Source organism: Schistocerca gregaria, chromosome 4 (assembly GCF_023897955.1).
Source record: "Schistocerca gregaria isolate iqSchGreg1 chromosome 4, iqSchGreg1.2, whole genome shotgun sequence".
Classification (NCBI taxonomy): domain Eukaryota; kingdom Metazoa; phylum Arthropoda; class Insecta; order Orthoptera; family Acrididae; genus Schistocerca; species Schistocerca gregaria.
Window position 1 is genome coordinate 82896906 of NC_064923.1, and position 144179 is coordinate 83041084.

Sequence of the window (144179 nt, forward strand, 5' to 3'; positions counted from 1 at the left end):
GCAGAAGAGCTTCTGTAAAGTTGGGACTGTAGGAGACGAGGTACCAGCAGAACTGAATCTGTGAGGGTGGGTTGTGAGTCGTCCTTAGGTAGCTCAGTCGGTAGAGCACATGCCCGCCAAAGGCAATGGTGCCGAATTTGAGTCTCGGTCGGGCACACAGTTTTAATCTGCCAGGAAGTTTCAGGTAACGAGTCTGTTTGTCAAAAAATCGTGGAGAAATTACCACTCGTCCCAGCCAGACATCCGAGAGTTCTTCAGATTAAATACTCACGTATTTACAATCATAGCTGTGCTGAATAAAGCTAAAGGAGCGGTTGAGATAGGGGAATGCAGAGTGATTGCAAGTAGACTATCGGAAATGTATCTATGAAATTAATTCAACGAATTTGTGGAAAAGATATAAATGTAGAACTCAATAGAAATACATAATGTTTTCTGTAAAACACGTCTGTAAGTACTTTTACTGACTGGTCCAAAGAAATTTAGGTCCTTTTGTACGTGGCTACTTGCATACTTCTGCCAAAACAGTACCTCAGTCGGGTTAAGGAAGAAACTACAGAACAAGTTTCTCAACTCGATAGCATCGTTTGTATGTCTGCCGGTTTCCATGGTATTAATGTGAGAACTCAGTAGGGTGGTTTTGATCATTATGGAAACGTGGTAGTGCCTACACTAGGGCGACGAGACGTCCCGTATTTTGCGGGATCGTCCCTTGTGTAGATATAGTGTCCCGTTGTCCCGACAAAATACACGCGAGGCATGTATTTTCCCGTTTTACATTCACCGTCTCAAATATTTTGAAATAGCGTATTTCTAAACAGCTTGTAGCATACTGAAATGGGGAATAAATGTAGTCATACGCAAAAAATAAACAAAATACACACTTTGATTAAACGAAACTGAATGTGGCACGATTTTTCAAGTCCTTTAGGTTGGTCCTATGTAATGATTTCACATGGCGAGCAGTTTTTCACTTCCGCTTTCTTTGTGCATTGCCTACTGCTTCAGGTCGCTGCGTTTAGAAGTGTGGTTTTAGACCGTTGGAACCACAGATTACGTTACTTGACCTCATGTACTGCGAACTTTTCACAGAAATGCTAAAAGAAAGTGTGTATTTGCTGACTAAAATAGATGTGAGTTTCTGTTTCTGAAATTACAACAGCAAAACGAGAAACTATTTTCCACTGATGTAAACGTACTTTTTCAATCGACCATGGCGGTCGATCTGACGTGCATCACATGAATGTGAACATGGAGGTATATAAACTATATACACTCATGGAAATTGAAATAAGAACACCGTGAATTCATTGTCCCAGGAAGGGGAAACTTTATTGACACATTCCTGGGGTCAGATACATCACATGATCACACTGACAGAACCACAGGCACATAGACACGGGCAACAGAGCATGCACAATGTCGGCACTAGTACACTGTATATCCACATTTCGCAGCAATGCAGGGTGCTATTCTCCCATGGAGACGATCGTAGAGATGCTGGATGTAGTCCTGTGGAACGGCTTGCCATGCCATTTCCACCTGGCGCCTCAGTTGGACCAGCGTTCGTGCTGGACGTGCAGACCGCGTGAGACGACGCTTCATCCAGTCCCAAACATGCTCAATGGGGGACAGATCCGGAGATCTTGCTGGCCAGGGTAGTTGACTTACACCTTCTAGAGCACTTTGGGTGGCACGGGATACATGCGGACGTGCATTGTCCTGTTGGAACAGCAAGTTCCCTTGCCGGTCTAGGAATGGTAGAACGATGGATTCGATGACCGTTTGGATGTACCGTGCACTATTCAGTGTCCCCTCGACGATCACCAGAGGTGTACGGCCAGTGTAGGATATCGCTCCCCACACCATGATGCCGGGTGTTGGCCCTGTGTGCCTCGGTCGTATGCGGTCCTGATTGTGGCGCTCACCTGCACGGCGCCAAACACTCATACAACCATCATTGGCACCAAGGCAGAAGCGACTCTCATCGCTGAAGACGACACGTCTCCATTCGTCCCTACATTCACGCCTGTCGCGACACCACTGGAGGCGGGCTGCACGATGTTGGGGCGTGAGCGGAAGACGGCCTAACGGTGTGCGTGCGGAACCGTAGCCCAGCTTCATGGAGACGGTTGCGAATGGTCCTCGCCGATACCCCAGGAGCAACAGTGTCCCTAATTTGCTGGGAAGTGGCGGTGCGGTCCCCTACGGCACTGCGTAGGATCCTACGGTCTTGGCGTGCGTCCGTGCGTCGCTGCGGTCCGGTCCCAGGTCGACGGGCACGTGCACCTTCCGCCGACCACTGGCGACAACATCGATGTACTGTGGAGACCTCACGCCCCACGTGTTGAGCAATTCGGCAGTACGTCCACCCGGCCTCCCGCATGCCCACTATACGTCCTTGCTCAAAGTCCGTCAACTGCACATACGGTTCACGTCCACGCTGTCGCGGCATGCTACCAGTGTTAAAGACTGCGATGGAGCTCCGTATGCCACGGCAAACTGGCTGACACTGACGGCGGCGGTGCACAAATGCTGCGCAGCTAGCGCCATTCGACGGCCAACACCGCGGTTCCTGGTGTGTCCGCTGTGCCGTGCGTGTGATCATTGCTTGTACAGCCCTCTCGCAGTGTCCGGAGCAAGTATGGTGGGTCTGACACACCGGTGTCAATGTGTTCTTTTTTCCATTTCCAGGAGTGTAGGTCGTTGAATGTGAAGAAACACGATGTAGCTATTTCAAACAAACCTTTGTCGCATATTATGATGAGAATAGTGCCATTATAAATCATGTAGAAAAAAGTCTTACTAATGAGAAAGGTCAGCTAGCTTTCCATGAATTAGACATAATAATTCCTTGAGATGGGTGGACTGCGCTATTGTGGTCAACAGGAATGCGTTTGAGACGAAATTTACCTGTTCCAGAACAAAGTCTATATTCATATGAATTGCTTGAAATTTATGAGAAGCTGAAAAACGTGAAGTACATTTCAGTTATGTTGTTGTAGAGAAGTGCTTTTTACCAGAAATATAGAGTGGAGTGAAGAAATAAATAGGTTTAATGTGGAAACAACTAAGGAAATAATTATAACTAAGATTCTTTTTCAGGATACTTCACATGTTGATTCTTGTGAAATTCTGTTCGAAAATATCAGACTCCGAAATGATAAACATTCTTCTGCAAAATCTAACAAAAAAAGATTTTTTTTTTTCGGAACCTACCCACAGCGAAACTTCCAGCCTCGTCATGTGTGAGAAGTACGAAATCTATGTAAGTAGTAGTCATCATCTATGCTTCTTAAAGACCTTGTTATATTAAAGTGATATACTGTGTTTGCATTGACATCAATAAAACAATAAAATATTTACTCAGTTAGTAATGCAAGAAATTCTGAAGTTTTTTAGTACGATTTTCAATAATGATCTATGTAGTTGTAGCACAAACCCAGTATTTTAACACAAAGCAAGCATGTAGATCGGCTATCGCCCATCCCTGTTTTAGCCAAGACAGCTGTTGGCCTTGCTTGAGCTCAGTTGTTGTTTTGTTAATCAGTTCAGTTCTTAGTTGCATTTCAATTTAAACCAAGTGCTACCATTTAATGTTTTTGTGAAGTGCTGTTGTGGCAATTTCCAATTACAGATAACTTTGTAACAATAAAGAAGAGAAAAACTGATTTTGTTTCACCCTGCTAGCGTTATGGTAAGTTAAAAATATGTGCACAGTATTTCAAAAGCTTTATTATCTATATATTCTATCTGTCTCCTTACAGAAGAGCTGGAGTCGTTATTTGGCACTGTAAGACATCTGGGGCAGCAATATTTCGGTATATCATTACAAGTGCCATTAAATTAAAATCAGGGTATAAAAATACATTTGGATTTGTCTGTGTGGCCTACAAATCACGCTAATCAATAAAAATGTCGCCCAAATAGCGATGGTTGCATTTCTTTAAAACATTAGCAGCGCTAATGACAAAATATTGCCCAATCTGATCATCATCCAGGCGGTACTCAATTATGAAAACCATTTCCGACACGGAAAATGTGAACAGGCTTCTGTGCATGGGTATGATATGCATGTACATAGCTGATAATGTATTTTCTGCAGCAAATAAATAGCTGAATAAGTGTTCAAGAGGTAGATTTAAATGATTTTTAATTGATTGGCAACGTTACACATTTCCAGTAAACCGGAATGCAAACAGTTGCTAAAATTTGGCGAGATTCCTTTTTTTTTCTCCATGGGAATTTTTACGCTCAATTTTGTACCCCAATGATACATCATGTTAATTACTTATATATTAGTTGCATCTGGAACAACTTAATCCAGAATAATACATTGCTTTACTGTCAAAGATGAAAAGACAAAATTAGTCTGTTCAGTACATAATTAAATGAATATGTATTGTCGTTAGTTTAACTTTGGCGTACTCCCTGACATGTCTTCACATACTACCAGGGGGGGCGGGGGGGGGGGGGGAGAGCGCTCTTTCCTGTAGTGTGTATACCCTGGCTCAATACATCTGCCTTAATTCAACTCTTAAAAGTACACATTAAAGACACGAAATTTGTATACGAGCCCGCGATCGTGGTGGACACTTTATTTATAAATTTCCGTCTGGCTCATATATGTCATCAAACTCTCGTTACTGGTTTTGGCTTACTGCCGTCATCGGATTTTTAAACCAGACACAAATATCATCTTGGAATATTCTGCCTTCATCTCTAATGGCGGTAGTGAAGACTGGTTTCACTCACTCAAAAGAATAAATGCTCAGTAAAATAAAACAGTTTCAGCTGAAAGCAGGAAAACGTGTTCCAGACGAGAAAAAGGTTTCACTTGAAGAAGGAATGAATAATTCAGTCAATATGCAAAACTGCAACGGGCTATGTCGATGGTTTCATTGAGTTGCTGTGACAGACTAGTTTCAGTCGAAAGAATAAATGATTGATTCAACCTATGTGTAAAACTACAACCCAATGAGTCCATTGGGTTCTAACAACCGACTGAATTGATTTTTGTTCGGTTATTGCAGGCCCACGGATCGTACGGGCCAAGCGCCAAAACGGGCTGGGCGGGTTTAAACCAGCATCGGGCGTGACTCTAACCTACACACATTGCCTTTTGGTGAAAAAAAAAAATACGAGCTTACCGAATATCGGACCAGATTTGCTACTGTACTCAAGACGCTTTGCAGACAGAGTGCACATGTCGCTCTTAACGGAACAAAATGAACAGCTCTAAGGCTGTTCTCAGATGATACGGTTGTTTATTACAAAGTAGCAATGCCAGAGGTTAGTAACGACTTGCAGAATGACCTCCAGAGAATTGATGAATGTTGCAGGCTCTGGCAGTTGCCCCTGTAATTAAATCTAACATATTGCGCACACGGGAGAAAAGAGATCCACTACTGAACAACTTGTAATGGTACTTGAATTACGTAAGCATTATGGCCCCTCAACTCAACCTCTCGATACCAGCAATATTCTACTATGCTTCTGTAAAGTAGTTGACATATTTCTGAGACAACATTCAGATTTGATTTCATTAATGTAGAGGTATTTTGATACGTCGATATGTTTATATTGCAATGATATTATTCTTATGTGTATTCTTTCTTTTGTGACTATGATCTTTGATGTACTTGTAACTCTGATTTTTGGGCGCATAAACGATTATTAGTAGTTAGAGAGACGGACCTTGAAAAAAGTCGTCTTGGACGTCATGTTGGAAAGATGCATAACGTAGTCAGCTTATAAAATGGGAGCTTTAACAGTGAGGAAGATGTTTTCAAATATGTTTTGTATTGTGAAGTGATGTGTTGTGTGTTACACGATAGTGCAACAAAAGCAATAAAAAGGAAGTGTAACTTAAATTTGGAGTGCTGATTATTTCTTTACATCACCATTGTCCTGCAAAAGTGTAATCTTCAAGAATGGTTTGTGAAACACATCTCTAAAACTTTTGAATATAGCAGAATAAAACCTAGGTCTCTTTGCATCCGAGCTTGGAATCATCACCACCTAGATTTTCGACGATTGAGCCATGATTTTACTACGAGACCAGCATGGGAAACACGAAAAGATGAGTGCCTAGTTTATGCATTATTACATGAAATGACTTTATTAACTGTGCTCTAATGACACCTGTCACATAATCACTTTGTTGTTACCGAAAATGCAGTATTTAACAGCGTGAGCAACACCACAACCATTATTAAATTTTGACTTTTGTTGTGGTACGGTTGTTAGAAACTACACTACTGATGACAAATTGCTGTGAATGGTATCTACTGTAAACTATCTAAGAGTAACTATCCCACAAGATCTTAAGTGGAATGACCACATAAAACAAATATGCTGTTCTAAGATTCATAGAAAGAATCTTAAAAAAATGTAGCTCATCTGAGAAGTAACTGGCTTACGAGGCGCTTGTAAATCCGATTCTTGACTATTGTTCATCAGTCTGGGAGGACTGATAGAAGAGATAGAGAAGATCCAACGAAGAGCTGCTCGTTTTGTCACTGGCTCGTTTAGTCAGCGCGAGAGGGTTACAGAGATACGTCTAAAAACTCCAGTGGCAGACGATGCTAGACTGGAAATGTGCATCACAGAGAGGCTTACTACTGAAATTTCGAGAGAGCATTTTCCGGGAAGTGACGGACAACATGTTACTTCCTCCCACCTACATCTCGCGAAAAGACCACGACGAGAAAACCAGAGAGTTTAGAGCTAATACAGAGGCTTACTGACGAGCACTCTTCCCACACGCCATTAGCGAGCGGAACAGGGGGGGGGGGGGGGGGAGGGAGGAATCAGTGGTGTTGTGTTGGAAATACCCTTTGCACACACTGTTAGATGGCTTGCACTGCATGAAGTAGATGTAGATAAATGCTGTTTATCAGTATCTCAGTTGCTTGCAACTGACATGATAAATGACCTGCCATGGTATCAATTGTGATGTCAGAGCTGATGCCATAAATGAGAGAATGTATACAGGGTGAAGAAAAAAAGGCTGTACTTGGCGGTCGACATGCGATTCCTCACCCAAAAATCAAGACAAAAGAGTATCTAACAAAAACTAGTCCCACCAATGGGTGTAATAGAAATTCAATAAAAAAAGAACAAGGCTCTGGCAATGCTGTAACCAGTTGCAACATGGCTAAAACCAGTAGCATGCTCTGCATTCTGTTAAAACTGTCCCATTAACTCAGTGAAACAAGGCAGTGGTGGTGGTGGTGGTGAGGGTTGGGGGGAGGCGAGGGAGGGGGGGGGCGGAATTGCATATGCAGCCTTGCTGATGTTGTTCAAGTCGCGTTCGTACCAAATTTTTTTTCAGTTAATGCATCAAATTTACACCACGACAATCCAGTGTCTTGTGTATTTCTTTCTGTTGCTGTAACTTTCATTTAAATGTTAAGATATAACATGAAATTCTTACTAACATAAACGACCACTTTGTTTCGTCCAAGTCTCAAATAAAGCCAATAGAAAGTAATATTGGTTACAGTAACATCGTCTGTATCCAGTATGTTTAACGTCCAGGGTTATTTTCACAGAGGAAATACCTTCATACACAAACAACATTCACTTTAGAGAAGATGTTCAAAGCGATCACCTTGCAATTGGAAACACTTCGCCACTCGATGGATCGTACTTTGCTGGACGCTACACAACACGCCTGCACCCACCATCGCTGAAGCAGCATGCACGCAAGCTGTTAGAACGTGTACATCCATGGGTAGAGTACTACGAAATTCTTGTTCCTTTAAGTGTAATCACAAATAAAAATCTAGTGGATTAAGGACCAGAGAACAATGGACCTCCATGACCAATCCATTTCCCTGGGAACGGTTTAATTAAATAGCTATGGACATTCTTTTCAAAGCATGGTGTTGCACGACCTTGCTGAAACCATAGCTGTCGCCGAAAACCAAGTGGAACGTCTTTTGACGCGTCAGGCAAAGTACTGCAAAGGAAGAGGGCACACGCAGCTTGTCTGGCAATAGGAAAGGGCCCAACAGCACTCCTCCCACGATCCCAGATCACAGGTTCATGCCCAAGTATGCCTGAAAGCCACACTCACAGCTGACATGTGGGTTGTGTTCCTACCAAAAACGCCTGTTGCGGAGGCTGAAAATACCTTCACGAGTGAAACTGGATTCATCGGTCGGTATCACGTTATTTATGGAATGTGTGTTTTGTTCCACTTGGCGCAAAAGCCATTCACAAAACTGTACTCATTGAATGCGGTATTCTCGCCTCTGGTGTTGAGTTAACATTTAATGATATGGATTTAGTTCTTCATCATGCATCACTTCAATAACGAGTCCTTGAGAGATCAGGGACTGCCTTGGAATACCACCGGTACGTCACTAAATGGATTGGTGAACGGTTTCAAGAATCGCGTCCTCTGTTTGTTGAGTACCTCCTGGCGTTGGACGACCTCTGTCCATTACGTGTGGACGAAGATTATCGGTTTCCCGGAGGCGTGGCTCTAGGCGAGAAAATATTGTTATCGAGTATATATAGTCTATTCGGAAGCTGCCCTACGTAAACTTGACAGGACCAGTTATATTTGTGTGGTTATTAGAAACACGGATGCAGTTTTATGGACGCGTTACCACATGAAAAAATTATGTCCTTCTTATAAGCGACGAGAACAAGTGAATGAATTTGTAAAAAATTAAAAAAGGACCCTCCCGAGGATTTGAACTATAGGTCCACGGTGGATGTTGGTTTGACGTCCGAGCAGTCTATTCAGTGAGCTGCGACGGCTGGTGGTGGAGTGCAGGGTGATGCATGTTCCTCTGTACATTCTGATGCACTGCGTAACGTGGCCGTGTTGCCAGCTTCTAGCATTCACACAATTCTTTTCAATATGCACCCTATCTGATTTTGCTAGATAAACTTTTGTCTTGACTCTGGATGAGGAATCAGATGCTGACCTCTAACTGTGGAATTTTTTCTTCACCTTGTACAAGCCTCGTGAAGGATGCAAAACAATGGCTGATAATTAAAATAAGCTGAATGTAGTGGAATGAAGAGGAAGCAGGAGGCTAATCATTCCTATGAAATACGTGTACTACACTTCAACAAGTTCGTGTCAAGTTATCATTCACAGGTAAATTACGATGGCAGTCGAAGAGCCTTTAAAGAGAGAGACTACAGTGTTGCAGAAGGATGCCTAAGATGTGTTTATGCAAGCAATGAAAATTTGGTGATGGATCCCCCTCCATCGCCTTCAGAGGCTAATAAATCTGTCCACGTATACAATCAGAATTGCTACAGCCTCAGTTTTCGGAATGATGTCAGTTGAAATAAATTATATTGGTATAAATGTAGCTGTGCAGTTTGGCTCAACAGCTTAAGGAAATGTAACTGATAAGAAAATATTCCCATCAATATAAAGTAATAAGACAATTATTCATATAAATTATTTGGCAGCATCAGATTATTGGCAGGGACAAAGTGTCGATCGAAAATCATTTTCGAGTGAGTGGAACACTCAGTGAAATACTTTTGAACTATATTTCTCCCTTTCATACGCAGTATAAATAATGTAAATGCAGGTGTTATGTAATTCCTTGAGATGAGCTAGCTTTAACAATTGCAGATTTATACAGACTTCTCGAAATGGAAACTCTTACAACTGGATACCAAACTAATGTCTTTCACTCATAACCGTTCTTTTAATCAAGAACAATATTATCAGGCTTATTTTCATATAGAGGAAAGGTGACTGATGATTTCCATAATAATTAATAGCATTGAAAAAGTTTTAATTAAAATTATCGATATATATAATCTCTCATCAGAATAACGCCTACACCAAAGTAGCGCCTCAGGGAAATCAAAGAGGGTTTACTGCAGCTACTTTTGTTTCTAAATTATACTATACAAATCATGCACAGGTATTGTTAGTTCTCTTTTTTGTTTTCTGTGCTCAGAATAAGTCTACTTAACAGCAGCGGGCGATAAAGTGGGCATTTACTTGTGGTATGCTACAGAAGAGATAAGGGCATTTTTTGTTAAATCCAGAAATACGCAATCGATCTGAAATCACTTGTCAATAGCATTCAACACTTCATGCGAATAAAGTGCAAATTGTGTTTCACAGGTACGATGTTTTCTAAACCCATGTTGAATGTGTGTCCATAGACCGTTTTCTTCGAGGTAATTCATTATGTTCCAAAACCCTGCTGCATATCGACGTTAACGATATTGGCCTGTAATTTAGTGGATTATTCCTGCTACCTTTTTTGAATATTGGTGTGACCGGTGCAACTTTCCAGTTTTTGGGCACGGATCTTTATTCGAGCGAATGGTTACATATGATTGTTAAGTATCGAGCTAATACATCATCATACCCCGAAAGGAACCTAATTGGTATATAGTCTGGACCAGAAGACTTGCTTTTATTAAGTGATTTAAATTGCTTCACTACTCCAAGGATAGTTACTTCTACGTTACTCATGGTGGCAGCTGTTCTTGATTAGAATTCTGGAATATTTACTTCGTCTTCTTTTGTGAAGGCATTTCGGAAGGCTGTGTTTAGTAGCTCAGCTTTGGAAACACTATCTTCGATAATATCTCCATTGCTATCGCGCAGAGAAGGCTTTGACTTTTTTTGCCGATAACATACTTCACATACGATCAGAATCTCTTTTGATTTTCTGCCAGGTTTCGAGATTAAGTTTAATATGCAGAAACTGTTACAAGCATCTCGCATTGAACTCTGCTCTAAATTTCGACCTTCTGTAAAAGATCGCCAATCTTGGGGATTTTGCGTCTGTTTAAATTTGGCCTGCTTGTTTCATTGTTTCTGCAGCAGTCTTCTAGCCTGGTTTGTGTACCAAGGAGGATCAGCTCTGTTGATTTATTTGGTATAAATCCCTCTATTGCTGCCAATACTACTTCTTTGAATTTAAGCCACATCTGGTCAACACTTATATTACTAATTTGGAATGAGTGGAGATTGTCTCTCAGGAAGGCGTCGAGTGAATTTTTATCTGCTTTTTTGAATAGGTATATTTTTCACTTATTTTTCGAGGATTTGGAGATTATAATAGTCAATCTCACTATGACAACCCTGTGTTCACTAATCCCTGAATCGGTTTCTATGCTACTTATTAATTCAGGATTATTTGTTGCTACGAGATCAAGTGTGTTTTCACAACCGTTTACTATTTGCGTGGGCTCATGAACTAACTGCTCGAAATAATTTTCAGAGAAAGCGTTTAGCACAATTTCGGATGATATTTTATGCGTACCTCCAAAATTAAACATGTATTTCGCCAATATATCGAGGGTAAATTAAAATCACCACCAACTATTATCATATGACTTGGGTACATGTTTGAAATCAAACTCAAGTTTTCTTTGAACCTTTCAGCAACTGTATCATCTGAATTGGGAGGTCGGTAAAAGGATCCAATTATTATTTTATTCCAGTCGCGAACAATGACCTCTGCCCATACTAACTCACAGGAAGTCAATTTCGCGACAAGTTAAACTACTTGTAACAGCAACAAACATGCCACCGCCAACTGTGTTCACCCTATCCTTTCGGACAATATGAGGTTCTTCGCAAAAATTTGGGCTGAGCTTATATCCGAATTTAGCCAGCTTTCAGTGCCTATAATGATTTGAGCATCAGTGCTTTCTATTAGCACTTGGAACTCTGGTACTTTCCCAACACAGCTACGACAATTTACAATGTTATACCAATGGTTCATGTATCTACGTTCTTTCTGTGTTCAGCCAGCACCCTTTGTGACTGAAGCCCTTCTTGTGTTTTCCTGAGGCCCACTAACGTAAAAAACCACCCAGTCCACGCCACACAGCCCCTGCTACGCGCGTAGGCGCCTCCTGCGTTTAGTGGACACCTGACCTATTCAGTGGAACCCAAAACCCAGCCACCCTTTGGTGCAAGTCGAGGAATCTGCAGCCTACACGGTCGCAGAACCGCCTGAGCCTCTGATTCAAACCCTTCACTCGGCTCTATACCAGAGGTCCGCAATCGGCCCTGTTGACTATGCTGCAAATGGTCATCTTTGCTTTCATCTTGCAGGCAAGACTGGCAGCCTTTACCATTTCTGTTAGCCTCTCGAAACCAGAGAGAATCTCTTCTGATCCAAGGTGACACACATCATTAGTACCGACGTGAGCAACCACCTGCAGTTGGCTGTTCCCCGTGCTCTTCATGGCATCCCGGGAGGACCCTTTCCACATCTGGAATGACTCTACCCAGTATGCACACGGAGTGCACATTGGTTTTCTTACCCTTCTTGTCAGCTAAGTCCCTAAGGGCCTCATACCGCATCTGACGTTAGAGCTCCCAACTACCAATGATCCCACCCTCTGTGATGGCCCAGATCTTGCACGCTGAGTGGTTTCCTCTGAAGCACGACAGGCGACAGCATCTGGCTCAGCGACAGTGTCAGCCACAGACAGCACCTGGAACCTATTTGTCAGACAAACCATTGAAACCTTATGTGCAGCCACCTGGGAAGCCTTTCGCGGCCTGCTTCGCCCTGGGGCGACCTCAGACTCGGCCACAGGTGAGGAGTCAGCATCAGTGCAAGCAGTAACTGGGCTGGCCACCAGTGAGGACCGATCGGAGGACTCTGACGTGCTGGACGTCCATAGGATCCCCACGGCCGGCACACAACAGTGGTGCTGATCCACTGCAGCCTCAAGCTGTGTAACTGAAGCCATCACAGCCTGAAGATGAGAGCGAAGTGTCACCAACTCGGCTCGCATGCGCATTCAACAGTCGCAGTCCCTGTCCATACTTTAGATCATGGAAAACTAAACTATGCAGATAAACGGACTATCAACTCGCGCTGCAGAAATCTACTGTAGACTTTGACGAAAACGCACGAACTGTGTCTAGTAACATGCAAATATTCAAAAACCTAACTACCGAAACCCTCAGATGAAACTACATAATTCGCCCCTGATTAGGGACTTGTAATATGTCACAAAGTGGGTTTGCTTTCCAACGCAAACGAAAATGCGAGAACAGTGGCTATTAAATATTAATTTTACACGCAGGAGCTCAAGAAACTAAACTATTAAAGCATACAGATGATAGAATAAAATTCGCTCCTTGTTAGGAACTCGTAAATGTCAGAAAAGCGGTTACTTCCCTATTGCTGCTTCTGTCTCGGTCGGCTACTACTGCCTGAATAGTTATTTCTATGACATTTTAGCTAGTTGAGAAAGCTAAACGAGGCTGCAAAACCGTTCTCCTAGTGTGGATTAAGGCTCATCCAGGCTTAGCCTGTGCTATAACGAAATTGTAGAACTTTAAAATGGCAGTGCATTGAGAATGGGTATCCTCTCATACAGCTGTGTTACACAGACTTTGTCCACAGTAAGAACAGTTGTTTCTATCAAGAATTTCTTTATCACTGACTCCTGTCATAAATAGATAATGGTACACATTCAGACCAACAAATAACTAGTTCGTGTTCAAGGATCGGAATATCCATAGAGTGAGCATAGCCTAATGCACACGTTCTCCACATATAACCAGCCAAGTGACGTGATTTTGTGATGACACTGCTTGTCTACAATTTGCGCTTTTAGCAAAACTTGGATATTACATGTATTAGCCACGTTTTATATACATTTCGCATGTTTGAGTTTTAGTAACAGCTATGGTGCAGTACTGTTGTTGCTATGGATGTGGGGAAGAAGGGCCAGTTAGTTTTCATGGGTATGTACAAGAAATGTATAATTGTAAATGTCATATTTATAAGAGGCGCTTTATGTGTTGGAAAACATCAAGACATGGTATTATAAATCTTGTACTGTAGAGATAGTTTCTGCAATTTTATGGCTATGTGCTTACGAGACAAGTGCTGGATAAATTTACAAGTGTGTTTGAGTAAACTGCCAGTCAGTGCACACATATTGGTGCTATGTTCATACACCAATAAAATTGATATATGATAGTCTGCGTAATTTCCTCCCCAGGGAACACCACCTTAACGTAGCACTGTCCATGCGGGCGAGAGGGTTGCGCGCTCTGGATCCAGAGGGCTACGCCAGCGGTAGCGTAGCAACCAGCAGTGCCACCTACGCTGGACAGGCCAATGGGAAGGAGCCAGACGAAGTGTGTCCCACAACGACCTATCTCCTGTCTCCTGTCCGATCCTGCCCTAAGCCTATCCCTCTCCCTTATCATTCTTAACATCCTACACCATAGGGCAGGGAGGGCTCTAGAGGTGTGGTGAAGCCAGTTTCCCTAAGGAAGTAAACCCAATATAAATCACCTGCTGCCTTGCAGTTGGTAGAGGGATCTACAAAGGCTAATGATGCTCCCTTGAACATGGAGCCAGCTACCCTGCGAACTGTAAGGGGCAACACCCCCCCCCCCCAAATGGTTGGGCGGAAGATTAACAATCTCCCCCTGTAAAACATCAATTGTTGAGGAATATGCCAGACAGATATTTCGATGACGACCACAGCAAGCAAAAAAAGGATAAGAGATACATACATGGGAACATGGAATGTGCAAAGCCTATACCAAGCTGGAGCCCTACGTCAGCTGCTAACACAAGTAAACAACGACAGTATAAAAATATTGGCTCTCCAAAAAATTAGGTGGACAGGGAGTGACTTAATGGATGCAGGAAATTTCACTATCTTCTATAGTAGTGGGAGGATGAATACTTTTGGAATAGGTTTTGTGGTCGCTAAAGAACTAAAACATGCGGTGATGTATTTACAACCAATCAATGAACAGATGCCCATATTAAGATTAAGGGGGAAAGTTTTCAACATTACAATCATAAATGTACATGCACCCACAGAGGAGGCAGATGAACAACAAAAGGACGAGTTTTACAGCAAGGTAGAACAACTGTATGATCAGGCTCCCAAACATGATGTCAAGATATTAATAGGAGAACTGAATTCAAAAATAGGAAAAGAAAAGGCCTTTCAGCCAACCATAGGAAGACATAGCCTCCATGAAATATCAAACGACAATGGACATAGGGCTGTAGTTTTGCTATAAGCAAAAACATGACTGTTGGCAGTACATGTTCCCCACATAGAAAATACACAAAGAAACATGGATTTCACCAGATGGACAAACCAGAAATCAGATAGACCATACATTGATCATCAGAGGCACGGATCAGACATAATGGATGTTAGGAGCCAACGTGGAGCTGACTGCAATTCAGACCACCATCTAGTGAGAATTAAATATAGACAGAGGATCTCACTATTGAGTAAACAAAAAGGCCACAAACAAACGAAGTTTGACATTAAGAAACTGAAGTTGGAAGAAATATGGAGAGCATATCAAATGAAAATAGAAGAGAGGATTAAGAATGAGACCGGCAATCAAATGAACTTATAGAAGTAATGTGGAAACGATGTAAGACTGCAATACTCAAGGCAGCTGGAGAGGTTTTAGGACATGAATGGGCTCAAACAAAGGAAGATTGCTTAGACAAAGAATGTATGAGAAGAATTGAGGAACGTAATATAGCACAAATGAAATTATTGTAGAGAACAACTCGAGCAAATCAGAATGAATATAATGAAAAGCGCTGTATAGCAAAGAGGGTCTGCAGTCAGAAGAAAAGAGCACTAGAAAAGAAAAAAACTGGAAGAAATTGAGCAGTTAGGAGAAGAGAAGCATAGTTGTGGAATGTACCAAAAGATTAAAGAAGGGAAGACCGAGTTCCAAGCCAGAACAAATATGTGTAGGAACAAAGAAGAGGATTTGATAGGGGAGAGTAATTAAATACTTGGCAGGTGGGCAGAATACTTCCAAGAGTTACTGAACCCAGAAGTAGAATGGTTAGAACAAGAGGAGCAGGTGGAACTAACTTACTATGGACCAGAAGTTTTAACACCAAAACCTGCACTGGGGGAAGTGATGCAAGCCATTAAGACCTTAAAAAACAATAAGGAACCTGGAGAAGATCAGATCTAGGCTGAACTTCTCAAGTATGGTGGGGAAACGCTGTGAAAAATAATTCATAAAATAATACTGAATATCTGGCAAGAGGAGAGCATGCCAAAGAAGTGGAAAACAGCTATAATGTGCCCCATACATAAAAAATAAATTAAATTGCCAGAACTATCGAGGAATCTCCCTACTAAGTACTACACATAGTTTTCTCCAAGATTCTAACCAGCGGGCTTACTTCATATGTGGAAGACAGAGTTGGAGACTATCAGAGTGGCTTTAGAAGAAATAGGCCAACAACTGACTAGATATTCACATTGTACATACTACTTGAAAAATGTTACGAACGTCAAATTAACATACACCAGCTCTATATTGACTTTAAACTAGCCTATGATAGCATCTCAAGAGTGGCATTGAAGAATGTAATGGAAGAGACTGGAATACCTAAGAAGCTCATTAAACTTTCTATGATGACCCTCAGCGAAACCAACTGTAGGGTAAAAATACAGGGTGAAATCTCCAGAGAAGTGAAAATGAAGAAGGGACTTAGACAGGGTGACAATATCTCCTCTTTGCTATTCAACCTTTGCCTAGAAAAAGTCATAAGTCAGATAGAATTAAATATCAGGGGAACCTTCTTAAATCGTTCACTGCAGTATCTATGCTGATGATGTGGCATTACTCGCACGATACACTGCTGTGCTAGGCGAAGCCTATCAACACCTGGAGAAAGGTGCAAGGGAACTTGGCCTGACAGTCAACATCGAAAAGACCAAGTATATGACAATGACCAACCAACAAAACCTAGCAAATCTCTGGATAGCCGACAGGGAGTTTGAAAGGGTGAGAGACTTCAAGTACCTTGGGTCGACTATCACTGAGACAAGTGACATTGGCAGTGAGGTGAAAGCCAGAATAGTAGCAGGTAACACATGCTACTTTGCCACATTACCCACGCTTAGGAGTTCGCTTCTATCATGTAATTCCAAAATCCTCATTTAAAAAACAGTTATAAGACCAGTTGTTATGTATGGTACCAAAACGTAGACCATGATTGCAAATGAGGAAAGGATCCTTAGCAAACGTGAAGAAAGGTGCTACACAAAATATATGGCCTAGTATATGAGCAAGAATGTTGGCACATTTGTACGAATGCAGAACTACTACACCTATTTGAAGAACCTGACATTGTTACTACCATTAAAATAAGAAGACAGGGCTCGGGCAGGGCACATGGTCAGAATAGAAGAAACAGAGCATGTAAGAGGATTTTTGATGGCAAGGCTGGAGGCAGACGGAGGAGGGGACGCCCCAGAAAGAGATGTGTAGATGGAGCTGAAGAAGACATGAAAAAGCTGGGTGTCAGAGGATGGAGACAGAACGCCATGGGTCGGATAGAATGGCAGGATATTGTGATGCAGGCCAAGGCCCTCCAAGGGCTGTAGAGCCGAGTGGTAGTAGTAGTAGTCTGCGTAATTTCCTCCAATTTATGCAGGTTCTCAAACCGTTGTTTGCATCTAAGTATTTATGCATAAGAGAGTTTCCTATACAGTGTCATTGTAACGTAATTAATTAAAACAGATTCGACTATATGACTCAGTGCAATAGACAACTTTTAAAAACTGTTTGTGTCACTTCTTCTATTACCCCAAAACTCGGCCACTGAGCCTGTATTTTTAACTTGTTTGTTTCTTTTCTGATGTAACGGCGAAAAAACTGAAAATAATAATGGACATGCTGGTGGTACAAATCACTTGCCTTATTTATTGTAAAAATTTCACATTGTCATACGCGTTGTTTCATCATGACACCTCACCGCCCTCTACAGTGTCACTGTGGCATTATTAATTAGAAGAGAGATTCAATAATGAGGGAAATAGGAAACGTAAAAAATATTGTTGGCTGTCACTTCTTATCAAGTTACGGAAAAGACGTCAGCAAAGTGGAGTCTGAGCTGTAGTACTTTGGCAAAAAAGTACAATACCGCACAGCTTTGAGCCAACTTCAGTTCCTTACATGAAATTAGATGTCGGTAAAACCCGTATACAAAGTTTCACGGTACTTCTGAAGGCGATCTATTTGTAGCAGCGGAGTAAAGACACTCGAAATACGCTAAGCACTATACGGGCTAAAATGCGCTGTCTCAAAATCACGTGACCTGAGATGCAGAAGATGTTACGGTCAGAATCCCGTTTCCGCTCATTCGAATGCTCACTGCATAGAAATTTATACTCTATGGTGCGGCATGTGAAATCAAAATCTAGTATCGCAGTTCCAACGATAGTCGAACATCCTTGTCGATTCTGTCCTCAGTGCGTGCTATGCTGCTATCGAAGATGGGGAGGAGGTATTCAAACAAATGCGTATTCGTGATACTGTTGATGGACGGAAATAAATAGTGACAGTGTGAAATACAACAATATTTTGCTGTTTTGAGATTATTTGATTTTTAAATGCTTTGATCTGAACACCGAAGATGATTTATTTAAGTTGTATTGGCAGGAGTTTAATAACAAGTTCCAGCATAACTCGACATAGTATTCGTAGGTACGATTAATTAATGTAGTAAGCATGATCAACTAATGATACTGCGTAGATAAACGAGAGAAAATATCACATAGCATTGTGTCAGATGTAGGTGAGCATGTGTCACATATTAACTTCTAACAATCAATGTTTTCGCAGATGCAGTCAGAAAACTACGACGTCACAGAAAGAAATTAATAAAATACGACGATATGCACTTTCGCGCTACATGCAATTTGTTCAAGGCTATGAGACGCTTTTGGAGAAGAAGTTCCCCGCGGCTCTACGTACGTACAGGATATTTACTGCCGGAATTAAGGATTTCTACAGAGACTTGAAGTCATTCTTTCAGATCTCAATGCAGATACATACCGCTCTGAGAGATCGCGCACTTTTAAGTCGAGGTGAACTTGAGTTGTATCACAAGATGAAGAAAGACATAGTGAAAGTTGCTCCAATGCTCTTTCTATCCGTTTTGCCCTTTACAAATTATATAGTTTTGCCAATGGTGTAAGTATATCCTGTCTCTTGCACTTAGTTATCTGTCAGCATATTTTGTGTGAAGTCTAACTCTGAACGGACGTCCACATTAATTACTAGCTCTGAGTTGTAATCAAGACTTTTGGACTAATAATTTGGCTACAAATGAAATTTGAAGCCGCCATATGAATCAATCATGTGTGAAATTTTGATGGTGGACGTGTGAATGTGGGTACTGTAGTTTGTGTAACTGCTTGTTTCCATTAGTATAGGCCTAATATGTCACATTTAGATACTTCCCTATGCACTTGATAGGTATATTGTACACGCACAATCTGCAAATCACTGTAGAGTTTTTGACAGGACGTTTTCAAAGCTTACCTTGCCGGAAGTGTATTTATGTTTCACACATATATCAGAATCATCCAATACATGAAGAAGATAAGGGAATGAAGTGTTCAGCTGGGTGGTAGTGCCATCTGGCTCAATATTTTAATACCAACATACCTTGCAATCCTTCTAAGCTGCTTCTGATGCTTTTAGCTGTTCGTCCTTTTATATCTTCCCTCTACTCCATTCCTTGAAATAACATAGTAAGTTAACAGATTGTAGATATTTTTAATGGTATTTATAGTTTGGACATTTCTGCATTCTTTGCAAACTGGATTTCTGTGAATTGCTTTCCAGTCCAGAAAGAATTGAGAGATCTGCTGCAGGAGATTAAAATTAATGATGAATATTTTTCATTAATCAAAGCCACTTACCGCCATCATTTCATCTTTCACTTCAGACGTGGTTACATAAGTACCTTCATGTTCATTTGTAACATCATTGCGGCCACCGTTTATCGGGTCACTGTGGCGGGCTTTAATTGGAGCCTATGATAGTTCCAGAAAATGTGCCCCCCCTCCCCAAAAAAGGGGGGGGGGCATGAATGAGATGGTGAGTGTTACCACTGGACCAGAAGCCATAAATTAGAAAAGGCGACTGATGTTCCACTAATGCTGTCAGATGAATATGAAGAGAAGTTACCTGCAGAAGCGTTAAGACTTTGAAATCTTTCAGGAGGAACCAAATGGTGTCTCCCCAAAGTTTGTTGGTTGGTTGATGTGGGAGAGGGGACCAAACAGCGAGGTAATTGGTCCCATCAGATTAGGGAAGGAGATTGGCCGCGTCCTTTCAGGCATTTGCCTGAAGCAATTTATGGAAATCACCGGAAAACCTCCCCTTTAAGTCCTCAAGTATTTCACACTTATATAATGTTGACAGCAAGTTAAGGTGACAAGTCGAAAAAACTTACTGCTAGATGATTTTCATATTCCAGCAGAACGTAATTTTGTTCAGGATTCATTTGGAGGGCATAGGTGAGGCCAGTGTGTTGGCATCCAGCAGAGTTTAGATCAGAGATGATTATTTTCATGGTGTCAGCACTTCTCAAAGCGTAACAGAAAAGCAAGGGGGGAGGAGGGGCGCCAACAGCTGGTTGTAAATATACAATGAGAATGCAGCAGACAGACAGTATTTTTTGTGGCAGTAAGTTGTTTCAGTTGTGCCAGATATTGACTCGAACATGGAATGTGCAACATATTTGGAAAAGCAGCAGTCATAAGCCTAAAATTAATTGGAATGTTCTCCACAACTGTAAAAAATATTTTATGTTGTGATATACAGCTGCAATAAGTACTTTTTGAAGTATTCAGTAACTCTTATTTGTTTTTCCTCATATGACAACACATGTTGATTTTGTCAGCTCACACACAGTCTGTCACCCACCCAACCTAACATAAACATTGAGTTGGACAGTTGATGTGTTAGTCCCAAAGCCTTCATTCCAAAAAGGCAGAGAAAATACCAAAGACATAGTGATCTCAATTTTAAGTCCACCCATTAAGAATATCAAGTAGTTCCATTTTTGGTGCTCAAAATATGTTCCCCTTTTCTTATTGGTTATTTTAATCTATGTGAAAAGAATGCATTATTGATGTATATATCTTATTGGAGGTGGAGTGCCTTGGCTTGCATTGGCCCTGTAGCCATTAATATCTAAAGATACTGGAGTTCTTATACTCACTTCTAAGCACATTTAAAATTGCTCTTCAATACTTATTGTCAGTAATAAAACTAAGCTTCAGCTGAAATTTGATTTGTACTTTCACAGTACAAGACACTGATGATTTTTTCATATTGACTTTTTTTCCCCAAAAAAAGTTTAGAGTTGAATCATGCACTCTGGACCTTCTACCTTATGTAAAACAATAAATTGGGAATTATTAAAAGGAAATTAAATGCATGTCCCATTATGTAGCCTACTCCTCCTACAAATTGTATGAATATCTAGATTCAAGAATTGAAAACTCATGATATCTACAAGGCAATGAACTGTAAAGCTGCATGACAAGTGTTAGTCTCAGGTGGAGACAAAAGGCCTCTGCTGTCAGAAATGTGGTAGCTATTTCCTCTGAATAATACTAGTAGTCAAGTAAACTTTTAAAAACAATAAGGGAAATTCTGGAAAAATGTAAAAATTTACGCCAAATAGCCGAATTGCTAAGTTGCAACAGGCTCACAAAGAATAATGAAGACTTCACTAGCTTTTGGAGGATTATTTTTTCTCCCTGTGAAACTTCATGTGTTGAGATGGTATTTGATATTATTTCAGTGGTTACAAAACTCAGTCAGATTTACAAAGAACTTGAGCCCACTTATCAATGTGATGTTGCAACCCCTCTGGCCTGAATGCGTGCACCAGTTTGGTTGGCAAAGCTGTCGTAAAGCCATTGTATCCTGTCTTAAGATAAGCTGCTCTAACTGGTCCTTGGTAATCTGGATACTGACACTGGGATCAAGTTGACATCCATGCTGGTCACACACGTTGTCAGGGATGGATCTGGGTATTTTACAGGCCATGGTACTACCTTAGTATTGTGCAGACATCTCATAGACACATTTGCTATGTGTGGATGAGAATTGTCGCGTCATGTTGAAAACGATACTGTTGCACGAGAAGTAACTCATGAGGATTTAGTATCTGATGGTGATTTCGATTCCCTGTCTAGCCTTAGTATTCACAGGGAAAACATACACTATGTTTTGCTTATGCAGAATAGGATAGAAAAGACGATGCAGGATGTCTTTTATGTACCATGTGCTGTCAGAGTTCCCTCAGCCGTTACCAGCCATGATCTGAAGTAATACCCAATGGCTCCCCATATCAATGCCAGAGTATCACCGCTGTGTCTCTCCAGTACACTGGAAGAGTAGAACATCTCCCAAGGCCATTGCCATACTCGTTGAGAATGGTCATCAGGGGTAGTGCAGAACCACGATTCATCACTGAACAGAACGTGATGCCACTCATCACCAGTACCACTCCTAACAGCCATTTGTGTTGTGGTGTTAATGGCAGCCTCCACATGGGAACATAATTTACTAGTCCTGCTGCTGCTAGTGTCTGAGCAACGGTGCAGGGTAACACCTAGTGTTGTAGGAATCTATTACTTTTTCTCAGTTGACAGGAGCAGGTGTGAAGGGATTACAATGTGCTTGGTGTACAATATTGTGTGCCTCCCTTGTGATAGTCAGACAAGGTTGACCAGAACCGTGACAATGAGTATGCCTGCCCATATGTTCCCATCTGGTCAAACATCGGGCCAATGATCCAAATGCCCCATAAATCAGGATATTGTACGATTCAACCAGCTGGCCAAGTAGAGATCCACAGTGGGGTCCCTTCCAAACTTCATCAGGTGCTGATAACATGCACAAGCATGCAGCGTCTCCGTGTTCTTCAGAGTGATCACTCAACATATGACCCTGTTCATGCACCTTATATACTGTACTGGGCCTGGTAACAATACTAATGCACTGTGGTGGCCATTCTACCTGTTAGAGAATTGCAACTCTCATTTTCGTATCCACCAGTGATGGGTACATGTACAAAGTTATATTGCCATCTGACCATGTCTTGTGGGTGCTTCACTTTTTATGTCAAGCATTTCATATCAAAACAAAAATTCACATGAGAAAACTGTAAAATTATGAGAGACAGAATGACTGGATAAACCAGAGGATTTGATGTCCCCTATTGGCTTTGACTGGTTATGTCATATTATGCCCTTAGCTGCTACACAAACAGTTCCGTATGTCGAGCAATAACATAGCATGTAGCCATGGCATGAAGATATAAACATGAAATAAAAATTGTACAAATTCATAAAATAAATATTGAAGATAAGGGAGAAACGCAGGAAATTGGGAGTTGGAGGGGGGTGGGGGAGACTGCAATCAAATATTAGCCGCAAAATTGATAATACACAGAACAAAGCAATCGCACACTAGTTTTGAAATGCGCGCGCGTACACACACACACACACACACACACACACACACACACACACACACACACAACTTACCAGTTGGCTTGCAGCCCATTGTCAATAACCTAATGTCGGAATCTGTTGTGGTTGTTATTATTATTGTTATTGTTATTATGTGTGATATAAGGATTCAAGCATCCTTCATTTTCCTGTGACAAATGTACATTTTTCCTTCACTTGGTCCAAGTTTTGGTGTGCCACTTTCACCCAGTGAAGAATCTCCTTCAAAGTTCTGAAAGTCGTAAGTTCTTTCTTTCTTTTCTGTTAATCTCCTGTAGTTGTGCTCATCAACAGTTGGCAAACACATGCCCTCCTATCCTACTGCTTAAAATTTATGAGTTTGATATGTGCTTTTTTAGTGTAAGTCATGTAATCTCAGATGTTTAGATATCTAAGTGAAATATAAATTATTTCTGTCCATATAATATCCGTTTCACACTTGGATGTTGGTAACTAGTGATATAAAATTCATTGAGCATTTTGATGACATTGTTGTCAGCATTGTACATCCTGGGCTTTACATGCACTTTATTTCCAGTGTTAAAATGTTTACTGAATGTCTAGATACCTGTTCCCTCGACAACTGCTGTGCTCTCATTTCTGGACCATTCAGCAGCGCGTGGAATTTGATGTTCATAATCTTCGGTCACGTTTATACCACTGTCGACCAGTGTTCAGAGCTTTGCAGGCACAGTTGGACAATATAGAAGATGAATCCTTACACAAACCATGGGCAAGGATTTTAAGTTTAATAGGAAGCGGTGTGCATCCAAAAACCGAGGATATTGTGAAGTGCATTGACTTATTTAAAGGACACCCATACCACATCCTGTATCTCTATACTGGTCATGTTGTAAGTATGACAGTTCATAGATTGTATCCTTATGTGGAATTAGGATAAGTTATGAAAGAAGTTGGTTAGAATTAGTAACAGAACTACTGTTGGTATTGTTATTTGAGTTTATGAATTACACAATTTTACATTTAATATAAACTGATAGATAAAAAGTCTACTCACTACGCGGCACACACCCACACAAAAGGATTTAGCTATTACAACCTTTCGGAGCCAGTGGTTCATTCTTCTGGCAGAAGAGTTGGCGGTCAATGAAGAGGGGTGAAGGAAAAGGACTGGAGGGCTGTAGGAGAAAGGGGACAGTTCAGAAATGTCACACAGAACCCTAGGTCAGGGGAGACTTACCAGATGGGGTGAAAAGGAAAGACCGATTGTTGGAGACTGCACAGGATGAGGTTTGAAATCTGAGAGCTTAAAGGTGTAAGACAGTGTAATATGCAAGACAGAGATTACTTCTAAAACATTGTGCAGGAGTTGATAAGACTGAAAAGCTAAGTGGGTTGTATATAACAGAGGTGGAAAGGGGGGACGGCAAAAAATAGACGAGTCAGAAAATGGAAGATGTAGGAAACTAAAATGGAGTGAAGAAAGGAATAGCTACTGTGAATAAATGCTGAGATGGAAGGAATTAACATAAATTAAGGCCAGGTGGGTGGCAAGAACCAAGGACATGTGCTAGTTCCCACATGTGGAGTTCTGAGAAACCGATGTCTGGGGGAGAATCCAGATGGTGTGTGCGGTGAGATAGGTACCAATGTCATGGCTGTCATGTACAGCATGCTCTGCAACATGATATTGTGTGTTGCCTTTATATACCCCTGCCTATGTCCATTCATCCTGACTGATAACTGCGTGGTAGTCCTGCCAATGTAGATGTCCAAACAGTGTTTACTTAACAGCTGGTATGTAACATGTCATTTCAAAGGTGGCTGTATGGGAGGTAACATGTTGATTTCACCCTCACCGTAGCCAGCTACACACTTTCGTCCACATCAAACCTACCAACAAACAACAGTACTTACATTTTGACAGTTGCCATCCTTTCCATGTCAAACATTCCCCCCCATACAGCCTTGGCATTCAAGATGGCATTGTTTGGATGCAGACTTTTTACAGGAATACACCACCACTCTCAATTCAGCCTTCACTGGACATAATTATCCCAGCAGCCTAGTTCAAAAGCAGATTTCCCAGGCCGTCACATCCAATCGTGGTATTGCTGATCCCTTCAAAAAACAACTTCGGAGCACACCACTTGTCACCCGGTATTATTCTGGTTTTTAATGTATCAATTAGCAACTTTGACAAGGCCATGACTTCCTAAAATTGTGCTCTGAAGTGAGATGCATTCTGTCTAAGATTTTGCCCACCACAACTGGAATAGCTTTTCGTCGCTCTCCCAATCTCTGCAACATCCTTGTCAGGCTCTTATGTTTCTTCTGCACCCATCTCCCTACCCTATGACTACCACCCAGTTGTCAGTCAGAATGAATGGGCATAGGCAGAAGGGGTATACAGGCAGCACACAATATCTTGTTGCAGAGCATGCTGTTCAAAACAGCCATGACCACAGTGCTTGTTTCACCACACGCGCCATCTGGGTTCTTCTCCCAGACACCAGTTTCTCAGAACTCTGCAAGTGGGAACTAGCACTACATTTCCTTGGTTCTCACCACCTACCTGGCCTTAATTTACGTTAATTCCTTCCGTCTCAGCACTTATTTACAGTAACTACTCATTTCTCCACTTCATTTTAGTTTCCTACATCTTTCATTTGCTGACTCGTCTATTTTTGTCGTCGCCCCCTCTCACCTCTGTTACATACAATGCACTTAGCTTTCCACTCTTATTAACTCATGCACGGAGTTTTAGTAGTAATCTCTGTTTGGTGTATTACCCTGTCTTTCACCTTTAAGCTCTCAGGTTTCAAATCTCGTTTGGTGTAGTCTCATCCCATCCGGTAAGTCTTCCCTGGTCCAAAGTTCAGACTCTTTTTTGAACTGTACCTCTGTCCATACAGCTCTCCAGTCCTCTTCCTTCCCCTTTGACTCTTCTGCCAGGAGGAGGAGCCCCTTTCTCTGAAAGCTTGTAATAGTTAAATCCTGGTGTGTGTGTGTGTGTGTGTGTGTTCCCCTAACGCCTCTTGGTAAGTAGATTTTTTATCTATCTGTTTAAATTATACTATCAACAATTTTACATTTGTAAGATTAATTATGTTAAAGGTCATGTTTGTGAGTACAGGTTAAAGATGCACTAGTAAAGCTTAAATGCCAGAAATTTTATGAGGGCGTTTTTTTTCCCCTTTTTTTCCAAACCTCCGATAGGCTATGAATAAGACAAGTTAATAGAAAACAATTGTTTTTTACCGACAGTTTTTGTACACTTATTGTTACTTTTCAGCATAATCACCGAAAAAAATGAGACATTTATCGAACCTGTGGACAAGCTTTGCAATACCCTCTTCAAAAAATGTTGCTGCCAATGATGGCAAATGAGTGTTGACGTTGTTTTGAAGATCTTCATTGCTTTGAAAGTGCTGCCCTCCCAGCCATATCATTAGTTCAGGGAAAAGGTGAATGTCGCTGGGTGCCAGGTCAGGACTGTACGGCGAATGATCGAAAATGTCCCATTGAAATTGTTCAAGGAGCCATTGGGTTGTGCTAGCAGTGTGTGGATGAGCATTGTCATGGATCAACACATTTCCTGAAGTCAGCATTCCTCTTTGTTTGTTTTGAATGGCTCTCCACAAACATCGTAAAGTTTAACAATAAGCAGCTGCATTGATAGTGGTTCCGGGCTGCATAAACTCTACAAGCAACACATCTTTTTGCTCCCGAAACATATTAGCCACAACCTTTATTGTTGAATGCTTGTTTGAATTTTTTTGGTTTGTTTGGTGAATTTGGATGCATCCATTGTTGTGATTGTTGTTGTGTTTCTGGTGTGTCATATTGGATTCAATTTTTGTCTGCAGTAACAGTTGATTTCAAAAAGTTCTCTCCTTCATCATGATAACAGTCAAGGAAATTTAAAGCTCACACCATTCAGTGACTTTTGTGGGCATCAGTCAACATTTCTGGAACCGAATGAGCACAAAGTTTTTTGTACACTAAACGTTCAGTAACGATAGTGTGTACAACAGGTCTTGAAACTTCCGGATTCCCATAGACAAAGCAGTTATGGTGAACATACGATTTTCTCTAACCATTCTGTCAACTCATTCAACAAGGTCAGCTGAAACGACAGACTTGCATCCTTGGCCCCCCTTCATCATGCACATCATTTCGGCCATCTTTAAACTTTCGGCACCATTCACGCACACAACCGTCAGTCATGACGTTATCACCCTACACTTGGCTCATTCTCCGATGAATTTCTGCTGCAGTGTTCCCTCCTGCTTGCAGAAACCAAATTACACTTCGTGATTCACACTTGGCGGGAGCAAAAATGATGGCAGCCATGTTTATGTGGCTGTAGTGCAATGCAGACTGATGCCTTGAGGTTGGCAATGGCGGAGTGTGTAGTGCGAGAGTTGTGCAGTAGCCTACAGCACATGTCCACTTCCTGCCGCTCGCATAGCTTCTATACTAAGCAATCGGAGGTTGTAAAAAGAAAAAACTGCCCTAGTCTAATGCCATGTTTATATGTCACTGCTACTTTCTGATGTTTCAAATTGATTGCCATGTAGTCTGTTCAATTTGCTGTAATAGTTTCTAATCATCATCAAGATTTTGCGCGTACAAAAAAATAAATTTGACTGGAGAACATTTCCAGGCTGTGTTTTTTATTATGTTAAATTGTCACTAATTGTGAAGATTGGCTTAAAAATGTATTGACAAAGAGCCCCATCGAATGCAAATTTATAATTGGTAGTGTGAATTCAAGTTGATCAACAGACATCCTAAGAATTTTTTCAGCTTTGGCACAGCATGAATATGAAACATTTTATATCAACAGGTGTGAAAAAACTGTGTTGCCAATGGATTCCACATAATCTGACTCCTGATCAAAAACAACACATTAATTGGCACAGAAAAACTCTGGGTGTTTGTAGCAGAACCTAAGCCTACCATAGTCTGATGAATTCACAGTGCTAATAAGAAGATGGTTGTTAGGTATTTTCCAAAATGGACCATATTGCTGTTGTAGCATCAGAATATAGGTGTCCATTACTGTGAAGTGGTACACAAATGTATGTTTACTACAAATGTTTAAGTTCACCCACAAGGCAAAAATTTCATTTCATGATGACAAATCGCTTCATGCAGCAAAACTAGAGACTTATTATCTGTATGCCCTAAAGGTCAGCATCGTGTACCGCCACCATACAGGCCTGACCTAGCACCTTGTAGAAAAAAAATAATTTAAAATATATGAAAAACTAATCTTGTTTGTTTTTGTAAAAAAATTTCAGTCTCACCCTTGTAAACGAGTGTTTTTTTGTAAACTGCACTACACTATTTCAGGTAGACCTTTTCCCGCAAAATGGTGAAATACTTTGCTGTGTAAAGAATGGAGCAATGGCATATTGAAATGCCAGCTTGCAGCTCAATGTTTTCATTTACACAGACTATAAGCTAAATGGTGTATTGCAAGAACAAGACGCAAGGTTGTAATTTGGGGGCCACATCCAAATCCATATCTGCCATTGTGATTTGAAATTTTATAGTGGTCTGATACATCAAGCATTGAAACACAACAGAAAATAGTATTCACAGTAGCTTTTGAGCTCTTGCACTTTTTTGCAATAAAAGTGCACAATCAGACCCAAACATACGCTCCCACGCAGTTGGTGATACTGATCATAGATTACTGAAGGCCATGGAAGTTGTGTGTGTGTGTGTGTGTGTGTGTGTGTGTGTGTGTGTGTGTGTGTGTGTAAGTGCGTACTTTAGGTAATGTGAATACTGTTTTCTGTTTCTATATTTCACACATCAGTCCACTAGAGGTGAGTTGTTGCCTTTCCCTTATTTTACATCTTGTTCCATCCAGGAATTTTCATTATTGTTATCATTTGAAGTTTTCTTTTGCTCTGTCACCCAAGACGAGCGTCACTATGGTCATAACTTAGTCAGAGCCCAGAACCTTTAAAGTGAGTCTGAGTATATACAATCTTTTACATTCTTCTGTCACTTATGGCGGAATAAAGAAAAGGGACCATAAGGTATACTAATTTGTCTTCTGTCTTACAGTTTTTGCTGATTTTTTTTTTTTTATTTGTTGCTGGGCTTTTGGAGAACTAAAATGGGACTTTTTAAAAACCTTGAAATTATCAAATTAGAATTCATGTTGTTATGGTAGTAGAGGATGAGATAAGTTAAGTAATAAACGTAATCCAATGCAGTTAAATAATTACTGTAAAGTTGTTTTCATAGTTACGTGAAAAAATATAGTCGATTGAAGTTTCTCTTGTCTTTTACAGTCAGGGAGCTTATATATCTTTGAAATCAGTATGGTACATGGTGTAGCAAAAGAGGTATCTTACAAACACCTTGTTCACGCCATGTTGCTTGTCATTTCGGGAAATTCAGTGGGTGGTATTAATAGGAGTGATAGATAAGATTCAAATGAGATCTGCACATTTTGTTACTTGGTCATGTAGTCAGTGCAAGAGTGACACAAGCACACTTAACCAACTCCATTGATATACACGGAGAAGCCTACTGCCGAACTTAAAGAGTATTACGAACAAAATGTTATTTTCTGTTTTGAAATGACCATGACAATAAAATCAGAGAAATTTAGCCCTAGACACAGACTGTAGTGTTGAAGGTATAATGATGTTTTGTGTGTAACTTGGCAACTATCGTATAGTAACAAGTCACTAAATACCTGACATTCTTTGGAAATGGAGCAGCAGATTAATTTATTTGAGATTGGTAGGAAGAAAAATTATCAAATCCGCACATTTTCATGGCCGCGATGCAGTCAAACACGGATCGACACTAAGGGACGAAAAGATTTATTGACTTTAAAAGAAATCAACTCTACACAACTGAAAATGATTGCTTCAAAAATGATAGGAATACGATAATGTTCCTCCTGCCTCAATGCTGCATTCTGCGTTCGGTCCATCAGCGTAATAATAATTTCTGGAGATAAACTGATAAAAAATGATTAACATTCAAGTAATGAGGAGATGGATATACTTAACGATAATTTGTCTAAATAAGCACACTTCGTATATAACACACGTTTTTTAATGCTACGTACCTTTTTATATTACAGTTACAATAGCTGGTGCGTATTAACAAAAGCTTTGCACATCATAGGCAATACTTGAGGTTAATGTCCTCTTGATGGTGCCTGCTCGTAATTAATCATATAAAACTATGTTTTCTATATTAAAAACAAAGATTCCAAGACTTACCAAGTGGGAAAGCGCCGGCAGACAGGCACATGAACAAAACACACAAACACACACACAGAATTACTAGCTTTCGCAACCGATGGTTGCTTCTTCAGGAAGGAGAGGGAAAGACGAAAGGATGTGGGTTTTAAGGGAGAGGGTAAGGAGTCATTCCAATCCCGGGAGCGGAAAGACTTCCCTTAGGGGAAAAAATGGACAGGTGTACACTCGCGCGCGCGCGCACACACACGCACACACACACACACACACACACACACACACACACACACACACACACACACACACACACACACACACATATATATATATATATATATCCATCCGTATGTGCGGATGGATATGTGTGTGTGTGTGTGTGTGTGTGTGTGTGTGTGTGTGCGAGTGTACACCTGTCCATTTTTCCCCCTAAGGGAAGTCTTTCCGCTCCCGGGATTGGAATGACTCCTTACCCTCTCCCTTAAAACCCACATCCTTCCTGAAGAAGCAACCATCGGTTGCGAAAGCTAGTAATTCTGTGTGTGTGTGTGTGTGTGTGTGTGTGTGTGTGTGTGTGTGTGTGTGTGTGTTTTGTTCATGTGCCTGTCTGCTGGCGCTTTCCCGCTTGGTAAGTCTTGGAATCTTTGTTTTTAATATATTTTTCCCATGTGGAAGTTTCTTTCTATTTTATTTACAAACTATGTTTTCTGATTGAGAAGGCAATTGGCACATTTACAGACTATTTTGCACAAATTATAAAATACAGATTGTGGAATGCGGCAAGTCTGCATCCGCCTTTCATGGAATAGAAACAGTAACAGGTGAAGTGCTCAAGGCCTCATTTGTCTTGAAATAATAGAATTCTTTTTATATCATTAATCGATACGTGTACATAGTGATTTACAGCTGCCGCGCAGGAGCGACAAAGATAAACAATAATAGATTCTGTTGGGTGCTATGCGATGGTTCATTTCTTTTACATTACAATTGTTGATAACTTGAGGCCATCAGGCATATACTAATGTTTGTGAGGCGAAAATTACCTGTATTACAAGATCTGTCAACAGTTGTTCATCTCGTGCACTGCTTGCAAATGGAACTTTAGGAAGATGAAACAATAAGATACAATAAATTTTTCTGTCACTGTGTTGAGAGGTTTCAAGGAATTCTTCTTTTCAATGGCAGGTATGATGAGGGGAGAGATCAAAAGGAACGAAATGGTTGATGCTGTTTAATTGACCAGAAATTAGTACACTTTATTAACTATATTATTTACAAATCTTCCACATAATGCACCTGTGTTTAAATATTAACAATGCCTTTGACTTGTAAGACAATGCATCTAAGGCCTATAATCTACTTACAGCAAAAATACAGAGTACATGCTGGGTGACAAATGAACTCAGCAGCCTTATTAACAGTTATTTTTGTTTCTGTCTTATGCCATCTACTTGTCGGTCATGCTAGGCCCATCCATTGTTTTCCCTTGTGTAATGAGCCACCTTCACAATGTGGTTTTGGATCCAGACTGATGATCTCCCAAATATTAGTGGAATGTCCCCATCTTTTGATACTAGTATAGCCTTTCCAATTCCTTGTCTTAATATTAGGAGATGATTCACGGATGGTTGAAACTGGTTCTCAGTTTCCTTCGTGAAAGTGGTTTTTATTTTCAGTTCTAATATTTTGCATTCTTCCTGGAGCAAGGTCAGGGTGGCCGTGGTTGGGGCCTCTCTCCGCATTTTCTGGGTCTGGAAGCCATGGCTACTTCCCCGGGCAAGGACCGCTCTTTTATCCCTGCTTTTCCATTTTTAGATTTGACCCGCCCTTTTACACCTTCTGGTGTGTGCGTGTGTTTTTAGCTTCCTCACTTTATAGTTTGACCCTTCTGACTGGATCTGTCCACTTTTCATGGATGGCTTTTTCAGAATTTGAGTAGCCATCCTATCCTCTGACAGTTTGCCCCCTTAAGAGCATAATTGGTTATCACGCCATTAAAAATCTCAAAAATCAATTATCTTCACCTTGCCCAATGATGACCTGGACTTTGCTTTTTTTGCAGTGATGAATTCGTATCTTTTAAGTGTTTGTTTCGCTCCTTCGTCTTGGGGTCATTGTGATACACCTAGCACTCATGCTTGGTGATTAGATAGCTAAAGAAGATTAGCCTGAGACAACCGAATTTCCTCTGATGCTTTGATTCTGTTGTGTGTTTTGAATCCGTGTGAACAGATTCTGGCAGGCTGTATTTAGAATGTCATGCAAGATTTTGAAAACCAATGAATGACAGTTTTTCCACTATCACTTCGATTGTGATACACCAGTCTTTGAGCACTGGGGTGTCCACATCTTAACAATTTCCAGTTCTTCACACAAATGTGGCCTGCTAGTTTGTTCTTTATCATCCAGAATTGTTCAGCCTCACTGGATGCATCTGTGCCACCTATCCACTGTGACACGCATTGTTGTCGTACACTTCCACTAATTCACCATGGATTATTTTAGCTTTGTTGCTCTTCAGATGAAGAAAACATATTATCATGTGATACTGTACTTTATCGATGGGCTCTGCCATTATGTTTTGGCTCCTCCAATGATGTGCTTTGTTACTGTGGCCTGTGGATTTCACTGTGTATCATGACTGCATATATATATATATATACACACACACACACACTCCTCCGAACAAACAAAGAAAATTATTTCATAGCTTTATTTTTTTGGTATGATTATTAAAACTTTTGACTGCCTGCCTTAATGGTCAATATGTGCGGTGGTACCTCACTTGATCAGGAACGTAGGATAGAGAACTTAGAAAGAGAATGGAATTGATGGAAGTTGTATACACTGGGAATTAGTGAAGTGTGGTGGCAGGAAGAGCAGGTTAGGCCAGGATTAGCAATACAAAATCAAATAGGAATAATGCAGAAGTAAGTCTTAACAGTGAGTAGGAAAATAGGAATGCAGGTAAGTTACTATGAACAGCATAGTGAATGCATTCTCATAGTCAAGGTAGCTTTTTGTCTAATATCTGTCCAAATAGAACAAGTTGATATTTCTATTTGCTCCACAAGTGATGAACAGAATGAAAGAATGTATGATGAGATGAATTAGGCAGATTGACTGTTCACAGAAGCTTGCGCACGTTCAGTTTCTAGGCACCAAGGCTATGATATGAAAGTATAGCAGTCATGTTAAGGAGAACTTTGTTTTTGTTGTTTTGGAACTCTATATCTGACTGATGCTTCATTGGTGTGCGTGCGTCAAACATAACAGTAATTACCTGCAATAGCTCTATCAAATTTGTATGTTATTTGTAGGAACAGGCTGTCAGTATGTTCCTAGTTAAATGGAAAATCTGTGTGTAAAAGCAGGCCTTGACCCTTTCTGATTTGTTGTGTAGTCATGGAGGTATGGACAAACAATCTCCGAGCATATTAAAGCATCACGGTGCTCAAACCAACTTTCCAGTAATTCTTTAAGGGGATACTTGAAGAGCAGCAACTTGCAAGACGATTCCTGCATACATTTGGGAGGACTGGGAATATGCATTTTTATGTAGTCTCAGCTGATGGGTAGCAGCATCTAGAAACATATACTTTGGAGTGCTGCCAGAGATCTGTTGAAATTGTTTGGTAGTGTTTTAGAGATACATACCGGATTTAGAACATACTACAGTGAGTCCTCTTGTACCTTTAAATTAGTGTACTGGTTATTAATAACAAATCCTTTGATTACACATGTATGTGTACAGAACCCTCCATACTGAGTTCATATTCGTGAATGCATCATGCAGTTGACTGCCTGGCTGTTTCCTTATCTTCGTCCTTGCAGCTGAGATTATTCAGTTATCAAAAGTAAAATGTGGTATAATTGCTAAATAAACTCTGTTGTTTTACTTACTTTCTAACACTGTGATGAAATTGAGTTGTTTTGCTGCAAAAAATTGATTGGTTGCTGAGTGCAATTAAGTCACCTGCCACAGACAATACAAGAGGCCGCATAATTGGCAAATGTTATTACTTCAGTTGTTGTGCTTGCTGATGCAATAGGAACTGTCATTACGATGCCACGTAGTTACATCACGAGTTGCATCTGAGGGCCCAGAGTTGAAATATCAACTCAGCAAGAAAGCAGAGCCAACACGGGTGGCCCGGTTACTTGTCATCTGAGCCACAGAATATTTATGGCTTACTTGATCAAAACCGATGCTGTATCAAAATAAGGATGGGCCAAGACCTTATGAATACTCATCATTTTTACTCGGGTATGAGTCTTGGTCTGAGAATCTACGTGACTCAACCAGCCACTCTGTCCAGACTGTGACACTGCTAGCTGTGGTGCTGCTGCTGGTGCCGGGTCCAATACTGTGGAGTTACTGCTCTCCAACCAGCAGGCCCACTTTAGCTGCTGCCAATCTCCTGCCCTGGAGATAGCTAGAGCCAGGGACTGTGCAGCCAAAATACATGCTGCCTGCCTCTGCTAGTGATGGGCACCATCTCATCCATGCTGGCTCCACAACATTATTTTGTGTGCTATGTCCGGGGCTGCCAGGCAGTCCATAATCTGCATTATGAGCAGTCATGTGCTACTGCGGCCAACAGCCTTGCTGAGCTGCTGCTGTAATCATCAGTGGCCACCTGACACTGTAAGCTGTCAGGACACCGTGCAGCCAACCGCACCTCCTCGAAGGCTGCGGGGTGTCGACTTCTCCAAGTATCAACACAATTGCTTTTGTTGGTGAACAATAAATTAATGTTTAAACATTGATGTTTCCATGACAACATGTCAGACGACTACCAGGCATCCACTCACTGCTACCCTGCCCTTTAACTACTGTATTTTGCCACCATGACCACTATAACACACTTATATCTGGATAAGGCATTCTCCTCTGATTAAGATTGCTCATGGTGCAACAGTGAGCTGTGCTTAAAGCAAAAAAATATTTGTCATATTTAATAGAGTGTGTGTTTTTCAAACCCTACTTATTCGTCGACAGTGATGTGTGGCGAGTACCATTTTTGTATGATTACAAAAGCTGTTGAAATGCTATTCTAGTTTACTGTTAATTCTCATGATTCTCTCTTTGATGTAATTCAGTTGAAAAGAATCTACCTAATCAGGAATGGTTAGCAGGAGAATTGTGTGAGTCTTGAAGAGCGGCAGCAGCAGCAGCCTTTTCAGTAACTGTAGGGGCAACAGCCTGGATGATTGACTGGTCTGGCCTTCTAACATAAACCAAAACAACCTTGCTGTGCTGGTACAAACGACTGAAAGCAAGGGGAAACTACAGCTGTAATTTTTCCTGAGGGCATGGTTAAATGATAATGGAATCCTCTTGGGTAAAATATTCCAGAAGCAAAATAGTCCCCATTTCCAGGCCGCCGACATCATCAGGAGAAACAAAACTGGCGTTCTGCAGGTTGGAGCAAGGAATGTTACATTTCTAAATTGGGCAGTTAGATTAGAAATTTTAAAAAGGGAAATGGGGGTAGGTTCAAATTTGATATAGTGCAAACTATGGAAGTTCGGTGGCAAGGGGAGCAGGACTTCTGGTCAGGTGAATACAGCGTTATCAAACAGGGGTAATGCAGGAGTAGGTTTAATAATGAATAAGAAAATTGGGATGCTAGTAAGCTAATATTAACAGCGCATTGAATGCATTATCATAGCCAATATAGACAAGAAGCACACACCAACCACATTAGTCCCAATTTATATGCCAACTACCCCTGTATATGATGAAGACATTGAAGAAGTTATGTGGAGATAAAAGAAATTATTCAGATAGTTAATGGATACGGGGAATGGAATTCGATAGTAGGAAAAGGAAGAGAAGGAATAAAAATAAGTATATGAATATGGACAAGGGGAAAGGAATAAAAGAAGAAGCCACCTTGTACAATTTTGCATAGAGAATAATTTTATCATTGATCTGGAAACACCAGAAGGTGTCAGTTGATTTATATGACGATAAGACGGATTTCAGAATCAGATTTTAAATTGTAAGACATTTCCAGGAGCAGATGTGGACACTGACCACGATTTATTGTTAGGAACAGTAGATTAAAACAGAAGGAATTGCAAAAAGATAGGCAGTTAATGAGACTGGACCTCAATTACCATAGGTTGTCGAGAGTTTCGTAGAGAGCATAGGTGAAAATAAATACAGTGAAACCTCTATATAACGTTTTTCAAGGGACCACAAATTCTGAACACTGTATAGAGGAAAACACTATAAAGAGGAAGGCTTCCAAATATTAATTATAGAGCATTACTTAAGATAGGGATACCACTAATCAGCTTTGACAAATGGTGCCATAGATGACATTTTAAATTTTCACAATACCATAATATGATATTCATTGCAAATGATCAATGTATCAAATGATTAGTTTTTTGTAAATAAAAAATGGGGCCCAGTAGGTGGATGGGTGAAAGTAAATGGATCAGTTTGTACTGTAAAAAGTTATAACAGATTCTTAAGATATGATATCGTTGTCCAAAGCTGACAGGTGGTATTCCGTTCTTCAGTTGACCCACTTATAGAATAAGAGCCAAATTTTGTTTATGATATACTGCACATATTACATAAAAACACTGTAAGTAGTGCAGATTAAAAAAGAATTAGTCACAAAAAAATTACTTTAATAATTAAATTATGGAATGGAACTTAAATTTGACAAAACTCTAAGAACCTATGCAATCTGAAAATCGCATACCTATGATTTTTTAAAAATATTCATTAGTTTGTTTCCTATTGTCCTTGACTGTATGGCAATCATTTATTGCTCGTTCTGTCCTCAAGTCTATGGGCCATAATATATCTCCTGAATGTTTCAAAGGCTTCAGCTGCCTTAGGATATGAGGGCACAGGATCATCTACCTTGTCACTGTCACTTTCACTATCACTATTATTCTCCAAGCTTCTCTCTGCAGTCAGCTCCTCAATACTTTGTACTCCTGTAGTTGCCACGTTGTCATCCACAGCCACTAAGTCCTCAAAAGTGACAGAATCACTGCCTAGTAATTCCTGAAACTCTTGCAGATCACTTGCAACAGCTTCCACAGGAGCTGCCATCTCATTCTCACAGAATCTGCTTTTGTGAAACAGTTTTTAATAGTTTCAGCACTGACTTCCCTCCACGAGTACATAATTAAATTCATTGCATGTAAAATATTCAGCTTCAGTTGTGAGCTCTGCTGGCTGCCCGGTTTTCTTTGGCCCATCAAATTCAAGGCCTTTTTTTTTTTTACAAGGGCTGTACTATTCCCAAGTCCAAAGGTTGCAGGTGGCTGGTGCAGTTGGGTGGCAGGAAAATTACTTTCACATTTCTCAGAAAGGATACGTCTTGTGGATGTGCTGCACATCTATCCACAAACAGCAGCACTCCACATTTTGGCATCAAATTCTCTGAGAAAACGTAATTTTATCACTCGCCATCCATGCCTTGGCATTGTTTGTGTATTTGCACGGAAACATGGAAATGTTTTTGAAGCACCTCGGAGTTTTTGGCTTCCTGATAACCAAAGGTTTCAGTTTTTCACTGTCATCGGAATTTGCACACAACAAAACGGTAAGACGTTTCTTGATCTTCTTACTGCCATGGCAATTTTCCCCACGAAAAGTAAATCTCTTATCCAGCATTAAATTGTAAAAAAACATGCCGCTTTCGTCAGTGTTATACATGTCACCCAGTTTGTAGCCATGTATCAGAATAGGGAGAGTCTGCATCCACTGAGTTGCAGCTGGTTTGTCCACACTTTTACTTTCTCCACATTCCGCTTTGTATACACCACCATTATGCTGTCAAAATTTATTAATCCGTCCACTGCATGCCTTAAAATTTTCCATTCCTAACTGCAGTGATATTTGAAGCACCTTCTCCTTCAGAATAGTTAAGTTTATAGGAATGTTTGCAGCATGTGCTTGCTGAAACCAAGCTAATAAAACTTCCTCCATTTCACCGTAAGTCGAGAGTTTCACACGCATACGTTTCGAATTTCCACAATTCTCAAACCCTTCCATTATCGATGATCTGTTTTGATAGTAGTGTTGAGTGTACCAGTTCAAATTGCTTCGCTAGCTCCACGTGACTCTCACCAGGAGATGCCTCCACTTTTTTTAATAACAAAACACTTCTCTTCCACAGAAATGTTCTTCCATTTTTCACTCATGTGCACTGATAAAAGCTTTTTTTTTTTTTAAGAAAGTTATATTGAAGACACACTCTCACTAGACACACAAACTGTTTGCTGTTCAGCTCACACAACACGCTATGAATACAAAGCATTGACTGAAATGGCACCAAAAAGATTGCAAGCAGAATGTGCATCACGTCATGTGACCGGGTTCTGCCGCTGACATGTGAAATACACTGAGCACGGGCTTTCTGAGCCGGTGCAAATTGTGAATCCACAGAACGGAAAACTGTGTGTCTACATCCAGTCACTTAATCGTTATAAAGAGGTAAATAATTGACCAGGGTTCCAAAAATGTGAGCATTACATGGAGGAAATTGTGATATAGAGGAAACTCGGTAAAGAGGAAAATTTAACATTGTTTATATGGGCTTTTAGCTGGGACCTAAAAAAATGGATGTAATATACAGGAAAACATTATATGGAGGAACGTTATAAAGAGGTTTCACTGTACAAATATTTAAAAAAAAAGGCTAAGCATGAATGGCCATATGACATATGTAAGGAATTAGAAGCATGTGTGACTTGAGAAAAGACAATATACCAGCTTGAGGAAAATTAAAGAGGCCTTTGGAGAAAAGAGGAGCAGCTGCAAGAGCTCAGATAGAAAACTAGTACTAAGCAATGAAGGGAAACCTTGAAGATGGTAGTATACAGAGCTTCTATAAAAGGAGATGAGCATGAGGCAGCATTATAGAAAAGGAAGAGGACATAGATGAGATGGTACATACGATATGCAAGCACAATTTGATAGAACAGTGAAAAACTGAAGTTGAAACAAGCCCTATGGAGTAGACGACATTCTGTCAGGAATACTGATAGCCTTGGGAGAGCCATCCATGGCAAAACTATTCCATCTGGTTTTCACGATGTATGAGCCAGGCAAAATATCTTCAGACTCAAGAAGAATGTAAAAGAAAGCAGGTGTAGACAGGTGTGAATATTACCAGACCATCAGTTCCATAAGCCATTGTTGGCAAAACACTAACACAAATTCTCTACAGAAAAATGGAAAAACTGGTAGAAGCCGGCCTCGGGGAAGATTGGTTTGGATTCTGGTGTAATGTAGGACCACATGAGGCAATACTGACCCTGTGATCTGTATTAGAAGACAGGCTGAGGAAAGGCAAACCTTACATTTATAACATTTGTAGAATTAAGAGAAAGCTTTTGATGGTGTTGAGTGGAATACTGTTTCTGAAATTTTGAAGGCAGTAGGAGTAAAATGGAGGAAGTGAAAGGCTATTTACAACTTGCACGAAAACCAGATGGTAGTTACAAGAGTCGAGGGACATGAAAAGGAAGCAGTGGTTGACAAAGGAGTGAGACAGGATTGTAGCCAATCACTCATGTTATTCAGTCTGCACTGAGCAAGCAGTAAAGGAAACAAAAGAAAAATTTGGAGTAGAAATTAAAGTTTAGGTAGAACAAATAAAAACTTTGAGGTTTTCTGACGACATTGTAATTTTGTCAGGAACAGCAAAAGACTTGGAGAGTGTCTTGAAAGGGGGATATAAGATGAATAGCAACAAAAGTAAAACAAAGATAATGGAATGTAGTAGAATTAAACCAGGTGATGCTGAGGGAATTAGATTAGGAAATGAAACTCTTAACGTAGAAGATGAGTTTTGTGACTTGCCCAACAAAGTAACATGATGGCTGAAGTAGAGAGGAGATAAAATGTAGACTGGCAATGGCAAGAAAAGTGTTTCTGAAGCAGAAAATTTTAACTCCAAATATAGTGTTAGGAAGCCTTTCCTGAAGGCGTATAGCCTTACATGGAGGTGAAAAATGGACAATAAACTGTTCAGACAAGAAGAGGATAGAAGCTTTTGAGATGTGGTGCTACAGAGGAATACTGTAGATAGCTAGCCTGTAATTAATGAGAAAGTTCAATAAAATTGGAGAAAATTTTTTGGCACAACTTGACTACAAGAAGGGATCAGTTGATAAGACACATTCTGAGACACCAAGGGATCACTAATTTATTATTAGAGGAAAGTGTGGAGTGGGAAGGGGGTGGTGGTAATAATCTTTCAAGGGATACCAAGAGATGAAAACACAGTAAGCAGATTCAGAATGATGTAGGTTGCAATAGTTATTTGAAGATGAAGAGCCTTGTGCAGGATAGAACAGCATGGAGAGCTGCATCAAAATTATTTTCAGGCTGAAGACTACAACAACAGTGTAACATTTAATATATTACAAATTTGCAGTAAATATTAGCATTGTACTACCTCTACATGCTGGTCAGAAGATCTTTATTTATGGATTCATTCTCTAGCAGTCTCCAATCCAACTACTCCTCCACATAAGCTACACCTGTTTCTGAGTGGACTGAACCAGTGGGCAACCTAATTTAGCAGTTGTTGGGTAACCTATAGTTAAATGTCAGACTCATGGTAAAAAGTTCTAAGAGTTGCCAAAAGTGAAAGTAGTAATTGTTAGGACTCACCAGGGACCCACTATAGCCTGACATTTTTACCACACATTCCTTGAAAAGGGCAGCCAATTCTGTTTTACGATTTATTATTACACTCACTGAATCAAGCAGAAAATTAAGAAGAGGGTAGCTTCTAAACAGATTTCCATAATGTTCGAGACAAGAAACTAATTCTTTACCACACACACCCGTGCGCGTTTTTGGGGGAGGGTGCTTCTCATAATTATTAGAATTGTTTCATTTGTTGAGTGTCTTAAAAGAAAGCAGAAGATAGATTCAGTTCACTGTTTTGTTCCAGAGACATCTTCTTAAAATGCATGGCATGCATGTTGGATGGCGACGCAGGTACCGGTTATCTGATCGAGCTCGAATCATACACGAAATGGATATGGCAATTTTGAGGGAAGGTGGAGTGAAAGCAATGAGCCATGACCAGCTGAGATGGGTATGATACTTGTATTTAAAGGTGTAACATACTGTGTTTTGTATCCAGAATCTTACTGAGTTGACTTTCAACAGGCTTGTTTCCTCCGTGGATTAAATCCTGTTAATGTGAAAGAAGATGATCTGATAGAATGGATAAATAACTGGATTGCAGTCTCAAAGCACGTGGATGAAAATAGTTTGTCACTTTTGCTACATTGCCCTATTCTGCTGGCATACAATCAGCCCGGTAACTGGGCGCTCATATATTGAGTGTGCATTTGAAATTTGGCTCTGTACCCTCTCATAAATTTGGTATGCAAATTACAGGCATTTCTTCAAATTTCCGCCTTCTGATAAGTGAATGCTGAAACATAGCACAGGCAACATAACTGATTCCATGTGGGATTTATTGCAATGATCATTCTAACACTAATAATTTTATGGAAAAGCATGAACCATCTGTGTTTATTTTTTCATCATACTGTGTTATCGGAACTAATAAAGAATTTGGAAATTTCTGCTCACTGAAATTTATTTTACTCTTCCAAAGTGGTATAAATTGTCACGATAAAATGAAAGTGACATTATGAAAACAGTTAAAAAAAAAAAGCTTGTTGGTATGAGATTTGAAATATATGTATAAACAAACTGTGTATTCCATAGTCATGGAAACCACAGCTTTAACCTTGTGAACAGCATGTTACATGACTTTCAAGCTTTGGTTTTGACAATATGCTGTGTATAATAGTAACACATTTTTCATATTATAATTAGGCATGCATGTTGTTCAGTTCTATAATTTAAATTTTTTGATGCACAGATACAGCCAGCTCTTCAAAACAGAATTACATTTGAAAGCAAAGAAATGAAAGTTAATTCTGAGTACCAGAACACACAATAAGTGAAATAAGATTTTTTTTTTGTTTGCTTTAAAGAGGCAGTGTTCTTTTCTTAAAGTTCTTAAGAGAAAAAAATGTACCCCTCCCCAAATAAAACTATGTATAAATTGCTGTATACAGATAGTTTAATGAAAATGTATAGTTTTTATTTTCCTTGTTTCTGCTCTTGGCACCAAACAAAATGACATGAATTTGTCTGTCTGTATTGGAAGTATCATCAGAAGGTGCATATATTGGAGCTTCAAGTGAGTGTGGTCAATCAAGACTTACCACTGTCTCAAGTTAGTGCAGACTGAAGAAATTGACCGCAGCCTGGTTGAATGTACCATTATGACTTTAATCTGAAGTGATTTATAGAAACTGCAGAATATCTAAATCAGCACACCCGACCACCTGTTTTCTAGGATAAGTGTAGTACCTTAACCATCCACCAGCTTTGAAAACACACAGTTGTTGCTATCGACAAGTTAATTGATTGCTGGCTTTAAAAAAGATTTTTCTGTTAAATGTAACAAAAATACTGCCACATTCAATTTTGATTTCTGCTAAATAAAATGATCTATTTCTGTGAACTGTCAAACTGCAGATCTTCTGATACCACAGAGTGATATTAGAAAAGATTTTGTAAGGCACCTGTTGTTGGGCAGATGTGCTGATCGTCACTGCCTCCTGTGTCTGGTGTATATGGGACAATCTTCATTATTTTCAAACTTGTTGCTGTTGCCTGGTCCCATTCAAAGGTATGAATCACATTTGAATTGCTGGTACTAGGTGTGCAGATATATACAATTCAGGTGAAAGATGAGGAAATAGCTAATATGGAATGTGGTGTCGTATTGAAATGGTGTTCCAATATGGATTTAGTCTGCACATTCTGAAAATAAGGTTCAGAATTCCATAGTGTGGGTATTTCCATAAATTACAAAAGTTTATTTTACAACTTGACATTTCTTTGTGTTGCATTAGGCAGTTTCAGTAATTTCATTGAATTTTCACTCTGCAGCAGAGAGTGCACCTATTTTAAATTTCCTGGCATAATAAAACTGTGTGCCAGATCAGGAATAGACTAAGATCTTTACCTCTTGCGATCAAGTGCTCCGTATGAGCCATCCAAGCATGACTTTGTAGATACCTGCCCAGGAAAGGCAAAGTCCAAGGTTCAATCCCCAGTTTTGATATGTCAGGAAGTCTCAGATCAGCATATATTGCTTAAAAGTGAGAACTCATTCTGGGAACAATCCTTTAGGCTGTGGCTAAGCCATTTCTCTATTCTTTCTTCCAGGAGTGCTAGTAAATTTGGAAGGTTGGAGAGAAATAGTGTGTAATTTGCAGCTAGTACATACCGAATTATTTTTTGTACCAATTTTCTGAGTTGTCTTATTGTAATGCGGATTTACAGCCAAAAGCAGAAAATGGCATTTAAAACATTTCATAATTGACTCCATGCTCATAATTTCACCAACTCTCAGTCTCTCTAAAATGATATCTCTATTAATTAATCTGTTTCTATAAAAATACCATCATTAATTCTTTTTTCCAGATACATGTTCTATTCCTGCTGTATAGGTGTCAAGTTTCTCCATGAAGCCCAGTTTTATACGTAGAAGTGTAACTTCTTTTGTCACTACTTCCAAAAAGACTTATCACTGTTCTAGTTTCATATATGCAAGAAAGAAAATTTGATGCCACCTACTTATTGGCTGAGTAATATTCCAGTCACCTTCATACCACACACAGGGTACATGAGGCTTATACAATACACACAGCAGAATATTAAGGTTTTAATATGTCTTATTGAAAGTCACAAAATGGATGGTTGTTACATATAACAATTTAAACTGTATTTGGTACCTTTTCTGAAAAACCTCCACTGTCCTGAATTGGATTAATATATGTCACAACTGTCAGAATGTCCCAGTCTACAGATATACCTCCAGCAAAAGAAACTGACCTGTGCAGTTTCTGTCTTTTGACACCTGAGTTTAAACATCCACTGTGCTTTCACAACTCTCTTTGTAAATTTGAACAGATTCATCAGACTGGACACGAAACACTTCCTCATAAAGTATGTGATACTATGTTCTATTTTCTGCTTTGTGTATGCACCAGGAGAAATTTGTATAAGAATACAGTAGTCTTCTCATGAAATTTAACGTGTTCACTAGGCCTATTTTTAGGCAAGTCAAAACCCCACATTTCTCTGAACAAAATTTAAACTTACAAAATATTTTTCTGAGGCATAATTCTCAACCACCCATTATCTGTAGTAGTTTTTAATTTTTCCAAATGAATGACTAGAGGTGTTTCACTTTCAGAATTCAAAGACTCATTTCCCATAATTAATTATGATTTATAAATTATTTTCCGAAATATTGCTACCACTTTCACTTTTTGAATTGTTAATATTTTACCAGGGTCGGTGTCAGTAAAATCGCTTTTATATTGCCATATGTCCACGACTGTGAAAGTTACTATGGACAAAATTATTATATTTTTTTGATTCAATAATTTTCCCTTAAATGCCATTTTCAATGACTAATGTTTACAAAATTCACACAAGTTTATAGCCTAAAATACCTCTAACATCAACAGAAAACTTAACAAATTGAATAAATAAACTTCCCTGTGTACTTTAGTTACTCAATAGAAGGCACATCAATATTATAAACTCAGTTTTTCTAAAGGTTGATTATTTTGATGTTGGCAGTTGTAAGTAATGTAAGAGTCATAAATGTTGATACTTGGCACTTCTTTGATATTTAAAACATTGAAAACCAAAAAATGTGTATTTCTAACAAGGAGGTTAAGTCTGGATCCATATTAAATTGATTTAACCATATCATTACTGCTTTTACCTATTAACAGTTTTTTGAGCTATTTTGCTAATTAATCAAATTCCCACAAATTTATGGACTTTGGGAATATTACTGGCAATATTCCCTGGGAATATTTCTTTGCTTTTAAATTACCAGTAATTTTACAACACTAGCATACTAAAAATTATTACTAAAAGTACAATTATACATTGTTGAAGTTTAATTATAATCTGTTACAATTCAGAGTTTTAACAAGAATGCATTGGACCTAGTGTATCTCATAAAAGACATCTTAAAGATCTTAATTACTATGAGATATTATCACTCTAGGCTCCTTAGAAAACTATTTTTAACCAGCTACGATAATATAAAACTTCCTGGCAGATTAAAACTGTGTGCCCGACTGAGACTCGAACTCGGGACCTTTGCCTTTCGCGGGCAAGTGCTCTACCGACAGAGCTACCGAAGCACGACTCGCGTCCGGTACTTTGGTTTCATTCTACGATAATATAGTTCAACAGGGGGTATCAGATACCACAATTTTCAAACCGTACAGGGCCAAGAATATTAACAGCTAGTGCAACATTTGTTGTAGCTGCAATAATGAAACTATAGTATCTGATAATAGGTCGTATATGGTATAGCAATCATCTAATTTCAGGTGTATTGGATATTGCATTTTAGCAAAATCACTATTCCTATATTTTGTAGCAATATCTTCAATTCTGTAGTCTCATGACTGAACAATTTCAAACTACCAAATTTACATGAAATTATCAAAAAAATATTTTTCTATATTTACATATGACCAGTTACTAATCCTAGACCCATTCTCTATTTATGCCAAGAAAAATATTCAGTGTTGTCACTCATTTCCTCAACTATAAACTGAAATACATCATCTGTATTTAACAGCCTATAAAAAGCTAGTAGGATGATGACAAAAGTCATGGGACAGCGATAAGCACATATACAGATGATGGTAGTATCGCGTACACAAAGTATAAAAGGATTGCGCGCATTGGCGGAGCTGTCATTGATACTCAGGTGATTCATGTGGAAAGGTTTCAGACAACTATGGCCACGCAACAGGAATTAACAGACTTCTAACATGGAACGGTACTTGGAGCTAGACACACAACATTCCATTTTGGAAATTGTTTACCTCTCACCAAGCACAATACAGTGGCTGAGAGCCTTCACTTGACAATTGAGGGCAGCAGCATTTGCGTGGAGTTAGCCAAGAGATAAGCAACACTGCACGAAATCAATGTGGGGCATACGACAAATGGCATTAATGGGCTACGGCAGCAGGCAACCAATACAAGTGACTTCGCTAACAAGCACGACATCGCCTGCAGTGCCTCTCGTGGCCATGTGACCCTATTGGTTGCATCCTAGGCAACTGGAAAACTTGCCTGGTCAGATAAGTCCCAATTTCAGTTGGGAAGAGTTGATGGTAAGTGTCAAGTGTGGTGCAGACCCCATGAAGCCATTGACCCAAATTGTCAAAAAGGCACTTTGCAAGCTGATGGTAGCTCCATAGTGGTGTGGGCTGTGTTTACCTGGAATGGACTGGGTCCTCTGGTCCAACTGAGCTGATCAGTGACTAAATGTGTGTGTTCAGCTACTTGGAGTGCATTTGTAGTCATCCACATGCTTCGTGTTTCCAAACAACGACGGAATATTTATGGATGACAGTGTACTGTGTCAGATCATTCTGGACAATTCGAGTGAATGATTAGGTCACCTGACATGAATCCCACTGGCAATTTATGGGATGTAATTGAGACGTCAATTCATGTACAAAATAAATTTTTCTGCAGGGGACTTCCAAAAATTTGTTGACTCCCTGCCATGTTGAGTTGGTGCACTATGCCATGTGAGAGGAGGTATCTCATGACTTTTTTAAGTAAATGTTCTTGTTTTGTAAATATACTAGGTACTGCATGTCACATGGTTAATGATACAAAGTCTCACCTGACTATTAACTTCTGCAAGTTTAAATTCTTATCTCAATTTCCTCACCAAAGCCTGTTTCTTCCAATCCTGCATTGCAATGAAAGATGTTTTGCAAGTTGTGATTTACACCACCACCACCACCACCACCACCACCACCACTACTACTACTACTACTACTACTACTACTACTACTACTACTGCTAAAGTTTGTGCACTAGTCCTCCAATTAGTGATTATGAGCACAGAGATATAATAATGTGTGCTCAGTAATTGTCAGTAGATTATACCTCAGAATATGCCACACTGGCTTGTTAGCCATTAAGCATCAGCTACAGCAAACGTTTTATTCATGATCACAAACCAAACCATTCAGTTCATGCTGTGAAAATGCTCTCCAATTTCATACAACGTAGTATCAAGTTGGTACCTCTTGTCACATAGCCCACCGGTCGAATCTTTTGTCTGAGCACCCGACATCTTGCAGTGATGGCACAGGAATGTGTTCATTATTTGAAGATACAGTGTTGCATTTAGCTGTTATCAGTAGGACCCCCAGATGCAGTTGTGGCGGCCCACAACACACCAAGTGTACACCAAACCATTCCACATGCATGACATGCTTTGTGGGAAGCCCACTTATTGAACCTGATCTGTTAATTTATTTTTGGAATATTGAAAATACGTATTTTCAATAACGTCATTTTTTGCAATTTCTACCCCATATCTAACAATGTGTGTGTTGTTAATCCATTTGACTAATAAACTCTTCCTGTTCCAAACATCACCATATGTGACCATTCATTCATAGAAAGAAGGGGTGGTGGGGGGATGGTGTCCATGCCATATTGGTGCACCAAGGTAACTTTCACTTTTGTCAGCAGCTATGATGGGTGTTTATTTCTTGTGTTTATTTTGTCCCTCCAGAGAATATTTGCAGCTAAAATCCACATAAATTAAGAAACAAAACAGCTGCATATGGTTTTAATCCAATGTTAAAGTACACTCTAGTCTTTCTGAAAGACCTTATGATCATATTTTTGACAACAGGCCATTAGGAAGACTATTAGGATGGTAATGACAATCAAATTTAATAAGAAAGAAAAAATATAATATTCAGAAAATGTAATAAAATATTTATTGATTTATAGTAAAATATAGTAATCATACACACAGTTTTCACACAAATTTTTATGCAAATGTTTACGACAATCAACCATAATCATCACTGTCAAATCACTGATAGTTGATTCATGTCAGGAACCCAATGGTTCCGACAAGTCCATTCTTTGTAAGCACTAATGGCTAAGAGCAATGAATGATGGCAGACGTCCTATTCTTGGTCTCTTCAATGCTGGCTCATCTTTGTCAGGTCCAGATTCTTTCAAATCACGGTGACTACCCTCTGCTTCTTTATGTGGACTTATCTCTGACTTTTTCAAATTTTCTTCTTCAGTTACAGATGAGTCTTTATTTTCAGTTTTTTCTTCTTGGTAATATCTCTTCCTGGTCGGATCTCCAGGTGTGTGATCAGTCTTCACCTGTTTAGCTTGGTTTGAAACAGTTTTCTTGTTTAACTTTGAACCTGTGTTGTGGGGGTAGGGGCAGTACTTACCTTTTTTACAGGTTCCATGCTTCTCATACTCTGGGCATACATAAGAATGCCTCTTCTTGCACTGCTTACGAAAATTGTGAAAGAAAAAAAAACCCAAGGGGTTATAAGAGAGAAATTTAAAGGAAAAACAATGCAAACATTCCATATCCATTACTTTATAAGAGGAACGAACTTTCAGCAGCACCTAAATAATATAAAACTGCTGATGCTATTAGTACTATTACAATTCTGCAATTTACAAAAGAAATAATTGACCTCATTCCAGATAACACAACAGCTATACACTAACAACAGGTATTGGCTGCAGTAAGTTTGAATTGAATGTGCCTAAATATGGCATTTATGTTAGCAACATTCCATCAGATTCTGTAATTTTACTTTCCTTAGTAAGATTATATTTAAATCAATGTAAATAATTTAGGAATAAATGAGTTCGCTCACCAAACAGCAGATGCACTGAATCATCAACAAGTGCGCGCGCACGCGCGCCTGTCTGTATGCTGTACTGGCTGGACACACACTTGTAAAAGGATTTTTTCTAAAAGCTACCAAGTTTTCACTCTTTTATGTGTGCCTGTCAATGACTCAGCACTTCTGCTATCCAATGAATGGTCTCTTTTAGTCCTAAATTATTTATATTCTGCCCGAACTTTCCTTACTGTATCTGTATTCAAATCAGTTACACAATTTTGAATTGGATGACTCACAGTGATTTCTCCACTTTGAAATTAAGCTTTGTGAGCCTTCCTGAGATTGACACCAACTCTCTTCACAGTTCTAATTTAGAATAGATGAGATGTATCAGACTGGCCAAAATACATTTCCATATAAAGTACCTGACATTATGATTTCTGTTGTCTGCTTTAGCCTACAGTCACACTACAGTCTGATTAAAATTACTTAATAGTGGACACTTCACGTGCTGGAGCTGGTTTCCATACATTGGAGCACTCAATGTCACATACAAACCATTCCCCGTCACTTAATTGCCACAATTGCTCATTTCACTACCAATTCCTTGTTCAGCTTTCTCTTTTTGTGTGGTTTGATCCCAAATCCTGGATCTGGCCCTTTCATATTTCATCACACATAAGAGAGAGACACACACGTATGAAATTACATGAAGCTGATTTTTTTTTAGGGCTACAACTTGTCTCATCATTGCAACTCTGGCACCACACCAAAGTCAAATATGGCAATCTAATGCTCGGTAGTGGCGTAATGGAGTGGTTGGCATATAAATCTGGTGTATTGAAGGTCTTAGATTCAAACATTGTCAAATGCCGTGTAATTTTATTATTTATAAATCTGATCAGAAACTTATTTTTTATTCAATTCATTTGTTTCATTTTATTTTTTATTTCTAATACTTTGTCACATCTTTTTCATCATTGTACTGACTTTTCTATTTGCTCTTGTTTTTCTTCCTATTATTGAGCTTTTGTTTGGAATCTGAGCGTCACATATAATCTGCAACCAAGTGCCTACCAGGACTACTCATCAGTTGGTAATGCAGCACCACGTCTCCAGTGTGAGGATAGTTTCAAGTAACTAACAATAGTGAGAAATTACAATTCACTTTTAGTGCAGAAACTGAATTTTTTTGTCTCTGACAGGTTAGCTTTAACCACAAAGTGATTGTGGTTTTAGTTCTGATGCTTATAGTTGACTGCCATTTTGTCAGATATATTGAACGTCTCAGGATGTGTTAGGTTAGGACACACGTTTGAATTCAGGGCTAAAAAACATGTCGTCAGAAGCACATCAAGAATTAGCCTCTTAATGTCAGCTGTCGATAGAGGACCTTGCATTTCCGACTTACAACACAGTGGCCACTTCCAACATTGCTCCATGTTACACGTTAACAGCATTTGTGAAGTGACTCACCATGTCGTGTGTTGCTTATAAATCGAACGGCAGCCAGCAACTAATGTGGCAACACTAGCAGCAAGTGACAGACGCCAGTCAATTTTAATCAGACTATAACATTTTGACAAATGACTATCAACAGTGTCATCAAAATCTCTTATCCTAGTACACTGAGGTAGTGTAATTACACATTAACTTCTGTAAATGATTTTGACAACTGTGTGCTATGGGACAGTCTAATGGTACTCTGTAATGAAACCAGTAGCCATTTGACAAAACACTAGTCTGATTGTAGACTACAACAAAGTTTTTTCCTCATTTTTTTGCTGTTCCAATTGGACCTTAAGCAATTCCATTCATTCAGGTGGCTGTGTGTAGTGGTACAGGAAAACTGGTGTCCCAACATTGAAGGGGCCATGATCCAAGTCTAAACTGTATTCTGAGGCCGATACGAAAGTGCACTATCAATTTATCTATAAATTTAATATTGTGAACCTATACAGCAGAAAAATAATTTGTTCTGAACTAAATCATTCCAGTGAACAAGGGAGTGACAGTTATTTCCTTTGCACTTGCAGAACAGTTACACAACAGATTCTCTTATAGGTTACATGAATTGTTTATGAGAATCCACAATTATTTTTAACTATTTATTAAAATGCTTTATAGAAAGTTTGAAATTGCTAACAATGTCTTATGATAATTTTACAATAATTTAAATTTTAACAAAATGACACCAAAACATTTTCTGAACTGAAGATGCTGTTTCTTGTGGCTTCAGAGTTGTTAGTTTTTGAAAGCTTGTATCAACAGCTACTACCAGACTTTCATAAAGTTAACAAGAAATGTTTTTTCAATCGTTAATATATTACTTCCAACACAGAAGATTTATTTATTTATTTTTTAATAGAAAATATTGCCCCAGTTTACATCCCACACTAGTGCAAATATCACTGATATAGATGCAGCATTGAGAAAATGCTAATATCACTGTGAGCCCTGTCAGACTCTATAGAATTTGCAATGTAGTTAGCTCCCATTTTAAAGATACCGTAGATCCAACTGTGCCTAGTGATTGAAACAAAGTACATGTCCCATATTTCTATAAGGAAGATACTGGAAGTGATCCATAAAATACCATCCAATCTTAGTGACATCCATCAGTTGCAGAATCCTAGAACATATTCTGAGCCCAAACACAACGGAGTATCTTGAATTAAATGACATTCATGGTAACCATTCTGGAGTCCAAAACACTGATCATGAGAAACCCAACTTGCACTCCGACAACCTGAAAGCCACGAATCAAAGATCAGGAGAATGTAGTAGTCTGACTTTGGAAAAGTGTACAACCTGGCACCCCATCAACATTTATTAAAAAATGTACCATTATATAGGGTATCAAACAAGATTTGTGAGTGGACTGCAGATTACTTGGCAGGCTGAGTGCAGCATGTTACCCTGTCTGTCCTGACAGAAGTAGATGTGACTTCAGATGTGCTATGGAGAAGTTTGCTAGGACCCTTCTGTTCATGTCTTACGCTAATGACCAGGCTGCCAATATTAATAGGAACCTCAAACTTCTCAGAGATATGTTTCAACATATGAGAGCCATTCAAGTGTAAACCAGAATATCTTAACACAGTTTTACTGTGTGATACATACCAATAATTACTGACTTATTTTCTCAACATAGTTTCCATAACAGAAATCCATTTTCTGCCTCTGATAAGCAACTTTCTCATCCTTTCATGTAGAAAACAAATTGGCTATCCCAGTAGCCAATTGTGAGAGTTCTGTTTGACTGCATCATCATCAAAATGTTCCCTTCCTAGTGTCCTCTTCTGTGGACCAAACAGGGTGGTCACAAGGGGATGTGCGAACTGTAGGGTGCAATTTGATGAGGTTGCTAATGTAGTTCTGCAAGTTCTTCACAAGCAACAACTGTTGCATAGGGCCATGCATTGCTGAGGAGGAGGATGATGATGTGAATTGGCTGCAGACTGTTGTGATAAGCAACCTTTGCATCATCGAGCAGTTTGCACTAGTGACTGCATTCATCATCCTTCACCCATGCAAACAGTCAACCAAAAATACATGTTTTAAGTCCCAAAACATGTTGCCTCAACTTTTCAGCTGACGGCATATATGCCTTGATTGGTGTCCCCTCTCCAACTCTCTCCCACTCCCTACTCTTGTTTTTGTTCTCTGGGAGTATAGTGATGGACACATATTTTGTCACAGCATAATACAGAAATGCCTCTCTTTCCTTCACAAAAGAAAAGTATTCTGACTACATAATTATCCAGCTATAGGACCAAGACTCAGGGATACCTGGCAACCTCTCTGACTAAGTAGCCTTCCACCACGTGGGGTATTTGTGGTGTGGACCATGTAGATCCCCAAATATCATGGGACCAATATGCGCATGACTAAAGAAAATAAATTAAAACAAACTGAGGGACTAACTGAGACCTCAGACACACAAACATTGTGGTCATGACTGAAGGCAGGCATTTCCACTACTGAATTAGGGTCTAGACCACAGCCAGAAGTGTGAACAGTAACCAAGAAGTTGGACCAGATCAAGATTAAAGCTTTGTCTGGGGCCAAGGGGAGGAAACTACCCGGGGAAAAGAAAAAAAGGAAGGGAAAGAATGGCTTCTTAAAGACAAGTGGAGAGAATTACAAGGTCTTGAACCTAAGACCCCCAATAAAAAACTGTCAAGTTGAAGGGGATACACAGACCCCCCACTACGTCTAAGACAGGCAGCAAGAGGATAAGGGAGGAATCCAAGACTCCCTCTTTCCTGGATAGGTGAGCCCAGAAAAAAATCAAGGCAAGAAATAGGGAAACAGACTGGTAGTACTATAGTCTATATTTAAGATGGCAGTTATTCAGGAAGGCTGTCCACTGGTGGCCGTCACCTAGCAGCAGGAGGAATTTGTACATATGGCCCTCTTTGAAAAGGTTGGAGGGGGGGGGGGGGGGGGGGATGCTGGACCAGGACCCAACTTCAGGAGGGTCTATCTAGACTGTGGTGCCCTCATTTTTGTCTGAATTTTCACACGGTGGAATGGCTTAAGGACAAGGTGCCCGTGATATCCCCATGTGAAGATGCAAAGCTGCTGGTCAAGACGGCAGTGGAGCTTAAGACCACAAAGATATCAATATGGGTACCAGAGATCCTTAAGGATGTTTCTCCTAAGACTGTTCGAGAAAATAGGTGCCCAGAACCCGAAAGTGTCAACTGAGGACTGGAGTGTGATCAACCAGAAGGTTTTATTATCATAAGGACGAACCCTGGTGGTGGAGGTTGAAGTCCCTGAAGGCGATTCAAGAGCAAGAATTGAAATTGTTTTTACGGTTCTGTTCAGAGACTGGAGGTACTGTAGATTAATCTGCAGCACAGTAAAGGGTCCTCTGCTGCAAGAGCCCTACTTATATAAAGGGGGCGTATTGGGCCTCGGTGGCACTGGAGGTCAGCTTACTTATACTAGAAATATAAAACTCCAGAATATGCATCCATGTAAGAAATGGAATTTCTTTAATGCCAATGATCAATTTCTGTTCCAGGGACCTAGTGGCCATTACAATGCAGCAATATGAGGATAGTATCACGAGGGAAATTTTTTTGCCCTCAGCATACCTACCTTATGAAGACAGCTCTCCTCCTCCTTCGGAGATATAAAGACAGCACATGAGATGGTGGATTGCTCCTCAAAACTCACTTTCCTCAATATGCTCTGCCGGACAACACAGACCAGAATGTGATCCCGGCGAGACAATTGTTCTCAGGTGCTCAGAGAGAGAACTGGAAATTGGCAAAGGAGTGTGTGGACTTCAATAAAATCCAATGAGCAGTGGGGACATTCCAACCTTTCAAGTTATCTGGCCCATATGGAATCCTTCCAGCTCTCCTGCAACAGGCAGGAGAGAATCTCATAAGAGTCCTATGCAGGTTATTCAGGGTTAGTCCAGCAGTAGGAATCACTCCCAATGGAGGGCAGTGAAGGTTTTCGTTCCAAAGCCAGGGAGAATTGATCATACCAAGGCCAAGGATAGAAGACCAGTCAGTCTGTCCTCCTCCATCCTCAAATCATTCGAAAAACTGGTTAATGTATACATTGGGAGAGGAGGCTACTTAGAGCTCCTCTACATTTAAACCAACACACATATCAACCAGGTAAATCATGTGAGACAGCTCTCCATCGACTACTTGGGAGGGTGGAGAAAGCACTTCACTTCCAAGAAATAGCACTCTGCATCTTCCTGGATATCGAGGGGGCCTTCAGTAAAACGACTTTTGATCCCAGGGTAAGGGCAGCAGAGGTGCATGATCTAGGGACCACCATATGTAGGTGGACCAGGGCCATGCTTAGTGGAAGGAAGGTAGAGGCCACCATTAAGAATGAAAAGATAGTAATTAACACCACTGGAGGTTGCCCACAAAGACAGTTCTGTCCCGTTTATTGTGGAATGTAGTGGTGAATGATCTCATTGAGGAACTAAATTACAGACAATGCTTCTGTCAAGGATACGCAGATGACTGTCATAGTAATACTTGGCAAATTCACTGACACAGTCAGGAATATGGGACAAGGAGGGTTGGACATTGTGCATAAATGGTGCATTAAACAGGATCTGAGAGTTAATCCTAAGAAGACAGTTCCGGTGCCATTTACGAAGAGAGATATTCAGCAAGCTAGTTGGAATCTAAAGTTCTTCAATGAAACTCTACCTGTGAAGGGGGACAGTGAAACATCTAGGGGTGTAACCGTGGACGAGAAGCTAACTTGGACCCCTCATATTAAGAGTATCTGCTCCAAGGCAAAAAGTACTTTAGTGAGTACTAGGAGGGCTTTTGGCAAAAACTGGGACCTAAGCCCCAGGGGTATGCAATGTATAACACAGTGGTTAGACCTAGGATTTCCTACGGGGCTGTAGTGTAGTGCAAGAAGGTAGAACAGCGGGTTGCAACTAAAGAGCTTGCAGAGACTGGCCTGCTTAGCCATAACAGGTGGAATTAGCAGCACACCAACCGCAGGGAAGGAAGCCATGCTGGAGATGCCTCCACTACACCTTTGCGTCAAGATTGAGGCAGCAGCTGCAGCATACAGACTTAAAACTGGCAAAAACTATCTCATCGGGATATCCAGAAGCACACACTAACATAGTGAGTGACGTAAATTTAGGAATGGCTGGGGAAATGTCTGCCGCCTATATAATAACTCCCAACTGCTTCAACAAGCCTTACAATATAATACTTGGAAACATCCGTTTGACACATTACCAGGGACACTGTTTGGTTCACTGATTGGTCAAAATCAGACCAAGGCATTGGGGCAGTGGTGTATGGGGTGTAGCCAAGACTGGAGAACATCATCTCTCTAGGAAAACTGGCCTCTGTATTCCAAGCTGAAATTACTGCAATCTGGGCATGTGTGGAGGAGAACACGTGTACATGCTACTAGGACCGTAGCATCTACATCTATTCAGACAGCCAGGCAGTTCCTGCAATGAGATCTAAGATTGCTGCAGAATGCCACAGGGCTCTGGTGGAGCTAGGGTAAACTAGTGAGAGTCCCTGGCCACTTGGGGATCTGTGGCAATGAACAAGCCGACAGATTGGCCAATATGGGGCAACGACTCCATTTATTGGACCAGAACGTGTCCTAACAATCACCAAGGCTGTGATCAAACTAGAACTGCAGAACTGGCTTGGGAAACAGCATGTAGAATATTGGACCAAGGTCCATAAAGAAAAACATGGGAATTAAGCCCAAGGCTCATTTTTAAAAAGCTCTGTAATCCTGGGATTGAACAGGAAAGAGATCAAACTCATGACTGGACTGATGACAGGCCATGGGAATTTCAAAAAACACCTAGGAATTTCAAAAAAACACCTATACACAAAGGGTATAACAGAAGAAGACCCTAAATGTAGGATCTGTGATGAGGGTGAAGAAACTGCATCACACGTAATCTTCAAATACATGGAATTAGAGAGCAAAAGTTACAGAATCTTTGGAACAACTAGACCCAAAGAAATTGTGTTAAACAAAAAACTGGTAAAGGGACTCCTTGCACTATTTAAGGGTATTTGTTGGCTTTACTAGATATACAGGGAGCGATACCACACAATAAACTCAGTTTCTGTGCAGACAGTGGCAGTTAGACCTAAGCTGTTTTAGCTTCACTGTCAAAATCAAATCAATCCAATCAACACCAATAGGAATGGTACCCCTTTTTTTGGCATGCTTTTGGGTTGGTTGGTTGGTTTAAAAGGGGGGAGGGGGGGAGAGAAGGGATCCAACTGCGAGGTCATCAGTCCCTTGTTCCCAGTAAAATAATGACAATGTAAAGAAGAAAAGAGACATACAGCACAACAATAGAAAGGAAGAACCAGAAGAACGGCACAAGGATAACCAATGCTACTATGAACAGAAACAGGAAAAGAAAACCATACAGAGAAGCAAGAAACAGGTAGAAGGAGTAAAAACAAGAGAGCAGATGATCGTGGCTGGCCGACCACAAGAATAAAAAGGAAAAGCCAGCCACATTAAAACACCCACCCTAAAAGCATTAGAGTGGAGAACACAAAGGGACAAAGGACAAACATTAAAACTTATAATTATAAAAACCCACTGATGTATATAAAACTTAAAACTAAATTAGCTGATGAGGTGCTGTCAGCTACAATTAATGGCAATGAGTCCAGTAACTGAAAAGTCCGTCACAGGGCAGCCAAAGGAGGACAGCTCACCCAGATATGGGCCACTGTCAGCCTGGCGCCGCACCAACACTGAGATGGGTCATCACGGCACCCAAGCGTGGCCAATGTGGAGCCAGCAGAGAACCAATGAGTCCCTGCGAGACGTCACATGGAGGACTGCCACACATTCGTAGAATCCTTAATGGCACCCAGCTTGTTGTGTGTGCTGAGGTTATGCCATTTCTTCTTCCGAAGCAGCAAAACCTTGTGGCGTAGTACTGAACACAGGTCAGTTGCAGAGAAGCCAATCTCCATTAGGGGTTTCCGCATACAGTGTTTGGCCAGCCTGCCCTGAAGTTCGTTGCCTGGGATTTCAACGTGACCTGGGGTCAAGACAAACACCACTGAATGACCAGACTGTTCCAGGGCATAGATGGTCTCCTGGATGGTTGCTATCAAGGGATGATGAGGGTAGCACTGATCGAGAGCTTGTAGGCCGCTCAAGGAATCAGTACACAGAATAAACACCTCCCTGGGCATGAACAGAGCTCAAGAACATGAGATGTAGCCACCAGCTTGGCAGTGAAAACACAGCATGCCATAAGGAATGCTGTTCAATATCTCCTCCATGAACATGTAAAAAGCTGACATGAGCATCAGCCATCAAAGCCCTCGGTGTAAACCACTTCATGGCCTCGGTACTTGTAAAGAATCGAGAAGAAGTGGCAGCGGAGATCCGCGGGTTTAACTGTGTCCTTGGGGCCATGTGAAAGGTCCTACAGCTGCTGCTAGACCAGTAATGGCCACTAAAAATAAACACACACACACACAATACAGATCCCTGCGGGACCCCATTCTCCTGGATATGGGAGACACAAACTTGGATCAGATGGCAGACTCTAGGGACACAACATTATCAGTGGTAGAGCAATCCTGGCGGAAGCCGCCCTGACATGGAGCTAGTAGACCACATGAATGGGGTTGACAGAGCTGATGGGGCTACAACTGTTGTAGTGGCAGTGTAAGGGGCGTAACATGCTGTCGTGCATACAGGATGTAGGCTATCAAATTTCCTCTTAGCCTCAGTGTAGGTCAGTCTGTCTAGGGTCTTGTACTCCATGATTTTCCTTTCTTTCTGGAGAATCCTGCGGTCTGGCAAGCAAGACGAATGGTGTTCTCCACAGTTGACACAGATGAGGGGTGATGGGCATCTGCAATCTTGAAATGTGACACTGGAAGTACAGCAGGAAGACATATGACCAAACTTCCAACATTTAAAGGACCCCATTGGGGAAGGGATATAGGGTTTTACATCACAGCTGTAGACCATCACCTTGACCTTCTCGGGTAATGTATCACCCTTTAAGGCCAAGATGAAGGCACCGGTGGAAAACTGATTAGCCCTCAGACATCGGTGGACACGCCGAATGAATTTTACACCTCACCGTTCTAAATTGGCGCACAGCTCATCGTCAGACTGCAAAAGAAGGTCCATGTGAATTATGATATCCTGGACCATATTTAAGCTCTTATGGGGCTTGATGGTTACAGAAACTTCCCCCAGCTTGTCACAAACAAGTAACACCATGACTGGGCAGAGGATGCCGTTTTGATCAAGGCTGACTCAGATCTCATTTTGGACAAGCCCTCCACCTCCCCAAACTTATGCTACACAACTCTTCCACAAGAAACAAAACTCAGTTCTTTATTAAGTCTTTTGTAGCTGTGATTCATTGACACTGAACTGTGGCTCAAAAAGATTTAACACAGAAAGTTAATAATTTCAAGGACTTCAGAAATCTAGAATAGGATTCTTCAAAGGAAACTAACCCCCAAAAGTGAAAAATAGCATCTATTCAAAACACATACTGCAATCATGAGTATCATTCCCTTAATTTTTACTTGACTGTTGACAATGAAGTCATCAGTGAGTGTGAAGCCCAAACTGTGAAAGGATATCAACTTAATCCTCTCAAATTAACTGCCTCACCATTCATTTAAAATGATTTGGAGCAATCACAGAAAACTGAAATCTGGATGTTTACACAAGGATTTGGACTTCTGTCCTTCCCTGTGCCACCTTACTAATACAGTATGAGAATAATAATGTTCAAATAATACCGGCTAGTCCAAATACCATAATATGAAAATCCTCAACAGCAATGAAACATAAGCAGTTATCCTCCTCAAACCCTTGCTAACCAGAGCACAAAATAAATTAGAGTATTTACTTTCATGTGACATGTGAGTGCAACAAAATTTTACATCTAAAACTGTGTGTTTATGCAATGACATGTTTCATTAAACTATCTGTTCAGTGGCAGTGACCTAACAATTTACTACAGATATGTCATTCTGCTTTATTATTATTATTATTATTATTATTATTATATTATTATTATTAGTGGTTTAGGACCCTAAATGGTGAGGTCATGCATGCCCTTGCATAGAATAGAGAGATGAGGGTGGTGAAAATCTAATAAAACATTAACAATAAATTTGAAAACTCAATTGCATCAACACAAGAACTCAAAATACAATTGTGACATTGCAAGATCCATTAAAAAAATCACCCATAAAGTCAGACAAACTAGAGTAACTAGATAAAATCAAAGTAAAAATACCTACATATACACTGTTAGGAAGCAGACTGATTACTGTGGCTGGATGACTTCGTAGATATAATGGGTGACAAAAGCCACTGAAATCTTGAACTCAACATTTTGGGAAGTAGTACCAAAATCACACAGAGTCTTAAAATATTAATCACCCTTGCCTCTTCATCAGTTAAAATAGAGGGTTAAGTCCTACAGGAGATCCAGGTATGTTCTTGGATCATGATAAAACACATGTTGTATTGACAATTGTTCCACATCTGACATCTCTTGACATAACAGAAAGCCATGTGTCAATGGGCAATGCCCCACTTTTAAGCCTTGCGAAGGCTACTTCTTCAGCTTATTGTGGTTGGAAGGAGGTAAGCCATAGTTGCACTCAGGGTTTCACTGACCACAGCTTGTTTTTTATTTACTTCCAGCCACTGAGTCTCCTACCGACAGATGGTCTTCTGAGTGACATATATGGTAATAGCATGCAGGAGGACTAAACAGGACAAGCAGGATGTGGAAGGGAACAAACCTCATTGGCAGCTACATCTTGAAGGTCATTTCCCAGGACCTCTAAGTGCCCTGAAATCCAGCATAAAATTATTTCTTTTTCCTACCTTTACAAGAAAATGAGAGAATTCTGCACTTTCTGCAACATTCAATCTGTTGGGTACATCTGACCAAAAGCATTGAGGACACTTTGGAAATCCAAATCAATGAATTTCTTGCCACAATGGAATCTCATCTGCTCCAGTGCCCTCAGCATAGCTAACAGTTCCACACAGTAAGCTGAAAGCTGTTCTGGAAGGCTTATCTTAATGATAATGCCCAAGAACACAATGGAGCAGATATAAAATCCTCCATCTGTGTAAACACTAATAAAATCTGAATAGCAATTTAAAATCTCATTAAACTTAAAATTTAAAAATATATCCTGAGGGTATAGTTCTCATTTTATTAGGCCTCTTTGGTACCCAGAGATTCCTTACTCTACTCTGGCTTTGGACCTGACTGCCTTCCCACCTATACCAACTCAAGGCTCTCCCTCAGATATCCTGAGTGGTTTTGTCACCCATGTACAGTTACAGAACATTACAGCAGTGGCTGGATAAGAGATGGATGCTGTCTCTTCTGGAACAGAACGGGTCCTGCATGCCCGCGTGAGTTGGTGGCAGTGAACTGTGGAGGCCCACCAGCCTCAGCACTCAAGCTATTAACTTGACTCATGTGATAAGTTCCTGTTGACAGCCTAATACCCTTGTGGTGAACCACATACAGCATTTTGAGATAGAAAGGCCTTCCTGATCCATATAGTTGTCATCCATATTCAAGCCAGGGTAACTCAAAGGCTTAATAAAGTTGGAGAAGATATGCCCTATTGGCTCCAAGGCATGACTGATGCATTTAATGATGTTTAAAACCTTGAGGCATCTCAGTTTTAGTTTTTTAAGGTGAGACAGCAATATTAGCCTCTCATTAAAAGTCAGGCACAGATATTTCACCATTTACTTAAAAGCAGGAATGGTATCCCCCAGTTCTAAAAAGATATAAAGAGCAGGAGTAAATAAAAACAAGACTTTCAGTGTTCTCCAAAGAGAATTTAAAACCACTGGTTTTGCTTATTCCTCCAACTGCCTAATTGCCAACTACAATTGCCTAAGAGTCACTTCAAAGCTGGATGAGACAAGACACAGAAGATGGAGAAGTCATCCACAAACAAAGAACACATTACAGAACTCATTACTGTGGATATAATACTGTCGATCCCATTACACTTTAAACACTACCTTGAGGGACAAGATCTTTCTGATAGGAAGGACTGTATGAATGCTCGAAGACGTCCACAGAAAGCCCATGCATAAAGCTGCAACAAAATATTATGCCTGCCGTCAAATCTAGGAATACACAAACAAGGAGTTACGTATGCAGGAAAGCTTGCTGAATGACCATTTCAAGCAGAGTCAGGTTATCGAGTGTGGAGTGAAGCCTCCTGAACTATCAATGGGAGTGAAAGTAGTGACCTAGTTTCAAGAACCCACACTAGGTGCTAATTGACCACATTCTCCAGTCTTTCCTACCCAATTCCTTCTGCAGTTTAAAAAAATCATAATTACAATATATTCTTCCCACAAGTTGGGAAAGTCTCCTTCATCCAAACATCATTAAAGAGCTGATCAACTGTTTTGACATGCTGTACAACTGGGCACAGTACGACGAGCTACTGACAATGCAAACTAACTCTGTGAGGGAGAAAAGCTGGTTGTCCATTGTGCTCCACCATAAGACAAGAAACACCTAGTTTTTTAACTGGCTCATAGAAAACAATATGAATATGTTTTAAGCAGTAAAGGAATGATTTTGATGTCTCACACTAATGTACCACTTGTGTGAACAATACTATTTCTTCCTTGTGTAGGTCTATTTACATATGACCAGCAAGAGCATAAATTGTTCCAACTAGCCAGTAAGAGAAAGACTTATCCATATTCAAAGACAGGTTTTGATCTGATGACACATGATTGTTCCTCAATTGCCCCTCAGTTAAAAACTGACACTGAACTGTGGATTCCAAAAAGAGCTAAAAATTTGGAAGAGGGAGTTTACGGTAGTGATAATACTCATGACTATCAACTATACTAAGAAACTGTTGAAAAACAAAGCATTAACACCAATGTTCAATTATAAGTCATTTTTTTCTTACACAGGAACCACTCATTTTAACAGACTTCTGTTTTATCTTCTGTAAACTTGTCAGCCTTGTTAATATCGTGAACCCAACCATTGCTGTCATAAAACTAATTTCTTTTTAACTCACCCACAAAGGAACTTTAATTTTTTTGCTAAGTTATCTTGTTAACTTGGTCGTTTCCAACTACTAATGTCCAATTTTACTACTGTTACTATTGTCTAAATTTTTACACTCTGTTTAGCATATTACAGTCAACAACTGCATGCAGGCATGTCAGTTTCCCCAAAAGCTATTTTGAATGGGGTTGAGGGCAGCAATGATGAGAATAGCTGCTCACTACCTATCAAGCCACGACATTCTGAAATGGGTCAGCAATACCTAAATGACTGGAATAAGCACCAGTCCACAAAAATTTAATCTACCACAGAAGCCCATGTAGCCATCACTTAAAAAAAAAAATACTATTCTTCTAAGACTCCTCTAAACCTGTTGCCCACATAGCAGTCAGTCAAATATCCAAGAGGATTGTAATGTAGGACAGAATGACATCAGGCGGCTTTTAACCGTCATCTGGTAGCTAATTCTGTGGAGATGAGTGGTAGTGCACATTTCTTTTTTAAATTAAGAGAACTATTACCACTATAAAATGACATCAGTTACACCTAATTGCATTATAACAGGTCCCTGTGTTGTGATGACGTACTCTAGATAAAAATCTTCAAAGTACCCATCCCTGTGGTAGACATCCTGCAACTAAAAAGGTTGGTACATAAAAATTACAAAGAACCGATCAGCATTAATACTGGAAGTCTATACTAATAAAAACATTGGAACATGAAAGGGAGGGAGAGAGAGATGGGCCAAAGGAAGAGAGCATTCAGAAATTGAAAAGAAAACCCCAAAGAAGCTGTTAATGTTTATCACATAACATAGAAGAACACCAATGTCCATAAATTAAGATAATCTTCCATTAAAAAACATGGCAACTTTATGTGGAACTAACTACAGCTGGGCAAGATGGGACCTGGATGGACCACCAATACAAGATCACTTAGTTTGAATGCAACAGCCTAAAGTCTTACGAAGTGGCAATGATTTGTTGTTTGTTTTTGGTGCACAGCAAATATTTGGATATTATACATGGCCTGATCACTTGCATATTTGAGGAGGGGCCAGTGTTTAAATGTTACACACAGCATCAGTTCATGACCACAGATACGGTACCACAACAGTACGGGCAATGTCAACACAGTGCCAGGCCTGATACCTTGCCAAACTGGCAGATGGGTTCCAACTAGAACAGCACCTACACTGGTTACAAGGATTCACACCCAAATCATACATCTCCTGCTGTTGAGTAGATCCTAATTCACAGATTAGTCATGCTTCAGCCTTTGAAGTGAGTTCATCTGTCTGTACGTGTGGCTTGCTGCCTGAACACATTGCAACCCTATTAATGCTGTGAAAAAGGATCCTTATGGTATCGCCACAGTTCCTTCTTAGAACAATGTTAAGTTCGCTTTCACACAAAATAAATGTCTGGTCTACACCAGTGGCAATCTTGCAATGGAATATGAATTTGTTTCATGTGTATTTGGAACTTGGTCACCAGAAGATGCATATTAATGACTGGAGCTGCAGACCTGGTTGAATACCTACAACAGAATCGCTTTGTGCGTCTGGATTGGACACCTCACACTCTGACAAATTCAGTTTAACCCAACACACTATGTGACATAATACTACGAAATCATCCTATCTTGTATTTTCTATTCCCATTAACAATTAACTTTTTATTCTAATTTTTATTCTAGTTTCAATTCAGTTACCTGCATGGTATGTGACAGAGAAATATTTCAAGTGATTAACTGTACTACCTCACACAAATTTGTTATCCTTATAATTTGAATGTGCTGATTCAATAGGATACATAGTTTTATTAGAACATCATTAATTAAAAGACGTGGCTAACTGAAGTTACAGTAATGACATGTAATGGGAAAAAAAGAAAAATTCAGATAACTGGCAGAATCTTCTCTTTTTCTGGAAACGTGTTTCGATTTTTTGAAAACTTATTAAGTTTTAAGATGTTTGTAACTAAACTTCGAGACTAGATACACTATTGGCTTTCATGCCATAGCTCTATTACATTCCAAGATTTGACACTATTTTTGCTACCCATGTATTAATGAATCCAATGGCACCCCTCACTTATTAAGCCACTAATTAGATTTTCATCTACATCTACATATACACCTACATGAATACTCTGCAAATCACATTTAAGTGTCCAACACAGGGTTCACCAACCACCTTCATAATTCTCTATTATTCCAATCTTGTATAGCGTGTGGAAAGAACAGAACACCTGTATCTTTCTGTATGAGCTCTGATTTCCCTTATTTTATCATGGCGATCATTTCTCCCTATGCAGGTCGGCGTCACAAAATAGAAAGTCGGTGACTGGAATTTTGTGAGAAGATTGCTCTGCAATGAAAATGCCTTTGTTTTAATGATGCCCATCCCAAATCCTGTATCATTTCAACAACACTATCTCCCCTATTTCACGATAATACAAAACATGCTGCCCCCTTTAGAACTTTTTCGATGTACTCAGTCAATCCTATCAATCCTATCTGGTAAGGATACCACACCAGGCAGCAGTATTCTAAAAGAGGACAGACAAGCATAGTGTAGGCAGTCTCCTTGTATAGTTTAATGTATTCAAAGAGTTTCACAGGCTGTGTTATCAGACCCCAACTTGTAATTGCCACACATTCAGTGGTAATGTAACATGAAACACACAACTTAAAAGAGTAATCTCTGCTGAGCCCATTAATCAAACACTGAATGAGAATGCCACAAGGTACACTGAGACTGCTGAAAGACTGGCAAACCATGTATGAAAAAATGTTTTATATTGAATGGTTGATGAGAGGCAGTTGCCCAGAGAGCTCCTCACAATGAACATTTTGGCAATGTTTGATAATAGCAAGCACCATCAACCTTATCTGCCTGTTCGTGGCGTTCAGCCTACAAGGGTTCACTTTAATTTCAATTTTTGCTATGTTCTGTTGAATGAAAAAGACAGCATACCTATTTTTTCAGTTTAACAGCCAAATTATCTTCAGCCAATATCACAATGACATTATGTATAATTGAGATGTGCCACTTGTTGCTTGTAACATGCCCTGCTTTCAGAAATCCATTTCCGCATTTCACAATAATGGACATGCAGTCTTTCTTGTAGTATAGAAAAGTACTTCCTGCACAACCCATATGTTATATGGAAAGCATTCTTCACAATTCACTCAAGTATGAAGATTCCTAATCAGTGGAAACAAACTATAGCAGTGTTCGTAAAAAAATTTACTCCTGTCCATCAAGTACATTGCAGTTTGAATATTCAATAAATATAAAGGCTTGGCACAAACAGTCAAATTATCACAGCACAGAAATATTTTTAGAGATCAGCATGCTTTAAAGAGCTTTCACGAACCCTGACAGCAAATTATAAACAAAACAAAAAATCTGGAATTAAGTGCAAAAACCACAGAAACTAGAGATTTAACAGTATGAATATAGTTTTAAAATATAGTGATTATTAACACTCACCTTTGATCCTTCTGCACAATAACCTTGCAGAAAACTCTCACATATAACTGCTTTGGAATTAAGTTTAACATGTAGGTATGGACAATTTTCACGAGTGCAACACCCTTCTAAAAAATATTTGCATGTTGGCATTTTTTCTGGGACAATCTGATGTGACAGGGGGCAGTTGTCTATGCTACATTCTCCCTGAAGAAACCTATTAAGAAAAAGCATGAAATCCTTTCTTTTATTCTTGCTGAAGCATCATTACTTAAATTCTGCAGAAGAAAGAATGATAATTTACCTCTTACAAACAGCAATCTGTTTTGGATCATGGACAAGTTGACACATTCCTTTGTCTTTTCTTGGACATTTACCGAATCGACGATAAAACGCACAAGGTTGATTAATTTTTCTCAGTTTGTTAGTAAGCATTGCAATGCTTTTATTTTTGGCATGGCTGAAATCAAGATAGTATCAATAACACTTTTGTAGTTAGTTTGTTACAAAGCTATGTTTCTTTAGATAATTGCAAATAATTATGAACCAAATAACAGAGACAACACTACTCAGCATTTTACTGAACTTTTGATACAAAGGTCTGCACAATGAAGAACAATGATTACAGTTCAAAGTTGAAACCATTCTAGCAGCAACAGTGGAACTCTAGACAAGAGGCTACTACACATGGAATGTGAGTAGAGAAATTATAATTACATAATTAATCCAGATTAAAATTGATCCAAGGTATGTGAAGAAGGGAGGAACTGTCTTCACCTTTGTTCTGAGTGACCTGCCTGTAACACCTTCCCCCCCCCCCCCCCCCCCAATTCCTCTAACCCCCCTCCTTTAATTTTTCATTTGGAAGAAAGTACCTGTAGTTCTGTAAGCTAGGAGTTATGTTTACTTTATATGTTTTTGTATTGAATGTAGGCTACTGGCAGGCACGTGGTCTGAATGTAAGAAATGGCTAGCCCTTCTGCCTTACAATTTAGTAAATTTCTGAATGAATTTTCCCTTTTTTCTTTATATGTTATATAAACACTTGCTATGAAAAAATCACAGCAAATAAAGTTTCCCATAATTTTGAAAATATCCACTCTTTGAAACAGTATAGCTGAACTAAATGATGTGTTAAAGAAGATGTGTCTTGATTTTTAAGATTATTCAGCAAATTCTTCCTCCTGTCTCATAGCTAGCATGCAATAAAGAACATAAAATGAACCATATCACTGTAAAACTAACACTAATATTATAAAGAACATAAGTTATAATGTACCTATGGTGCAGTATCAATATTGCATCAAATAATACAAAGGCTATAATTAATGCGAATAAAACTTACTTCACAATACTCCTTGCTGTATGTGTATTTGTTCTCACCAAAAGGCTGGATGATTTTTGCACAAACGTTACTCCACCAATGTAAACTCTCTTCAATGGCAAAGGTTTTCCATCTTTTGGACAATTATTATTCGTATTCTGAGGAACTTGCCTCAATGTTTTTCCCTTTGCATCCATAATAAACTTGTTTCCTCTAATGTAAATTGTTCGTGATTTATCTGTCTTATGACCTGCAGACAATTTTTCAAATTATCTGATGAATACAGAGGTATCACGTAACATCTTGAACCTACACATTAACACAATGGAAATTGGTGATATAAGGCAACTAAGCAGTTATTCAAAATCCGTGCTCATTCTGTAACTTGAATATACAATTTAAAGCAGCAACAATTTTACATCTATATCAAACTGTTTACTCCTTGCGTGCTCATTTTTATTTATTTAAAAGGATAAGAGAGAGAGAGAGAGAGAGAGAGAGAGAGAGAGAGAGAGAGAGAGAGGCACTCTACTGGGACAGGACAGAGAGATCGGCCAGCCGTTAACCTTCACTTTATCTAAGCGACCCCTTTAGGATAAAAAAATGGTTAAGGAAACTTTCGAAGACCTAAATTATGAACTTTTAACACTGTTTGAATTGTACTCTTTTTCATCCTCATATCTCAGGAGCCAAAAATAGCCTGCCCAAAGAAACACTAAACGGATGAAGCTCAAAGGTCTTCTCAGAGTATTGCAGATGATCTCTCTTCATTGTTGACAGGCGTACATGCACCCACACACTATCCCCAAGGAGGGGTTCCTCTAGCTGAAATACTTCCATGTATTTCTGGTATCCTAGTAGCCACTTTCTGTGTGTAGTGCACGGCCAACCTACTGAGGGAGGCCCTACAATTTTCCACTCAACAGCAGATGCTAAGAAATTTCGCATCCAAAATAGATGCAGAATCATTCGCGACACTGGTTGAGCTCTTCCGCTCATCTCCAAACCACATGACCACTATCATTTCTAGTCTTCAACTGTTTCACCAACCATCTCTAGGAATCCATGTGGCAAGTGTCATTCACGCCGTCATTACTGCTATCTGCAGCCAGCTACACCCTGTGGGTTCACTATCTGCCAGCAGGGTCTCCTCCAAATCTTGGAGAAGACCTACTGGCAAGCATACAGGCTGCACACTGGCATTCTTTCCCAACCGGCCTATTTGCCTGGGGAGCTCCATTACCAGCCTAATGGTGCTTTCAAGACCCCAACAAACCCATGGATCCTTCTGGCGCCATCAGTCCTGATGCAGGTGGGAACTGAGGCACAGTCTCCCTGCTGGACAGATCCATTATCTTGATTCTTAGTTCATGACAGAAATGTTTGAGTGTATCCTGTATTGAAATACGTGAATCAATCTGATGAGACAGCTATAGCCATAGGGCCACCAGTGCCATTAATCTTTATTCTCCTGGTTGTGATTGGCTGCCCACTTCAACTGAGGCTCTCCCGTGGAAGCCATACAGCCTAAGCAATGGCAATCTGGAATGGAGAGTTTTTTGTTTTTGTTTTTTTTTTTGTTTTAGGGCGCAAAACTGCTACGGTCATTAGCACCCGGTCTGTGACTTAGGAAAAGGTGAAAAACGAAAATGAAAACCAGCAGCAATGGGAACAAAACTCAAAAAATTGGAGAAACTATAAGCAGAAGGAAAGCTTAAAAAACCACTACAGAAAGGGGTTGATTGTTCCCAAAAATAGCTTCAAATGACTGACGACATCTCACTGGCACTAATAAACTCGAGAATGCGTTCGGCTGAGCGCATGTCATCTGCTAAAATGGACGATATATCAGGCAACAGCTGTAGATGGGCGCGTAACGGAGTAAAATAGGGGCACTCAAGTAAAAGGTGTCTTACCGTCCACAGCTGAGAGCAATGGGGACAAAGTGGGGGAGGATCGCCGCTTAAAAGATGTCGATGGCTAAAAAAACAGTGCCCTATCTGGAGTCTAGTTAAAATTACCTCCTTCCGACGATGCGTTCAGGAGGAAGAGGTCCAAGCACAGGGAAGAGCTTTCACGTCCAGCAATTTATTATGGGGAAGTGTTGACCAATGTGCGTGCCATAAAAGAACAACACGACGACATAAAACACTCCGCAGATCGGTGAAGGGAATCGTGCGAATAGCTGGCCGAAGTAGAGAGACTGCAGCCTTGGCCACTACATCGGCCGCCCCATTTCCACAGATACCAACGTGTCATGGGATCCAGAGAAACGCCACCAGACACCCCCCAAGTGGAGCAAGCGTAGGCAGTCCTGAAACCAGTGGGCCAGAGGGTGGACAGAGTAGAGAGCTTGGAGACTGTGGAGATAGCTGAGAGAATCTGAACAGATAACATACTGTATCCACTGATGGCGAAGAATGTAGTGGACAGGCTGGAGAACAGCGTAAAGCTCCGCAGTATAAACCGAACAGTGGTTGGGAAGCCGAAATCAATTTGGGGTGTTGCCAACAATATAGGCACACTCCCTACACCAAATGATGTTTTTGAGCCATCAGTGTAAATAAATGTGGCTTTCTTCATTTGTGCACAGAGCAGAAAATGCCCGACGATAAACAAGTGAAGGGTGTACCATCCTTGGGAAACTGACAAAGGTCACGGAGCAGACAGGTCCGGGGACGGAGCCAAGGTGGTGCTGTACCCCAAGTTGTCAAGAAAGTTTTAGGAAAGCGGAAGGAAAGAGAATGGAACAGTTGACAGAAGCAGACTCCCGGTGGTAGTAGGAAGGAAGGGTGGCCTGCATACCCTAAATCCAAGGAGGCGTCGAAAAAAATGTCATGGGCTGGATTAGAAGGATGGAAGACAAATGGCTAGCATAACGACTTAGGACAGCTCGCCCATTGGACAGTGGAGGTTCAGCAGTCTCAGCATAAAGGTTTTCCACAGGGCTGGTGTAAAAATCTCCAGACACCAAACGTAATCCACAGTGGTGGATAGAGTTGAGAGACCAAAGAACAGACAGCCGAGCAGAGGAGTAGAGGAGTAGACTATACTTCCATAGTACAATTTCGATCACACTAAGGTGCAATAGAGGTGCAGAAGGACCACTCTGTCCGCTCCCCAGGAGGTACCATTCAGGACCCGGAGGGTGTTGAGGGATCGCAGACAGCGAGCCGAAAGATAGGAAACGTGGGAGAACCAGCACAGTCTTCTGTCAAACATAAGACCCAAGAATTTTGCGACGTCTGAAAACGGAAGGTAGACAGGTCCTAGAAGTAAGGAAGGTGGAAGAAACTCCGTACAACGCCAAAAATTAACACAGACGGTCTTACTGGGAGAAAAGCGAAAGCCTGTTTTGATGCTCCAAGAGTGGAGGCGATCGAGACAGCCTTGAAGACGACGTTCAAGAATGCTGGTCCGTTGAGAGCTTTAGTAGATCGCAAAATCGTCCACAAAGAGGGAGCCTGAGACATCAGGAAGGAGACAATACATAATTGGATTTATGGCAATGGCAAACAGTACAACACTTAGCACGGAGCCCTGGGGTACCCCGTTTTCTTGGGAGAGAGTAGTATTCACCCACACTTTAAATGTGCACTCTGCCATAAATTTGCAAAGAAAAAGGGGCAACCGACCGCGGAAGCCCCAAGAGAGCAGTGTGTGGAGGATGCCTGACCTCCAACAGGTATCTTAAGCTCTCTCCAGATCAAAAAATATTGCTACTGTTTGGCGTTTCCAGAGAAAATTGTTCATAATATAAGTGGAGAGAGCGACTGCAGAACGATGCTTTTGGAAACCGCATTGGGCAGGTGTTAAAAGACTCCGGGACTCCAGCCACCAAGCTAAACGGCAATTCACCATACGCTCTAAAACCTTACATACACTACTCGTGAGAGAAATGGGGTGATAGCTAGAGGGGAGATGTTTGTTCTTTCCAGATCTCTGAACGGAAACGACGATAGCTTCCCCCCATCGCCTGGGAAAAGTACTGTCGGTCGACATTAGATTATAAAGGCGAAGGAGGTAACGCAGACTGTTCGTCGTCGTCGTCTTCAGTCGTGAGACTGGTTTGATGCAGCTCTCCATGCTACTCTATCCTGTGCAATCTTCTTCATCTCCCAATACCTACTGCAACGTACATCCTTCTGAATCTGCTTAGCGTATTCATCTCTTGGTCTCCCTCTATGATTTTTACCCTCCACGCTGCCCTCCAATGCTAAATTTGTGATCCCTTGATGCCTCAGAACTTGTCCTACCAACAGATCCTTTTTGTCAAGTTGAGCCACAAACTCCTCTTCTCCCCAATTCTATTCAATACCTCCTCATTAATTATGTGGTCTACCCACCTAATCTTCAGCATTCTTCTGTAGCACCACATTTCGAAAGCTTCTATTCTCTTCTTGTCCAAACTATTTATTGTCCATGTTTCACTTCCATACATGGCTACACTCCATACAAATACTTTCAGAAATGACTTCCTGACACTTAAATCTATACTCGATGTTAACAAATTTCTCTTCTTCAGAATCGCTTTCCTTGCCATTTGCCAGTCTACATTTTATATTCTCTCTGCTTCGACCATCATCAGTTATTTTGCTCCCCAAATAGCAAAACTCCTTTACTGCTTTAAGTGTCATTACCTAATCTAATTCCCTCAGCATCACCCCAGTTTAATTTGACTACATTCCATTATACTCGTTTTGCTTTTGTTGATGTTCATCTTATATCCTCCTTTCAAGACACTATCCATTCTGTTCAACTGCTCTTCCAAGTCCTTTGCTGTCTCTGACAGAATTACGATGTCATCGGTGAACCTGAAAGTTTTTATTTCTTCTCCACGGATTTTAATACCTACTTCGAAATTTTCTTTTGTTTCCTTCATTGCTTGCTCAATATACAGATTGAATAACATCGGGGAGAGACTACAACCCTGTCTCACTCCCTTCCCAACAACTGCTTCCCTTTCATGTCCATCGACTCTTATGACTGCCATCTGGATTCTGTACAAATTGTAAATAGCCTTTTGCTCCCTGTATTTTACCCCTGCTACCTTCAGAATTTGAAAGGGTATTCCAGTCAACATTGCCAAAAGCTTTCTCTAAGTCTACAAATGCTAGAAACCTAGGTTTGCCCTTCCTTAATCTAGCTTCTAAGGTAAGTCGTAGGGACAGTATTGCCTCACGTGTTCCAACATTTCTACGGAATCCAAACTGATCTTCCCCGAGGTAGGCTTCTACTAGTTTTTCCATTCGTCTGTAAAGAATTCGTGTTAGTATTTTGCAGCTGTGGCTTATTAAACTGATTGTTCGGTAATTTTCACATCTGTAAACACCTGCTTTCTTTGGGATTGAAATTTTTATGTTCGTCTTTAAGTCTGAGGGTATTTCGCCTGTTTCATACATCTTGCTCACCAGATGGAAAAGTTTTGTCAGGACTGGCTCTCCCAAGGCTGTCAGTAGTTCTAATGGAATGTTGTCTACTCCCAGGGCCTTGCTTCGACTCAGGTCTTTCAGTGCTCTGTCAAACTCTTCACGCAGTATCTTACCTCCCATTTCGTCTTCGTCTACATCCTCTTCCATTTCCATAGTATTGTCCTCAAGCACATCGCCCTTGTATAAACCTTCTATATACTCCTTCCACCTTTCTGCTTTCCCTTCTTTGCTTAGAACTGGGTTTCCATCTGAGCTCTTGATATTCATACAAGTGGTTCTCTTTTCTCCAAAGGTCTCTTTAATTTTCCTGTAGGCAGTATCTATGTTACCCCTAGTGAGATAAGCCTCTACATCCTTACATTTGTCCTCTAGCCATCCCTGCTTAGCCATTTTGCACTTCCTGTCGACCTCATTTTTGAGACGTCTGTATTCCTTTTTGCCTGCTTCATTTACTGCATTTTTATATTTTCTCCTTTCATCAATTAAATTCAATATTTCTTCTGTTACTCAAGGAAGTCTACTAGCCCTCATCTTTTTACCTACTTGATCCTCTGCTGCCTTCACTACTTCAGACTATGGTATGATAAATGCAGCAACATTTGGATGTGGATACCATCCGGTCCTGGGGCGGAGGAGCAAGAAGAAGAGAGTGCATGTTGGAGTTCCCGCATGTAGGAAACAGCATTGTAGCTTTCGCGCTTTTGAGAGGAGAAAGCAAGAGGTTGCACTTCTGCTGCACTTTTCTCCGGGACAAACACTGGCAGGTAATTTGAAGAGCTCGAAATCTCAGCAAAGTGTTGACCCAGTGAGTTAGAAATTGCGACGGGGTCCACTAATGTATCATGCGCGACAGTGAGCCTAGAGACCAGGGAGAAACTAGGCATGCTTGATAAACGTCGAATCCGACTCCAAACCTCCGAGGAGGGAGTCAAGGTGTTAAATGAGCTAGTAAAGAAATCCCAGCTTGCCTTCTTGCTATCGCGGATGACGCGACGGCACCGCGCATGGAACTGCTTATAGCGGATACAGTTGGCAAAAGTAGGATGGCGTCTTAAAACGCGATGAGCATGTCGCCGCTCACGTATTGCATCATGGCATGCCTCGTTCCACCAAGGAACTAGGGGGCGCCGGGGCAATTCGGAGGTGCGAGGTATTTAACGTTCCGCAGCTGTAAGAATAATGTCTGTAATATCAGTGTCCTCGTCTTGAGCAAACTTCCAGTGTCTCGGGCGCATATATGGCAGTTGTGGCTGCAATCGAAGGACACATGGAAAGGGGTCACTCGAGAGTGTATCGGCAAGGGCGAACCATTCGAAGTGCCGAGCTAGCGGAACAGTACCGACCGAAAGGTCCAAATGAGAGAAATTTCTCGCAGAGGCAGACAAAAATGTAGGGTCCCCAGTGTTGAGGTAAACAAGATCCGCTTGGTGGAAGAAGTCTATCAATAGTGAGCCACGCGGACAAGGATGTGGAGATCCCCAAAGCGGGTGGTGGGCATTTAAGTCCCCAACCAGAAAATACGGGGGTGGAAGCTGACCAAGAAGATGAAAGATCAGCTCGTGCCATTGGTGTGGACGATGGAATGTATACAGTACAAGAGAGAAGGTGTATCCAGAAAGGGAAAGACAGACAGTGACTGCTTGGAAGGAAGTGTTTAAGGGGATTGGGTGATAATGGAGAATATCATGGAGAAGAATCATGAGTCCTCCATGTGCTGGAGTGCCTTCAACAGAGGGGAGATCAAATCGCACTGACTGAAAATGGGGGAAAACAAAGCGATCGTGAGGACACAGCTTTGTTTCCTGAAGACATAAGATGACCGGCGAGTAGGATCATAAGAGGATCGTCAATTCATTCCGATTGGCTCGAATGCTGCGGATATTCAAATGGATAATGGACATAGGGTAGACAGAAAATGGAATAATGGGACCAAGGTTGCCGTCAACTCAATGACTGCTCAGAGCTTGCGACCGACAGCGTGGAACGGCACTCAGCCAAAGGCAGAAGATCCTGATCCATAAGTTGTCCAGGAGCAGCTTCTGCCACCAGCGATCGGCCGGTTGATCAGCCGCAAGCAGTACGCCTCGACGACACAGAAGACGCCCGGAGGCGGTTACCGCCAGGTGGTGTTGTCAATGGGACACGCCGTGGCGGAGAAGGAGAGGAACTGGGTTTCTTATTAGTCTTCTTGGAACCATAATGTTTAGATGAAGGAGGAACCAACTGTTGTGGAGTTGGGGTACATAAAAAAATCTTCACGAGTATGCTCTTTTTTGGAAGTCCGGGTGTCTTGACTTTTGGGATCGAGATTTAGCAGAGCCTGACGAAGGGTGAGCCATAGAGTGAGCAGGAGAAAGTGGGGAGGTTGAACGGGCGATCTTTGCACTGGCCGATCTGACGACCGTGTCACTAAAGGTGAGATCCCAAGTCTGCGTGGCCACCTCCTTTGTTGGCCGAGGAGAGGCAAGAACAGTGCTGTATTTTCCTTTCTGAGGCACAGTGGGACAGTGGGCTTTTGACTGGCGAATAATTTTCGAGCAGCAAAGGTCGACACCTTTTCCTTAACTCTGATTTCCTGGATGAGCTTTTCGTCTTTAAAAAAATGGGGCAATCTCGAGAGGAAGAAGCGTGGTCACCCATACAGTTGATGCAACGAGGGGATGGAGGTGGACAAGCACCCTCATGGGCATCCTTGCCACACGTAATACATTTGGCCGGATTGGAACAGGACTGGCTGGTATGATTGAACTGCTGACACCGATAGCGATGCGTAGGGTTTGGGTTGTAAGGGCGAATGGAAATTACCTCATATCCCGCTTTGACCTTCGATGGGAGTTGAACTCTGTCAAATGTCAAGAAGACAGTACGGGTTGGAACGATGTTCGAGTCAACACTTCTCATGACTGTGAACAGCCGTTATGCCCTGGTCAGACAGGTAGTGTTGAATTTCCTCGTCAGACAATCCGTCGAGGGAGCGTATATAAACGACCCCACATGAGGAATTTAAAGTGCGGTGCGCTTCCACCCGGACAGGGAAGGTGTGTAACAGTGAAGTACGCAGCAATTTTTGTGCCTGGAGGGCACTGACTGTTTCTAACAAGGTGCCATTTCGTAATCTGAAACAAGACTTTACAGGACCTGCAATTGTGTCGACACCTTTCTGAATAATGAAAGGTTTGACCGTGGAGAAGTTGTGATGTTCATCAGACCAAGAAACAACAAGGAACTGTGGCAATGATGGAAGAAGAACTGTCTGTGGCTGAGACTCATTGAATTTACGCTTGTGAGCAGACATAGTAGAAGATGGGGAAACCACTGCGTAAGTGGTTATCGGCGTCTACGATGGCGTGCTCCTCCCTTGCAGAGGCCCTCTCTGAGGGCACACCCGCCTTAGGTGATTGTTCACACCTCAGGTCACACCTCCTGAGAAACAGATGGAGGGACCAATCGGCACTTTCGGAAGGTATCATCTCGGGTAATCACCCCTCCCTGGGCCTGGTCGTTACCAGGGGGTACATAAGTGTCCTACCTATCAACCTGGGACGGGGAATTATAAGTTACCTCGTCACCGGCTACGCATGAAAATGCGTGGGTCGGCCTTCAGACACGCACAGGGAGGAAAAAACAAAGAAAAGTGAAGAAGAGAGGTCTCAAACGCCGCAGCGGAGAAATGGGTAAAGAAAAGAGGTAAGGAAAAAAGAAGGACAGAGGAAGGATGAAGACGTGCAAGCAGAGAAAGCGAAGAATGCATTACAGTTTCAAGCGTCTGTCTCTGGACGTAGGCACAAAACATACTCCCAGAGGGGGAGAAAGAGAAGGAAAGAGCCTGTGGTGGGGGGAGGGGGCGAAGATGGGGGATAGGGAAGGATGCGGAAGAGGAAGGATGCGGAAAAGGAAGGTATGCAGCCCGAAAAGGAAGGAGGGCCACCTTAGCTCGGGGTCCCATGCTCACTACGCACGCATCCACAAAAGAGTTGTGGACCACTGGGGGGGGGAATGGAGAGTGTGGTATGGAGTCCCCGTGTCCCAAATAAGATGGAGATCTACTCCTCGTCATTCATAATGTGAGAGTCCAGGCAATAACTGTTCATTCCCTGCATACTCCAGGGACTACCTCTTTGCAGTTACCTGACAACCCACAGGGTTGTTGGCTACCAAGTTGTGCGCTTGGTGACCTTGAATTCGCAAACACACCAAAACGGATGTGCAATTTTACAGAAAGGTAAAACTGAGTAACCAAAAGCAGAGACAGGAATATGAGCTACGTTGACATCAAACTGAGCATGCATTGATCAGCAGGAAATAGAGAACAGTATTTCAGGGTGGGAAGAGAAGGAATGTCACAATGGCTCAAGATCCTATGCTCACCACAGAGATAATCACAAAAAGTTCCAAGATCACAAGGTTTTTTGGGGTGGGTGGGGGTTGAGAAAGGGAATACAGGCACCTAAAAAACTGAAAGTGCAAAGTGGCAAATCACGAATGAGTATAGGAAAAAGGCAAAACTGTAGAAGAATGCACAACTTTAGGAAGAACAGAAGTCGCATATTAGAAATATTAAGGAAAACTTTGGAGAAAACATAAGCAACTGTATGAATATCAAGAGCTCAGAGGGCACACCAGTAGTAAGATGGGAAAGCTGAAAGGATTGTATGAAAGGGATACAGAAAGGAAACAGACTAAGACAATATTATGGGAAGGAGACAGTAGTAGAGGACAGTAGTAGAGAGACGGAAGATCTGATAATGCGAGAAGAATGACATAGCACTGAGAGAACAAAATCTAAACAAAACACATGGAGAAGAAAATACCCCAGAATTAATGAGATTCTTTTGTGAGCCAACAACAAAAAGAACTATTCCATCCAGTATGCAAAACAGGTACAGTCAAAGTATCCAGAGACTACAAGAATATTGTCATTTGATTCAATTCCAAAAAACATAAGTGCTGACAGGTGTAAACATTACTGAATCACCAGTCCAATACATCAGGTTTGCAAAATATCAAGTTGAAGGCAAGGAATCAGGTTGGGTTCATATTTCATATGCAGGAACATGTCAAGCAATACTTATCACATTGTTTTACAAGAGTGCAGAACGGCAACCCACATTCATAGCATTTGTACAATTAGACTATTGACACTATTGACACTATTGACACTATTGACACGAGTACAGTCTGACATTCTGAATGTAGCTGGTATAAAATACAAGAGTGGAAAAGTCATCTGTAACTTGCACAGAAATCCAAGGACAGATGTAAGAGTCTAACGTACGAAACAGAAGCAGCAGTTGCGAATGGAGCATGACTGGGTTATAACCTGTACCCAATGTCACTATCTGTCCACTGAGCAAACAGAAAAGAAACCAAGTAAAACTTTGAAAGAAATGTATGGTTAGAGAGAAGATAAAAAAGCTTCCAGGTCTGCCAATGAGATTGGAATTGATAGAGGCAGCAAATGCCTCCAAATTCAATTGAATAAAATTTTTAGTACCTTTGTGGGAAAAGAAGTTTTAAAAGATAAAAGGTAGGTGATTGACGTGAAAGGAAGTGCTCTATTGCAGCGAGGCCCTAGACATGAGGAATATTTGTGTATAAGGAAATGGCATCAATGGTTACAAGGATGGTTTCCAGGGGTAACAGATTGGGTAAGGATTCCAGGCATTCGATGAAGTGGTTGGTGTCTTTGATGAAGGATGGGAGACTGCATGTAATGGACTGAAGGTGTTGACCTACGTAGGCAGAGATACGTTCTGTGGGGGCTTGGTAACCAGCTACAATGGGGCGGCCGGGATGACTGGGTTTGTGAATTGTAGGAAGAAGGTAGAAGGTAGAAGGCAGGGGTGCGGGGTGTCAGTGGGGTCAGGAGGTTGATGGAGTCAGGTGAAAGGTTTGTAGGGGGCCTAAGGTTCTGAGATTACTTGAAGCTCTGCCTGGACATCAAAATGGGATTACCTTAGAAAACTTTGTATGTAGTGTTGTCTGAAAGCTGACGCAGTCCCTCAGCCACATACTCCTGATGATCAAGTACCACAGTCGTGGAACCCTTGTTGGCCGGAAGAATGACAATGGATCGGTCAGCCTTCAGATCATGGATAGCCTGGGCTTCAGCAGTGGTGATGTTGGGAGTAGAATTATGGTTTTTTAGGAAGGATTGAGAGGCAAGGCTGGAAGCCAGAAATTCCTGGAAGGTTTGGAGAGGATGCTTTTGAAGAAGAGGAGGTGGGTCCCGCTGTGACGGAGGACGGAACTGTTCCAGGCAGGGTTCAATTTGGATAGTGTCTTGGGGAGTGGGTCATTAAGAGTAGAATTAGGATAACTTTTCTTCATGGCAAAGTGATATTTCCAGAAGAGAGTACGAGTGTAAGACAGTAAATCTTTGATGACGGCTGTTTGATTGAATCTGGGAGTAGGGCTGAAGGTGAGGCCTTTGGATAGGACAGAGGTTTCGGATTGGGAGAGAGGTTTGGAGGAAAGGTTAACTACTGAATTGGGCTGTTGTGGTTCCAGATTGTGTTGACTGTAATTTTGAGGTGTTGGGGGGAGTGGAGCTGGAAGTGGGAGATTGAGTAGTTGGGAGAGACTGGGTCTGTATGCAATGAGAGGAGGTTGAGGTTTGTTGGAAAGGTTGTGGAGGGTGAGTGAGTTGCCTTTCCGGAGGTGGGAAACCAGGAGATTGGATAGTTTTTTGAGGTGGAGGGTGGCATGTTGTTCTAATTTGCGGTTGGCCTGTAGGAGGATGCTATGTACAGCCGGTGTGGATGTGGGAGAGGAAAGATTGAGGACTTTGATTTGGGATAGGAGTTGACGGGTGTGTTCATTGGCCGAGTCAATGTATAGGTGAAGGATTAGGCGGGTGAGGGCTATGGATTGTGCAGTTTGGAACTGGTATAAGGACTGATGGAAAGAAGGATTGCAGCCAGAGATGGGAACTTTAAGTGTGAGGCCTTTGGGAGTAATGCCAAATGTCAGACAAGCCTGAGTAAATAAAATATGGGAGCGTAATCTGGCTAGGGCGAAGGCATGTTTGTGGAGGTAATGTAAATAAAACTTAATGGGGTCGTTATGGGGATGATGTGAAGGTGAGATGGTATTAGAAGGTGGAAAGTGTAACATGAGGCTGAAATGAAAATAAAAATATATGGGGAGAGATAAAGATGAACTAGAAAGCAACTGGAGATCTGGTGTGAAAAGAGTCGAAAAAGTGTTTACACACACACACACACACACACACACACACACACACACACACACACACACACACACACACACACACACACACAGAATTTCTAGCTTTCGCAACCGACGGTTGCTTCTTCAGGAAAGAGGGAAGGAGAGGGAAAGACGAAAGGATGTGGGTTTTAAGGGAGAGGGTAAGGAGTCATTCCAATCCCAGGAGCGGAAAGACTTCCCTTAGGGGGGAAAAAAGGACAGGTGTACACTCGCACACACACATACATACCCATCCGCACACACACAGACACAACAACCCCAATAAGTTTTATTTACATTCCCTCCACCAGCATGCCTTCGCCCTAGCCAGATTACGCTCCCATGTTTTATTTACTCAGGCTTGTCTGACATTTGGCATTACCCCCAAAGGCCTCACACTTAAAGTTCCCATCTCTGGCTGTAACCCTGCGCGAGTATATACCTATCCTTTTTCCCCCTAAGGTAAGTCTTTCCGCTCCCGCAATTGGAATGACTCCTTACCCTCTCCCTTAAAACCCACATCCTTTCGTCTTTCCCTCTCCTTCCCTCTTTCCTGAAGAAGCAACCGTTGGTTGCAAAAGCTAAAAAATTTGTGTGTGTGTGTGTGTGTGTGTGTGTGTGTGTGTGTGTGTGTGTGTGTGTGATTTTATTGTGCCTGTCTACCGGCGCTTTCCCGCTTGGTAAGTCTTGGAATCTTTGTTTTTAATATATTTTTCCCAGATAGAGATAGAGATAGATAGATAGATAGAGAGAGAGAGAGAGAGAGAGAGAGAGAGAGAGAGAGAGAGAGATATTGGGCTATTACACTGTCATCTACAATAATTCTAATGTAACAATTTTCTTTCAAGAACAAAACTTTTTAAAGCTTACAAGTGAATTAGATTTAGAAATTTTATGACAAACTTTGCAACTACTGTAGTACATATATTAATATTGTAGTATACTTTTGAATAACTCACGTTTCACAACTAGTTGCTTTGAACTTGTTATCTGGGTTCTACTTCTTGTCAGTCTGGTGCGAGAGGTTTTATACAGAACACCCCCTATTCTTATAAGCCTGGTTGAATCTGAAGATTCACCTTTCTTTCTTGCTGACTCCTTCGACTTCATGGTAGATCCTCTAATTTATGAAAAATAAATTTGACAAGGTTAAATTTAAATTTGCACAAGTTCAAACACCAGATTTCTTAAAATATGCTGAATGCAAACCATTACCCACAAATTTCAGGAAGTAGTTTACAGAATTTATGTACTCCAAAGAGAAATGAAAAGAAAAACGTGCAAAAAGAAATGTGGCGGGAAAGGGTCGGAGGTGGCAGCAACTCTTGACTCAGTGCATTGTGTGTTCACCACATACTGTTCCAAAACAAGGCAGTGAAGCCTATTCCTTTGTTATTAAGAGTGGGCTTAGGGGCATGTCGTCGTCGTCGTCGTCGTCGTCGTCGTCGTCAGTCCAAAGACTGGTTTGATACAGCTCTCCATGCTACTCTATCCTGTGCAAGGTTCTTCATCTCCCAGTACCTACTGCAACCTACACCCTCCTGAATCGGTTTAGTGTATTCATCTCTTGGTCTCCCTCTATGATTTTTACCCTCCACCCTGCCCTCTAATTCTAAATTGGAGTTCCCTTGATGCCTCAGAATATGCCCTACCAACTGATCCCTTCTTCTAGTCAAGTTCTGCTACAAATTTACCTTCTCCCCAATTCTATTAATACCTCATTAGTTATGTGATCTACCCATCTAATCTTCGGCATTCTTCTGTAGCACCACATTTCGAAAGCTTCTATTCTCTTCTTGTCTAAACTATTTATGTCCATGTTTCACTCCCATACATGGCTACACTACATACAAATACTTTCAGAAATGACTTCCTGACACTTAAATCTATACTCGATGTTAACAAAATTCTCTTCTTCAGAATCGCTTTCCTTGCCATTTGCCAGTCTACATTTTATATCCTCTCTACTTCGACCATCATCAGTTATTTTACTTCCTAAATAGCAAAATTCCTTTACTACTTTAAGTGTCTCATTTCCTAATCTAATTCCCTCAGCATCACCCGACTTTATTCGACTACATTCCATTATCCTCGTTTTGCTTTTGTTGATGTTCACCTTATATCCTCCTTTCAAGACACTATCCATTCTGTTCAACTGCTCTTCCAAGTCCTTTGCTGTCTCTGACAGAATTACGTCATCGGCGAACCTGGAAGTTTTTATTTCTTCTCCACGGATTTTAATACCTACTCCGCGGATTTTAATACCTACTCCGCGGATTTTAATACCTACTCCGAAATTTTCTTTTGTTTCCTTCACTGCTTGCTCAATATACAGATTGAATAACACCGGGGAGAGACTACAACCCTGTCTCACTCCCTTCCCAACCACTGCTTCCCTTTCATGTCCATTGACTCTTATAACTGCCATCTGGTTTCTGTACAAATTGTAAATAACCTTTCACTTCCTGTATTTTACCCCTGCCACCTTCAGAATTTGAAAGAGAGTATTCCAGTCAACACTGTCAAAAGCTTTCTCCAAGTCTACAAATGCTAGAAATGTATGTCTGCCATCCTTAATCTATTTTCTAAGATAAGTCGTAATGTCAGTATTGCCTCATGTGTTCATCTGAAAAGAATTCGTGTTAGTATTTTGCAGCAATGGCTTATTAAACTTAGGGGCATACGTATGGAATTCTTGATATTTTGCAGAGCCTTCTCAACAATGAGGGAAGTAGTGACAGTAACTGAGAAAATAGCGGACTCCTTTGTGCACGAAACATCACACTGTAGTTCCAGTCAGTACTGCACATTCCTGAGAGGGTCTCCTACAGATTACATTAAACATTTCAAGGGTATAAATGGCCTTAATATCAGACTGACAAAGTAAATTTGTATGTTATGAATCTACTATTGTGATGAATCACAGCCTCTAAATATCGTCAGTAGTTGGATACACATGCATAGATATAAGTTACAGTAAGTTAGTGAATGCACACTGTGGGAGGATGATGCAATATGTTGTAGATTCAGAAAGTGCCTCAGCAGAGCAAGTACAATGGCTGCTCATTTTTCGGTGATTTAAAGAGCAACATATCTGTTTAGCACATTACTAGCCAATGAACTTCATTAAATGTGTTCAGTGTGAATGCAATTTAATGAATCTCTACAAATTTAACAATCCCCAAGTATTTACCAGTTATTAATATTTAAAAATTTTCCATCATATGATATGCTTTTATAGTGGCATTGTCGTGATTGCTGTTATGTTGGACGTAGCATGTATGTCTAATTTTGTACCACAATGGTTTAAGTACTCAACCGAGTTTTTGAATTTGAGTTCGTGATGAGACAAGGAAAAGCCTTACTCAACTTTTTTGAGGTTGGTTTGACCACCATTGAATGTATGCTAGGCATTGAGTGCCCAGGAAATTACACTGGGACCCTCAGTTTACTGTAGACAACACTGTAAAACATGCCATTTTTCACATACAATTCCACAGGTGAACAAAGTGAAAAGTGACAAAAATATTAGTACTGAATGAGATTTGGACCCATGTCAGCACCACTGAACATCATCATAAGCAGCAATAGTGGGGTAATTCTGACCCCCGGGTCAGTTTCACCCTTTTCTTTCGATTTCTGGATAAGCTTTTAAATCATGTTGAAAATAGAAATTATTATGTACTTCAATGGAATTTGTTGATTTGAATTCACACACTTTAAAAATTTTAAAAAATATTATAGTTCAAAAAAACTGTTGAAGCAAACTCTATATCTGCTTATAAAGTTGCAGGAATGTTAGCATTGCTAACTAGAGAACACAGCTCTCAGTCTTATCTCTGACCTTTTATGGTAGCACTTCAGGTTGTTCCCTGATTCTAGTGGGTTATGTCATGTATTCTTGTATGTATCGAGTGACTATAATATAGTGTACCTTGTACTCTGTACCACAGTCTTCTATCACTACGTAGCAGAATTCTGCTTGGTGACACCACTACTTGTGGCGTCACGCTGTATTTTCTCACTTTACTACTGAGCCAGTTACCACGCAACAAAAATTCAGCCATTATCGCACTCTGACACTACATATTTCGTGCGAACGGACAATAATTTTCCTGCATCTTTTTTTAGGTGCCACATTACAACATAGAACACTCATGTGCAATGCATCAAACTGTGTTCGAACCTGAAACATTGACACACCTGTGTACGGTATGGACTGCCCAGTGCATCTACGGTGTTCTGCCTCTATCAGTGTGCAAGAGATGGGTCGTTTGAACTTTGAAAATACAATCACATGTCTGGTGGTCAGCAACATCGCATCCAGTAATCTCCAGGGGACTTCAATTGAGATACAAACCGTCACTACAGTGCCCAACAGAGACAATACCCAACTAATTGGACAACATGCTGACAGCAACATTACTGTTTTGACTGCACTGCATTTAGGCAGTAAACATTTTCACGATTGTGCCTTTCAACTGGTTGAACAGTGCTCTGACATTGATTTCCGCCCTACTATTTTCTCAATCAACAATTGTAACCCTGCAGTCTCCAATTGCCTCATGATGGCAGGAACTGGAACTTGAATGAATTCAAGCAACTATCACCATGCACAACTCTTGTTTCCATGCAATCCCATCAACTTTGCCCATCTGTTGCTGACTAAGCCAGCATCCCCTCCCTGCCGTTGCAATCAGCCATTGCATCAAACCTCCATCCAAACGACACCTAGATTATGTAACTAAGCCCAATCACTGCCTAGCAAGAGGATGACACTTCGCTACAGCAGCTGTCAGGCACAAAACAGCTTGTCGTGAGGTGGACACCAATCTTCCAACAAGTGCCAGATGTTAATGTTGGTTCCACCAGGTTTTCGGCTCTTCCACACACAGGTGTTGCTCTGAGACTCGACTGCCTTATGTGGTGTATTCTTGTATGTACTGAGATACTATAACATCAAGCGGGTTGTGTACTCAATACCACTGTGTCAACTATCATTCGCTGTCATTCGCTGTCATTATGTACTGGAGTTCTACAGATTCAACTGGGAGAAACTTTAATGGCACAGAAGAAATGGTTAATCCTATCATCAGTTCTTGTTGTTGTTGTGGTCTTTAGTCCTGAGACTGGTTTGATGCATCTTTCCATGGTACTCTATCCTGTGCAAGCTGCTTCATCTCCCAGTACCTACTGCAACCTACATCCTTCTGAATCTGCTTAGTGTATTCATCTCTTGGTCTCCCTCTATGATTTTTACCCTCAACGCTGCCCTCCAACACTAAATTTGTGACCCCTTCATGCCTCAGAACATGTCCTACCAACCGATCTTTTTCTGGTCAAGTTGTGCCACAGACTTCTCTTCTCCCCAATCCTATTCAATACTTCCTCATTAGTTATGTGATCTACCCATCTAATCTTCACCATTCTTCTGTAGCACCACATTTCAAAAGCTTCTATTCTCTTCTTGTCCAAACTAGTTATCGTCCATGTTTCACTTCCATACATGGCTACACTCCATACAAATACTTTCAGAAATGACTTCCTGACAAATATATACTCGATGTTAACAAATTTCTCTTCTTCAGAAACACTTTCCTTGCCATTGCCAGTCTACATTTCATATCCTCTCTACTTCAACCATCATCAGTTATTTTGCTCCCCAAATAGCAAAACTCTTAATACTGTGTCTCATTTCCTAATCTAATTCCCTCAGCATCACCTGACTTAATTTGACTACATTCCATTATCCTCGTTTTGCTTTTGTTGATGTTCGTCTTATATCCTCCTTTCAAGACACTGTCCATTCCGTTCAACTGCTCTTCCAAGTCCTTTGCCGTCTCTGACAGAATTACAATGTCATCGGCGAACCACAAAGTTTTTATTTCTTCTCCATGGATTTTAATACCTACTCCAAATTTTTCTTTTGTTTCCTTTACTGCTTGCTCAATATACAGATTGAACAACATTGGGGAGAGGCTACAACCCTGTCTTACTCCCTTCCCAACCCTGTCAGGACAGGCTCTCCCAAGGTTGTCAGTAGTTCCTATGAAATGTTGTCTACTCCAGGGGGCTTGTTTCGACTCAGGTCTTTCAGTGCTCTGTCAAACTCTTCACACAGTATCGTATCTCCCATTTCATCTTCATCTACACCCTCTTCCATTTCCATAATATTGTCCTCAAGAACATTGCCCCTGTATAGACCGTCTATATAGGTCTTCCACCTTTGTGCCTTCCCTTCTTTGCTTAGAACTGGGTTTCCATGTGAGCTCTTGATATTCATGCAAGTGGTTCTCTTTCCTCCAAAGGTCTCTTTAATTTTCCTGTAGGCAGTATCTTACCCCTAGTGAGATAGGCCTTTACATCCTTACATTTGTCCTCTAGCCATCCCTGCTTAGCCATTTTGCACTTCCTGTCGATCTCATTTTTGAGACGTTTGTATTCCTTTTTGCCTGCTTCATTTACTGCATTTTTATATTTTCTCCTTTCATCAATTAAATTCAATATTTCTTCTGCTACCCAAGGATTTCTGCTAGCCCTCGTCTTTTTACCTACTTGATCCTCTGCTGCCTTCACTACTTCATCCCTCAAAACTACCAATTCTTCTACTGTTTTTCTTCCCCCATTCCTGTCAATTGCTCCCTTATGCTCTCCCTGAAACTCCGTACAACCTCTGGTTCTTTCAGTTTATCCAGGTCCCATCTCCTTAAATTCCCACCTTTTTGCAGTTTCTTTAGTTTTAATCTACAGTTCATAACCAGTAGATTGTGGTCAGAGTCCAATCTGCCCCTGGTTCCTAAATCTCTGTCTTACCATTATATAATCTATCTAATACCTTTTAGTATCTCCAGGTTTCTTCTATGTATACTACCTTCTTTTATGATTCTTAAACCAAGTGTTAGATATGATTTAGTTGCGCTCTGTGCAAAATTCTACCAGGTGGCATCCTCTCATTTCTTAGCCCCAATCCATATTCACCTACTACGTTTCCTTCCCTCCCTTTTCCAACACACTAATTCCAGTTACCCGTGACTATTAAATTTTCGTCTCCCTTCACTATCTGAATAATTTCTTTTATTTCATCATACATTTCTTCAATTTCTTTGTTATCTGCAGAGCTAGTTGATTTATAAACTTGTACTACTGTAGTAGGTGCGGGCTTCGTATCTATCTTGGCCACAATAATGCGTTCACTATGCTGTTTGTAGTAGCTTACCGGCATTCCTATGTTCCTATTCATTATTAAACTTACTCCTGCATTACCCCTATTTGATTTTGTATTTATAGCCCTGTATTCAGCTGACCACAAGTCTTGTTCCTCCTGCCACCAAAATTCACTAATTCCCACTATATCTAACTTCAACCTATCCATTTCCCTTTTTAAAATTTCTAACCTACCTGCAACGTTAAGGGATCTGACATTCCACACTCCGATCCGTAGAACGCCAGTTTTCTTTTTCCTGATAACGACATCCTCCTGAGTAGTACCCGTCCGGAGATCCGAATGGGGGACTATTTTACCTCCGGAATATTTTACCCAAGAGTACGCATCATCATTTAATCTTACAGTAAAGCTGGATGCCCTTGGGAAAAATTGCGGCCGTAGCTTCCCCTTGCTTGCAGCTGTTCGCAGTACCAGCACAATAAGGCCGTTTTGGTTATTGTTACAAGGCCAGACCAGTCAATCATCCAGACTGTTGCCCTTGCACTACTGAAAAAGCTGCTGCCCCTCTTCAGGAACCATACGTTTGTCTGGCCTCTCAACAGATACCGCTCCGTTGTGGTTGTACCTACGGTACGGCTATCTGTGTCTCTGAGGCACGCAAGCCTCCCCACCAACGGCAAGGTCCATGGTATGTGGGGGAGGGGGGGGTGCATCAGTTCTTACATATTCAAATTCACACATGTTAATGAAGTTGTCTGACCTTATTAACAGTGCAAACAATTTTAATAGTTAAAAAATCACATTTCTTTTAGACAAGGCAACACTGCCCCCTAACCTTTCCCCCCCCACAGGGGTCACATTGATCACCAAAATAGGATTGAATTTTCACTAATCCACACATATTTGCCCAAATACAGTGTAAAACTGAAGTGTAATATGTAATTACTGCTTACAAATTATGAATGGGGAAACAATGAACTTAAATTCTTAGTCTGACAGTCTGTATATTGTTAGACATGCTCTGTTTATTGCAGAAGTTTTAGATTGAGATTGGTGTTTTGTTTTAACTGTAAAGAATGGACACAATATGCTATATACAGAATATCGTGGAATGTCAGATTCCTTAATCGGGCAGCTAGGTTAGAAAATTTAAAAAGGGAAATGGATACACTAAAGTTAGATATAGTTCGGTGGCAGGAGGAACAAAACTTTTGCTCAGGTGAATACAGGGTTATAAATACAAAATCAAATACAGGTAATGCAGGAAGAAGTAGGTTTAATAATGAATAAAAAAAATAGGAGTACGGGTAAGCTACGACAAACAGCATAGTAAATGCATTATTGTGGCCAAGATAGACATGAAGCCCACGCCTAATACAAGTTCATAAATCAACTAGCTCTGCAGATAACAAAGAAATTGAAGAAATGTATGATGAAATAAAAGAAATTATTCAGATAGTGAAGGGAGACGAAAATTTTAATAGTCACGGGTAACTGGAATTAGTGTGTTGGAAAAGGGAGGGAAGGAAACGTAGTAGGTGAATATGGATTGGGGCTAAGAAATGAGAGGAAGCCACCTGGTAGAATTTTGCACAGAGCACAACTAAATCATAGCTAACACTTGGTTTAAGAATCATAAAAGAAGGTAGTATACATAGAAGAACCCTCGAGATTTAGGAACCAGGGGCAGATTGGACTGACCACAATCTATTGGTTATGACCTGTAGGTTAAAACTGAAGAAACTGCAAAAAGGTGGGAATTTAAGGAGATGGGACCTGGATAAACTGAAAGAACCAGAGGTTGTACAGAATTTCAGGGAGAGCATAAGGGAACAATTGACAGGAATGGGGGAAAGAAACACAGTAGAAGAAGAATGGGTAGCTTTGAGGCATGAAGTAGTGAAGGCAGCAGAGGATCAAATAGGTAAAAAGACGAGGGCTAGCAGAAATCCTTGGGTAACAGAAGAAATATTGAATTTAATTGATGAAAGGAGAAAATATAAAAATGCAGTAAATGAAGCAGGCAAAAAGGAATACAGACGTCTCAAAAATGAGGTCGACAGGAAGTGCAAAATGGCTAAGCAGGGATGGCTAGAGGACAAATGTAAGGATGTAGAGGCTCATCTCACTAGGGGTAAGATAGATACTGCCTACAGGAAAATTGAAGAGACCTTTGGAGAAAGGAGAACCACTTGCATGAATATCAAGCTTTCTAAGCAAAGAAGGGAAAGCAGAAAGGTGGAAGGTGTATATAGAAGGTCTACACAAGGACGATGTTCTTGAGGACAATATTATGGAAATGGAAAAGAATGCAGATGAAGATGAAATGGGAGATATGATACTATGTGAAGAGTTTGACAGAGCACTGAAAGACCTAAGTCGAAACAAGACTCCAGGAGTAGACAACATTCCATTAGAACTACTGACAACCTTGGGAGAGCGACTCCACAAAACTACCATCCGGTGAGCAAAATGTACCTAATTCCAATCCCAAAGAAAGCAGGTGTTGACAGCCGTGAAAATTACCGAACAATCAGTTTAATAAGTCACAGCTGCAAAATACTAATGTGAATTCTTTACAGACAAATGGAAAAACTGGTAGAAGCCCACTTCGGGGAAGATCAGTTTGGATTCCGTAGAAATGGAACACGTGAGGGAATACCGACCTTACGAATTATCTTAGAAGAGAGATTAAGGAAAGGCAAACCAAAATTTCTAGCATTTGTAGACTTGGAGAAAGCTTTTGACAATGTTGATTGTAATACTCTCTTTCAAATTCTGTAGGTAGCAGGGGTAAAATTCAGGAAGCAAAGGGCTATTTACAATTTGTACAGAAACCAGAAGGCAGTAATAAGAGTCGAGGGACATGAAAGGGAAGCAGCGGTTGGGAAGGGAGAGATACAGGGTTGTAGCCTATCCCTGATGTTATTCAATCTGTATATTGAGCAAGCAGTAAAGGAAACAAAAGAATAGTTCGGAGTAGGTATTAAAATCCATGGAGAAGAAATAAAAACTTTGTGGTTCGCCGATGACATTGTAATTCTGTCAGAGACAGAAAAGGACTTGGAAGAGCAGTTGAATGGAATGGACAGTGTCTTGAAAGGAGGATATAAGATGAACATCAACAAAAGCAAAACGAGGATAATGGAATGTAGTCAAATTAAGTCAGGTGATGCTGAGGGAATTAGATTAGGAAATGAGACACAGTATTAAGAGTTTTGCTATTTGGGGAGCAAAATAACTGATGATGGTCAAAGTAGAGATGATATAAAATGTAGACTGGCAATGGCAATGAAAGCGTTTCTGAAGAAGAGAAAGTTGTTAACATCTAATGTGGTGCTACAGAAGAATGCTGAAGATTAGATGGGTAGATCACGTAACTACTGAGGAGGTATTGAATAGGATTGGGGAGAAGAGAAGTATGCGGCACAACTTGACCAGAAGAAGGGATTGGTTGATAGGACATGTTCTGAGACATCGAGGGATCACCAATTTAGTATTGGAGGGCAGCGTGGAGGGTAAAAATCATAGAGGGAGATCAAGAGATGAATACACTAAGCACATTCAGGAGTACGTAGGCTGCAGTAGGTACTGGGAGATAAAGAAGGTTGCACAGGATAGAGTAGCATAGAGAGCTGCATCAAACCAGTTTCTGGACTGAAGACAACAAACAACAACAACAACAACAACAACAACAACAACTACTACTACTACTACTACTACTTTGAATAAAGTAAAGAAACAACTAAACAATTGAACTGCAATGCCTGGAAGTTAGCAAACGTCTCCGGGCACAAGATTGTATCTAGATGCGGATAAGGAAATATTAGAAGAAGTGATCTTGCTAATTAAAAATAATCAAGAGACAAAGTGTGCCACCACGAGACTTAGTATATCAAAAAACTTTAAAAAACAGTGGAAAACTACTTAAAAATGGAACAATTAAGGCATAAAAAGTTTACTACATCACAAGAAGAACCTATATTAGCAAGTTCTATTGCCATTACTGCTGACTGGTGGTGTCCACTGCATATTACAGATATTAAAGTTTTAACAAAAACATTCCTATATGTAGTTGGACACAGTGACAGGCAATTCCAGAATAACTACCCAGGAAATGATTGGGCCTACACATTTACCAAATGAAATGAAGTTATCCTAAAATCAAGGCTTCCAAACAATCTTAGTTGAAGCAAGGCAGAAGTGAGAAAGATCTAGTTCCCAAATATTTAATCAATTTGGGAAAAATCCAAAGATAAAATGTAATGTATTCAATAATTATGAAAGTAATCTCTCAGATCATCCAGGAATGAAGAAACTTATATTTTTCCTGTTGCAAAATGGGTGATGTACAGATGGAACAGTCTACAACAGAACTCAACATGGTTGGTTTGACAGTGTAGTATTTACAGATTGGTTAAAAGAAGTGCTGCTTCTTCATAGTAAAAACCTGCCTGAAACAAAGATAATGATAGGAGGCAACCTAACTTAACATTTCACAAGTTAAGTTCTTCATGTGAAGAAAATGACAGTTTGTGTATATCCCAGTCAACTCATTTGGCACTACCTTTGGCTGTGGGTTTATTCACTCCTTGAAGACTTGCTGGACAAAACTACTAACTTGAGTTCAAAGTAAGCAATCCACAGTTCTCAAATGTACCAAAGGCAATGCACTCATATATAGTCTACAGGACAAGATTAAGGCAAATCTCCAAAACATGTTCAAGGCATATGGAATGTTCCCATTCAAAAAAGAAACTGCACACTAACTTCAGAAGAGAAAAACGAAGCTGAATCTTTGCTTTCTTATTCAAAGCCTCTGCATAAAAAGACCAATAGCCCTTTCAAATACAAAATGAAATAAAATTGATGTAAGCCCTTGTGAAGCTGTTTTAGCTGTTCATGCATTGAGCACTAGTCCAAAATCATTCAAAAGACAATATGTCTGCACTATACAAAAAGTTCAAATTGTCTGCAGGTACAAATGTTACAAACAATTGTCAGCCTACTTGTTCCAAGTCATCCACAGCTAATAAACTATCAAAGGCCAAGAAAAATCTCTTCCAAAAGTGTGATAATTGTTCGTAAGAAGATAAGCATGGTGTAATGAAGTTACCAGATTCTGGAAAGTGATGAAAGTGATTTTGATTCTTCAGATGAACCTACTGTTGAAGATGTGCTGTTTACTAGCAAGGGGAAGCTACAACATTGGGATCACTGATTTACTTCAAACTTTACTATGGCAATTCTGAGAAAATCATGAGAAGTTTTAAGCATCTATTACGTAACTGATGTATCTGTGCATAACGTGCTGGACATTAGTGCCCATGGTGGTCAAGTTTTTCAGTTTCGAGCTTTGTAGGTCGAGCATGTATGAGGCAACGGTTCGACTGCCACTCAAACATTTATTTTTGTACAAGTATAAATTCTGTGATATTCAAAAATTTGCATCTACACTATTCATTCTTGGTACATTAGCAACATCTCACCACTATGCATGTTAACTGCCAAATGGGGCCTGCCTCTGTGTCTGCAGCTAGAGGCCTTGAGGTGCAAAGTAGTTCTGGGTACCTTACCAGATTACATATATAAGGGATTTCATAAATCACGACAGGCATACATTTTCAGGAAAACTGTTTTTCCATTTACATGTCAATAGTTATAAAGATGTCTGTTCTAATAATTAAATTTAATTAAAAAAGTATGTAGTCAAATAACATGAAACTCACTAAAACTTCAGGCAACTACATGTGTTTTTTTTTAGTTACCTCTCAAATGTCAAATTAAATAATATGACCAGTGATGAAAAGAAAATAGATTAAAAATTAGCAGTGAGTGGGAATCTAAGTCTCGCTTCATACATGTTCGTCTTTTGAATCTCAAACATTAACCATTTTACCACCATAAACTCTTATGCCTGGGACCTGTGCATAGACACACCAGATAGGAAATAGATGCAAAATCTTCAGTTGCGATTTTCTCAGAATTGCCGGAGTAGTGCACCTCACTACTTGCACATTATCTTGTTTTTATGGCTTACTAAAGGTGTACGAAGTTTGAAGCAAACCTGTGATACCAACGTCATAGTCTCCAGTTGTTCAAGACATTTTTCCAAATCACTTTGTTATGGTGAAAGTAGCTGGGGGTAAAAGGGGAAAGAAAACTTTTCACTATGTTTGTATTATTTGGAATAATTGCAACAAAGAAAAAGGCAGGTGAAATACATGATATATTCACTGCCCATTCTGTGACGCAACTGCCAAGCTGCCTCCACCATAGCTACAGGCTGATGAGCATAGAATTCTGTATAAATTTACAGGGAGGATTTTAATAAAAGAAGTTTAATATTTCTTGTCAATAAAAAATTTTGTAGCGTATTTTAAATAAAGGGTTGATAATTATATTCATAGAAATGTACGTAACACCAATACTAAGCTTACCAACATTTTACAAAACACCCAGTTTTCAATAGGGATCACCAAGATTCCAGGACTATTCTGCCCATTTTTATACAAAAGAAATTTGAGAGGTCAATCTAACCCCACATTAAGGGGTAACAGAGTTCTACAAAAACATAAAAAAAGGGGTCCGTCTTATCCGGGATGATAAATTTCATTGGCCTGTTGATAAATGTTAACACCATTTTTTTAAAAAAAATAACTAGAGGTGACCTACAAACCGGAGAAAATAGGAAAGCTGAACATTTATTCAGTACCCTTTCATGATGAAACTTAACTTCATGACAGATCAAAACTGAGACGGGCCAGGACTCAAAACCGGGACCACTGTATTTCATGCAAGTCGTGTTTGATATCTCAGTCAGTAGAGTACTTGTCCGTAACAAGCAATGATCCTGGATGTGTGTCCATTCTGTATCAGTGCACACACTGCTGCAGAGTAAAAATTTAATTCTTAAACACTAATAGTGATTACAACAAAAAATTTTGATGGAACTACAAACTATGTCATCGGCTTTCTCTATGTACGAGGTTTTCCTCACAATTCTCAGTTTTGAACTTAAAACCAAAACAAGTCCTGTTACAATTTTCTCTAACATTTTGTTATTAATAATGTGGTTATATGAAAATCGAAAGCGCACAATTCCACTGGCTTAAATAATCGAATACGAAAATTAAGGGCACTAACAATTTCAGTTATCATTATAGCTAATGATTCACCATGTTTATTGTAATGTGCAAGTATCACTTACCTCAGAGGGTCACATTTAGTGTTTAAATATAAAAATTGAGAATAAATACTATACATGTATGTATTGCAGTACTTACATTCTTAACAGTTTTCTTGAAGATATGACAATCTTCTTTCCATCATTAAATTTTGAATTCCTTGTTGAAGAATTACGACCTCTGTACAATACTGGAAACACACAACCTTTTGGCGATATGTTCTTTCTCTGAAACTTATGCCCACCATATTCATATCTGCATGAAACTTTCTTGTAATTTCTCAACAGTCTGGATTTAGCAAGCCGCCTGTCTATTTTGTATTTTGAAGCAGCACAGGACGGGCTTGTAGGTAAATCTGGTTTACCTTTACACACAACTGTTGGTAAAAGTTTTTGACTAAGTCCATATTTTTCTGGTCTATTCGAAGCTGGAGGAGAGTTCACTGAGAAATGCATCTGGGCATAGGAAGACTTCTTTTGCTTTTCTGACTTCTTTTTGATAATTCTGCCATCTTGTATTTCTGAATTTTTCTCAAGTGTTTGATACTGTTTGTGGATTAAAGCCTTTTGCAGTGCTCTGTTTACACACCATGATTTAGTTTTGTCTGGTATTCGCACAAGTTTTGTATCACTTACTCTGACCAGTTTGTTGTGAGAAATCTTTTTCATTAGCGAACAGTTTTCCACTTGTTTTGAACTTTGTATCTTGTCAGCACTACACCTATTCCATTTTTTATTTTGTGCTGCTAAAGTGCAATGATTATTGCTGCCTATGGGGTAGGTACTACTGTGAAAACTAGATTTCGTATTATGTGTGTTTGAAACAAGACTTCTCTCCCCAGACACAGACAAATTTGGCTTTGAGATTTCAGTGACTTTGCTTTCTTGCTTAGTACTGTCAGGCTGCGTATTTACCAATAAATGATTCGAGCGTTCCACAACATGAGAAAACTTTTTTGGATTAATATGAACACTAGTAGCAGTTCTCTGAAAATGTGGGTTCAGATACACACATTTACTAGCAGCAGGAAATGATCCACTACCTTCAGAAGACTGAGTAACTTTTTGCTGAACACTCTGGATATTATAATATTTATTATGTTTGCTGGCATCAGAACTTGAGCAGTTTCCTGTGTATCCAAGTGGAACACTTGCAATACCCACTTTATGATGCATTAAAGCTCCTGATGTTTTCAAAATTCGTGGGTTAACATATATAGTGTTCTTCCAAAGTCTGTCTCTGTCGATTAGAATCTTTGAGGCACGGAAAGCTGAAAAATAATAGTAGTAGTTATAAAAAATGCCACAAAAATGCAATAAAATAAGACTTCTCAAAAGCTATTTCACAAAGTTAGAGCTCTTCATATGGACAATCACACAAAATGAAAGAATGATTACTGCAGTGGTAGGTAAACTGATAGATCTGAATAAAAGTAAACATTTTTAACTCATTGGCTTCAAATACTTTACACGAATTATCATCCTTAGCAGTATTTGTATTTCTGGTGCTCTATATTTATCGCCATCGCCATTGCACATACAGGTAAATACTTTAAAAACTTCACACGCCAATGTATTTTTTGAAATGCAGACCTTTCTTTTAGTGTTGATTTGGCCATTTTAAGTATCACCTTCAATGGCTAAATTTAGTGTGTATTATAGAATACTACAATTCCCACTGGCAAATTGACAATCTTGGGAGAAAGAGATGCAAAGTCTTCGCTGAAATCTTAAATGGTTTTCTTCAAGCTGTCCCTCACTCAGGTCAACCAATACAAAGTGTTTATGATACAAAATTTCTGGGTTCTTATAGAGATAGTAAATGTAACTGGTTAAGCAACATTATTCATCTTTTAAAACTTAGCTCAGCTAATATTTGGTTAAAAGAGTTACTGCTTCAGTGTCCAAAGTAGATACCATTGGGGCTCCATACTTTGGCCGCTTTCATTTATTAATGTCATTCTGGAGAACGAACCTCGTTTAAAAAATCACTGCACAAAAGAGGCCACATAACAAGTAGCATCCATCATAAGCACTACCGCCAGTACTTATTTCAAAACATGCAGAAACTCAACCGCCTCACAGTATTTTATTTTTGTTTTGATGAATGCAATACTCAAATAACATTGGTTGTAATATCGTTCTTGTTTAAGTAAAATATTTCGTTGCAATGCACTCTAATAACCCACTGTGAAGAAATAACAGCTATATATAACACTGTTTAATCATACTGACTAATGTTAATATATCTGTAAAATAAGGCACAATTATGTAAGTTATTTTTTGAGCATGTTGTGTAATAGTATATGTTAAAATATCTTTGAAGCTTACATGCAAAATGCAAATTTGAAACTAAATTGAAGTGTATGGTTCTAATAACACTTAGTCGACTGTCACTAAATAAAAAATGGTGACAGCCTTATTTGGTTTTCGACGTATTACATCTTAGCAACAAGTCCAAATCTTTACATAGTAGGCACATGGTGCTCCACTTACCAGTAAAATAAATTAATTTGACACACATTAACAACTAATGTACAAGAAACAATTTTTTTCGAAATAAAACAAAATTCCAATCTTGAAAGATGCAAAATTCAAAAATTATTAAATCTGGAGATATTCAGCATTGTTATGAATATCGTCAATTAGCACATGTGAAGCCTTTAAGAAACTTAACAAAATGGTAGAAATTTTAGGTCTGCAAGTAAAATAGTTTGAGATGTAGTGGTTTTTAAGGTTTCAAAATTTAACAAAAATTGCATAATTTTGTAAGTTTTAAAAATTAATAACTCAAAACTGAAAGGTCTAAAATATTTTAATTTGGGATTATTTCTGCATCAACCATTACTACAAGTGTACAAAAAATTTTCAAAATCTGAGATGTAAAGAACCAGACCATTCATTAATCTCATGTGGACTGGTCCATTACCAAAAATTAACAGACAGAAGCAGAAGTCCAGTTGGAAAAGGTAATAAAAGAAACCCATCTACACCCTGTAGATCATTTTACAACAAATCACAGAAAATACTGACACAAATTCCTGCTTTTGCAAGTAACATACTATTAAGGGTATGATGTGCTTAAATTGTAGCACAGAATATCACTTTAACTGTTTTAACATAAATCCTAAATGGAAAGTGTGGCATTGCACTAAATGTGACAAGCAATGCCAAAACCCAAAGAAAAACATCAACAAAGACATAATTATTACAGTACTTTTAGAAGACTTATGTACTTAAAAATATAAATATTATGAGTACAAGCAACTAACAGACACAGTGGTAAGATAAAAAATGTGGAAAGTGCTTTAGTTTCACACCTGAACAGAATCCAAGTTCACAGTGACAGTTTTTGTCAGTTGACCAACTAGGAAAAACTTCAGAACAGCACTGGACAAAAACTGCAAGTAACAAAATATTAGTATCATCAGACAATCATGGATCTTGACTAGTTGCAACTATCAGTCAGCACAGTTCAAAGCAACCACAGCTGTGAAACCAATACCTCATTATCAGAAGTGGTGGTGGTGGTGGTGATTTTGGCTTACGGCTACTCAACATTATGGTCATCAGCACCCTGACAAAACTTCAGCATGCAAACCTCATGGATGGTGACAAGGCTGTCCCCCACGTGCAGAGCAGTTTATGATGCATCAAAGCCTGCCTTCCTTCCCCGACAGTTTAGAGATGAGGCCCGATAGTTCACAAAATGTCACCACTCTCTTAACACTGGCATCAGTATTGGTGAGTATGGTGGGCAGATCTCTATCGACACTGTGGGTTATTTGTGATATTAATATATAAGACATGGTCTAAATATGCTGAATTGAAAGTGACATACCACAAACCCCACCAAGTGATGGATCCTCCCACCAGAGGCGGAAGCCATGCGTTAAACGGCTATGTCTGATGCACAGCCTGGTAAGCAGGACCCCCTTCCAGCAGTGTGGCTGACACTAAGTCCGCCATGCTTGTGTGGTCGATTTGAGCAACCAAAGCTTGTTTTCTGTCACCTTCAACCACACAGTCTCCTACTGATGAATGATGCATCTGTCAGAATGAGATGACTGTGTGCAATGGGATGAGGCATTGACAGGCAACACCATCCCGAGATGCTTGCTTGTTGACCATGTTTCCCTGTATCCAGATGTGGCCAGGTTCAAAGCAAAAGATCACCTCTTTGACACTGTGTTGGAGCCACTGTAAGAAATCTTGAACTAACTGGTCTACTGGATACATTTGGTGAAGTGCTTGTAGCACAGTAAACGAGCCAGAACAGACAAGGAACCTTGTATGGTGATGACTGAATCCTATCCAGTGCCATCATAATCCAATACAACTCTACATCATAATTTATAAATTATTATGGAAGACACACATTGAAAACCTTATCAGGAAAATCAGCAGAACAACCAAAGACATTCTCTTGCTGGGCTCCATATGTATAAACAACAATGAAACTAAGGTACATACTTAATATGGAAGAAAAAGTTGTAAAAAACATAACCTGGAGTACTGTGTCAAGCTTAAAATTACTTTGGGGTTTCGAAGATACCAAGGCAGCAACACATTCCATCCATGGCTGTGTATTCAGAGGTCTGAGATCTATATCCTAGAGACAGTCAGCAGCACGTATCCCAAATGGCTTGGTCCCATGGGGACCATGCCTGAACAGCATTTTTAGTGCCTGTCAAACCAAAAGAACACTGCATCGAATCCAAAGTCATGGGCATCAGTCTCTGCACACAGACTCTGAACTGGACTAGTCTCAAAAGCGCCAGTCGATATCTGAAATGCCCTCATGGTGGACAGCATCTAACATCTTGAGGTAGAAAACACAGACTGATCCACAGACGACACTGCCACAATCTAAATGTGGCGGAACAAATGCCCTATAAAACTGCAGGAGGCAACACCCGTCAGCTCCCCACACTTTTCCGCTAAGGCATTTCAAAATATTTAATGATTGGAAGTCCTTTGTTCATACGTCTTTCATGTGTGGGAGCCAAGTTAATTTTGAGTCAAATAATAAACTCAAAAAGCACAGTATTTCTTGAAAACTTAAAATATTTCCCCCCGCTGTGAGCATCGGTTGGTTAAAACTTCCAACAAGCATGGCTAAAACTGACACATGTAATCTTCTTCGGTGAGAACCAGAAAACAGTTGTCTTGGCTGAGGTTTTCAGCCTCCTGATCAGATGTAGCTACCTCATTATTATTGTACAATTGGAGGAAAAATAGAAGACTGCAAAGTCATCCACAAACAAAGAGCATTTGACAGGGCTCCTGACTGCAGAGGAATGCCATTGATGGCAATGGCAAAATGACACTGAGTACACTGCCTTGATTCTTCAGGTAGGTGGGATTATACTAGACATGGCCTACACCTCAACAGGAAGGGCAAGGGTAAACTGGCTGGGCTAAAGCAAAAAATGTAAGGGGGAGGCACTGCCATGAGTGGTAATATACCAGTGGTCATAGGAGTTGGAGCAGCACTTTTTTTTTTAGGACAGAACCAAGTGAAGTTCTGAGAAAAGTAAAAATTGAAACAAACCTTCAGTTTGATAAAGAAATCAAACAGCATAATCCTGGCACATTGGATAAGTGAACATAGCTGTTGGTTAAAAATTTATAGCAATCAGCAGAAATTTTATTTCCACCTGATTTCATCTCAGTAAATGTGAAATGCCAACTATCTTTAGTGCGTCAAAATATCAGAGGGCTCAGAAGTAAAATTAATGAACTACGTATGTGCACTGATGAATTAGAGTCATCAAACTCTGTTGATATAATCTGCCTCTCTGAACATCATATGATCACTGGTATAGATATGTTAAACCTTACCGAATTTAAGTTAGCCTCCCACTTCTGTAGACAAATGATGGAGGAAGCAGGAGTTGTCACATTTGTTAAAAACAGTTTTAAATTGAAGAATATTGACATTAATAAATTTTGCTTAGAGCAGCACATAGAAGCATGTGCAACAGAGATAGAACTTCACAATAGGTCCATAATAGGCCATATACAGAGCACCTTCAGGAAATTTCAACCTGTTTATAAACAGTCTTTAAGATTTATTATCTAAAATTAAAAAAAAAAAAAAAAAAAAAAAAAAAAAAACAAAGAACTAGTGGTTGCTGGTGATTTTAATATAGATGTCCTGAAAAACACTGTCAGTAAACAGTTACTGAAACCAGTTACATTGTCATTCAATTTAATTTCTACTGTAAATTTCCCAACTAGGGTATACAAATGTTCTAAGACTGCCATTGATAATATATTTATAGACAATTCTAGGCAACTAAGCCACATTACAAAAACAGTAGTAAATGGGCTATCTTACCATGATATGCAACACCTAACATTAAATTTTGAAAATTGTCAGGGTAAAAGATCTATCAAAACTGAGTACAGAAGGCCAATAAAACAGCCAAAAACTGAGAAATTTAGGAGATTGCTCAAAGAAATTAATTGGATGGATGTTTACAGCATCCAAGACACAAATGGAAAATACGAAACATTCATTAACAAAGTTAGCACCTTATTTGAAAATTGTTTTCCCCTGAAGGTAACTCAAATTAAGCTGAAGTCTATTAGAAACCATGGATCACACAAGGGATAAAGATATCATGTGAGACAAAAAGGAAACTATCTGATACATAGGGACACCCCTTTGATACTAGCATTATAGTCCAATACAAAAACACTGCAAAATATTGAAGATTGACCAGAAATCTAAACACCTGCATGATGAGAAGAAGATAAATACATTCAGCAATAAAATAAAAATAATATGGGATATAGTTACATCAGAGACAGGTAGGACCAGAAATGAGGAGGAATAAATAGCTCTAAAAATAAATGAAAACCTGGTAACAAACTTGTGTTGCAAACCATTTAAACAAGTATTTTGTCTCTCTTACAGGTAGCATGGGGTTAAGTTCAGTAAATAATGCAATGGAATATCTGAGACCAGTGCACACAAGCAACCTCAGTAAAATGGAATCGATACTTACTTCACCCAAAGAAATAGAATCCATCATAAAGTCCGTGAAATCAAAGCATTCTAGTGGTTATGATAACATATCAACAAAGTTAATAAAAGAGTGTCATATCTTAAGTTATTTCTGTAATCAATCACTTGTCACAGGAACATTCCCACCCTAGCTTAAATATGCTGAATTTGTACCTCTCCACAAGAAAGGGGACAAAGAAATGCCGTCAAATTACCGACCGCTCTCACTTTTGCCTGCTTTTTCAAAAATCTTTGAAAAGTTTATGTTCAAGTGTCTACTTAAGCAGCTTAGTGAAAATAACATACTGTCAAAGTCACAGTTAGGGTTTCTTAAGGGTTCTGATACTGAGAAAGCTATTTACACTTACAGAGAAAATGTCTAATTCATTGGACAACAAATTAGAGGCAACTGGCATATTCTGTGACCTGTCAAAGGCGTTTGTGTGAATCACAGCATTCTTTTAAGAAAATTAAAATATTATGGAGTCACTGGTAGTGCTGCAAAGTGGTTTCAGTAATATCTTACTAATAGAAAACAAAGGGTGTCATTATGTAACACTTCAGCAGTAAGCAATCAGACATCATCTGACTGGGAAGAAATTACATGTGGTGTTCCCCAAGGTTCCATACTAGGCCCACTACCGTTTCTTATGTATATTAATGACCTGTCATCTGTTCCATTACCAGATGCCAAGTTTGTCTTATTTGCAGATGATACAAACATTGCAATAAATAGTAAATCAAATATAAATTTAGAAAGGGCAGCTAATCAAATTTTTACTGACATTAATAAGTGGTTCATAGTCAATTCACTGTTATTAAACTCTGAAAAGGCCCACTATATGCAGGTCAGAACTTACAGATTTGCTTCTGGTGTGTGTGTGTGTGTGTGTGTGTGTGTGTGTGTGTGTGTATAAAATATGACGAGATGGAAATAGGAGAAGTTGAGAGTGTAAAATTCTTGGGATTACAACTTTATGATAAATTCAGTTGGGAGCAACATACTAACAAACTGATAAAGCACCTAAACAAGTCTGTGTTTGCAATGCGAATGATGTCAGGCATATGAGATATAAATATATAAAAAAAAAACTGGCATATTTTGCTTATTTTCACTCCAATATCCCATATTTTGGGGTAACCCCACAAACAGAGAAAAATTTTTTAGAGTACAGAAGCATATAATAAGAGTTATGAGTAGTATAAATCCAAGACCATCATGTTGATACCTATTCAAAGAACTGGGCATATTAACCACAGCTTCTCAGTATATTAATACCTTAATGAAGTTTGTTGTAAATAATACATCTTTTTCCAACTAACTGCTTAGTACACAGTATCAATACTAGGAATAAGAACAATATACATAAAGATTTAAAATCACTTACTCTTGCCCTGAAAGGAGTCCAATATTCAGCAACGCATATTTTTAATAAGTTACCAGCAACCCTTAAGAGTTTAGTTTCAGATAAGGCACAATTTAACATAATTTGAAAGAATTTTGGTGGTCAACTCCTATTCTATCCATGAGTTTGTCAACAAGTGCAGTAGACCATTTTAATGAAAATTTATTATACTTTAATTTTTGACAATACTTGGTTGTAGTAGCCAAGAAACTAGCAAATGTCTGAATGATGGATTTAATTAAAGCAGATCTAAGTATTAAACCTTTATATATTAGAAGTTTGAATTTAATTCATATACATAATTTTACTGTTTATTGACTGAGGATCATTAAAAATAATGAAATTTTGTAATGTGTTTAACATATTCCACACCCAGGAGGAGTCCCACTTTTATGGGTCTATGGAATGAATAATTACTCTAATCTTTCTCTTGAACATAGCAGTCAGACAAGGCATCACCAACATGATACTGAAAGAACTGGTCCCCAAGGATTATTCATGAAGTTGGTAAAAGATGATATACCTCCAAGTAACATTGTATGCTTTTTCGAGATTAAAAAACACACAAACCAAATGGTTTCGGTGTAAGAAGGCTACCTCCAGTAGGACTGGAACAGCAGCACCTGAAACTGCGCTGTTAGCAGCTCAGGTGACCTCGGGATCAGGCAGCCAGACGAGGTGGTGGTTGACTGTGTTCAAGAGTATTATCCATACAACTGGTAAGGGGTAGGCTACATGCTGGTAACTGTTAGGGATGCTACTGTTGTGCCTGGTTTCCTTAATGGAATTAATATTGCCCCCTTCACACCAGATCAACTGAAACCATAAAGGAGCTATTCTTTCACCTCACAACACAAATGATGGAGCACGGCATAATGGATCTCATCAGGTCTTGGAGCAGTCTCTCTGGCCACAGACAGAGCTGATTTTAGTTCCCACAAGGAGAATGGAAGGTTGTAGACTACTTCATTACACAAGAAGAAATGGAGCTTCCTCATCTACGCAGTCCTACAAACCACCTGAAATGCAGGCGCTTGTCTGGATGACGCAGGGACTGCAAGTGTTCAGCTAAAACATGAGCCATGCCATGTCTAGGTGAGTTCACCAAGACCACTTTTCAACAAAGCCAAAAGGGGTTGTGTACTGCCCTTGCACGAAATCCACCTTACTGATTCCTGGACTTCTGCAGTGGAATTGGACCAATTAATGGATATTGCGAACTACTCCTAGGAATCCCTCTTCTGTTCTTTTATCAGTCGGGCCACATGTGCTCTTGCATAAAGGTATTCTGTAGCTGGATGGTGTTTGAAATTCTGTAGAGCTGTTCGTCTGGCTCTTTTTTTTTTTCCTTGTGGTTTTAGAGCGCACAACTACAATGGTCATTAGCGCCCTGACTAATTTAGGAATGTACCGCGAGGCACAAGGTTAAAACAGCAACTAAAAGGGACAACACTATAAAAGACGTATTAACAGACATAGGATTAAAAAACTACAGCATAATCAAACGTCCTTAGACAGGTGTGTCAAGTTGATAAAACGAAGAACGCGAGCAGCAGCTCCTGGGTCATCCGCTAAAATGGCATCCAGAGTACATGGCAGGCCAAGATCAAGACGCAGCGTAGTAAAATCCGGACAGGACGTTAAAATGTGGCGGACCGTCAGCAATTGCCCACATGGACAGAACGGCGCCTTCGCTGCCGTCTGCAGATGGCGATGGCTGAACTGGCAGTGTCCAATTCGTAGCCGGGCCAAAACGACCTCCTCCCGCCGAGAAGGACGTGAGGACGACGTCCAAGCTACGGGAAGAGGTTTCAAGGCCCGAAGCTTGTTGTCCCTAGTGCAGCCCAATCGGCATGCCACAGCGATAAAATGCGCCGACAAATGATCGTGCTACAATCTGATGAAGGGACACAACAAGAAGCCGTCCGAGGCTGGAGGGCCGCAGCCTTGGCCGCGGCATCAGCAGTTTCGTTCCCAGGGATACCGACATGGCCTGGAACCCACATAAAGCTAACTGGAGACCCGTCGTCCACCAGCTGCTGAAGAGAGTGTTGGATCTGGTGCACGAAAGGGTGAACCGGATACGGATCACTGAGGCTCTGGATAGCGCTCAGAGAATCGGAGCAGATGACATAAGCAGAATGTCGGTGGCGGCAGACGTAAAGAACAGCCTGATAGAGGGCAAAGAGCTCAGCTGTGAAGACCGAACAATGGCCATGTAGCCGGTATTTGAAACTTTGTGCACCGACAATAAAAGAACACCCGACCCCGTCATTGGTCTTAGAGCCATCCGAATAAATGAAGGTCATATTAATGAACTTCGAATGAAGTTCGACAAAACGGGAGTGGTATACTGAACCGGGGGTAACCTCCTTTGGGAGCGAGCAGAGGTCAAGGTGAACGCGAACCTGAGCCTGGAGCCAAGGTGGCGTGTGGCTCTCGCCCACTCTAAAGGTTGCAGGGAGCGAAAAATCAAGGTGTTGAAGGAGACGACAAAAGCGAACTCCAGGGGGTAACAGGGCAGAGACATACAACCCATATTGACGGTCAAGAGAGTCGTCAAAAAAGGAACGATACGATGGGTGGTCGGGCATTGACAGTAGCCGACAGGCGTAACGACAAAGAAGCATATCGCGCTGGTAGGTGAGTGGCAATTCACCGGCTTCAGCATGAAGACTATCGACTGGACTAGTATAAAATGCTCCGATCGCAAGCCGTAAACCCCGATGTTGTATGGAGTTGAGGCGGCGTAAGATGGACGGCCGTGCAGAGGAGTATACAAAGCACCCATAATCCAGCTTGGAGCGGATGATCGACCGATATAGGCGAAGTAAGACGGTTCGATCTGCTCCCCACGACGTGCCACTGAGAACACGGAGGACATTTAGAGAACTGGTACAACGGGCAGCCAAATATGACACATGTGGAGACCAACTAAGTTTCCTGTCAAATGTAAGACCTAAAAATTTTGTTGTCTCCACGAATGGGAGAGCAACGGGGCCGAGTCTTAAGGACGGTGGGAGAAACTCTTTGTAGCGCCAGAAGTTAATACAGACCGTTTTCTCGGCAGAAAAACTGAAGCCATTGGCGACACTCCAGGAGTAAAGACGGTCAAGTGAACGCTGAAGAGAGCGCTCCAGGAAACATGTACGCTGCGCGCTGCAATAGATGGTAAAATCGTCCACGAAAAGGGAGCCCGATACATCATCTGGGAGGCAATCCATTATTGGATTGATCGCTATGGCGAAGAGAGCGACACTCAAAACGGAGCCCTGTGGCACCCCATTTTCCTGGCAAAAGGTGTCTGACAGGACAGAACCCACACGTACCCTGAGCTGTCGATCCATTAAAAAGGAACGAATAAAAAGAGGGAGGCGACCGCGAAAGCCCCATGTATGCATGGTGCGGAGAATGCCCGCTCTCCAACAGGTGTCTTAAGCCTTCTCCAAATCAAAGAACACAGCCGCGGTCGGGCGCTTCCACAAGAAGTTATTCATAATGAAGGTCGACAGGGTAACAAGATGGTCAACAGCAGCCTGCATTTGGACCGCACTTCCTTAACTCTTGTGCAGTATACTACTGCATCCAGTTTCAATAAGCTACCACAAGAGTTCAAAAACCTAAGCAGTAATCCACACACTTTCCAATCTAAAATGGAAAGTTTCCTCATGAGTCACTCCTATTCTGTTGAGGAGTTTCTTGAAAAATTAAGCTGATTCTTATGTTTGCCGATTGCATTTACTTAAACATATGACTTATCTTCCTTGGGTTTATGGACATTTTATTTTATCTATTATTAGTCTTATGTTGTAATTTCATATGCTGACATATTCCACGGCCTTTGATATTTGCTCCTATAGAACTAGACATGTAAATAAATTAAAATTCGACAGGTTTTTAAAGAATTTCCATATAAATATGCAAAGTAATTGACAAAGCCTTCAAAAACCAAAGTTTCAAGCAGACAATATCCATGTTATACCACAGAGCGAACCAATTTTAAAAATCAAGTTATATTGTTTTACAACGTATACAATAGCTCTATAGACTGGCCATGACAGATTAGACCATGTTAAATCTAGGAATAAGAATAAAAAAGGCCACTGTGGAATCCAAAAAAGCACAGAACCAGTTTTGCGACAGGAGTCAGCACATGATGTTACCATCCTCATTTGGATGGTACATTATCTGAAGGAGGCCTACTACTAGAGGATAGAACCAATTATACTTTTACTCAATGACTGTGCAATTTAAACTTTCTTACTAATTTTAAATATGATCAAGGTCCAATAGCACCTCAGTTTTTGGGCAAAGCGTAGTTGAATAATACCAAAAACAGCCACCGGCTTGAGAAAATTACTTTCTTCAGTAACATCTGTAAGACCTTCTGACTACTAGATGACAAATGGTTCAAAAATTAACATAGGTGATCAAATGACTCATATTCAATATTCAGCTTCAAAATATATGAACTCTTATAGCACACTAATTGCATGCCACAAAAAGATGCAGGTAACTTGTGTATCTGTTTGCTCATTAATTATCTTACAAATAACACTGCCTAGCCTACCATTGTTAACTGTGACAGGAAATGTGTAAAACATTAAAAACAACATACAACACAATCAGACCAGAAAATTATCTACCCATATCATTGTGTGGTTAATGATTTTAGACAATTACACACAAGTAACAGAACTATGTGAATCTGTATCATCCTCATCTCTTGCCCACAGGCAATCTTTCAGTGAGGAATATACTTTTATACAAATGGTTTCAAAACAGCAGAAAACAAGTACTTAGTGCTCTGTTCAGGGACTTACAGGTAATGAACCCATTAGGGCTACTGAGTATTTTCTGTATAGTATCTAAATCCCAAAAACAATAAAAAAAATTCTTCAGACACTTTAATAAACCAAAATGTTTGTCTCATTACTTGGTGAGAAAATTTAACTACTCTGTTTAGCAACCATCTGTGTATTACAATGGTAGATTGCAAAATTCACAGCTATCGAGTAAAGCCCATTTCATCCACTAATAAGAAAAGAAATGGAAACTTAAGTGACGAGTCAATTCGGTGACAACCATCGTGAATTTTATGGGGGAGTTGGATTCAACCTAGTTCAACTACTAGCTTGACTATGCTCTAAATTGCAATATCAATGGCATGAAATGTTAGTTAATAAATTACACATTGATAATTGCTATCGGATTTACATCCCAACCCCCAACTATAACTGAAAATAGTAACTCACGATTTCCATCGTAATTTCAAAATCATAGGCACTATCTCTCTAAATAATACACCAAATTAACTGATGTATTTGAACAGCTAAAAACTGATGTAACATTTCTGTTTGTATGCGACCAGGATGCTACAAATCTTGAAACACCGAAGAACTATCTCAATGAAAACCTAAAGCGTAATTACTCAAATACGACAAAATGAAAAAATAAAATAAAATCACTGAAGAATTATCCAATAACTCAAAAAATATATAGTAGAAACAAGCAAAATAATGTACAAATACTTACTATTGCCTACACAGTGTGTGTTCTCCATTTTTAATTTCGATATACTTTGGTTCGACATTCGCTATGCAGTTCCCTCAGCTTGACACAGCAACAGTTGTATTACAAACGCAGACACTAGTGAATGAACCCAAATCTTATTTTTTGCGTCACAATACCGCAAGGTTTTCAATTAATTCCATTAATTAGCATTTGTTCAAACTGCCCATACGCTCGATGCACTCCATATGGATGGTATAACATGAAGTTGCCCAACACACCTCCCACAAAGGACACAATCTGTCAAAGATCAAAATGACATGAGGGGAAAAAAGTTATTCTTGGTTCCCACCAAAGTTCTTCACCATCTAAAAAAACCCAGAGCCGACCAAATCATATTTTACAATCTGAGGAGATAGCATAAATATTTATTATACGTGTATATCCGAGAGCTGTTAAAAGTTAAACAAAATTTAATAACTACCATATTGTGCAAGATATTTAAAATGAGAAATATTATCCATTTCGTTTATCATTATTACGACAGAAACTTAACGCTTTGAACTCCTGGGATTATTTTTGATATGGATGGCACGACTACGTTAAGACATGAAATCATTCACACAGTGACACTTCTTCCTGACATCACTATGCCGTGTACATACACAGTTTCGACCGTAGGGGATGTTTATCGAATTTCACGGTCGAATCGACATGGAGCGCGGTTAGCACGAAGCTACGTGGTATACTTCACAGTCTAACATAATAGTCGTGACACTTCGTCTCGATTTTGTTGCATAAAGCGCCCCAAGCGGCCGGTAGTTTGAACTGTGAGTTCGTTGTCATCGTGAAAGTGAATAGTGATTGTTTATTTTGATTTATACAATTGTTTTTACCATCGGGAGCGTTTGAAGCGCAATAAATTGCAGCAGCAACAGGAAGGAGACACCACAGCTGTCTTTTTAAGGTTTCCTGAGGATCCTGAGAGATATATACCATCATGTTACTAAACTGCATCGTCAGGATTCACTTGCAAACTATACGTGTATAAATGATGAATGTTTCGTTTTAGGAGCAGAAAATGGCTAGATAATAGCAGACGAGAAGACCTTATGAACAAAGACCCAGTTTACCTATATAATAATATTAGGTTTTGTTCGCTACATTTCGAACAAAACCAGTTCATGAATGCAGACAATAAAAACTCGTGTGGAATGCAGTACCCACGCTGTTTGACAATCCAAATAAGCCACCTCAACTGACGATGAAGAGGAAATTGCCACATAGATTCGACAGTCAATCTAAAGCTGTAAAACAGTCCTATGCCACAGAAGCAGCCAGTTCAACTCTCCATGTATCAGTGTCAGATTCGTGTGAATCATCAACACAGACATGCTTTGACGATGAAGTGGTTAGAATAAGTGCAGCTGTTCTTGTCTTACAAAAGCGTGTAAAGTGTCAGAATGTGCACATCGCTAGACTTCGAGCGAAACTATTACGAGACAAGGAAAGTGGCTGCAGACATATTGTTTGAAAATTATTCAAATATTTGGTTTTTCGTGAAATGTAATGTAGTAAGCTCATTACAATATTTTCAGCGTATTTTTCCCACTATTTGGCAGTTGCTAGTCCCACTTAGAATAATATAAAGATGAAGGTCGCAACATGCGACAATGACAAACACAGTAGGCCTACAGAAAGATTAACGAGCTGTCGATCTCTTTTGCATGTAGAGGTACGTGTCTGTGCTTCTTACATGTCAATCTGTGTGTTTATATCATTTTGATATCACCGTGGTAAGCTGCAATTCTGTCCAATGTCACAAGTGTTTCTTCACGAATGTGTCGTAGCTTGCCACACTATTCATGGTTTTTATCCATACTTGCGCTTATTTTAGAACCATTTTTAGAAATATATATGCCTTCTGATACTACACAAACTCTTGTAGGCAAGAAAATAACTCGAATAATTCGGAAATTATTTAGGAAATGGATGCAAACAATCATTATGCTTACGACGCGTCTGACGTTCACCTTACCTGCCTCTTGGAGCGCTAGTGTCACTCCATCTATCAAAGGGCAACAACTTTTACAGCAGTGAGTATCGCGACTGTTATGTTAGACTGTGGTATACTTGCTGTCAAAAGTTAATAACTATTAGAAATATTGCCACTGGTCGCTGTTTCAAATACTCATCAATTTCAAGTAATAAACTGCAGCTAATCAGGATATGCATTTCAGAAATACTGTCTCCAATTTGCACAGTAGTAGTGTATGCCTCATAACGGTCAATAAATGGAAACTGATTTAAAGATTACACACCAGTGGATAACGCACATCTTACCTCATCTTATGCGATTTGACCTCTTTATTGACTTCTTTTTAACTGCACTGTTCATTCTTTTGAGGAGCATATGCATAACGTTATGTCGACTAGTCACGTACACAAAGTTAAACATACTTCGCACAACAAAACAGTAAATGTAGTATTACTATAAGACTATCAAAGAACCATAAAAAGATTGTAATTACGGAGTATAGTTGTCACTGTGGTAAACATTCTTGTACACAAATTAAAGTGGCAACTCATTATTTTCAATTGATGCATTAACTGCAATTTTGAAAACTATTGTTGCCTTTTCTTTTTTTGAAAGTAAGAGCCAACCAACTTCACACTAGTTATTTCCATGTTTTTTTTCTTTTTTATGAAAAGTGCTTATCAGTAAGCTCTCTCAATGGTAAAAGTGTGCTTGTTGAGTGAAATACAGGGTGTTACAAAAAGGTATGGCCAAATTTTCAGGAAACATTCCTCACACACAAATAAAGAAAACATGTTATGTGGACATGTGTCCGGAAACGCTTAATTTTCATGCTAAGAGCTCGTTTTAGTTTCGTTACTATGTACTGTACTTCCTCAATTCACCGCCAGTTGGCCCAATTGAAGGAGGGTAATGTTGACTTCGGTGCTTGTGTTGACATGCGACTCATTGCTCTACAGTACTAGCATCAGTACGTAGCATCAACAGGCTAGTGTTCATCACGAACGTGGTTTTGCAGTCAGTGCAATGTTTACAAATGCGGAGTTGGCAGATGCCCATTTGATGTATGGATTAGCACAGGACAATAGCCATGGCGGGGTACGTTTCTATCGAGAGAGATTTCCAGGACGAAGGTGTCCCGACAGGAAGACCTTCGAAGCAATTGGTCGGCGTATTAGGGAGCACGGAACGTTCCAGCCTATGACTCGCGACTGGGGAAGACCTAGAACGACGAGGACACCTGCAATGGACGAGGCAATTCTTTGTGCAATTGACGATAACCCTAATGTCAGTGTCAGAGAAGTTGCTGCTGTACAAGGTAACGTTGACCACGTCACTGTATGGAGAGTGCTATGGGTGAACCAGTTGCTTCCGTACCATGTACACCGTGTGCAGGCACTATCAGCAGCTGATTGGCCTCCACGGGTACACTTCTGCGAATGGTTCACCCAACAATGTGTCAATCCTCATTTCAGTGCAAATGTTCTCTTTATGGATGAGGGTTCATTCCAAAGTGATCGTTATCTAATTGTAAATTTTCATAATCAACATGTGTGGGCTGACGAGAATCCGCAAACAATTGTGCAATCACGTCATCAACATAGATTTTCTGTGAACGTTTGGGCAGGCATTGTTGGTGATGTCTTGATTGGGCCTCATGTACTTCCACCTACGCTCAATGGAGCACATTATCATGATTTCATACGGGATACTCTACCTGTGCTGCTAGAACATGCGCCTTTACAAGTACGACACAACATGTAGTTCATGCACGATGGAACTCCTGCACATTTCAGTCTACGTGTTCGTATGCTTCTCAACGACAGATTCGGTGACCGATGGATTGGTAGAGGTGGACCAATTCCATGGCCTCCACGCTCTCCTGACCACAGCTCTCTTGACTTTCATTTATGGGGGCATTTGAAAGCTCTTGTCTACGCAACCCTGGTACCAAATGTAGAGACTCTTCGTGCTCGTATTGTGGACGGTTGTGATACAATACGCCATTCTCCAGCGCTGCATCAGCGCATCAGGGATTCCATGCGACGTAGGGTGGATGCATGTGTCCTCGCTAACAGAGGACATTTTGAGCATTTCCTGTAACAAAGTGTTTGAAGTCACTCTGGTACGTTCTGTTGCTGTGTGTTTCCATTCCATGATTGATGTGATTTGAAGAGAAGTAATAAAATGAACTCTCACATGGAAAGTAAGCGTTTCCGGACACATGTCCACATAACATATTTTCTTTCTTTGTGTGTGACGAATGTATCCTGAAAGTTAGGCCGTACTTGTTTGTAACACCCTGTATATTCTAATTTGTGCGAAAAAGTATAACTCACTGCAGGAAGAAGATCTTATTCTTTTGCACTCAAAACAACTGAAACAAGGAGAAGAGACAGAAACCAGTGCCACAATATATTTCACCTGGGTAAGTATTTTAATAGAAGATCTTCCTAAAAAAAATATCTTTTCAAATAAATAGCTTGTAAATTTTCTTTTAGAGATGGCAAAGAATAAGTTACCTTTTAATCATTTTTCAATTGTGTCAGTCTTTTCCATGCTTTTTATTCTGAGTGGTACTTGGTATGTTTTACCAGATGATCAACATGTTTTGAATATTTACTAGCATTTGAGAGTTTCATTAATAATTTTTAAATTACTGACAACTGCCTCTGAAATCCAGGATAGAGCGCCCTTTATTAAGACAAGTCATAGTTTAACATTGTTACCAAAAATCTCAAAGGGTACTTGACCAATTTTTCGACGATACTCCAATAAACATTCAAATCGACATAGGCTACATATGTGAAGACATATAGTAGTTCAATGTTGTTACCAAAAATCTCGGATTGTTTACATTGTAACCAAAAATCGCTAAAAGTGCTTGACCAACTTACACCACATTTGCTCTAATAAACCTTCAGACAGACATAGACTACATAAATTTAATATATATAGTATATAAATGTATAGATGATACACAGAAGGGAAACATTGTTATCAATACAACATTTAGCATTGTGTTGTGTTAAGCTGCTTCAGTTTTTTGCACTATACTTTAATAAAACTTTTACATGGATGTAGGCACACATTTTAATATATATATAAGTAACACATGTACACACACACACACACACACACACACACACACACACACACACATATATATATATATATATATATATATATATATATATATATATATATATATATGGGAACATTATTGGTAAATAATTTCCATCGGATTTTTTAAACCATGCTCTAACAAATAATTTGGACTCACATAGGCTATATCCTATTCAACATATGTAATGCATAAATATGTGTATCATATAACAGAAAACCATCATTAGCCAAGATGTCTTAGAAAGTTCTTGGCAATTTACTTCAAATTTTTATGTGATATCCTAATAAACATTTGGACTGGCTTAAGCAACAGTTTTTTAATATGTGTGGCATATAAACCTATGTATAAGATTTATATTACTGTATGAGGACAAGTTGTAGTTTAACCCTGTTACCAAAAATCTCATAAAGTTATAGACTGATTTAATGCAAATTTTTACATTATTTTCCGTTAAAAATTTGGAGCTACATTGTTTAAAATTTACACACACACATACAATAAAAAGGCAAAGCATTGTTTACATTGTAACCAAAAATCGCTAAAAGTGCTTGACCAACTTACACCACATTTGCTCTAATAAACCTTCAGACAGTCATAGACTACATAAATTTAATATATATAGTATATAACTGTGTAGATGATACACAGAATGGAAATATTGTTATCAATACAACATTTAGCATTGTGTTGTGTTAAGCTTTTTTAATTAGCAAAAATCTTGAAAGATTTTGACCAATATACTTCAAATTTTTATGTGATAGTCTAATAAAATTTGTATGGCCATAGATCATATTTTTGAAGTGTCTTGCGGTAGCTTTCTCGATTCCCACTCACGAGGTCCTGGGCTAGATTCCCGATGGGGTCAGGGATTTTCTCTGCCTTGTGATGACTGGATGTTGTGTGTTCTTCATCATCATTTCATCATCATTGACTCACAAGTCGCCAAAGTGGCGTCAACTAAAAAAAAAGGACCTGCAATACAGCAGCCAAAGTTCCCCGCATGGAGCCTTCTGACCAACAATGCCATACAATCATTTCATTTCATATCTTTGAAATATTATAATATATATATATATATATATATATATATATATATATATATATATATATAATATATATAATAGGCAAATGTTGTTATCAAAAATCTGAAATAGTTTTTGTACGATTTGGTTGACTTTTTGCACAATACTCTAACAAATATTCAGAAACACAGACAGAGCCCATACATTTTTAGTTAAATTCCTCTGTGAAAAGGAAAATGCTGTGCTGTGAAGATATGTGGTTTAATTTTCTTCCTCACAGCAAGTTTTAACTATGATGTCAGGGCATTTAAATTATCATAAAAATTGTTTCTCTTATTTATGATCTTTTTCTTATATGTAATTTTAAATAAAATGTATATAACAACATTTCACTGTTTTGTTTTACTCCATGCAGTCAGCTTTGACAGCAGAATTGTATTTATGGCTTATCAGATTGTGATTTATTTATTACTTAGCGTATGTGGGTCAGATTGTGATAAATGAAATGTCGTGTGACGAGGGCGTCCCGTCGGGTAGACCGTTCGCCTGATGCAAGTCTTTCGATTTGACGCCACTTCGGCGACTTGTGCGTCGATGGGGATGAAATGATGATGATTAGGACAACAACAGCCAGTCCCTGAGCGAGGAATCGAACCCAGGCCCTTTGGATTGACAGTCTGTCACGCTGACCACTCAGCTACCGGGGGCGGACCTGATTATGATTAGAATACTACTATGGAATTTGAAACATCTGAAACTTTGCAATCCCAACCATTAGCAGATTAAAACAATATGAAATACGGTCATTTGAGACCCTATCCTCACAGATCCATCAGTTGGAGATGCCTCTCTCTGTGCAATAAATAAACAACTAGCTCCCAGAATCAAATATTTTTTTAATTTTGCCTTTTCTCTAATTATTAATTATATGAATGTTTTCTTTTCCTTGTTAGTAATAATAAATTTGTACATTGCCACAGATGATGGCAAAGATAGGCTTTAAAATTTACGTTTATAACACAAGAGCAACAGTCAGAGAATATTCAATTGTTTAACAACTTTGTTTCAATTTTTCTTGAGAGTTATGTTTTACATCCCACACAAAAAGGACGTGTAATTTTTACTTGTCCACTAACAATGTGTGTAGTAAATTCTGTGGGTGAATAAAAGAAAATATACATGTTAAAAGTTATCAAAGCCACAAAATATTCTTATTTATTACGCTAATATTCGTTCACAAGCGTGACCTTCGCCTGAAATCATAAGAAGAGGCAGTAATTTCTTCCATCCTGGAAGACCTCTTGAAATATATGTGTGCTAATAATCAGGATTTAGTGGATGGACTGCATGATCGGTAACCACAGAAAATTAGAGGTAAATTAATGATGTCATCGTAACACAATTGTGAGTTCTGTTGCATATATATGTGTGTAGCAATTCGACAATTGCCTTTTTGTTAAGCCCCAAGTTTGCTGCAACTTTCAGTCATTCTAAAAATCTATATCGATAGAGTAAGAGAAATTATTATGATACATTATTCAATTTTGTGGCTTTAGTATTTGTGCATTGCATTATATTTTCTTACACTCTGAGGAAGACTGTTCATGGAACCAATTTAGTTTCAACAAGAATCCGTGCTTTAATCCCAGTACTGCAAGTAGTAATCGTCTCTCATTATGTAAATGTCATGCCAATTCATATTCTTTGTATTAGGTGTTGGGCTGCCTCCCAGTATGTTTATACCAAATCGATCAGCACAATTGGCGACCAGTTTCCTAGGACGAAGTCAGAGCTAAACATGAGAAGACTTTCTATAGCGAATGTTACATGAACACACCCAAAAAAGTTGTCATTATTCTTGAAAAGAAAAACTAATTTTCGTCTATTTTCTTATTGCTTGAATATGAGTGCAACAGAAGCCATATTATATTAACATGAGGAGCAGAGAATTAAAAAGACCACTTTATCCAGCAACGGGAGATGTAAGTGAGCTGCTTAACTACGCAGAGAAGCTAAGAAATTTGCACAACAGCTCGCATGATGACGCTAAATAGCGTCTCTCTTATCGTAGCTTGTTTTCTTTCCTTTTTCCTCACGATTTCGCTTGTAGTAAATTTATTAATCGAAAGCACTCTTAAATCATACCAAACTTTTACTCAAAAGTGCAAAGTACATTATTATGAAAATTTAAATCATTTGTGTCAAGTATTTATCGAAACGTGATTTCATAGGAAATTGCAGGTTTCAGGGGTGAGACATATTTACATAAAAATATTTCACTGAGTTTATTAATTTTTTGGTAACTGCTAATACAATCAAAATGGCTGACCAAATAATTCAGAAGGTGGCATACAGCTAACAGGAAGCCGACAAAAATCAGATATAGGTGTCACAGGTGTAACAAATGACTGCATGATGAGTATCGATAAGACTGTTTAACGCATCTCCCGAAGCTGAACGAAACAAAAGAACGTGAAACAGCAATGTATTTTAGTATAAGATTTTCACTCTGCAGTGGAGTGTGCGCTGATATGAATCTTTTTGACGTATTTAGAGAACTTGCCCGCAAAAGGCAAACGTCCCGAGTTCCAGTCTCAGTCCAGCAAACAGTTTTAATCTGCCAGGAAGTTTCAGCAATGTATTTTGACAACATAGGACAGACTCCGATTATCAGTAATCTGAATATTAATATGCAAAGTACAACTGATAGCAAATGATAATAATACCACCAGTGCACTGTTACAGCAATTACTGACAACTGTGAACACTAAATCCCGTGATATGGACACGAAATTCAATACAGTTGCACAACAGCTTAGTCGCTTGAACACAAAATGTAACCGTTTTTCACATTTCAAAACAGAACAAAACAGGTTTTGGAAGACTTCCAAAATAGTGTCACACACAGATTCAATAGTCTGACAGAAACTCTACACACAGAGATATTTGAAAATTTAAAAGAAATGACGAAACAATTAAAGCAGGAGGTTATTTTTGAGGTTAAAGGAAGACTTGATGTTTTGAATGATAAGGTAGGTTCAGTTAGTGACAATGAAGAACATATAGAAGGTGAATTAAAGAAAATCATGGACACAAATAAAAGTATAAGAGCAAATCAAAAAGAAATATGTGATACTATAAAGAAAGTGACTATTACTGTCAACAAGCTACACAAGGACTATGAGGGTTTACAACAGCCAGTAGAAGAGTTAACATTAATAGGAGAAAGCTTGGAATTAGAGTCTGAATGTTCCAAAAGAGAACCAACTCAGATAAGCAAACATTATAATACACTCCTGGAAATTGAAATAAGAACACCGTGAATTCATTGTCCCAGGAAGGGGAAAAATTTATTGACACATTCCTGGGGTCAGATACATCACATGATCACACTGACAGAACCACAGGCACATAGACACAGGCAACACAGCATGCACAATGTCGGCACTAGTACAGTGTATATCCACCTTTCGCAGCAATGCAGGCTGCTATTCTCCCATGGAGACGATCGTAGAGATGCTGGATGTAGTCCTGTGGAACGGCTTGCCATGCCATTTCCACCTGGTGCCTCAGTTGGACCAGCGTTCGTGTTGGACGTGCAGATCGCGTGAGACGACACTTCATCCAGTCTCAAACATGCTCAATGGCGGAGAGATCCAGAGATCTTGCTGGCCAGGGTAGTTGACTTACACCTTCTAGAGCACGTTGGGTGGCACGGGATACATGCGGACGTGCATTGTCCTGTTGGAACAGCAAGTTCCCTTGCCGGTCTAGGAATGGTAGAACGATGGGTTCGATGACGGTTTGGATGTACCGTGCACTATTCAGTGTCCCCTCGACGATCACCAGAGGTGTAAGGCCAGTGTAGGAGATCGCTCCCCACACCATGATGCCGGGTGTTGGCCCTGTTTGCCTCGGTTGTATGCAGTCCTGATTGTGGCGCTCACCTGCACGGCGCCAAACACGCATACGACCATCATTGGCACCAAGGCAGAAGCGACTCTCATCGCTGAAGACGACACGTCTCCATTCGTCCCTCCATTCACGCCTGCCGCGATACCACTGGAGGCGGGTTGCACGATGTTGGGGCGTGAGTGGAAGACGGCCTAACGGTGTGCGGGACCGTAGCCCAGCTTCATGGAGACGGTTGCGAATGGTCCTCGCCGATACCCCAGGAGCAACAGTGTCCCTAATTTGCTGGAAGTGGCGGTGCGGTCCCCTACAGCACTGCGTAGGATCCTACGGTCTTGGCGTGCATTAGTGCGTCGCTGCGGTCCGGTCCCAGGTCGACGGGCACGTGCACCTTCCGCCGACCACTGGCGACAACATCGATGTACTGTGGAGACCTCACGCCCCACGTGTTGCGCAATTCGGCGGTACGTCCACCCGGCCTCCCGCATGCCCACTATACGCCCTCGCTCAAAGTCCGTCAACTGCACATACGGTTCACGCCCACGCTGTCGCGGCATGCTACCAGTGTTAAAGACTGCGATGGATCTCCGTATACCACGCAAACTGGCTGACACTGACGGCAGCGGTGCACAAATGCTGCGCAGCTAGCGTCATTCGACGACCAACACCGCCGTTCCTGGTGTGTCCGCTGTGCCGTGCGTGTGATCATTGCTTGTACAGCCCTCTCGCAGTGTCCGGAGCAAGTATGGTGGGTCTGACACACCGGTGTCAATGTGTTCTTTTTTCCATTTCCAGGAGTGTATAATCAAAAGAGCAGAAGCAGATACCATAGATCAAAGTAGTACATTAGGGCAGAAGGTAATATCTGAATGCAAAGTATATGTAGATGTTTTAAAAGAGGCCATGAAGAAAATGGAAACTGAATCATCAAATGAAGTAGGTCAGGTTGCTAATATTCAACTACCTGTGTCTACTTATCCACATCTGGTCACAAGCCCGATAGCGAGCACAAGTGAAGATTGCAAATTTACCTACAGCAGTACCTACAACAAGCGCAATTACCAGACAGTGCTCTGCATACTAGTAACAACACACCGATGTCAGATAATGCCACATGTGTAAAATCCATCTTCGCTGATGAAGGATTGCTTAGACATAGGCAGGTTTCACATGTATTCAACAGATGGAAAGCAGATGAACCAGGTAGTTTTTATTAGTGCATTCCACAACGTATTTCCGCATTACTGGACAAAGGCTCAGAAGATAAGATTTGTTGTTGGTTACGCCCAAGGTGACTTTCGTTTGTGGGACAGTGAAATGGCAGAACGTGGTCACAGCTACGAGTAAGGTAAGTCTTTCTTACACAAGCACTGGTCGGAAACCATTCAAGAGAGATTAATACTTTAAGTCTTTAAACCTCCTCCATTTAATAGCAAGCATGGAAGCTTGTGGCGTTATTTCGAAAAATATTCAAATAAAACCAAATTTTGGACCAATCCCAAATCACAGGCAGATGTATTGGAGATATTAAGGAGCCGATTTCCCCAAAAATAAGGTAAAAATCACTCCAGAACACGACACTGAGTACTTTTTGTCAGTTTTGGATTGCACTGACCTGATTTATGAAGAGGCACCATGGCAACATAAATCAGCAGATAAATGAACACCTCAATCCATCTTTGGAAACCAACAAGTAAATAATAATGTTACTATTCTAAAGGCATGGCAACCATATCTGACAGAATACACACGAAAAGGCGGGAAAACCAGAATTAAGCGAGGTTATCAGAACAACAAGAACAATTACAACGGACAAGCAAACTGCAGTCCGCCAGTGCAAGGCTATCCACCATCCATAAGTGATAATGGCCACCTGATACAGTAGCAAGCGGTCGGCAACAATCAAATGCCACACATTGCGCCGCAGTCAACCTTGGACAACATAATAGCATGAACTATAATTTCGTAATTCGTGCAATGATTGGTCACATGCAACAAACGATGGAATTGGCGTAACACAACACACGCTCTACAGCTCACTGAAATTGCTCTGGTCACCAATGTCAATGCTCCTGCACCAGTGGAAAACTCCAACCAGTTGCAGTGAGACCCCACACTGCCAACCAGGTATGGAGTGGGGCAATACACTTATAAACACATGTATTGTGAGATACAATGAACAAGGTGACATGGTTAATGATTTATATCAAAATGAGGAAGAAGTTCAGGAAAACTTGTACAAAGAGCAGGTACAGGCAGTTATAAAGACAATGAAATTTGACATGGATGTAAACTTAGTTCTAGACACAATTGCAATGACTAACTTAATGTCAACTGAATTTTTCCAAGAGTTAATGCAAATAGGAAAAAAGTGCAAAATTCTCATGTTCCCAGTGCAGAATTGTAGATTATAGATGGTGGAAACAAATCAAAAGTAGTAAAGTTACAAGCACTTATTCCATTGAAAATAGTACGCTTTACTGTCAAATACAATTTCCTCGTCACTGACAAATTAATACTAAATTGCTTGATTGGAATGGACACATTTAGAACTTATAAGATGAAAACTGATATAGGAAGGCGTAAATGGTACTTCAGGGTAAACGAACAGGTATTTTCTATCGATTTAATAAAACCATCAGACAAGAAGGTCAAGCAGAAGGAGGAGTCTGATGCAACAGTTCAGTTTGTATTTTCTACTGTATTATTTGTAAACACTCACTATAATGAACCAGTGTTGGAATCAGATATAAACTAAGAAATTGTAGAGCAAAAGGTAAGTGAGTCAAGCATCCTAAATAAACAGGAGCAACACGAACTTGCAGGTCTGTTATTGAAGTATGCACATGTATTTGGAAAACAACCCACAGTTATCAAGGAATATCAGTACAAAATGGATGTTTATCCAAAAGAAACTTTTTGTGTATTATCATATCCCATTCCTTGGACAAAAATAGAGGCAGTACGAGAAGAAATCAATCGAATGATTAACTGGGTTATCATTTAACCTTCCTTTTCATCTTTTTATAGCCCCATGTTGCCTGTAAGTACACCAGATGGATCGGTAAGATTGGTTCTGGATGCTTGAGATATTAATAAGACCCTAGTACCAGTTTGAATCAGGCTTGACAACCTGGACAAACAACTGTGGAAGTTCCATAATACCTGGTATTTTACAATACTGGTAGATAAAACTCCCTCCAGAAAGTAGAAAGTGCACAGTTTTTGTATGTGGTGGTAGAAGCTTTGAATTCTGCATCCTGCCATTTGGCCTGCACATAAGTGGAGGTGTATTCATCGCAGTATTAGATAAAGTATTAGGTCCAGAGCTTCTTAGCAAAGTTATGGTCTATGGACTTGTTAATCGCCACCCTCACTTTGTCAGAACATATTCAGCTGATTGAGCAAAATTTTACACCGTTTTTCAGACGACATGGTAACAGCTAACATAAAAAAGTCTGACATTGCTAGGGAGAAGCTCAAATTTCTTGGTCCCATTATCTCCAAACAAGGAATCTTCCCTGATCCTAAGAAACTCGATGCCATATGTAGTTGTCCCGCACCTAGGAACAATGTAAAGCTTATTTACCATTAGCGCCATTCTTTTATAAGTTCATACCTAAATAGCTGATGAACGGTGACGCCCTGCTTAATTTATTACACAAAAGCAAACCATGGCTGTGTGATGACAAGTGACAAGAGGATTTCAATAATATTAAAGTGGCATTAGTGAATACAAATACAGTTAGTCATCTGATATGGAGGACTTCTGTCTGTGCACAGATGCCTCCTCGCAGGGTCTGGGGGCATGTCTGTTCCAGATGAGAGAGGAAGACGGTAAGACATTGCCAAAGGTAAATAGTTTTGCTGGCCACATATTAACTGAAGCAGAAATATCATAATCTGTATGGAAATTAGAAAGTATGGCAGTAGTCTGGGCATTCAAAAAATTTGAGTACTTTTTATGGGGTAAGACTACAAAAGTATATTGTGATCACCAATACCTTTCGTTTTTGTTGACATGCAAGTTACTGCACAGGAGATTGGCAATGCGGTGTCTATATCTGCAAGAATTCGAAATTAATTATATCAAGGGCAGTCAGAACATCATTGCCGATGCTCTATCAAGTTTATCCCAAGGTCTAGATGAATTTAGTGAATTTTTGGAACGGGATTCTGAGATGAGAACTTTTCTTATGCAAAGTTAAATACTGCAATCCGATTTCAGCATGTTTTGTAAACAAAAAAAAACATGAAACAACAGGATGTAAAGAAAAACTAACACACGAAGGCCACAAACAGGTAAAAATATGATACAGGGAATTTAAAGGGGGTTCATTGAATTGCAAACATATTGACTCAGAACAAAGGTGCATTTGTCTTCCTGAGAAGTACATTGAGGACCCTATGGGGTAAGTTAATGTACCGAGAAGATAGATAAACATAGCTACATTCCAAATTTGAGACAATGAGTACTTCAAGTACTACGAAAATGCATAGTGTGTCAGAAAGCAAAACATTCTAACTCTTCTAAACATATCGAGCTTCATCCAGTGTTAACTAAGACACCTCGAGATTTAGTATCTCTGGATATTGGTGGCCTCTATCCAAGAGGTAAGGGTGGAGTAAAATATGTAGTAGCACTATATGATGTTTCGACAATGTATATTAAGATGTGCATTGTACATAGGGCAACAACGACCTAAATGAGGATAATGATCAAAGAAGATTACTTGAGGAGTGATACTAACTGATAATGCCTCATATATTACAGGACAGAAATGGAAGCAATATATGAAATCACAGGGTATAAAACACATCTTAGTATCAAGACTCCACCCTGAGACATCGCCAGTAGAAAGAGTATTCAACGAATTTAATCGGTTCATAAGAACATACACACACCACACACACACACACACACACACACACACACACACACACACACTCTCACACACACACACACACACACACACACACACACACACACACACACACACACACACACACACACACACACACAAATTGGGTAGAATATGTCACACCTTTTATGCAGGTCATTAGCAATCTGACAAATTCTTCCACTGGTTTCACGCCAAATAAATTAATGTTTTACACCAGACAAAAGGACGAATGGGAGTCACCCCTACCAAAACTCCAGCCATGAAAATGACATTGGAGGAGAAAATTAAACAAGCAATAATCACACTGGAAAACAGTGTTGAATATAGGAAGAAAATCTATGATTGCAAACTGAAGCATTTTACACAGTTTAGTGAAGGCCAACGAGTTCTGTTACAAACTTATCTTAAGTCAATAAAAATAGGAAAGTAGCACAGGAAGTGCCAATTACTTTAAACAGAACCATATATAATTTCCAAAATCCCATATCCTAGAGTTTATAGATGATTTCTGATTGGGTGGGTCAAGACAAAGGCCTCTACCCCCACAAAGACTTAAAGGCATTTGTAGAATAAACATTTTTGGCACAAGTATTTTTGCTAAAAATAACTGTACACAGATTTTGAACGTGGCAGTAGAAGCTATGAAATCTGCATCCTGCCATTTGCCCTGAATATAAGTGGAGATGTATTCATCGCAGTATAGGATAAAGTATTAGTACCAGAGCTTCTTATCAATGTTATGACCTTTGTTGACATAGTGTACATAACAGTAATTTAAATTTCTGTTTTCTTTTGAATACCAGTGTTAAGGAAACCTGTTTAGATGTGAGATTTGACTTGTATTTTGATATATAATGTAGCATGAACTAGCGTGTAAGTGAAATTGACAGAGATATTAAACAATACAGCACTTTGCTTGACACAAGGAGTGGTGAAGCAGAGCAGAACTTGATACACACACTGCAGTGTAATCACAACAGTGAGCTACGTCAGCAAACAAGGTGAAAGCAATCACTCCTTGACCTTCTTGTCTGACTTTTTTATTAAATCGATAGAAAATACCTGTTCATTTAGCCTGAAATAGCATGCACATATAACACAGCTGCAAGAGGCTTAATTATTAGACAACTGACATGCTAAACAACCGCCAACTAACGCAATTAAACGTAACTCGCCCACATACATATTTATAAGAATTATATACATATAGGATGAAAGAAGGAATTACTATACCATAAGTATATGTTTGTGAGACTACAATTAATACCAACTAAAATAATACTATATACAGCTACGCACAGGTGTTTACAGAAAGTGAACTGAAGGACATGTAACATAATTTAAGGATATGAAAGACGACTTCTAAGATGACAGCAGGATACAGAGATGAGGAGCATTAGTATCTCATGCTTTATAGAACTTTGTAGATATCTTTCTTTACAGCATAAATGTGATGTACTGGGCAGAACAGATGAATAAAACGGCTGCATACTGACGTGAAAGAATGACTGAATCAGTGGCCACTGAGCTATTGCACATTTAGTTTTAAGTTGATTTTAAGTTTTTTATTTTAAGTGGCCAATGCATCAACATAGTGTGATAGAAGAAATGATAAGCTTCAAGAGTGGCATGGTAACATACAAGTTTAATGGGCAGCACCTCAAGTGAATAAAATTCAGTTGTAAGAAATATATATATATATATATATATATATATATATAAATGATATTGTACCATTTCTCTGGCGCATTGTGTATCCAGCACTATCGATAGCGGCTTGTATTTCTGTTTCCGTCTGGTTCGCCTGCGCAGGCGCTGAGGCAGCTACTGCCCTCTGGAGTGTTTTTCGCAGGGCGCCAGAAGTAAAGCTGTGAGTACCGGGCGTGAGTCGTGCTTCGGTAGCTCAGATGGTAGAGACTTGCCCGCGATAGGCAAAGGTCATGAGTTCGAGTCTCGGTCGGGCACACAGTTTATATCTGCCAGGAAGTTTTACTTTTCTTGCCATTGACAGTCTACATTTTATATCCTTTCTATTTCGTCCATCATCAGTTGTTTTGCTCCCCAAATAGCAAAACTCATCTACTTCTTTAAGTGTCTCATTTCCTAATCTAATTCCCTCAGCATCGCCTGATTTCATTATAAAAAATGGCTCTGAGCACTATGGGACTTAACATCTATGGTCATCAGTCCCCTAGAACTTAGAACTACTTAAACCTAACTAACCTAAGGACAGCACACAACACCCAGCCATCACGAGGCAGAGAAAATCCCTGACCCCGCCGGGAATCGAACCCGGGAACCCAGGTGTGGGAAGCGAGAGCACTACCGCACGACCACGAGAAACGGGCTATTTAATTATACTACATTCCATTATAATCATTTTGTTTTTATTGATATACATATCATATCCTCCTTTCAAGACACTGTCTGCTCCGTTCATCTGCTCTTCCATAGCCTTTGCTTTCTGTGATAGAATTACGATGTCATTGGCAAACTGCAAAGTTTTTATTTCTTCTCCAAGGATTATAATTCCTACTCCAAATTTTTCTTTTTTTTCCTTTACTGCTTGCTCAATATACAGATTGAATAACATTGGGGAGAGGCTACAACCATTACAATCACTAATTACAAAATCCAATATCCAACCACTAAACCCTTCACTGGATCGTATGTAAAAATCATTGCGCTCTTTTCATCTCATCCCTTTTTAGTGAAACAACAAATATAAACTGACAAAATACATGAGGGAGAAAGATGCAGATACAAATTGATGATTCTGTGACAGGACTCGTTTTGAATGACTGCCATATAAATCCTCTTTCTATTTCATGAACAACACGTTTTCAGGTTTTCTAAGCCACTTTTGATGATTCAGAGTCCAAACAAAAATCAGAAGGATGAAGCAGGAACATGGTAATGTAAGAGCTTCAGCCTGGTCCAGGAAATTTGTCGACTTCACTTCCACAGTTCTTCATAGTCAAAGTAAGAGAGCAAAACTTCACATGAGAAAATATCTATCATGGATGCACATTATATATCATTTATTCCAAATTCATGTCCAGAAGTTAATTATTCTGTATTATAAAATAGAAGTTCAATTATATTCAGTTTAATTGTTGTATTGTGAATTTCAGAATGGCTGCATTTTGGTAGTAACACATAATAGCGAAGAAGCCAGTCTCAATTGTTACTGGATGTTAATGTAATTATTAACGAAGATACTTAGCGTGAAATATATTTCAAATCACTCATAGATATTTTTCTACATCCATAGCTACAAAATATTCGCTGTCGAATTTTATTTCGATTTTCATGTATGATGAAGATAGGCAAATTTAATACATGGTCTGTGGAAGACAATGCCGATTTGTTGACAGGCGATGAAATCAAGCCAGATCATTTGGTTGAACAAAATGTTCAAGAATTGTCCTTTCTGAATCTGAATCAATGTCAAGTCGGAAGAAACAGAAATTTTGAACAGGAATATCATGCATGCACAAATCGATACTGGAAGTGAGCAGCATGGAGACAATGTCTTGGTAGACACATGTCTTTGCAGCCAAAGTGCACATATTACACAGCCCCCAAAAGCTGATGTAATGGCATACTTCCAAAAGATGTTTTTAGAAATTACAAGCCGATAATATCACTTTAAAAACTAATATAAACGCTAGGCACAACAAACCAGACAATGACAAAATCTCTGCAAACCAGTTTAGATATGAAATTCAATCAATTAAAATCTCAATTGAAAATGGAAGTAATTAACCTGGTTGAATTTAGATGAAAGAACAAAAGATCTTGTCACAAAGCAACAATTACATGATATCTGTGCACCGTTATAGACACACTCAGATGACATAGATACACTAAATAAAAATTTTGATAATCTGTCTATGCAATGTACCACTGTAGATAAAGAAATCAGACAATTTGAAAATGTATGTAACGGCAGTAAGTACACTTATAAAATCAGGATTAGCTAAGAAACGCCATGAAAAGTATTGAAACTTGTCTGAAAAATGGAGCTAGCAAACAGTATAGCCACCTAAAACAATTGATTAGTGCACGATGTCAAACTGTCACAGACAGTTACTACTATTGGCGAGAAAGAAAATACGCCGAACTAGTGGAAAAGATGCACCAAGATTGGAATAACATAGTGACAGAAAGCATCGCATAAAAAACAGGAAAACCTGATAGTACCAATGAAAATTTGCAAAACGAATTGTCTCAGATCAGAGATGTATTACAAAAAGATTTACCTAAATGTCGTGATGAAGTACACACTCCTGATGCGTCACTAAAATTCTCCAAACATTAGACAATAGTCCAAATTATGATGAGTATCCGTCAGATTCCAGTGACGAGGCAGACACAAATAAAGTTTCTGCGCCATGCAGATATTACGAAACGGACACAAACCACACAGTGTCTACATTATTACTCGAGGAAAGTATGATAATGTGCTGACCATTCCAAATCATCTACCCAGAAAAATGAGCTCCTCATCCTCTGGTTTTAATCATATCTTTTCGCGGTGTATTATCCCCCACCTGGACAGAGCACCAAAAGATTCAGTCCGTGGTAGGATATTTCCAGGATGATAGAGCCATATGGGCAACTGAAACGACTGGAACATGCGAATCATATGTGCAATTTCGAAACGACTTTTTTAAAGAATAACTGGTACACATGTATACAGAAGTGCCTGAGAAAATAGGTTTTCAGTCCAGAACCCATTAATGACAAACAAGACAGCCTCAGGCGATATTTCGAAAAATACCTAAACAAAACGCGATACTGGGATGAGCCGGTTTCGCACTAAGATGTAATAAGAATCCTTAAAAAGAAGCTAACTACAAGCATACTCAAAAATTTGGTGTATACTTTCGAAGACAACCTGGTTCAGTTAATGGCCGCCCTCGATACAATTTAGCTGATACTCGAGTATGTAAGAGTCAGTTAAAATCAGAATAGCATGAATAATAAGAACGAGTCCTAGCAGCCAGGTCAGCTGTGACATAGCAACAATAACAGCGGGCCAGGAAGGGCACCAGGGGTACAGTCCATGACGTCAAAGCCCATGTCATGAAGCTATGACAGTCAGCCTACAAATCAACGACTGCGGAATAACTGTAAAAACAGAAAGATGTCTAACAACAGATACCACCCTGGATATCTGGGCAGTGCCAACAGTCAGTACAATGCCAAACAAAGCTCACAATACTGGAACAGGTCTAACCAGAACGTGAATAATTTTCTGTAAAACAATACTAGTAACAGTTCACAAAATAGTAATATGGTGGGAACATCAGAGGCTATGTTACCTGGGTACTGCTTGGACAACTATGGCATTCTGCAAATAGAGTGGAGATTACAATGAGCAGATGCCCGACGATGTATGCACTGTGTCGACGAACGAGAACCGACCACATTTAGACCTCAAATGCCAGTCTGGGGCAGAGAACAAGTAAAACCAAACACATACAGTGATAGTATTGACATCAAGGACGAACTCACACAGGAAAGACACATGTGGCAACATAAGGCACAAATGGCAGTACATACTAAGATAAAAGGAATTGTAGGCAAAATACCTACCACTATAATTCTCGACACAGGCCTGATGACAAGTTGTGTATCAAAAATAAGGGAAGCCGCAAAAAATTCTTATTCTCCCAATATAAGGCTGCAAAGTCTCAGGTGCTATTGGAACAAACGCTGTGTTAGTGAACACGAAGATTCTCACAGCATTATTTACCAATTGACAGAAAAACCTGATAAATTCTTACAGACAATGCTAAAAATTTCGCATGTAAAACATGGAAAGATTTTCTAAAGAAACAAGGCATTAAACATATTCTTAACTTGAAATTCTTCCAGAAAGTAATTCTGCAATGAAGATGCAGTGAAACTTTAACAGATTTATATGTACTTATGCTAGTTCATGCTGTTCAAAATTAAAACTTTTGAAGAAATAGTATGCAATTTGCCCATATACAATACTCCATAGACACCTGCTAAACTAATGTTTAACAGAAGAGAAAAGAATGAATGGCTGCAGCCTCTGCCTCAACTGCCAAAAAAGAATCATTGCTTCACCACAAGGGATGAGATACATTAATTGTGCTTACAAACTAAGTACCCCACAAAAAAGGTCATATGACAAAAGACTAGGTAAAACCCTGCATACTCTGCACATTCTTCAGCTGTATGTAAGTAACACTGTACATGGCAGCTACTGTACACAGGTCCATACAGGATAGTAAACATACCACATCAATGGAGTTATCTTTCAGCATCACATAAATCTTTAAAGATCAAAGGACTTTACTGTTACAAAGATCTAAAAAGATATCTATGAGCATAGATTTGCAGATCATAAATGGAAAAGTTAAATATCAAGTATACTAGTGCATGAAAAATGTCACACTATTAGAAACCAACTGATGAACATTTTGCTATTAAATGTCAATATATTCATGATAATGTGATTAATTTCTTTCATATTTAATTTGCCTGATTTCTGTGTAAAATTTTGCTGAATGAAGTTATTTATAAGAATATTTTACATGCAAAATGTGTCGTGAATTTGTCTGTGTTTTTCTTCAAATAGAAATGATCTATAAAACTAAAATGTTAATCTATAATGTAGATTAGTTTAGTAGCTTAAAGAGAAGGTAATACATCTGCGCTATGACCAAAATGGAACTGTAATTTCGAATTACTTGAAGATGTTTTCTGAATGATGTGAGACTATGATTTTTTGTATACAGGGTGTTACAAAAAGGCACTGCCAAACTTTCAGGAAACATTCCTCACACGCAAAGAAAGAAATGGACATGTGTCCAGAAACGCTTACTTTCCATGTTAGAACTCATTTTATTACTTCTTTTCAAATCAGATTAATCATGGAATGGAAACACACAGCAACAGAACGTACCAGAGTGACTTCAAACACTTTGTTACAGGAAATGTTCAAAATGTCCTCCGTTAGCGAGGATACATGCATCCACCCTACGTCGCATGGAATCCCTGATGCGCTGATGTTGCGCTGGAGAATGGCGTATTGTATCACAGCCGTCCACAATACGAGCACAAAGAGTCTCTACATTTGGTACCAGGGTTGCGTAGACAAGAGCATTCAATTGACTCCAATAATGAATATCAAGAGGGTTGAGGTCAGGAGAGCGTGGAGGCCATGGAATTGGTCCACCTCTACCAATCCATCAGTCACCGAATCTGTTGTTGAGAAGCATACGAACACGTAGACTGAAATGTGCAGGAGCTCCATCGTGCATGAACTACATGTTGTGTCGTACTTGTAAAGGCGCATGTTCTAGCAGCACAGGTAGAGTATCCCGTATGAAATCATGATAATGTGCTCCATTGAGCGTAGGTGGAAGTACATGGGGCCCAATCAAGACATCACCAACAATGCCTGCACAAACGTTCACAGAAAATCTATGTTGATGACGTGATTGCACAATTGTTTGCGGATTCTCGTCAGCCCACACATGTTGATTATGAAAATTTACAATTAGATAACGATCACTTTGGAATGAACCCTCATCCGTAAAGATAACATTTGCACTGAAATGAGGATTGACACATTGTTGGGTGAACCATTCGCAGAAGTGTACCCGTGGAGACCAATCAGCTGCTGATAGTGCCTGCACACGGTGTACATGGTACAGAAGCAACTGGTTCACCCATAGCACTCTCCATACAGTGACGTGGTCAACGTTACCTTGTACAGCAGCAACGTCTCTGACGCTGACATTAGGGTTATCGTCAATTGCACAAAGAAATGCCTCGTCCATTGCAGGTGTCCTCGTCGTTCTAGGTCTTCCCCGGTCGCGAGTCATAGGCTGGAATGTTCCGTGCTCCCTAAGACGCTGATCAATTGCTTCGAACGTCTTCCTGTTGGGACACCTTCGTTCTGGAAATCTCTCTCGATGCAAACGTACCACGCCACGGCTATTGCCCCGTGCTAATCCATACATCAAATGGGCATCTGACAACTCCGCATTTGTAAACATTCCACTGACTGCAAAACCACGTTTGTGATGAACACTAACCTGTTGATGCTACGTATTGATGTGCTTAACGCTAGTACTGTAGAGCAATGAGTCGCATGTCAACACAAGCACCAGAGTCAACATTACCTTCCTACAATTGGGCCAACTGGCAGTGAATCGAGGAAGCACAGTACATAGTGACGAAACTAAAATGATCTCTAAAATTGAAATTAAGCGTTTCCTGGCACATGTCCACATATCATCTTTTCTTTATTTGTGTGTGAGAAATGTTTCCTGAAAGTTTGGCCGTATCCTGTATATTGACTTGTAAGAGGCAGTATTCACACAAAGTACATCACTTCGCAAACTTTTCATAAGTACAGCTTGATGGAATGACTAGCACGGAAACTAGAATTTTCTTTTGAAGCAATAATTTGTGCCCTCATATGTGGAAAGATTTGTGTAAATTTTGTATATATGAACACTATTTTAATTTAGCATAATGGCAGGCAATGTTTTGACTCCTAGTTAAGTTTGAATAGTTATTAATGACTTAATGAAGGACATAAACGTGGAAAATTAAATATTATGTGTATCCCTGAAATAGAAACACACTCTTTGTGAGTACATTTCTCCAAATGCTAAAATGGAGGTTGTGTACTTGGCTCAGGCGCGTAGCCATTAAATAAGCTAGCATAAAGTTTGTTGTCTTATCATTTAATAGTTAAATGCGTGAATGACCTGTAACAGTGCTACATATGTGAAGCTGAGTGACAAAGTGGAACATAATTTGATTACGGATAATACTAGGGTATATGGCAAGCAGGATGAAAAGCTAAATGACGAATTAATGAAGGAAAATTCGAAGTTGGCACATTTAATTGGTGAATTTGGAGAGAGGTTCAGAAACTTGGGGATTTAAATTAAAAATAAGGTCGCTGCAGATCTTGGAACAAAATTTGAACAGGTAGAAATCCATTAAAATGCGATAGAGGAGGAATGAGCGAAGTAATTAAATCATGAGATGAGAATTTGGAAATGGAACTTCACATGTTAAGTGAAAAGTATGGTTTAAACATGAGGAATTTTTTATCGCATGTAAAAGCAGATAAGGTTGAAGGGAATAATAACGCCATCCTCAGTTAGAGGACAAATACGGAACATTAAAGCTAATGGGCACAGAGGAAGATTTAAAGTACAAAGAGCAGCTGGATGGGCTCAAGAGAGCATACAGGGGTTAATGGTTTCTGGAAAGAGTAATAGGATGGAATCCATAACGATTTATTAAAGTGAAGAGATAAGGTCCTTTCTAAAGTTCCAACAATGTCAGTATGAAATAAACTGAAGGCATTGCGGTACCGCGAATTAACTGAGTGAGTGCATGTATGTATGACATGATGTTGAGGTTAGGGCACACAACCAGAAAAATACCCGTGATGACTATGACGAGAGTGATTCGGATCACGAGGATGACTGCAAATTAAGGCCAGGTCATGACAGTGTCAGCAGTAGGCAGGAGAGGCACAGATACCTTTAAGAAAGATTGGCCCCACAGGAAATGCAGGGCTTTGATTACAAGTATTTCCTTTCAGGACAGAAATTCAAAGTATTTCGAAATTCATCTAATACAATATGTCCACTGCTTGATCAAACAGTTATAAAATAAAACTTATGTGTAGCTACCTGGAAAGTGAGCCAGTAACAAGAATGAGCTCAGTAGCTCGAATGTGTGCCGTGGTGCATGGCTACTGCAGTGCATTTCATTTGGAGTTCTGGGCTACATTCCCTCAGGATGGAATCAAGCATGGAATTTTGATTGAAAAGTAATGCCTCCACCTTCGTAACACTTCAGCAGTCGGCAGCAATGGTATGTGACAGGTACTGGCTTGTTCACTAGCCTCTTCTCTACAGCTCCAGTTGGCAGGAAGCTTTAGCATTGAATGGCTCTGTTGTTATGGTGTAAAGTATGGAACCCTGCACAGATGCTCAGTCAATGCTATTTCAGGAATGTGCAGTCATCGAATTTTTAACAGCAGATGATGTCACCTCATAGGAGATTCATCAGAGAATGAAAGTAGTTTATGGTGATTGTGTTGATGTGACTACTGTGCGTCGTTGGGGGAGTAAGTTTAAAGACTCGTCCCAGAAAAAGAAATTCAAAACACAGCTGGAAAAATCATGGCCACTGTGCTCTGGGACGCAGATGGTGTTATCCATGTTGATTTCCTTGATAGTGGAACAACAATAAATTCACAGCATTACACCACAATGCTGCGAACTCAGAAACGACGGCTAACAATGGTCTGAAAGGAAAAGGGAATTGTTTTCCTGCAATATGTCAATGCTGAACCTAACACGTAACGTGCCATCACAACAGAACGTCAGAGACTGAATCTCACCACCGCACAGTATCCTCCATACAGACCAGATTTACCACCATCTGACTTTCATCTGTTCTCAATAATGAAAGACGATCTGCGGGGACATCGTTATCCTTCTGATGAAGCTGTTGAGAGAACTGTGAGACTGCGGTTACCAAAACAGAGTGTCGATGTCAATCCGTGACAGCTTCAGAAAACTTGTTCATCATTGGCAGAAATGTATCCAATTGGCTGGTGATTATGTGCATTATTTCTGCATTTGATTTATTAAGCAATTAACGAAAGTGGAGGCATTACTTTTCATTCAGCCCTCATATAATGTTGGCGAGTACCAGCTAATCTAGGTTCATGAGTCCTGCACGGCTCTTTGAGCAAATGATGGAGTCCAACCAATACCTATACAACACATACAGTCTGGTCGAACTGATATGAACTTATATAATGAACATACCCATGCATCTTTGCCACATCATTCTGCCTGGAAAATGTGGGAATGATGTGGAGTAGTTTAAGTCGCTATTCCAGGAGCAAGAGAATGACGCCAATGGGCCTACACAGAAATACATGGAAACAACGAAATCGGAAGGGATAGTTGTGAATAAAAAGAGATGAGAAGAATTTAGCTTGGTAAGATAATAATACAGGCGAAAGATATGGATGGATGGAAGTAACTGGAGAGACTATGGAAGACAGGCGAATGTTAAAGTATGTTCTAATAGAAGTGTGTGCCATCAGTATCAATGACAGCTTTAAGAAAATTTATTTTTCTTTAGTATTGGTGAAATTGAAGTAATTTTATGATTGAAATGTTGTGTACATTCTAACGAAGTATTTGATGATTTTCAAGAATGTATTTCATTTCATTGACGTGTGTTGTAATCTAATGTCACCGAAAGGTGAAATGTGAAATTATTATCTTTTAGATGTGGGACTAATTTTTTTATCATAGGTGATGGCTCACGAGAAGGGGCTGCATAAAACCTGAGAAAGATGACCGGAGAAAAAGGAGTAATCCAAACATGTCATTTATTACTATTAAAATTGTTTGCGTTATTGCATGAGTAGCTATGTGTGTTTAGGTAATAAACATTAATAGATGGCAGTAGTAGTGCGATGCTATGAAGTGTAGCCCACATCTCGTGGTCGTGTGGTAGCGTTCTCGCTTCCCACGCCCTGGTTCCTGGGTTCGATTCCCGGTGGAGTCAGGGATTTTCTCTGCCTCGTGATGGCTGGGTGTTGTGTGATGTCCTTAGTTTAGTTAGGTTTAAGTAGTTCTAAATTCTAGGGGACTGATGACCATAGATGTTAAGTCCCATAGTGCTCAGAGCCATTTTAGGAAGTGTAATACAGTAATGTTTTGTTTTTTGTTGTACAGAATTGAAAATAGTGTGTGTATACTTTGTTCATCATAAGAATATGATTGGTCAACAGTTGTAGCATACATATACTAGTGGTGTTATGCACTTGGAAGAAGGCCCTAATCAATATTAGATATCTTATTACTGAGTAACAGTAAATAACATTTGTTTAAGACATTATAATGTATTAACAGCCATAAAAGTTTTTATAATCATGGTTCAGCTACGTATTTTTTTGATTCAAAAATCGTGTACAGTTGCAGTCTCTGTAATATTGTGTTATGATTGTCGCACTCTTAGGCATTGTGGAAATGGCTGACGAAGCTTCCTGCTCTGTAAGGAAAAGTGTAGTTGGAACCAACACAATCTGATGAAACACCATTAAGAGCTGGCTAGAAACCGATTGCTCCTAATGCTTTTCACACGTTTACAGAAAAAATAGAATCCTCTTTGAAGTTTTCCAAAGGGACTGTATTTACCACAGGGAAGGGTTTGCTTTTTTCCTTCTTTTTTTTGACTTTATGCATAATGGAATCAGTAGCATTATGATGTACATTCCATTGATCGATGGTTCCAATCTCATTATGGTCTTTTCTTTTCTTTGCTCAATAAGGAATACATACATCTTTTAAATGTAACAGTCATCAAATTTATCTTGATCAAAACACTCTAAACATCATTATTTTATGAAAAACGCAGGTACTCTTGTTTCTAATTACATACTGCATCCAAAATTACAGTTTTCATTGCAAATATAAATTTTTAATTACTGACACTTTATAAAAGAGTTTTAACAAAGGTTGTTTAAATTCATAAAACATAACAAATTAAATTTTTAGGATAACAATAAAAAATCAAATATTCTTTATTTGGACTATTTCCATTGATGTAGTCTGTTTCCACTAGTTTTTTCTCATATCAGCAGAGAGATACTGATACAGAAAGGTGGAAAACAATCATTTTCACTGCATCAGGCACACCACACAAATGCTTCATTTTTACATTTGCCACTCTACCACTTCAGTATGAACTCAGCTGATCTGGAGCCTAGCTAAGGGATTTACCGGGATAAATAACAAGACATTTAAGTTACCAGGTGTACTGATGCCAATGCATGATGCTATGTCCCATTTCACTGCCAAATGCTGATGACATATAGAACAGCATGTCGAAAGAAGAGCAGAAAATGTGGCACTTGGATGGCTTCGTGGATTCCATTGTTGATTTAGTTGTTATCAGCATAGCAGGTGACAGTTCCAATACTGAAATTTATTTCTCACATTCGGATGTGGAGGAACTTCAGTGATTACAAGATGACAGACTGCAAGCAATATTTTCAGCGTCTTCATTGTTTGACTGTACAGTGAAATCCCTGCAATACCTTTTTGCGACACATATAGCTCTCTCAGAAAAACTACCCTGTGTATAATTAGCAAACGCTCTTGTTTTTAATTACAAAATATGTCAGTTAAGAATCAGAGAATGTTATGCTTTCTATCTGGTCCCCTAAGAAGTGTGTGGTATTGTTGGAATTTTGTCACATATTATTTCATTCTCTTTAAAAATTAAATGACATTCAAAGCTATATTACAGAGTTGGTGAGGAGATCCACCTCAGCAGCTGGTATGAACTTTTGAATTATATGCACAGACGGTAAAACTTAAATACATGTCTAAATCATAATGCTGTGAACTCATGTAATGGCTTCACATTTTGGATAACTATGGTGGACACATTCTGTCTGTTTACTCATTTAAGGATGGAATGGGTTGATAAGTTACTTCATAATTTTTAATAAGGTACATAGCTGTTTCATTAGATCTGATACAAAATTACTGCCTTGGTCGGTGATAGTGGTTTCTGGCACACCAAATTTTAATAACCAGTTGTTTAACATTGCCTGTGCTGCCATACTCACTTTCTGATAAGGAATGGCTACTGTAACTAAATGTCTTGAAAAATGATCTTACATCTTCAGAACATATTTATTACCTGCTTGTATTCTATTAAAAGGTCCCATGATGAATAATCCTAACAAAGAGAATGCTCTGTCAGCTTCTGGTAGTCGCTGTAACTGAATTTTATAATGACTCAAATCTGCTCTGCTTGTTGGGCACATGGGATGCAGTTCCTTACATTTTGTTCTACATCACTATGATGCGTTTTCCACCAAAATCTTTCAGCTACACTTCTATTAGTTGTCCTGTTTCCTTCACAACCCGATAATATGTGGTTGTGCACTTGATGTAATACTTCCACTCTCAGTGCTACAGGAACTACAATGCGAGGTCCACACTTTGTATATCTGCATAGCAAACCTTCTTGTGTCTCAAACTGAAGCTGTCTTCGAAAGAATTGGCATCCAATGTCAATGCTTGTGCCTTTATCCAATCTGTCTGGCTTCCACTTACAATTTGCAAAACAAAGCTGCTGTCTTTCTGCTTAGAACGTCAGCAACCTGGCATTTCTCCACACTTAGTGTAAGGTGTGATGCCCTCAATCTATTAAACACTTCATCCAGACACTTAACAACGTCTTCTATAGTTTTTGAATAAACGACTATATTGTCAATATATACTATACAGACTGTACGTTTTAATCCATGAAGTACACCAAATAATAGTCGTTGGAACGTAGCTGGAGTATTTTTCAATCCATATGGGATTCTTCAATATTTGTATTGCCCTGAATTTGCTGTGTCAGCAGTTTTGTGTCTGTGTTCAGGAAAGATTGCTAACCAATTCTAATAAGATCAATCGTTGAGAAATATTTGCATTTTCCTACTTTGTCTAATGCATCCGTTATATTCGGTATTGAATATGCACCCATTGTGATTTGTGCATGTAAGTAACGATATTCACAGCTGGTAGTAGACCATCTGAACTGAATAAGTTTGAATATTCTAACAATAAAGCTTTCATGGCTTCTCGTTCAGTATCTCTCAAGATACGAACCTTATCATGTAGTATAGATGCATTGATGGTTTGTTTGATGCTGTGATCACAACATGACACTTCGATGTTCTAGTCTTTGAGTAACTTTAAATTCGCTATAAGTAATCGTTTTCAAAGATTCATTTCATCTGTCCTGAAGTTATTCAAGCATACCAGTATGTTCCCCATTGACGATGGTTACTAGTGCAACGCTTCTTCGTATAAAAAAAAAGCTTTTCATCTAATGCTTCATTGTTCTGCACTGTCTCAACCACACATAATCTCTGCTGTGGCACATTGGCATATACAGATACCCAAACCACTTACTTGTACCAGCACATGCGTGATCATCTTTAACATACATGTACAAAGTTCAGTTGGTGACATTTTAGCAATCAATGTACCTTGCGACACTGAAACATTTGCAGCTTTTGGACTTATTGGAAACGCGTCCCTTCCAAGTTCAACTTTGCACTGTGAGAGATTAATTTTTGTTCTATACCTATCCAGGAAGTTAAATCCAAGAATCGCAGAATACCCTTATCTGTTTGCAACACTTCCATATGCTCACGAAACTCTAAAGTTCCAAAGCTGATACGTTGGAGTCCGTAGTCTTTTCCTCCTTAAAGTTCTAGACTAATAATAGATAAATGTGCACCATTATCGATTAGAAATTTACATTCTTTAGCATTTACAAAGCCCCTCAAACAACAATCCGACTCTGCCTTAGTTTCTGCAGTACTCCAACTTCCAGGAATGTTTTCCTATGGACAAAATACCACCGTTTATATTTAACGTTTTCCGTTGATTATTTCCTTTACTTTGCTTCTTATTCCCAGATTCGTTTGCTTTGTGACCAAAACGCCCACATACGCAACATTGTGACTGAGTGCATTACGCCTTCTAATGTCCTTTCTTCCCACAACGACAATAATTCTTTCCAGAAGCAAAAAGTCGCTTATCAGTGGGTACCCGTGTAGCAACATCTCTCTCCTGCAGATGCGTGGCAAAACAAAGTGCTAAATTCAAATCCAAAGGATTTTCCATTCGGACACTTCGTGAAAACTCCGCAGGAATTCCTCGCAAAAACACATTGAGTGATCTGTTTCCTGGCACCCTGAGTCTGACACAATCTGCGGCAGGATTTTCCATCAACTCATAAGTTTGCGCATTTATTTTACGGATTCTGCCTGTTAAAGTCTCTACAGTCTCATTTGTCTCCTGTGTCAACCCACTCAACTTTTCTCTAAAAAACCTGGCACTATTTCGCTTACGGTATCTCTGACGCAAACCTTCCGTTAACTCCTCAAATGTGCTTGCCTTGCTCAGTGTCTAATGATACATCACATATGACTTAGCTTCAACCGTAATGCGTAAATTGGCCATCTGCAGAGTAATTTCATCTCAGCAATTATACATTCTGGCTGTAGCCAGTACATCATTAATGTGTCGTCCTCTGTTGTTTTGCCGGAGAAAGGTGTGATGAGGTTGACTATTGAAGAATCTACTGAAAAGTGTTGCATTGCTGCTAACGACTCAACCCCGGTAACGAATCCCACACAGCCTGCAAAGATTCTAACTGTGCCACCCACTCCTCACGTGGTAACTTCTATTAAGCATTTTTATCTAACAACTGTGACACTTGACATATTTGTGCAATTTGCCACTATTTTATATAGGGTGACAATTATTGGACTATATGAAGAAAAACACAAATTAGTGACAAACTACGGCGTGCACACACTTTATTCAACATGTAATCGTCAATACAGGTATTCAGATTTTGATCATGAGATGTTCGATATGCCTGCCATCATTGACGATGATGGGGCGCAGATGAATAGAGAAATTCTGCATGACCAGCTGAAGTTTTGAAACATCGATGCTGTCGATGACCTCCTGAATGGCTGGTTTCAGCTCAACAATGGTTTTGGGGTTATTATTGTACACCTTGTCTTTAACACAGCCCCACAAAAAGGAGTCGCGTGTGTTCAGATCCGGAAAAATGGCAGTGACTGGATATTGCACACCACATAGTCACCCACCGAGGGTGAAGAGACTTCTTGATTGCGAAACGCAGATTCTTAGGCCCCCAAAATGCGGCAGGTTTGCTTATTGACGCTAAACCCAAACATGCATATGCGTACTATCATCATTCTGATCATGCCCCGTGACCAGCTGTGCAGTTTGAACGCCCTAACGCAAAATGTTCAGAAATTATGACGATTTTATTTCATATAGTTCAATAATTGTCACCCTGTATGCATACCAAAGATATCTGCGTCAGCATATGACAGGAAGAATGTGACTTACACTGTACGAAATGGGACTCTGTTACTTCTTTTGACTGATCATCGTCCCACAACACTCAGTACAGTCATGTGCTGCATGAGCATAAAGTCTACAAGAAGAACAATTTGCCGCTACAAACGTAGTGCATAGTTCACGAGGACCTGTTAAATTACTTATAGCACATCTCACTGGTACCAAAAATTTTTTTTACAATTGCCTCTGAAGTCTGATAAATCAACAGTCTATGTTGGTATTATATTTGATGTAGCACATTCGTCAATACGCCTAAATTCTGCCATGTCATAAAGAAAGAAAAACGTTTTTTTGTGTGCACCGTGTTGCGGTTTCTGCTGCAAAGTATAAACACTATCGGTCCAGACCACTGCGTCCGTATTCCAGGCCCTGGAGTTGAACACCTCCGATGCCAAATCCTTTGATGACGGCGTTGGTGTGCACAGTTCTGACACCAGTTTACGGAGTCGCCAAGAGGAAACATTTCCGCATGAAGTCAAGATAGCAGTTGGCTACTTGCTCTAGGCGTCTCTGACACTAGTAAAACAATGCCAAAGTTCAATTATTTATTAACCTTGTTTGCAGTCATCATGTTCCACACTGGCCATACAGCCAACGCCTCAGTCAGCAGCGTGTTGGATTCCCGCTGAAGCCTGCCGAGTCAGCTCCTCGTCTGCAGGCCAAAGTGAAGAGTGAGTGACCTCTAGCCATGGCGCACTGCCAGCGCTGCTATGGATCAGCACAAAAGGTCTCTAGCTTCTTGAGTGTGCTTGATCCACTCCTAATTCTGTTTTGAGCCTTGATGGCCCATACGAGATGTGGTGTTGCCACCAGTCGTTTGGTCGGCCGATCTCCTTTCTACCAGTCACGTAGGTTTCAGCACCCATAGGTGCCTAAGTGTTGACTGGTAGATCCCAAGAAGCCCTGCTGAAGTTCAGTGCTGTCAGCACTCCGCAACGTATTATTGTTGGAAGACAGTCAGCTTCTCCATTAGCAAGGGTAGGTGGCGAACAGCATAATGTTCACCAGGTGAATACGGTCATCTGAGGTACATCTTTGGATGGTTCGTAGATTGTTCTGGAGTATCTAGGACACAGATTCGGTACAGTATAGAATGCCATCAATCAAAATGATCAACTCCTTGAGAGCTAGAGAGCTCGAATATGTAAAGGGACCCAACATGAGGATACGACACAATGCTCGGTTAAATGCACCATCAAAGCTATTGTCCTGTATTATCACTCAGTCAATGTGCATGTAACGTACACCATGCAATGTATGTGTATTATCGTACTTGGCGGTACTGGAGATAGGTTGGCTTCTTGAAACTTACGCCACCTATTCCCTGTGAGAGTGTGGGCCATGATGATAAATTTCTTGTAGTGGGGCAGCCTTGTGTTCGCACTTGCTGAACATTGTGAGGTTAATTGTTTGTTTGTTTATTTGAGCATCCATGCTGACCCATGTGCAATATTGTAACCTCCCAACAGTAAAAGATAATACAATTATGTAATTGACACCAAGTGTACCCTCCCAACAGATAAATTCCGTGACCTACCAATAACACAATGTGACTAACGTCCTAATAAAATACTGGCTCACTTATAACCTTTCAATAATTGACTGTGAATTTAAACTGGTAAATTTTGGACATCAACAGTGCTGCATCATGGCTCTGAAAGATCATACTGAATAAATTGGAAAAAGATGGTCGGCTAACGTGTATATATCTGCTCCTATAAGAAATTTTTCTGGCACAGCCCAGTACAATGCTGGCCGATAGATTTGTCATGTATAAAAGAAACAACTGATTTTTCTTTACAATAATCAGGATGACCATGGATTGAAGAAATTAGTAAATTCTTTAAACTGAGATGAATGATTGTCAAAAGTTAATTTTTATAAGGAAGGTAATTATTACGAGATTTCTTTAAAACATTTGCATGGGACTTGATATAACAATAGTACATATGTGCGAGGCTGCTTTTACCTTACACTACAATGCTCAGACACCGCCATCGCTCCCAACGACCGGTCTCGCGAACTCCATACACCAGACTGCTAGTTACTACTTACTCCTACTGCCTCTCAGTTCCTACTGCTGACAACACTGGTCTCTGGACTGAGATTCTCTTATAGCTTACATATCGCAGCCAGCGTGTGAGCAAGCCATCGAAATTACATCTGTTTGAGTGAACTAGCAACAAATTCCTTAATCATGGACCTCTTACATAACCCTCCACTGGGGGAGGGGGGGGGGCATAAATTTGCTAGCGATGATGAGTCAATTGGACGTGCCATGAGAAAATTTTTTTTCTATAATCTATTTAGTTAACTAAGAGTACATATATTATTGATAAGTGCAGAACATGTTAAGTAATGAAACAGAGTGCACACCCACTGAGTTCAGAACATACTAAGAAATGACAAAATGTATATGCAGTGAGTATAAAATATATTAACAAATGAAATAAAGTTCACATGCACTCTACAAATCTTTAGCATTTTTTTACAAGAACTGAATACATTAAGAAATGAAATAAAGTGCACTCATACCGAAAACGTGTTTAGCATTTTTACATGAATGTAACATACCAAGAGGTAAAATAAAGTGCACATGCACTGTAAAAGTCTTTATCATTTTTACATGAACTGAATACATTAAGAAATGAAATAAACTGCACACACACTGTAAAAGTCTTTAGCACATTAATAATTAACTGAATACATTAAGAAGTGAAATAAAGTGCACGCAGACTGTGAAAGTCTTTAGCATCTATACATGAATTAAATACATCAAGGAGTGAAATAAAGTGAACTTGCACTGCAGAAGTCTGAATACATTAAGAAATGATGTAAAGTGCAGACGCACTGTAAAAGTCTTTAGCATATATACATTAACTGAATACATTAAGAAATGAAATAAAGTGCACACACACTGTAAAAGTCTTTAGCATTTTTCCATGCTACAGGAAAGGAATGGGAAGGATAGCATCATGGTTGCAGCACAGTGGGTTGCACGTAGCTGCACTGAAAGTCCATATCTCTCTACAGAAGCACAGCACCAAGTGAGACAATCTGAAGTTCTATTCTCTGAAGTATTTATCAGTGTAGCTGAGACACTGAAATGTTGTATTAATATTCTATGTTATCATTTTGGTAGTACATTAGGTACACCAAACAGTAGGACCATAATGACATCTCCTTCAGTCAGAGATGTGGACAGCTTGAAATGTCAACACCACATTCTTGTAGAATGCATACTCATACATCAACATAGAATTAGTGCACAAACCAAATATAGTGCTCCATGATCATGAGGATGGACAGGACATATGAATGTTGCAGTAATTGCTGGTAATTAGGTCAGAAGGTGAAGGACATTAAGTCTTATGCTAGTCATCATTCAAAATTAAACTAGGGCATTAAGTCTTGTGTTGTCACCGCCAGACACCACACTTGTTAGGTGTCGCCACTATGTGATTGCAGACCGAGCGCCGCCACATGGCAGGTCTAGAGAGACTTCCCAGCACTCGCCCAGTTGTACAGCCGACTTTGCTAGCG

General features: G+C 39.8%; 2 protein-coding genes across 3 annotated transcripts; one reads left to right on the plus strand and one right to left on the minus strand.

Moving 5' to 3' along the window:
- The first annotated feature begins 18235 nt into the window (after positions 1 to 18235).
- On the plus strand, positions 18236 to 42122 carry LOC126267171 (LETM1 domain-containing protein 1-like). The gene is made up of 5 exons (XM_049972130.1): positions 18236 to 18487; positions 18626 to 18976; positions 23887 to 24175; positions 41471 to 41617; positions 41692 to 42122. The coding sequence occupies exons 1-5, from the start codon at positions 18417 to 18419 to the stop codon at positions 41866 to 41868; spliced, it is 1035 nt and encodes a 344-aa protein (XP_049828087.1). The 5' UTR covers positions 18236 to 18416; the 3' UTR covers positions 41869 to 42122.
- Positions 42123 to 48387: 6265 nt separating this feature from the next.
- On the minus strand, positions 48388 to 109379 carry LOC126266651 (uncharacterized). Of its 2 annotated transcripts, none has more exons than XM_049971044.1 (8): positions 109278 to 109379; positions 108637 to 108912; positions 94781 to 95951; positions 81289 to 81449; positions 67707 to 67935; positions 66666 to 66821; positions 66383 to 66578; positions 48388 to 48948 (listed from the first exon to the last, which is right to left on the minus strand). In XM_049971044.1, exons 2-8 carry the CDS (start codon positions 108692 to 108694, stop codon positions 48571 to 48573), a joined length of 2349 nt encoding a protein of 782 aa, XP_049827001.1. In that variant the 5' UTR covers positions 108695 to 108912; positions 109278 to 109379; the 3' UTR covers positions 48388 to 48570. The 2 variants fall into 2 exon arrangements, with proteins under 2 accessions (XP_049827001.1, XP_049827000.1); XM_049971043.1 differs by having other exon boundaries at positions 109097 to 109352.
- Between the last annotated feature and the right edge of the window lie 34800 nt (positions 109380 to 144179).

Excerpts from the sequence above, each read along its gene's own strand:
- LOC126267171 (XM_049972130.1), top strand. The coding sequence starts at position 18,417 with ATGATTTATTTAAGTTGTATTGGCAGGAGTTTAATAACAAGTTCCAGC. Across the intron at positions 18,488-18,625 it reads ACTCGACATAGTATTCGTAG|ATGCAGTCAGAAAACTACGA; the intron begins GTACGATTAATT and ends ATGTTTTCGCAG. Across the intron at positions 41,618-41,691 it reads GCCATGACCAGCTGAGATGG|GCTTGTTTCCTCCGTGGATT; the intron begins GTATGATACTTG and ends GACTTTCAACAG.
- LOC126266651 (XM_049971044.1), bottom strand. The coding sequence starts at position 108,694 with ATGTCGAACCAAAGTATATCGAAATTAAAAATGGAGAACACACACTGT. Across the intron at positions 66,822-67,706 it reads ACAGCAAGGAGTATTGTGAA|CCATGCCAAAAATAAAAGCA; the intron begins GTAAGTTTTATT and ends TCTTGATTTCAG. Across the intron at positions 66,579-66,665 it reads CAGATTGCTGTTTGTAAGAG|GTTTCTTCAGGGAGAATGTA; the intron begins GTAAATTATCAT and ends TTTTCTTAATAG.